Genomic DNA, 108,417 nt, shown 5'->3' with positions numbered 1-108,417 from the left:
TTACCGATGACCCCATTATTGTACTCTAATAGAATGATCACACATTGTTGGAAGCGAGGGGTAGGTACATTACCGATAACCCCACTATTCGCCTACACTTTGTCAAGAAAAGAAAAAGAAAAAAAAATAAAAAAATCGAAAAGAAGGTGAATAAGATGGACTGCATCAGCATCTTTGTTCATTGGAATTGAGATAAAAAAGATTCGGAGAAGGGAGATATAGAGTAAAAGAAACCAGAACAAGACTAACTGTTTACTCAGATACCTGTTGGGGTAAGAGTCCATGTGTCTTGTGATCGATACTCCCAAGGTAAAGCATACACATTTATTTATGTTAAGAAATGAGGTTGGTAGAGGGGAATCTCATACATGATTTGCTAAGATGTTGGCTAGGTGAATTTGGTTGCTAAGCTAGGATATTGTATAATGTGCTTATGTGATTAGGACTTCTTAGATGTGGATTGCAATATTGTAGAGGTGATGATTCTAAGTTTTAAATCAGGTGAGTCCCTGCTGTTTTCAAAACCTCTTTCAGAGAGACTGCCCGTCTGTTTTGCTTGAGGACAAACAAAAGGGTAAGTATGAGGGAGTTGATAGACCATATATTTTACCCATTTTTAATCATGGTCTATAAGTGTTTTAAAGTGTTTTAAGATAAAATTATTATGTTTTGGAGTCTATTTATAGTATTTACAGGTTCAGGAACGTTTAAGAGAAATATGGTGATTTTGGAGTCTTTTGGAGCCTTTGGAGGTGCAGAGTTGCACAGACGCATCAGATGTTTAGCTATGGATGGAGACCTTCCGACCGTACGCTTGAGCCCATATTTTGATATAAGATAGAGCTTTGAGTTAGCTTTCCAATGCCACCGGTCTCAGGTCAATCAGCGTCCTGTAGCAGAGGTTATGCCCGTTTTACTGAAGAGTGGTCAGTCTGCCTCGCGAGAGGAAGCTGCCGAGAAGAGGAAGCCGCGTCGATCGATGCAGCACTCTGCACGTTGATCGATGGAGATCCCAGATCTTGGGCCTTGTATATTTTAAGCCCGGAAGTAACTACAAATTACCAGAATGCCCTTGGACGACCAGAAATCCTATTTATGTTATTTCTAAGCCATTGTTGACGGCTACGCTTCATACGCTTTCTACACACTTTCATTTCCATTGTTTCTATGAGGAGAGAAAGGAGGAACTCCTATCAGAGTCCTCCTGGAACTCCATTGGTTTTATTGATCTGTTTCATTTCGGTTTATATCTATTCATCTATGATTTTTGTTTTCATTTCTGAGTAGATCCACCTGTTAGGTTTAGGGTTCAGATAGGTTTGTAGGATTAGCCCCGAACTATAGATCTGCCTTGTTGTGATATTCATGATAGATCTATACTTATTGCTTGTTCTAGAGTAATTAACTAGAATATTGATCATAGGATTGCATACACAAGCATCCTTGTTATCCCATCCTGACATCTATCTATCATATTAGGATTGCCAGAGAGGGCTAACCGCCAATTTAGTATCTTAATAGGGCATTTCATACTCGCGCATAGGTCTGGCTAGAACCCGTCGATCGATGTCCTCAACTGACTATCGGTCGACATAGGCAAAGGTGTATCGGTCGATGTCCCAATAGGACCATCGATCGACACTCTTTCGTGTCAACATACTAACCGTTAAGACACGAGATCTAGCTTGTTAACCAGTGAAACATGCGACAGCTGATCACTGAGTTAAGCGGGTGAGCTCTAACATATCATGCATGCAACAAATAGGTACCTATAGGAATTATAATCTCAAACACCTGAATAGAAACCTAGATCTATCAACCATCCTTCAATCAAACAACCCTTGCCAAGCTGAACAATTATCTTGTTCATCTTGTTTACTGCTTTCTAGTTTACTATATTTATTTTACTTCTTTAAAACCTATTAGCCTAGCTTAATCATATAACTATTAGATCTAATCGGTTCCCTAGCTCCTTGTGGATTCGATCCCTAAGTACTATAACTCGACCTCTTTTGATGAGAGTAACACTCTTTAGGGTAATTTGAGTGATATCAGATGTATATATGAGATTGTTGTTGTCGGCCTATATAACCAGTGGTTTTGGTTCATTATTTTCTATATAGTGTTGTTGAATTGAGCGCATAAGATGATCCTTTTTAATCCTTAGTGCTTCACTGAATTTTGTTTTTATTCCTCCTTAATATCCTAAAAGAGATGCCCAACAAACTGCATTGTATTACCATACAAAATGAAAAGTGTGAAGGTCTTTAATAGTACCAAATGGAACTTAGCAAACTCACCTGGTTCATGATTCTTTCAGAATGATTGTAGCTAAAGTTTTGCATGAAAAAATACAGCCCTCCCTCTGGTTTAGCTTCATACTAACAAACTCGAACATCTAATTGCACTAAAATGTTTTTTCGATTACGATTTTCCAGAAAGGTCTGCGTGAAAACAATACAACAGATTGAGAACAAATGCCAACAGTCAAGCCATATCATAACCCATCAGCTAAATATCCATTAACCATTTCCAAGTGGGAGCAACTTATTCAAACAATAGGCGGTTTTCATTATCGATCAACCATAACTCATGCATCCCACCACATTTGTCTCAAACCCATAATGCCGGCAACACTCATAATAAACACTTACATACACCATCCGCATCTAAAATATTGACACTTTAATTGTCAACAACCCCGCGCTTGCGGGGAGGGCTCCACCTCTAGTGATAACAATGAGGACGTACGCATCCTATGATTGAAGTTATATAAGACTTCAATAATGATACACCCCTCAATGCTCTATTTATTCGTTCCTACGACATTCAAAAGGGTCACTTTAGAATGTACAACATCGATGAATTTTTTTTTTTCAAGTTCACATTTTTCTTCAATACTTTACTAAATGAAGTCTTACAACAAAATAAAAAACAATAAATCATTCGATAAAGAAATTTTACAATAAATCATCGAACGTAAACTATTGACGTACTAAGATATGTTGTAATATTTTCAAGAAAACATTTACTTTATACTCTCGCCATGTCTTAAGCATATCATTCGTCTCTAAAAAATGTAAAGTTCTTAAAGTGTTTTTTTTTAAAAATAGCCTTCTCAAAGTGTTTATTATTTACATAATTTTCCGACCTTTGAAGAACATATTTTATGTTAAAAAAATAAAAAAATATTACATAAACAATTTTATAGCCGAGAATTTTACATGTTTATGAAAATTTATGTTTAACTTCATCCTAAACTGTTTTATTAATGTTCAAGACTATGTTTGATGGTTTAATTTATACCATACTTAATTGAATATCTCATGTTCAATCTGCATAACTGTCAATAATTGCCTTTTGAAACTCAAATCCAGATATATGGGTATATAAACATTAAAGAACCCCCAATAAAACTATTTGAATAAGAGGGTTTCCATTGATTAACTGGTTAAAAAGTGGAAAAGTACATATGAGCAATAATGGAGCTAAATAAGTGAAAATATGTTAATCCTCCTCACTGAAGAGAGAATACCTTATTCCTTAACCATCAAAGTGATTCGTATATGTGTCATCACCACATTCATTCTCAACAAGAGAAGAGGACATAGCTTTTGAAAATATGACATGACATCAATCTAATTATGATATGTACATTCTTCTTATAAAGTTTTATATTTTCTGGCAACGTTTTTTAAATGTGGTTATAACTAATAACTCTTACATTATTATTAAAATAATTTTCCTATATGAATACTTATTTTTGATTTTTTTTTAAAAATATATTAAAAACTAATAAATGATTTGTGTCTGTGTCATCAATACAGTCATTCTCAAAAAGATGACATGCCTTTTGAAAAATATAACAAGAGATCAACCTAATTATGATTGTGTGACTGTTAACCATCAAGGAACATTAGGAATGATTAGGAAAAGAATGAATATGAATAAAATTTTGGAAACGATGAGGAACAAGGGTTCCTTATCAAAATTAACAAGGAAGAAATTTGCATTATAATTCTCTACAAAAAGAGGAATGAGAAGGAATGAAGAGGAAAAAATATTCCTTACGAATGATAACATTTTTGAGGAACATTAAGGAATGCAGGGTTCCTCTTCGTTCCCTTGGTTACCATTCAAACCGATATGTGCATTTTTCTTATACAGATTTATATTTTTGCAACATTTTTTAAATATAATGACTAATAAGTTTCATATCATTATTAAAGTAAATTTTCTATATAAATACTTATTTAAAATATATATATATATATATATTAATAAATAACAATTTTCATATATCACTATTAAACTAATATATATATATATATCACATTAATAAATGATAAATTTTAATAAAATTATAGACATATATTTTTTAGATCAACTTATATATATCATATTATATATATTATCAAAATTAATTGTAAGTGTACATTAACAAATATATAAAACTAAACCAATACTAATCAAATAAATTTACTAACATATTAATTTTTACCAGTTTAACAAATTTTAACTAAAACAAATGGTCCAAACTTTATTTAATTTATATATATAAATAGAATATAATTTTAAAATAAAACAATATTATGTATAAAATTAGTTATTTCTGCGTATGACACAGGAAAATTCCTAGTTGTATTTATAATCTTATGTGTCCCTAGTTTGGAGTCCATGTATAGAAAATTAAGTGTTGAATCTATTGAGCAGATTTTGGTTAAAGTTCTCGACTGCTTGGCCAAATTTTCCTTTGGTCACATCTCTGCTCGACAAAGCTCTGGTGTGCCTCTGATCGTCTCCAATGCAGGAGCTAGAAATAACGGATACACCTTTGTTTTTCTCTAGTTCAGTGAATATCACTTTTATTTACCACATGCGGACATAAGATGTATAAAACCTGATCAATTTATTGTATGAAATATGTGCACAAGTTTGAATTTCATATTATCAACTGGTGGAAAGTAGCAAAGACTAAATGGTTTGATCCCGCTTAAAAGAGTCGCATACAGGATCCAAACCCCTCAATATCAACAATCGGGTTTATGGGGTCGGTCAATTTCGTGGTAGTATGATTGCCGGGTATACCTTGTTCTGTTTAACTTGTGCATACCACTTTTGTTTTAGTTTTGTCTATTCAAAATTGGTGGCACAAGTTCAAAACTGGTCAGTTGTGACTTGTTTTTATTAAATCTTCATTTTCATGACTATTAATTTAGCCCTTTTATCTTTATATGTATCCAGTAATAAAACTATACTGCCGGAGAAAGAGAATCAAAGATGAATCGAAGGTCATATATATATATATATATAGCCTTTTATCTTTTTTTTAATGGTCATATAGCCCTTTTATCATCATCATGTATCAAATACTATTTTTAGTCTTGAATTCAACCATTTTTATGTGAGGAATTATGCATGCAAAATGTATATAATTAACACATAATGACATTTGAGCTGTTCATAGGGCCGATATATGTCGTATAGATCGTTACAAAGGACAAAACTACCGCATCGAGCCTATTACAGGTTAGGGATCTAGTTCCAAGGGAGGGCTAGATCAAGTGCATGTAAACTATTTGTACTGTACATGTAAACTCTTTGTATAAATTAATGGAAGAAGATCTCCGTGTGTCATGTTATCAGACACGTCCAAACAAAAACGCAATTAGGAAAAAGTTACAGATCACCTTGGAATGGGGTTTGATTTGAGTCCATCAATTTCTTTTGGTTTTGTCTCTCTGTCTTTCTATTATTAATTAGTTAGATGTTGTCCCAAAATTAACTGTATTTAAATTAAAAAATCGTTAGAAGCAAAAATAAAATATAGATATTTTTTTGATTTATTTAGGGTATCCTTATGCACTAGCCTAGATATATGAAAAACCACAGACTAATTCTTATGGATAGATGCTGCCCACAGATGACTATGTGTCCGGATATTCAAATAGGTCTTAATCAATGTACCTATATCCACATAGTCGCACATAAAGCTAATAATTTAAATTAGAGGAATCAATTCCTCGCTTAGACATCGCTTAGACAACATGGAAATTCCAAAGTATAGATAATTGCTAAGATAAATGTTCTAATAAAAAATAAAGCTTATCTTACGTTTGTCAAATCAGATTAAACTTTTTACGAACCCTAGGTTGCAATCTCCCCCACAAACAAACACAAATCTTGCGTACATGCATTTGTAGGTTCATATGATGGATAAGATACGTTCATTAACCGTTAAGGCACATTATAATTTAGCTAAACTATTATTTGATTTTGGTAATTGAATTTATTCAAATAAAACTAAAGATCAAATTAAAGAACAAAAAAAACTTAGCACTTTACTATGGGACCCTGTTATAGAAAATCTTGGTGTTAAAGTTGTAAATTTTGAAAGTGTTTCAATCGACGAGAGATGAAGGATTCTAAACTATGGCCGAGATTTCAGAGTTTGACGAGAGATATTCAATGACTGTAGAACTTTGAAGCTTTGATTCAGATTCTGTAGAAGGGAAGCCAATCTAAGAGATGATCTTGTTTCACAAACAGAATTCTCATTTTTTATTTACCAGACTTGTTTAAATGTTTGTACCCCATTGTGGTTAAGACTATCGATTCAAAGGGAGAACTTATTCTTAAAATTTCAACCAAATGGTGTATGTGAGTAAAAAAACTCTGGTAGGAGTGGAGGACCGTCTGTTGTGTTGGTCACATCGAAGGTACGTGGAGCCACATGCGCAACAACATACAAACCATTCAACTAATTGTAAAATAAAGTTTAAAAACATTTTTCCTGATTGTGGAATGGGAAATTTGCCAAAATAAACTCACAATTTGATTTTAACTCCAAACTTATACCCAAACTTGAATTAAATATAAAATTAACCTAAAAACTTTGTAAAATTACAACACAGCCCTTTGTAACCAAAAAAAAAAACAAAAGTCATTTTTACGAATATAATCTCAGTAAGTCGTCTGAATCGTCTAAGATGTTGGAAATAGTCTTGACGACTTACTTTTAAGTCGTCTGGTACCAGTTTATCTTAAAAATAATCTATAAATTTTGTAAAAAATATTTTGATGAGTGAAAAATAAAAATCATGTAATTATAAAACAGTTTTAATTGATATAAATTAAGATATGATAAAATTGATTTGTTTTCAAGATAGATGAGTGGAAATAGTGAATCATGATATTTTTTTTTGTTTAGGGGTTTGGCAAACATATGTTGTAGTATTGTATGTATTCTTAGGATTAGATTTTGGAAAGCTGAAATGTTTTTTTCAAAAATTAATTTTTACCTATATGTGTTTATTTTTGTGTGTAGTAAACACTTTTCAAGTTTGATTTGATTTTATGAACTGTTTAATTAGATAAATAAGTTTAGAAGTTATGTTTAGGGTGACTTATATTTCAGTCGTCTGGTGAATAATTTTACCCAGACGACTTATATTTCAGTCGTCCAAATATTCATGCCTAAAACTTTTTAAAACATTATTTTTCCGCTTAAATACTTTAAACCAGACGACTTGTAAGTCGTTTGGGAAGTCTTCTATTTTAGTTTTTCGCTAAAAATATTTTAGTTTTCCGCTAAAAATATTAAAGTCTTCTGGATGACTTACAAGTAAGTCGTCTAGGAAGTCGTCTGAATCAAAAATATTTAATCTAATTGGATTTTTTGTCTCCCTATATAAAGAAAAAATTACACATTCTCTTTCATTCTTTAAAATGGCTGCAACAAAAATATAATGTTCATCATTCTAAAACTCTTCAACCTCTCTCTAATCTCTTTGAACTTATAAACACTAAGTTTTATATCAATTTATTGGTTTTGTCTCATGTCTTACTCACTAATTTATCTTGTTTTTGCATGTTTTTAATTAGATGGTTCTCATCTTCCACTCATTTAAAGGTAGATCTATCAATTTTAGATATGTATTTTTTTGTATTCTATAATGGTAGATTTATCTAATCTTCTACTAATTTTCTTTGTTTTAAGTCATTTGAACGTTTTTGGATATGCAGGTTTTTCAAATCTGGATTTGGATATGCAGGTTCTTCAGATCTGGAAGACGTTTGGGAAGACTTACATGTTAGTCGTCTAAAATATAATGCGCTAGACGACTTCTAGAAAGTCTTCCAGACGACTTCCAGGAGGTCGTCTGGACTTCTTGGAAGTCATCTGACGGAGTCTTCTCCTATGTCTCTCTCTTTCATAACAGATCTGAGCGTTTTGGTAAGTTTTTATGTCTGATTTTTCTTCATTTGGTAACTTTTGTTGTATAAAGTTCTTACTTTTTTTTCCAAACTAAAACTTTTCAAACCCACTCTAATCTTTTTTTTTGCAGGTTTTTAATCAGATGGCTCTCATCTTCCACTCATTTAAAAGTAGCTCTATTAATTTTAGGTATGTATTTTTGTGTGTTCTATAAAGGTAGATTTATCTAATTTTCCACTCATTTTCTCTGTTTTTAAGCCATTTGAACGTTTTTTGATATGCAGGTTTTCAGATCTAGATTTGATATGCAGGTTTTTCAGATCTGGAAGACTTCTGGGACGACTTACCTATTAGTCGTCTAAAATACAATGCGCTAGACGACTTCCAGGAAGTCTTCCAGACGACTTCTGAGAAGTCTTCCAGACGTCTGGGAAGTCTTCCAGACGACTTTCGGGAAGTCTTCCAGACGATTTCCGGGAAATCTTCCAGACGACTTCCGGGAAGTCTTCCAGACGACTTCCGGGAAGTCTTCCAGACGACTTCCGGGAAGTCTTCTTCCATATCAAGTGGAGTCCAAGCATGTCTTTATAGAGGAATGATCTATAATAGTTTTGTTTGTGGTTTGTTTTGTGATTTGCATGTCTACTCTTTTATTTGTGCATTTTTTGTAAAATCAGTAATAATGTTTTCCAAGACATAATATATGTGCTAACAATGTGTTTACACATTTACAAATCAATGAAATAATATACTTCAATAGCATTTTTCTTATCTTTGGATCTCCCATATGCAATAATAAACTCCATTGACCTTCTTCTCATCTTAATAAACAAGAATGTTGGTAGCCTCATATTGATATAACATTTTAAGAAGCATTTTAACCCTTCTTCCAACTCATAACAATAATCACCATTGGTGTCTATAACAATAATACTTAAGAGATGGAAACAAACAATAGTAACTAGTCAAAGCATATCATACTTTTTACAAGTTTGTGTTGAAAAACTTAGTCAAATTTAGCAAAACTTGGTTACCCAAAACATTTTTGTCCCATATTTCACACTTGCTCTAACCATTCTCCATACACTGCATGTAACTGACACATCATCTGAAAAAATCAAAATAAAACACATTAGCAAACATAGAACAAAGAAAACGAAAGTTTATTAAAGATCGACGCGGACGACTTCAATCTAAGTCTTCCAAACGACTAAAATATAAGTCGTCTGGTCAACGCAGAGGTTATTTTTGCAATTGACTTTGAAATTTGTTATCTGGGACGACTGAAAAATAAGTCGTCTACTTTTGTTTGGTTAAAAAAAAACTCCAAAAAAACTAGACCACTTACATTTCAGTCGTCATAGGTTAGTTTTGCATTTGACTGAATTATTTCAGAAGTATGACTTTCCTGGACGGCTTACATTTCAGTCGTCTGGTGAAAATTTGAAATATCAATATTTTGTTAAAACTCGACGACTTACAATTAAGTCGTCATAGGTTAGTTTTGCAATTGAAAATTCAATATTTAATTATATATAGACGACTTACAATTCAGTCGTCCGTCCAACGACTTACATGTAAGTCGTCCAGGATTTAAGAGGTTTGACCAGAATCTCAGAATAAAATTCTGGACGACTTACATGTAAGTCGTCGGGCGGACGACTGAATTGTAAATTGTCTCGGTATAATTAAATATTAAAATTTTTTTTTCAATGGCAAAACTAACATACGACCAGTTACATGTTAGTCGTCGGGTTTTAATAAAATGTTGATATTTCAATTTTCCACCAGACGATTGAAAAATAAATCGTCCAGAAAAGTCAAAATTCCGACAAAATCCAGTCAAATGCAAAACTAACCTATGACGACTTACATGTTTTTTGGATATTTTTTGTAACCAAACAAAAGCAGATGACTTAACTTTCAGTCGTCTCTGAAAACGGATTTCAAAGTCAATTGCAAAAATAACTTCTGCATTGACCAGACGACTTCCAGGTAAGTCGTCTACAGCAGTTAAGTCGTCTACAGCCATACGACTTACCTGAGAAGTCGTCTGGACGAACAGATCTGAAAAAAAACTTGATTTCATACCTTAAATTGGTGAGATAACTTCCTTAGAACATAAGGCTTCTCCAAGCACCCATAATCTCAAACGAAAGTGACCCACCCAGAATCGTTAGCTTCTATGACTCTATGAACCATAAAAAATGTGAATCAAAATCTTAGTTTTTTTTAGCTGAATGTGGAGAGAAAATGAGAGAGATGTTGTGTTTAGTTCATAAGAATGGAGAAAGAAGAAGGATAAATCGACTTTGTGAGCATTAAGAGTTTCAAATTGGTTGTTCATGGTGGTTTGGGTATTGATGACAATGGTAATCTTGTAATTACTTGTAGATGATGAGAGTGAGAGAGTAAAAATATCATGTTCGAAAAAAAAAAAATTTGACGGCATTTTCGTGAATTATATGAACTTGTGGGGTGAATAAGGCAAAACTAATTTCCAAAAAAAGAAGAAATTAGTTTTGTGTTTGAGTTTAAGTTCTAGGTCAATTTTACAAAAAGCCTTTGTGGAAACCTCTTTGCTCCAGTTTATTAATGATTCTACTAGGATCTTTGAGTTTTTAGTCCTAGAAAATATGAATTATGAGAATTAATGGATAATAGGATTACAAGAGATAGCATGATGCAATGTGGTACAGCCAAACATGAATCTTAGAACATGTAAATGTAACATTTCTTTTAATTTGTAATACCATGATTATCTAGTGTTAAAGAAAAACATTTCCGTGATTTATTTTTAATATTTTTTTCGATCATATTGGTTAGAGATTTTGCATCCATGTAGAACCAATTTATTGATTAATATATATATGAGTTTAAAGTTAGAGCTATTCTACTTAATATTATACTAGGTTAAAATCCCGCGTGCTTGCGCAAGATGACTACTTTGTATACAATATACTATTACTTATATTACGTTTTTACATATTATAAAATAATAAATTATATTAAATAATTAAGAAATCAGTAATTATTATGTAAATTATTCTTGTTTATTTGCAATCATCTTATGGTTAATAAATCCAAAGAATCACATTTATCTATTTTATATAGTATATAATTGGATTTAATAATATTAACATTGATATATACTATATAACTAATAAGACTATCTATTAAATAAAGCTTCATACTAATAGGATCTTATAATTATTTGCAATTTATGACCTTTAATAGTTAGTAATTTATAGTCATTTAAAAATATAATGAAAATTTTGAAATTAAAACATTAAGTTCTCAATATTTTTTCAATGCATATTTCAAAAATAAAATGTTTCTATATTTTAATATAAGACTTTAACTCATTGTTTATAAAATTTTCAGTGTGAGGTTTTTAATTGCTTTGGTAATTTATAATCATTTTTAACAATTCAAAATATAACATATACATAATTTTTCTTTTTGATCATATGATTAATGTATTTTTAATTTATTTTAATAATATAAATTAAACAAAAATGATAGAAGATTCACAAATTGTTATCAAATCTTAATTATTCAAAATCATTAATTGTCATATATATATATATATATATATTAATCATAATAGGTAATATATATATGAATCATACTAGGTAATTAAGTATCTTTAATTTTTTTAAATGAAAAATATTTTTTGTACATTAATTAATTTTATAATTATTTTAATAGAAAATATAATATATGTTTAGATGACGCAATTTATTTCTCTAAAAATTCTAAAAATCATTTTAATAATGATATATATCATAACTAAAATGTTGTAATGTTTCTAAAATAAATAGGGATTACTTTATACTCATTTATAGTGGATAAAACTTGGGCTTGTTAAATATTGGGTTTTGGTGTATACAAAAAATGTTCTTAGTTATCATTTTAGAAAACATTATGATTGTAATTTGAGGTTCTTTGTTGTTGTTGGGTTGTCTTGTTTAGAGAACTATGTAACTAAACTTTTCAAAACATGGTTATCTTAGATAAGGATTTTAAAATTCATTTTCTAAAATATTTAGACAGAAATCTTTTAACGATTTCTTTCAGTATTTGAAATATTTTTCCTTTCCGGTTATCTTAATTATAGATTTTTTTATTCATTTGGAACTATTTATATATGTGTATCTCAGTTTAGTCTTAATCATATCTCTAAGGTTCCCTTTCTCCTCAGACGCTGTCATGTCTCAAATCATCGAGCACATCGTCGTTTTCAAGGTCAAAGACAATGTCGACTCCGACAAGATTGAAGCCATGGCCAACGACCTCAAGAACCTCGGCACCATCGACCAAGCGCTTTACCTCTCCGCCGGTCCTATCCAACGTCTCATATCCCCCCTGGGCTTCACACACGTCCTTCATAGCCGAGGAAGATCTCAACGCGTACGTGGCACATCCTGTTCACCTTCGCGCTGTCGAGGAATGGATGCCTATCTGGGAAGACGTCATGGCCTTTGATTATATCGCCGATATAGTCCCCGGGAGCCTAACACCACCTCCAGGATCCGTTGGGAAGATCACGTTACTCAAGGTGAAAGAGAACCTCTCAGACGAGGCGAAGATGGAGATCATGGATGTGGTTAAGGAGAAGTCTGCAGGAGCTGATCAGATCACAGTGGGACTGGGAGAAACCTTCTCTCCGGTTAATGCAAAGGGTTTCTCGATTGCATCGGTTGCGTATCTGAAGGTTCTGGGAGAAACTGAGACTCTCCAGGACTTGGTGAAGGAAAAGGTTGGTGATTATGTCGATGGTACCATTGTTGTTGAGTTCGTTGTACCTTTGTCCTCATAAGTCTCTGTGAAAAAAAAAGAGCTCAAGTTTCAATTACTTGAAGCCTTTGTTACTGTCGAATAATAATGTTTCAGAAACTTTGGACCATGCAATGCCTTCCATTTTCTTTATTTGAGATTTAATTCAAAATATGATTATTGCAGTTTTAAGATAACTTGACCAGCCTACCGAATTAATTCTAAATCTTATTTAGAATGCTGGTTTTGTTTGTTTAAGTGTTAACAAGATGCAGGACACATAGCTTCAGACTTCAGTGATCTGATTCGGGACATATTTTGTTTAGAAATAAGATGTGGAACAATGATCAACTTGAAGCAACATGCACGACCTATAACCCACATGTTAGGATGTCAAATGGGTTGTTTTTTTTTTCTTCAAACAGCTATTCTATTACACAAGATTGAGGTTGTCAGAACAACCAATATAATACAATTCCTTATGGAAAGATCTTGCTATCTTAGCTAATAAATCACACTATACATTTTCCGAACGAGGAACAAAGACAATCAATAACTCTGTGAATCTGATTTTCAACTTCATAAACTCCTCCAACTCAGTATAAAAGTTTGGCCATGTTTCGGGGTCTTTGATCATCCTTGCAGTCGGTCCCAAAAGATTGATATGCCAATACCTGAATTGAAGCATACAATCCATTGCCCAAGATAAAGCCTCCAATTCTGAATGCAATAAGGAGATTCGTCGGTGTTGATTCCTTACTCCCAAATATCAACCAAATATAAAAATATATATTAAACTAAATATTTGAATTAAATATTAATGTAATAGATAATTTTTTTAGACGTTCAATAATAATATCTTAGTCTATTTTGGATACATATTATGAATTAACATCATGTCTCGTACAAGTTTTTTTTTTTTTGAGAATTTAAATTTTTTTGGGATCTATCGGGTATCCATTTAGTTTCAGTTCGGATAAAACTCATAACCTGAAATACAATAAAACAAAATATATTCGGTATTTATGTCTGGTTAAGATTGATTCGAATTTATTTTTATCAGATCGGGTGCGGTTCAAATTTTCGGATTCGGTTTATTTTCCCACTTCTCGTGGTAAATGTATAGCCTTTTCGTAACTTTTAACAAATAGTCATGAACTTCTTGTGGCTATTTTTTGGTTATAGTCGAAATTTGTACTAGTGTTTGTTAATATTTTATATACATTTTAAAGCATAATATATGTTGTAAGAAACCAATATCTAAAAGTACGTGTATGTACTGGAGTTTGAATGCCTTGATCTTAAAACTAATTATCCAAATTTCAATCAATCCAGCTCTAAGAACCTCAAAAGTATTTTATTTACATCAGATTGAGTGACTCGAATATTGATTTTGAATTATTTAGGTTCGTAATACATAATTTAAGAACTGACCCTACATGAAATATAATCTCGAAATGTAGCATAAGTGTATATTTAGAGCATTTCCAAAAAAAAATCCAAAAAAAATTCTGTAACTTCAAATATAGAGTTTTTTGTCCTTAAAAAAAAACTTAAAAACTTCAAATTTAGTGTTTTAAAAAGTGAAATTTCATATTTGAAGTTTCACTACCAAAACTCCAAATTTGAAGTTTTATCTTTTTATTTGTATTTTGGTCCTTATAATTAACTACACATAATATTTATGATTATTTAGCACTTTTTCTTTTATCTTTTTAATTTTTAAAATTTTGTATATCATAAATATTTCGAATTTATTTTTATAAATTCAAATTTTACACATAAAATTAATAAAATTTTAAAATAAGATTTGTAATATTTTAAAACGAGAACTAAACAACAAGAATATTACAAAAGAAACTTAATAAAAACTATTAAAACGATACATGAAGATATAATTATTGCAAAAAATTTAAATATTACAACAACACTAATAGTTTAGTAAATTTGCTTCGGAACCTCTAAAATATTGTCCAAACAAATTTTATGTAACCGAAAATGGAGCATTAGGGAAGTAATTTTATGGAATAATGTGATATTTTTATTTTACTTTAATATTTAATAATGTATTTCTATTTATAATTTTATATTTTAGTGTAAGAGTTTATTAGTTGATATTACTGTAATATTTTAATATATGTTCTAGTTATTTATAAAGTTTTTATGAATTTATATTAATTATGACAAATATAAAGACCATAATGTAAATTACAAGTAGTTTTGGAAATTAATTTGAAGTTTTTCTTTTGGAGTAGAACACTTCGAAATTTTAAATATAGAGTTTTGCAAACTATAAAATAGAGAGTCTTTTTGGAAATGCTCTTAGTGGTTATACATATGAGTGGGCATTTCGGCTTTAACTACGAGTTCGGTTTAGGTTATTTGTGTCTAAGAAAACTTTAACCAAAGTCAACCCAAATTAGTTTGTTTTGGTTTATGTTCGATTTGGTTCGGGTTTTGTTCGGTTCGGTTCGGTTTTAGTTTGCTTCGTTTGTGTCTGGTTCGGTTTAATTTTGTTTTGTTTGTATTTTTCAGTTCAATTGAGTTGATTTTTAATTTTTTTATAGTTCAATTACAAAAATATAATTTATAAAACATTAAAAATCATCATTTAACACTAAATCATTATTTTTAAATATTTAAACATAAAACAAACATCACAATAAATATGCAGAAAATCTAATCCAATAAATATTTTTATTATTATCTTCAAACGTAATATAAATATCATAAATAACTTTCCCGTTTTGATGTTAATATATGAGATTCATATTCTTTTAATTAATTTTAGTTGTGTTTATTCTATTAATCAAGAAGTAAAATGTATAAAATGTTTAGTTGTGTAGTCTAAAAGGTTAAATATATTAAATCTTAATCTTAATAATATTAGTATATGTAATTAGTATATGTAATTAATCTAATTAAAAACATCGGTTCTTTGGTTTGGTTCAGTTTAAAACTAAACCAAACCGAACCATTTGAGTTGATAAAATCTTGAACCAAATGGTTTAGACATATAATTTGGTTCGATTTGGATCGGTTTGGAATCCGTTTGTTCGGTTCCTTTTTTTTTTTGCCCACCCCTAGCTCTACATCTTTTTACTTGTGATAATAAATTATTTATAAGAAAGCATTTCACTAACCATTCAGAAAATGTAAAAATACCATCAAACACCATCACAAATTTATCAAATCGTACCTGCAAGTTGCAATAATGACTGTCAACATGACCTCATACTGATTTGTTGATGTCAGGTTGATGATTACGGACGATCTTGCTTTACAAAGCTGGTGAAAAGAAAAAACTGGCAATAACCATTTTCATAGAGATGCTAGCATAAACTTTCCTTGCGGATTTTTTTATCTTAACTGTTTGCTTTGCAGTTAAAGCTACTACTAAATTGAGCGCCAATAACATGACTGTTTTCATCAGTGAAGAGTTGAACTCGAAGGATGGGTCTGCTAAATATGAGCTGAAGTCAACTTTCAAGAAAGGTAGACATAAGAAACAGAAATATTGTCTTATTACATGCGATTGCATAAATGTAAAACAAGTCAGACAACAACATGATACATAGCAAATCATATTGCAACATAAATAACGGTGCAAGACAGGTACCAGACGACGATTCCTTCGATAGCTTCAAATGGTTGCTTATTCGGTGATGGGAACCACATGGACCCCAATCTGATTAATCAGGGCACTGGATTTTCCGTGGAATCCGACGATCTTGTAACCTTCCTTCTGGATGGCGAAGCTGGAAGCAGATTCGAGTCCGAATGGTGGAGAGGTGCGTTTGTTAGTCTTGAACCTAAGCATTGTTATAACTCCACTTTCAGCTCCAACTACGTTATCGTGACAACCTTCTATAGATGTAATGTACTCACTCGGATAATCCAGCTCAAACTGTTATAGTAAAAGAACATTGTTAGGCTATTTTAAGTTTAAAATAAAAATAATGCAAATGGATGTATGAGAGAAATTAAGTGAATCACCTCCTCGTAACCAAGCAACGTTTTCTTTCCATGTTCTTTGCCCACAATCATCTCACTAGTTTCATTCTCGTACTCAAACATGAGAGAGGCAATACCAACATCTCCTTGTCCTACGTATATCTTCTTCACATTTTTGAAAACGCCATCGTCCCAAAAATCTCCTCCATCACCACCATGTCCTTGGAGTTTCTCTGAAGGAGGAGAAGGAGGAGAGAAAGGAGAGTAATACACCCCAATACTGTCAATACAAGAACCTACTCGTCCATGGAACCCAACAATAACATTTCCTTTGCTCTCATGCACGAACTTGGTACCAGTCACCGTTCCAATGTTGGAAGAGGTTCTCCCTTTTGATGTTTTGAAAATTAACGACCTAAGGACAATACATCCATAAGGTTGAGTAACAGCGTAGCTTCCCTCCACAGATGTGATATATTCACGTGGATGATCAACCTCAAACTGCAAGTAATCATAATACAGTGAATTTTCTATAAATTAATAATATCAAAATTGCAATAATTTATTAACTATAAAGTTATTATTTTATGATTTATTAGAATAATATACTTACAAAAAAAAATTAAAATAGAAGTTACAACTTCTCTTCATGTGTGATTATTTTAAAAATGAACCTTCCCTAAAAAATCGTATTTCATTTATTTTCAATCAACATTAAGTTATCACAGCTTATATTCTTGACATATATAACAACTCCACCTATAAAATAATAAAAATCTGTTTACAAAAAATCTAAGAAACTCTTATTAAAAGTTATAAATATTTTTTTATAAAATGATGCATTAATTAATTTCTTAATTAGTAGTATAATATTATTACAACTTAATGTTAATTAATATTTTATTATAAAATAAAAAATAAAATTTGTATGCTATTTTCATAAACCCTCTAATTATGGTCTATATTATATTAAAATAAAAGTACTATATGAATTAAATATAAAAACTATATTAAATTGATAGATTAAATAATTTTATTTTTATAAATCTTTCATTTAAATATCATTTCCATTCTATTAAAATAGAAGTCACAACTTCTTTTCATGCGTGATTATTTTTAAATTGAACCTTCCTAGAAAATCATATTTCATTTATTTCTAATTAACATTTTGGCATCACATAAATATGACAAATCTTAAAAACAAATTTCAAATATCTTTTACAAAATAATGCAGTAATTTGTTTCGTAATTATTATAATATTATTACAAATTAATGTTAATTAAGATTTTATTATAAAATAAAATATATATTATAGTTTATATTACATTAAAATAGAAGTGCTATATGAATTAAATATAAAATTGATTAATTAACTTATTTTATTTAAAAAATATTTCATATAAAATATCATTCACCATTAAAACAGGTAAACATTCGTAAACTATGTATAATTTTTTTCAAAAAGTAATGTGTAAATTATTATGGCATAAAAATATATTTACTTATAAAATCCTGTTATATACTAAAATTATAGATGTTAAAGTATATTTTTTTTAAACACAACAAGGAAATATAAATAAATATATATTTTGTTATATAGAATAACTAAATAAAATTTAAAAATATTTTCTATGAAAACTTTAGAAATTAAAAATATATATTTTGAAAGAGATTATCTATTTGATTATTTCAGATTATGAATCTATTGTACAGAACTTGAAATTATATTAGTATGTAATAAAAAAAAGTAAAATGTATAAAACAATTCTGTATATATTAATAATGTCAAATACAAAACCTAAGCAATAAGATTATAGAATTACATTGATATAAACTTAAAATGTAAATATCTATGATTATATCTAAGTTATACATTTATAAAATGTATAAATTACCCGCACGGACGTACGGGTCAAGCTCTAGTTTTGTTATTACTATCATATTTTGGAATATTAAACCTAGGATCATAAAATTTTATTAGTATATATGTCGTATTTATTAATTTACTAAGTATTAATTTATAATATGTATACTGTATATTAGTAATTAACATCTTGAATTCATGAAGTGATTATTGGTTAGAAGGAATTAGGAAAACCTCATATTCGGTTCCTTCCTTAACCCCTCGCTGACGCATCTCCACTTGACCAGCTATGTCATAGTCGAACTTGATATGCCTAATTGCAGTACCATCGAATGTAACATATACTTTTCTTAAACCATCACAGTCACCGCCATCGTCATAACTTCTGCCTGTAGTTTGACCACCTTCCATTGCTGATTTGGTTGATGGAATCCTGATGAAATATGCTCCAAGAGAGTTGAGATTTTTCTCAGCAAACCCATGAAATCCAATGATTTTCTTCCCGTTGGCTGCTAGTGAAAACTTAGTACCCTCGTTAAACCCCATGAGATCAGAAGTCTTCTGGTTTGTGATGAATCTAAGCGACTGAATCACACCTGTTGATTCATCGTAATAACCCTCAACAGATCTCAAATATTCATTCTCCAAATGGATAATGTCAAACTGCATACAAAAGAAACAAAAAAAAAACGTTGATAAATAAATCGAATTGGTATATTCACATAACACGATTTTGTAATTTAAAAATACTATTTAATAGTTCATTTTAAGTTAGATGTTTTATATTTTAATTTGAAGGGTATTTGAGTTTTGAGATATTGAAATGCAAATTTTGTATTAGAACTTTTTTTTGTTGCACTATGCATATCTAGATGTTTTAAATGTTAAGGATTTTGCATGAAGCATCCAGATGCAAATTTAAAAGAATACTCTCTCCGTTAAATAAAGATAGATTTTCTAATGGTTTCACACATATTAAAAAAATATATTAAATTACTATGATAAGTGCAGTTTTCAATATATTTTAACCAATATTAATTCAATAAAATAAATTAATTTTTTTGAAGTTGACAATTTTTTCATGGAACCATAAAATATTTATTTTTTTGAAACAGATTTTTTTTTTAAAATATCTATTTTTTTTTAAACAGAGAGAGTAACATTTAAGCATCTGCATTCATATGCATCTTGGGAATACAAAAACGGCCTAATTACATACCGTTTGAGTCATCCCACGACCAGATACACCATGGACTGGTCCAACAATAGTTTGACCAGCCTTCTTATACTCAAACTTGATGAACTGAATGCCTTCAAGACCACCTCGTACATGTATCTTTGTTACACCCTCGTAATCTGATCCATCATCCCATTGAACTCCTCCTTTTCCGCCTTTAGGTTCCACCTTCAACGCTATCATTTAAAGAATTTTTTTCATTCTTTTATGGTTCATTGTTTGCAATAGGCATAATCATTTGCATTAGTAATTAGGCAGGTACCTGTTTCTTGAGAAGGGAAAACTTGAGAGTAATATGCACCAATGCTATCAACACAAGAACCCACCCGTCCATGGAATCCAACAATAGCATTACCTTTGCTCTCCAGCACGAACTTGGTACCAGTCACTGGACCAATCGTTGAAGAGGTTCTCCCTTTTGATGTTTTGAAAGTCAATGACGTAAGGACAATACAGTTGTAAGGTTGTGTAACAGCGTAGCTTCCTTCCACAGATGTGATATATTCATATGGATGATTGATCGTAAACTGCAATAATAGATAATAGATTGTTCATAGAACTAACTAAGTTTTAACTAAAGCGTCCACCTGTCAAGTTGAAACAAATGTTTAACCTCATGTTGTGTTCCGGTCGTCACCCCTCGCTCACGAATTTCCTCATTGCCAGCTTTGTCGTAGTGGAACTTGATATGCCTGATCGCAGTGCCATCCGTTGTAACAACAACTTTTTTTACACCATCGTAGTCACCACCATCGTCATAACCTACACCTGTAGTTTGACCACCTTGCATTGCTGATTTGGTTGGTGGCATCCTGATGAAATATGCTCCAAGAGAGTTGAGATTCTTCTCAGCAAATCCATGAAACCCAATGATTTTCTTTCCCCTGGCTCTTAGTGAAAACTTAGTACCCTCGTCGTACCCAATGAGATCAGAAGTCTTCATGTTAGTTTCAAACTGAAGCGATTGTATCACACCGGTAGACTCGTTGTAGTAACCCTCAACAGATACCAAATGTTCGTTCTCCATATGCTTTATCTCGAGCTATGTAAAAAATGATAAAACAGAAAAAAGATCGTTTGTGGTGCCAATGATATATAGGATTAAGTTTAATAAAACAGTAAATCGGGTATAACTGAAACGATTTTTTTAGACGGCGCGTAGATGCCTACTAGACACTAATCTTGTATAGAAAATCTAATTACGGTCTAGCAATTTTCTGAACATTTAGGACTGAAGAGATGAAGTTTCGTCTAATTAATTATTTAGAGACCTTTTTTTTGTCAAAATGTTATATTTAAGACACGTTTTCATACCGTTTGTGTCAAACCACGACGATCAGAGACACCATGGATTGGTCCAACGGTTGCTTTTCCAGCTTTGACATACTCAAACATAATGAACTGAATGCCTTCACGACCACCTCGTACATGTATCTTTGTTACACCCTCATAATCGAATCCATCATCCCATTCTTTCCCTCCATTTCCACCTTTAGCTTCCACCTTTAGGACCATAGTGTACTGCGTAGTGTCTAAAGATTTTGTTGCTTAGTCATTAATTTATTTGAATCATTACCAACTTGAGCGGAAAATGCAAATTCATTTTGTGGAAACAAAGTAGAGAAATTACTTAGAACATACCTAAAAACGTTTTTGTCATCTTAAAAATAAAAATGACCAAAATAACTTAAATGTTTTATAAAAAAAAAGTAAATATACACTTATATTTATAAGGTTAATTAATTTAGACATTAGAGTTAAGAGATGAGATTTAGGATTTAAGGTTTAGAGTTTAGCTTTTAAAGTTTAGAGTTGAAGAACAGGGTTTTAGAGATAGGATTTCAAATTTAAAAAAATAAAAAAAAATTAAAAATTTAAAATAAAAAATACTATTTTGATTATTTTAGTTTTTGAGATCCATTTTTATTATAAAAACTTAAAAAAAATCTACCCCAGAGAATTATCCAACAAAGTAAGCCGATGTTAATTTTCAAAAGAAAAACAAAGTAAGCCGATGTTTACTGGGTTGAGAGTAAACAGTTTTCACTGCTTTATATGTTACCAAGTGGAGTGAAAATATAAAATCAACTACTTTATATAAAATATGAGAGAGAGAGAGAGAGAGAGAGATTACCTCTTCTGCTGGAGTAGAGAGAGAGAGAGAGAGAGAGAGAGAGAGAGAAAGAGAGCTGATGAAGAGTTGAGTGATGATGTAAAAGCAGGCACCGAAGGTGCCCTTTTATACATGATTTTGCATTTCTTCTTTTTTTTGGTAAAAATGTTAAGAAATTTATACAGAAATGAATTTATTAATCCTAACATTAATCATAGTCCTAACTTTATCATTTTCTAACTCATCACGATGCCACCATATTCGTGAAACTTCCAATATATCCAATTTGTATTGACTGGTGACTCATGGTAACGTACAGGCGATAAACGTGCATTTTGGAATATTTTAATCATTTAATTATCTCTCTCTTGCAACGATCTTATGATCATTTGATCAATTTTTATTTGGATCCAAGCAACCTAAACACGCATTTGGAATTCTTGTGTTTTTAATAAAAAAGTGTAATATGTATATGTTCGGGTTATTTTTCTCTAGTTTAAGATTTTCTAAATTTCATAGGAAAAAATATCTTTTGGCTACTTCTTTCTTAATTATATCTAGTTGTAATTATAACTAAGTAAACGGCCGAGGTTTACAATGCCGCTAAACTTAAACTTCGAATAAATAAACATTTTTGATGAAAAAAAAGGATAAGTAAACATTTTCTTTTCTCACCGTTTAACGTGGATCCAACAAGAGGTTGAATGCTCGTGGATCTCAAAGTTTTATAGTACAGGCATACTAAATTAGCCGATATAATAGGGCATGTTGAATTTCTTTTTAGAATTTTTTCATATTTTAAATCCGGTTTGACGTTTTGAGGCATGTGCTTAAGATAAAATCAAATAGAAACTTGTACTGAATTGATCGTTCTGTATGATCTATCCTCTATATATTATTTGAGAAGCATTGCAACATTTTTTTGTAGCCACGTGTCATCACTATAATGATTCTTAGAATCATTAGAAAAATAAGTTGGTCCATTTAAATATATAATAAGTTTTTTATTAAACCACAATAAATGCATTATTAATGTGATTCATTATTTCCTTAAATAAGATTACGGAATTGCCTAGTGTGACTAAAGTATATATGACAATTAATAATTTTGAATAATAAAGATTTGATAAAAATAAGTGTGTATTATAATTATATTTATTTAATTTTAAGCTATTAAAATAAATTAAACAATCATAGTAACCATATAATAAAAATTTAAAAAATTATTTATATATTATATTTTGATTTTTTTTAAACGAGTATAAATTACTAAAACTATTAAAAGTTTCACATTCAAATTTTGTGATCTATGATTTAAAATTTTTGTTATGACATGATACCAATAATTAAAAAATAATATAAGTTGAAAGTCTCATTTAATAAGTATCAAAAATAAAAGATATATAAATATATGTATCATTTTAAATTAAACTATATGCCATATAAAAAAACATAAATATCGTAATTTTGAAATTTACTTTAAACATTGTTTTTGATAAAAAAATTAAAAAAATATTGACAACTTAATTTTTTAAAATATTATAAATGACTTAAACTATTATTGCCACAGTGAAAATTTTGTTATCACTAATTTAGACTTTTTCCTATAACAGATACAAATGATAAAAAAAATATGAGCAAAAAGCATCATCTAATAAATATTAATATTAACATATACCATATATATGTCACTATCATTTAAATTTAATTATATATCATATCAAATAGAAAAAATATTTTTTCGATTTATTAAATTTATTTATATGTTCGCACCAATTTAATTATATAAGTAGTAGATAATGACTTTTTAATTGTTCAATATATATTTATTATTTCATAATATGCTATAAACATATAATATATAAAATAATTTATATATATAATGTTCATCTCGCGCAAGGCGCGGATCTTAACCTAGTTTCTATTTAATTACCATAAGCTATTATTAAGTTAAACTCATGTATGCAGAGCCCTTTCTATCATGTTAGATGCCAATATGCCATAGACGAATTAAAAAAAACGACATATTATAGTCTCTATTGTAAATTCTTTAAAGAACAAGTAAAGAAACTATTTCAAACATTAATTACAGATCTAATATTTACAATCAATAAAAATATTTGTTAAAATTTAGTTCACATAAAGTAGACAAAATGTACTAAAGCTAAATAAATATGATTTTTTATCCAAGCACAATAAGTTTTAAAAAGTAAATAACAATATGAATAAATGTTAAATAAATAGAGAAGTAAAACAGAAAAAAAAATTATAACATGTAAAAGCTCTATGTATATATATTAATACTATTAAAACATAAATACTTTTGAACTGAGGCATATGTGTTTGAACATACAAAAGACAGCACACCATGGGTTACGAATTTACCATTAATTCTAGGGCGATAGTGTTTTACAGATGGTTCTTGATATAGCATCTTAGAAGGTTTTGATGGTTTGATGGGGGCAAGAAATGTCAGGGATACTCTTTCCCCTATTCATGCGGAGGTGAAAACGCTATTTTGGGCAATGGAGTGTATGAGGAACTTGCGTCAGTTTCAGATTACGTTTGCAACGAATTGTATTCAATTGGTGAAGATGGTTTCAAAACCAAAAAAATTTCCAGCATTTGCAAGTTATTTGGAAGATATCAAAACTTTGAAAGAAATTTTTTTTTCAGCTTAGAGATCATTCATATTCACAAACACAGAATTAAAAGACGAATATTCTAGCACGCAGTATCAGGAAACAATCATATTTCATCGTTTACATGGATACAGAATTTCCGGTTTGGTTTACAAAACCAGTATTGAGTTTATTTAAGCTGATCAAAAAAAGACATAAATACTTTTTTCATCTATTTACAAATAATCTATGGTGGACCATTAAATTTATTTAAGTTTCCAATATTTTTGACATACTCTATATTAATTATTTTTAAATATACAATCTAATCTCAATATAACCTCAGATAATGGACCCACTAACCTAACAAATCACATACAACAATCTTACGTAATCTTTTCTTTGTTTCAAATTTTGAATAACTTATATGTATATCATTTGTTTCTAATTATTAGCTATGCACTTCTTAACTTCAATTCATCGTACAAATTTTTTATATACTATTATAATATTACAAGTTTTACTAACTATTATAAGGTATGTATTGTTTATTGTTTATGTATACTGATATTATAATTTGGTGATGAAGAAAAAAAATTGATAATATAATTTGGTTATGCTTCAATTTTGTATATAGTTTACAATGATTATAATACAAATTAAATTACCATCATTATAAACATATATGATGAATATACGTCAATAGTCAAAAGTTATTATTTTATTCAATAACTACAGAGCTTTAATTGTTTTACTAGATTTTGATCCGTGCTTAAAAAGCGCGGGTTTGATTTTTTATTAATTTATTGATCAAAAACTGATTTACAAACTACCATTATTTTTGTTTCGAACTTGAGTTTTTAGGTTTTTATCATTTGTTTTTCTTTTCTTTTCAAAATATGGATTTTTTTTCGAAATATGGTAGTTGTTCTATAAAAATATTTGAGTTTTAAGATTTGTTTTCATATCCGACCTAGATTCATGGTTGAACCTAAAACCCGATACATTGTATATAATCTGGTTCATATTTAATGAAAAATTCGTTAATTAAAAATAACCCGGTAAAAACCCAAAAACTCACTATTAACCTTCAATCTGATACCATTGATCCGATAAAACATAAAATATATGATAGTATTTTTTAAAAAAAATTGATTAAATTACTCATATATTTTTTAATATTACATAAGTTAGTGATTCTTTATAATTTGATGAAATTTTATTATATTATCTATATAAAAAATAATAATAAAAAACTTATTGATATGACAATTTTAGTTTATTTTCGTTATTAATAACGTATTATAAGTTTGTGATTTTATTTTAGATTAAAAATTTTATTTTAATATAATTTTTAAAATATTCTTGAACACTCGTAATTGTCATATTAATAATATGTATAAAATGACATTATATATGAAAAAATGATATTCAAATATGTATATGATATATGGTATAGGATATATGATTTGGTTTGTATTGAAAATCTGTATAATATTCAAATGAACTATTTTGAATATTGATACATATATTTAAGAAAATCATATTTTCATGTTTGTTAATTTATTTATAGTTCATAATATATTTATACTTATATTAAATTTAAAGTTAATATATCTTTTAAATATATATAGGCTCATTATTAATAAATCTCTTTAGGTGTATTTGTATGCCCAAAAACAAAAGAGTTAAATGCCATTAATGAATTTTATTAATTCTTTGTAAAAATAAGGGTATTTTTGAGAAAATATTAATTTTCATTAAGTGAATGATCATGTTTTAATGGTATTGATCACCCAACGTTATTATTTTTATTCGATAACTATAGACACACTTATGCTCAATAATAGACCTATAATATTAAGTCATCAATATTAGCATGAATTAGCAGGTATAATACAACAGATTATATTATATCATTTGGGAGATTTACCAAATATGACTCAAAACTTGATTTTAAATACAAAACTGTATCCAAACTTGAATCAAATGCATAACTAACCTAAAAGCCTTGTGAAATTACAGTCAGCCCTTTGTGACCAAAAAAAAATATAGATACTGTAAGTCATCTAGACGACTTCCAAAGAAGTTTTCTGGTGTAGTTGATCTTAACAATAAATTTAAAAAATATTTTGATAAGTGAAAATTTAAAATCATATAATTATAAATAGTTTTAAGTAATATAAATTAAAATATAATAAAATTGAATAGTTTTCAACATAGATGAGTGAAAGTAGTTAATCATGATATTCTTTGGCTTAGGGTTTGACAACATATGTTGTAGTATTGTATCTATTCTTAGGGTTAGATTTTGGAAAGCTTAAATATTTTTTTGAAAAATTATATTTTACCTATATGTGTTTGTTTTTGTGTATAGTAAACATTTTTTAAGTTTAATTTGATTTTATGAAGTGTTTAGTTTTTTTTTTTTTTTTGTCATCAACAATACAGACTTATACTAACTCTGTAAACCAAACCGGATGATATGAATCCATGTGAACAACAAAAGACGGTTGCTTTCTAGCACTGCGCGCTAGACGATCCGCCTTTGAATTTTGCGTCCGTGGTACATAGATAATCTCTGATCGGGTGAAGCTCTCTTTCAGGGTCTTGATATCTTCCAAATAATTTGCAAAAGCTGGCCATTCTTCTGGTTCGGAAACCATCTTTACCAATTGAGAACAATCCGTTGCAAACGTAACCTGAAATTGACGTAAATTCCTCATACATTCCATTGCCCAGAGCAACGCTTCAATCTCTGCATGAAGAGGCGATAGACTAGTCCTAACATTCCTCGCCCCCAACAATCCATCAAAACCTTCCAAAGTACTAAGCCAACCTTGTCTTGAAAAACCATCCCCCTCTTTCCACGAGCCATCTGTAAAACACCATCCTCCTGGGATCGACGGCAATATCACATCTATTATTTGTGTTGTCGTCCTCTGGTCATTCACTACTTGTGCCTCAGCCCACAGTGTTGACTCAGTATCAGCCAATTTAAGCGTATCCATAGGATCCATATCCAAATTACTGAAAACTTTATTATTCCTAGCTTTCCAGATATACCATAGTATCCATGCAAACTGATGATCCTCCATCTGCGGGAGAACTCTCCAGAATAGATGATCCATATTTGTGAAGAGGGATCTAGTTGGAAAAATATCTTGATTTGATAGTATCTTCGAAAGAGCCCAGACCTGAAGAGCTGGAGGACATTCAAAAAACACATGATTTGTCGATTCTTCAGGAGCTCCACATCTGGCACAACAAATATCCCCATGGATCCCCCTCGCTTGTAAATTCTTCCGCACTGCTATACATCCTGACACCAGTTGCCATAGGAAATGTTTTAACTTTGGTGGGCACCGTATTTTCCAGCAGTAAGCCTTCAAAACATCAACTGTGGGACCAATCAGTAGCGGTGGCCTTTCTCTATCTGGATAAATCCGCTCGACCTGATATCCTGATTTGACCGTATATTTTCCATTTTTTGTAAAGTGCCATCCATCTTTATCCACCCTCTGAGTCCTGCTCAATGGTATGCTTTCTATAAGTTTCACATCCTGAGGATCCACCAATGTCCGAATTGCCTCTAAATTCCAAGTACGCGAAGTAGAGTCAATGAGGGACTCTACAGTAAGGTCCGGATATAAATTGTGTTGATTTTTATTAGCTGGTCTCGGGCGAGTGGTTGGGAGCCAAGGATCATTCCTTACAGATATAGAAGACCCTGATCCCACCCGTTTAATTAGTCCTTTGCTAACCAGAGATCTAGCAGAAACAATACTCCGCCAGCCATATGACGGAGAATATGAACGAATCGGTTCCAAGGAGGAAGCATTCCTATAATACCGACCTTTGAAAACTCGAGAAAATAAAGTGTTTGGCTTTTCTATCAGACGCCATAGCTGTTTACCCAGCATCGCCGTATTGAAATCAGTGATGTCTTTAAACCCCAAACCTCCTTCATCCTTATTTGCACATACCTTGTCCCATGATTTCCAATGCATACCCCTTGTGCTTCCCCCTGGACTCCACCAGAATTGTGATACCGCACTCGTTAGTTTCTTTACTGTTGCTTTTGGTAATCGGTAGCAGGACATCATATGATTTGGTAATGCTGTAATCACTGATTTAGTGATCACTTCCTTTCCTCCTTTTGTAAAGAACTTAAGAGTCCACCCATTGACTCGATTATTTAAACGATCTTGTACAAAACTAAACACTTGGATCTTTGAGCCCTCCATATTTTCCGGTAAACCCAGGTAGGATCCCATTCCTCCAAGATTCTGGATTCCCAAAATATCTCTTAATTCTTGCCTAACAGATTCTTCAATCTTATATCCAAATTGTATTGAAGACTTATCAAAATTTATTAATTGTCCTGAAACTGCCTCATATTCCTTTAAAATCCTGAGAATGGTTTGACACTCTTCTTTTTGAGCTTTACAAAAGAAAAGGCTATCATCCGCAAAAAGCAAATGAGAAATCGACGGGCAGGCTCTTGCTACCTTCATCCCTGTTAATTGATGCCCTCTCTCTGCCTTCTTTATATTTGCAATTAAAGCCTCAGTACACAGAATAAATAGATAAGGTGATAAAAGATCTCCTTGACGTAAGCTCCTACGGGGAATAATGCAGCCACGTGGTTGTCCATTTATGAGAACCCTATATTCCACAGATGATATACATTCCATCATTAATTTAATCCAATGAAGGTCAAATCCCAGTTTCTGTAATAAGGCCTTTATAAAGTCCCACTCCACTCTATCATACGCTTTGCTCATATCCGTTTTGATTACCATATACTTTCCTTTACATGCTTTATTAGTCCGCAGTCCATGAAACATGATCTCCTGAGCGATAAGAATATTATCAGAGATCAACCTTCCAGCCACAAAAGCCGACTGAGTTTCGGAAATGAGCCAAGGAAGATAAATTTTTAGCCGCTGGCATAAAACTTTCGAAATAATTTTGTACCCTACATTACAAAGACTAATAGGCCTCAATTCCGTCATCCTTGTGTTTAGTTAGTTAATTTAGTTTAGGGGTTATGTTTAGGGTCTTGACGACTAACATATAAGTCGTTTGGCGATTAGAAGACTTCTCTGAAACTCATCTAACTCTCGCTAAAAATATTTTAGTTTCCCGCTAAAAATATTTTACTATCCGGCTAAAAATATTGAAGTCTTTGAAAGTCTTTTGAATCGAAAATATTTAATTTTATTGGAATTTTTGTCTTCATATATAAAGAAAAATTTACACATTCTCTCGTCTCCTCTCAAATGGCTGCAACAAAAATGGTATGTTCCTCATTCTAAAATTCTCCAACCTCTCTCTAATCTCTTTAAACTTATAAACACCAAACTTTATATCAATTTATTTTTTTTGTCTCATATCTTTCTCACTAGTTTATCTTGTTTTGCAGGATTTTCATCACATGGTTTTCATCTTCTATTCATTTAAAGATAGATCTATTAATTTTAGATGTGTATTTTTGTGTGTTCTATAAAGGTAGATATATCTAATTTTTCACTCATTTTATCTGTTTTAAGCCATTTGAACGTTTTTGGATATGCAAGTTTTTAGATCTGGATTTGGATATGCAGGTTTTTCAGATATAGAAGACTTCTGGGACGACTTACCTGTTAGTCGTCTAAAACATAATACGGTAGAAGATTTCTAGAACGACTTACCTGGAAGTCTTCTGACGGAGTCTTCTGACGGAGTCTTCTCACATGTCTCCCTTTCATAACAGATCTGAGCATTTTGGAAAGTTCGTATATCTGATTTTTCTTCATTTGGTAACTTCATATTGCATAAAATTCTTACCTTTTTTCCCAAACTAAAATTCTCTAAACCCATTCTAATCTCTTTGACTTGAAAACACCAAACTTTATATGAAATTTTTATTTTTGTCTCATGTCTTTCTCACTAATCTATCTTTTTGTTGTAAGTTTTTAACAAGATGGTTCTCATCTTCTACTTGGATATGTACTTTGTGTGTTATATAAAAGTAGATCTATATAATCTTCCACTCATTTTCTCTGTTTTTAAGTCATTTGAACATTTTTTGATATATAGGTTTTTCAAATCTGGAGCAGACTTTGGAACATTTATGGAAACTCTTCTTGGAAGTCTTCTAAAATATAATGCACTAGAAGACTTACGAGAAGTCTTCTGGAAGTCTTCTAGCGCATTATATTTTAGAAGACTTCCGAGAAGACTTCCCACAAGTCTTCCAAAGTCTTCTAAAATATAAAGTGCTAGAAGTCTTCTAAAGTCTTCCATATCAAGTGGAGTCCAAGCTTGTCTTTGTATAGGAGTGATTTATAATAGTTTTGTTTCTGGTATGTTTTGTGATTTGCATGTGTACTCATTTAGTTGTGATTTTATTTTGTAAATTTGAAGAGATATTAATAAAAATTTTGGTAAATATGTTCATATTCCACACTATTATCTTGGCAAAATTACTTGACATAATTGAAGTTATTGATACAACTTCAATAGCAAAACAAAATAACAGAAAAAATTAATAAAATTTATTACAGCTAAGGAAGAAGAATTCTCAGGAAAACTTAGTCAAATTCACAAAAGATAAACCATTTCATAAGTTCAAAGATATAACACTTTCTTTAGAAGTTTTTTGGAAAGTTGTGTAGCAAAAAATATTATTTATGCATATAACAATAATGATACTTAAGTCATTGATAATTATGCATAAACATATAACAAAAATGATACTTAAGTCATTGATAACTTACGTTACTTAAGTCTTCTCGGATCAGCTAGAAACTTTAACAAACATGGATGTTAGTAACCTCATAAATATCACGAATTAAGTTATAGATTTCATTCATTAGCTAAAATATTGATTAATAGACATGAATTAACAAGAAAATGTTTAAAATTATTTATAGTTTTAGAGAAAATGAAATTTTATTAAACATTAACGCAAACGAGTTCCACGGAGGTCATCTGGCAGACTTGTAGGAAGTCGTCCATTAGGTTAGTTTTGCAATTGATTTTTAACCTAGACGACTTACATGAAAGTCGTCCATCTTTGTTTGTTAAAAAAAAAACTCGAGCCGACTTATATGTAGGCCATCTAGGGAAAACATGTTAGTTTTGCATTTGACCGGATTGTGTCATAAATTTGATTTTTCTTGGACGACTTAAACGTAAGTCGTCCAATAGAAAATTAAAAAAATCAATATTTTATTATACCTAGACGACTTTCATGTAAGTCGTCTCAGGTTAATTTTGCAATTGAAAAATAAAACAAAAAAAAATATTTTTTTAGATGACTTACACGGAAGTCGTCCGTCCGACGACTTACATGGAAGTCGTCCAAGATAAGCAAGGTTTGAACAGAATCTCGGAATAAAATCATGGATGACTTCAATGTAAGTCGTCAGACGCACGACTTCCTTGTAAGTCGTCTAGAAAAAAATTTATTTTTTTGTTTTATTTTTCAATTGCAAACCTAACCTGAGATGACTTCCATGTAAGTCGTCTAGGTATAACAAAATATTGGTTTTTTTAATTTTCCACGTAAGTCTTCCAGGAAAAGTCAAATTTCTGACACAATCCGGTCAAATGCAAAACTAACTCAATTATCCTAGATGACTTACATGGCGTCTCGAATGTTTTTTTAATAAAAAAAGATGGACGACTTCCATGTAAGCTGTCTATAAAACACATTTAAAAGTCAATTGCAAAACTAACCTCTGCATTGACCAGAAGACTTCCTTGTAAGTCGTCAACAGCTAGACGACTTACCTGTAAGTCGTCTGGACGAACATATCAGGGAAAAAAACTGATTTCATATTTTCAGTCAGTGATATAACTTGTTTAGCACACATAAATCTTCTCCAAGCACCCAAAATCTCAAACAAAAGTGACCCACTAAGAATCGTAAGCTTCAATGGCTCTATGAACCATAAACTTTTTAGAATCAAAATCTTGGGTTTTTCTTGATGAATATGGAGAGAAAGTGAAAGAGATGTTGTTTTTAGTTCATAAGAATTGAGAAAGAAAGAGTGTTAATCGATTTTTAGGTGCATTAAGACCTTCGAATTGGTAGTTCATGGTGGTTGGTGTATTGATGGCAATGACAATATTGTGAATACTTGAAGAAGATGAGGGTGATAGAGTAAAATATGCATTTTCGATAAGAAAAAAAAATGATGGCATTTTCGTGAATAATATGAACTTTGAAGTGAAAGAGGCAAGTCAAAGTTCCAAAAAAACATGAGTTAGTTTTGTGTTTGACTTCAAGTTTTGAGTCATATTTGCAAAGACCCCATATAATTTTACATTATATAGTTTCAAACATGTATAAAATCAAATTTGATAAAAACACTTTAGCAAATCATCTGTCAAAACAGAATTATATATATATTACGTTAAATTAATTTTTATAAGAATATCTATGATAAAAATTTGTTATTTAAGATAAGTTTAAATACTATTAAAAACATACAAATTTATTACTATTAAATTAGCTAAAATATGCCAAGTAAATCTTAATTTACACCAATTTCACAAATGTAACTCTTATAAAATGCACACAAAATATAATGAGAGAGATTAAATTTGGGCATTAGGGTCTTTGGACCGGATGGTCAGTTCCTTTCGGATTTGGATCCTTTGAGTCCTACATATTTTGACCCAACTAGATATCTGAATTTTTTGGTTTAGGTTCGGGTCGGCTCTTTTTGAGTTTGGATAGGTCTCTGTCCATTATTTAAATAAAATACTTATATTTTTTGGGTACATAGTGGATCTGGTTCAGTTCAAGTATTTTGAAACCGAAATACTCAAAATACCTAAAACCCCAAAATATCTGAAACCCGAAAAATATTCAAATATTGAAAAGATACAAAATGTCAAATAAACTAATGTATATTATAAAATTTCATACATAATCTCATATGAAGTAATATATATATATTATATAATTTTATACATTATCTCATATAAACTAATATATAAATTATATAATTTTAAACAACTTATCTGCTTCGATATAGTAAGACTTTGTTACACAAATGTACAAAATCGTAAAATTTTAATTTATATCGAATTTTGTTTATAATTAAAAAAAAAACAAAACCCGCGCTTTTCTTTCTTATTAAAACTAAAACATTCTGTTAGACTTAACTATTATTTTGAATTTTTTAAAATTTAATACACCTTCTAGTTTATGTTTATACCATATGAATTCATTATTTGTACTTTCTTAATTAATATTTGGAAATGGTTACAACAACATTAGTTAGGTCTGGTCCACTATTAATTTGCACTGTGATGTTCTATGCAGATTAGAATATCACCGTGCAAATTACTGCATTCAGGGAATCAAACAGTATTATGTTGATGTTGGGGAAGAAGATTGGAAGTTTGATACATTTTACGATCTTTATGGGAGGCTTGTTATCAATCAAGCTATTATCTTCTGCAACACAAGACAAAAGGTACTAGTGTTCTTAAGCTCTCTGGGTCTCCCTATATCTTATATGTCAGAGAGTGTTAAAGCTTTGGTCTGGATTGTAAAAGGTGGATTGGCTTACTGAGAAGATGAGGACTACTAACTTCATAGTGTCATCAAACGTCAAAAGGAGAGAGCGGAAATCATGAACAAGTTCCGACTTTTAAAAGCCGTGTTTTGATTGCTTCAGATGTGTGGGCAGGAGGGATCGATTGCAGGTTTCTCATGTGGTCAATTATGATATACCGAATACCTGAGCTTTACATTAATCGCATTGGACGAGCTGGTCGGTTTGGGTGGGAAGGTGTTGCGATTAGCCGATTAACTTTGTGAAAAGTTGTGACATGAAGACTCTTTGGGACATGGAGCTGTACCACGGTACTCGAATCCGCGAGATGCCTGCTGATCTTGCCTAAAGAAGCCGAGGAGGTTGAAGACTTGGTGTTGAGGCCAGTTTTGTTCTTTAACTTTAGTTTTTCTATTTCTCTGAACTATTGGTTTAGATTTAGGCATAGCCCTATGACCATGCGAGTCAATATATAGTATACCGTGATCACCGAGGGTTAACAGGGAAACTCCAAAACAAAAAAAATTAATTTCAAAGAAACTAATTAATACTACAATCTGCAGTCTTTCACATATGTTGATCTACAAGAGACTCTAAGATACATTCATCTCATAAAACGAAAGACTTTATAATGTATACGCTGTTTAGAATGATCACTGAAGGCTAGCGAGTATAACACAAAACAGAAACACTCAAAATTTAAGGAAACTACCACCACAATATGCAGGAATCTCTCACCTACTTTGATCTATAACCGACTCCAAGATACATTGTTTTCGAAAACTTAGAGACCTTACAAATCATGGAATAGAGATTACAAACACTGTAAAGACATAATGTAGTGTTCCAACGTATCAAAATAGAAAATCTGCCTGTTCATCAATGGATATATTAGCAGTCAATTTTTAGACTCTCACAGACGCTAGACCAATGAAAGAAATGTTGACAAGTCAGGTTAAAATAAAATTTCAGTTAAAAAATGGAGCTTAGATATATCACATAACTTACTTTGTAAATTTTTCATATGTACAAATACCAATTTACAAAGAAAAAGTCAAGAAAAGCATATACCTGAACAAAGCCTTGGCATCAGTGAGGTTATGAACAGCTTTTGAAGCACGAACCTAAACAATTGAAACTAGTCTTTACTTCATGTATGTGTCTCCTTCTTGTGATTTTCGTCAAATAAATTACAAACAAGTTTGAAAAAGGACATACATACCTGAGAAAATTCTGAATCTATAATAAAAAAGAAATCTGCTGCACATCAAATGAGCACCTTCTGAAGCACATGCATACCTGAGAAAATCAGAATTAATTAGTCTTTACTTCATGCAAAATGCCTCATACTTACATTGATCGTTCTTTGGTTCATACTATGTCTTAAAGACTTGGTTTAAGCCAATTTCCATCCAACAATCTAAAAGCAGACATGTAGTCTTTGTCTAAATATTTGTCAAGGCTTGTGGTGAAGTAAGGAGGCTGTTTTTGATTCATGTTATTGTCTTAAACTCTTTTAAGCCTTGTGGTTATTGTAAATATTTGGTTTTTGGTTTATAGTCTCTGCTTTAAATCTTCTTTTAAGTCGTTGATCTTGTTTACCGTACAAAAACTCAAACAAAGATAGTCTTTGTGCAGGAGTTTTCTAAGCCGCTGTTGGTTATAGACAAGTCTTGTATCGGTCTAGGTTCAATTGCTTAGCTTAGATTAGACTTGGTTTAGAATGGTTTAAGCTTGTAATTGAGAATAAACCGGATCTCTCTCTTTAGCTAGGAGATACGCGTGTGTTATGTACACGTGTTAAGGTTAACTAACTCGAGTTATAAGAGTTTGTTAGCTGTAGTTAAGAGTTAATAAGCAGAGCTGATTAGGGGTTGTTAGATCAGTTGATGCGAGATTAACAAGAGAGAGAGTCCGTGAGATTGAGCTGTAGAGACGGTGACTCGAGTGTGAGGTCATTCGTTGAAGATAGTAGATTGCTGGTTCAATCCCAGCTCCGGTGAAGTATAGCGGCCACACACCTAGTTAACGGTGGTGGTGCGGTGAACACCGGGTAAACAGATCGACTGTGTGCTCCGTAGAAGAGAAGTTCTAATCGGTTAGAGATTGACGCGAACTTCACAAATTGGTATCAGAGCTGAGGTTCTCAAGTTCAAGTAAAAGTCTACGAAGTTCAAGATCGGCGGCTCCGATTGCTCAAACCGGAAAGCAAGATCTGCTAAGCGGTGAATCTGGTGATGGCGACTCACAAGATGAAGATGCAAATACAGATTACGATGTTCGACGGCACTGGAGACTTCGAAATCTGGAAGAAGAGGATGCTGGCAAACCTGAGCGTCCAAGGATTAAAAGACGTTCTGTCTCCGACGTCACAAGCTTTAGTGACTACAAAGACGGATGATGAGGATGAAGAATCGAAGAAGAAGCATGAACTTGACGAAGTTTCAAGATTGGAAAGAGATGAGAAGGCGATGAACATAATCTTCATGAGTGTTGGAGATCATGTTCTCAGGAAGCTTGACAAGGTCAAGACTGCGTCGGAGGCGTGGGAGCTTCTCGACAAGTTGTACATGGCCAAGACGCTACCTAATCGAGTGCACGCTCAACTCAAGGTGTACTCATTTCGGATGCAAGATTCCAGAACCATTGATCAGAATGTTGATGACTTCCTCAAACTCATTGCGGACCTCAACAATCTCAACATAGAGATTCCAGAAGAAGTACAAGCCATACTTCTTCTCAATGCGTTACCAAGCAGATATGACTCCCTCAAGAAAACTTTAAAGTATAGTAGAGATGCCATAAGAGTTGATGAGGTCGCGAGTGCGGCCAAGTCTAAGGAGATGGAGTATAAGGAAACCTCTACTACGAAGCTAAATGGGGAGGGTAACTACGTAAGGGGTAGAGCTGACAGTAGAAACAGAAGCTACTCCTCAGGCAAGAGCAACGGCATATCGAGGTCTAAGAGCAAGGAAGGAAAGCGTCTGTGTTGGATCTGCGGAAAAGAGGGTCACTTCAAGAAGCAATGCTACAAATGGCTTGACAAGAACAAGGATCAAAAGTCGACTCAAGACAGGGGAGAGGCATCATTGGTTAAAGATGATGCGAAGGATCTTGTTGGCCTCCTAGTAGCAGAAGCAAACTCATTAACTGCAGACAGGGATGAGTGGGTATTGGACACAGGGTGTTCTTTCCATATGACACCAAGAAGAGATGTGTTTATTGACCTGCAGGAGTCTACATGTGGGAGAGTGCGAATGGCGAATAATACGGTAGCTGAAGTCAAAGGTATGGGATCAGTGAGGTTCAAGAACCAAGATGGCACTACTTTCCTGCTCAGTGAGGTCAGATTCATGCCTAAGATCTCAAGGAACCTGATCTCAATTGATGTGCCGCAGTCCACAGATCATTACATGGAACCAGCTCAGCATGGAGTTCAGGACGTTCTGAACATTTCAACCGAGGTTCATGTTTTTCACCGTGCCAGACTTGAGAAAGATCATGCCAGACTTGAGAAAGATTATGCCAGATTTGACTTGGATCAAGCTAGACTTAGCTTGGGTCGTGATGAACCTGAAGACAGACATGGATTCTCACCCGGCGGACCATCCGGACATTCCCGTAGGAGTCCTTATCGTTACCGCCGTGCATCTAATGGGTTCGGATGAACCTGGACATCAGCTGAAGAGTCATCTTTGACCAATCTGCATGGAAGACTGAGTCTTTGACTCATTAATTCAGATCTGGTCAAGATTATATTTTCTATGTATTGTTTTTACACAATTTCTTTAATTCTCTTTGACTACAAAACACTATAAATATGTAGTCCCTTTGATGAATAAAATCAGTTCATTTTGGTTGTTTATTTCGTTTCTTCTCTGAGTGAGAGAGAGAGTTCTTAGCTAGTTCATCGGTTTGAACCGGCTTGTTGATTTGGTGGTCAGCCAATCATCTTTGTGTGTCATTTGGTGGTTAGCCAACACACTACATTCGTTCTTAGGTGGTTAGCCTTAGATCGTGGGTATATCAAGAGCCATTCCGCATCTCTTGACGATCCTTTCAATCCATCTCAGTTTCAGAAGCGCCATTTGCTTCTCGGTTCATATCCAACACCCAGCTAAAGTGATCCTTCCTTATTTTGGTTCTATCAAGTGGTATCAGACCCACTTTGGCTGGTTTGTTTTCATTTCATCTTCTCATCTCTCCACGATTTTCTTTTCTTATTTCTTTTTGGATCCGGGCTGTTCCTTTACTCCCTTGTGATCGCCAGTTATTTAAAAAAAAAAAAAAAAAGAGAAAAAAAAAAAATCGATCAAAAAAAAAAGAGTGAAAGTTTTGGCTTGAATCACTTCTGAAGAGAAATCCAGGGGGAGTGGTGGAAGAGAAACTCTGCTGGCTGAAGAGAAACCCAGCCTTAGGACAGTTAAGGCGGATCCACACAAAAATCTCTTCATTTTTCTTTTCTTTTCTTTTTCCCTTAAAGTTAGTTTTGGGTTTTGACTGCTGATTTTTTACTGCCTATCATCCTTTGAACCAGTGAAAGAACTCTGAGTGACCATCTAAAAATCGTGAGCTAAACACTTGAGAGTGTGAGGATTTTTATTTGCTAACTTTGTTAAGTGTTTTCAGGATGTTTGGACTTCTCAAGAAATCAAAACCACAACAAGACGTCTACTTTCCTTTTAAAACTGTTTTTGAAAAGGAGCAATTGATTTTTGATAAGAAACAGTTTGCTTCTAATGGGTTTGACATTGTGCAGAAACAAAAGAAGAGACAAAACAGGTGCGATGATGAGAAGTTGGTCAGAAGTCGTGATCGTCCCTTCACCAAAGCCAAGAGAAGCAACTGTGATGTGCCTGATCAGAACAAGCTTCAGACTTATGCCAGCTTGGAAAAGATGTTGCATAAGGCGATTCATGTTGTCCGGCAACTCAAAAAGAAGGGAAACAACAACACTTCTTCTGCACCAAAACAACAAAGTAATTCTTCTTCTATTTCAAATTCTGATTTGAAAACTAATGTGTTGTCTTCTGATAAAAGCAAGGCTGTGAAAACCACAAGCAAGGCTCTTTCTACCAGGTGCTTCAAATGCCATAGGGTCGGTCATTATGCCAACAAGTGCCAAAAACAGAAACCGTTAGTGAATTTGGAGAAAGCTGAAACCGAGACAGAAAAGGAAGACCCTTTGCCAATTTTCGACGACTATGCACATGAACCGAAGGAAGGGTCAGGTGGAGAGCAAAACTGTGGTCGTAAAGAAGGATCTTCTCCCATTCACAAACCGGACCAAACTCAAGGTGAGCAACATTTTAATTATGGTTCTTTTGCTTATAACCCTTTTCCTTTTAATGTTTCAGATTTGAGGACAAATCTTTTTGAAGAGGAAGGGAATGATGTGCCGCAGTCCACAGATCATTACATGGAACCAGCTCAGCATGGAGTTCAGGACGTTCTGAACATTTCAACCGAGGTTCATGTTTTTCACCGTGCCAGACTTGAGAAAGATCATGCCAGACTTGAGAAAGATTATGCCAGATTTGACTTGGATCAAGCTAGACTTAGCTTGGGTCGTGATGAACCTGAAGACAGACATGGATTCTCACCCGGCGGACCATCCGGACATTCCCGTAGGAGTCCTTATCGTTACCGCCGTGCATCCAATGGGTTCGGATGAACCTGGACATCAGCTGAAGAGTCATCTTTGACCAATCTGCATGGAAGACTGAGTCTTTGACTCATTAATTCAGATATGGTCAAGATTATATTTTCTATGTATTGTTTTTACACAATTTCTTTAATTCTCTTTGACTACAAAACACTATAAATATGTAGTCCCTTTGATGAATAAAATCAGTTCATTTTGGTTGTTTATTTCGTTTCTTCTCTGAGTGAGAGAGAGAGTTCTTAGCTAGTTCATCGGTTTGAACCGGCTTGTTGATTTGGTGGTCAGCCAATCGTCTTTGTGTGTCATTTGGTGGTTAGCCAACACACTACATTCGTTCTTAGGTGGTTAGCCTTAGATCGTGGGTATATCAAGAGCCATTCCGCATCTCTTGACGATCCTTTCAATCCATCTCAGTTCCAGAAGCGCCATTTGCTTCTCGGTTCATATCCAACACCCAGCTAAAGTGATCCTTCCTTATTTTGGTTCTATCATCAATGGGAACACTCGAGGAGAAGGGATGTGAGTTCAAAGCGGCAAATGGTGTCCTTAAGGTCATCAAGGGATGCACAGTATTCTTGAAGGGTATTAGAAGACAGTCATTGTATATTCTTGAGGCAAAGGCCAAGTCTCTATGTTCCGTCAAAGGGGAAACAAGCTCAGTAGCGGCTACTGGTAAGGCTATGGACGAAACACGCCTATGGCACTTGGGACAAAAGGGAATGGAAGTATTAAAGAAGAACGACTATTTTGGTAAGAGCAGAGTTGAAGACCTGAAGTTTTGTGAAGCTTGTGTAATTGGAAAGACTCATAAAGTCAGTTTCAGCCAGGCTAAGCATGTCACCAAAGAAATATTGGACTACGTCCACTCGGATCTATGGGGCTCACCAAACGTGCCACCGAGCCTCAACCAAAGCCAGTACTTTATCTCATTTACAGATGATCGCACAAGAAAGGTGTGGTTATACTTCCTAAGGTTTAAAGATGAAGCCTTTCAGAGCTTCGTTAACTGGAAGAAGATGGTCGAGACACAAAGCGAAAGAAAGGTCAAGAGGTTGAGAACTGACAACGGCTTGGAGTTCTGCAACCGACAGTTCGATGGATTCTGCAAGGAAAATGGTATTGTGAGGCACAGAACGTGCACCTACACGCCACAACAAAACGGCGTGGCCGAGAGACGCAATAGGACTATCATGAATAAAGTTAGAAGCATGTTGAGTGAGAGTGGCTTAGAACTAAAATTTTGGGCTGAAGCAGCAGCAACCGCCGTGTATCTAATAAATAGGTCACCTTCATCTGCTCTGGAGTTCAAGATACCAGAAGAGATGTGGACATCATCCACCCCAGACCTCAGTAATCTTAAGAGATTTGGCTGCTTGGCGTATGTTCACTCCACAGAAGGCTATTACCAAGGGCCAAGAAAGGGGTATTTACGGGTTATCCAGATGGAGTTAAGGGATACAAGGTGTGGCTACTGGAGGAACAGAAAGTAGTGATCAGCCGGAATGTAGTGTTCAGAGAAGAACAAGTCTATAAAGATGTGAAAACAGGAAAGTTTGAAGACGAAGCTTCAAAGACTAACTCTGTACTTATTGACCTGAAGCAACTCAAAGAGGATGATTCAGAGATGACAGCTCCGGCATGAACTTCACAGTCAGAACATGAAGAAACAGAACAGAGTAGTAGCGACCTCAGTGATTATCAGCTGGCTAGAGACAGAGTCAGGAGGCAGACAAGACAACCACCAAGGCTTATGGATTATGAATGTGAAATAACAGATGGTGAAGACCAGTTTGCAGGGTTCGTTTGTCTCATGTCTGAAGATACAACAACTGAACCAAACTCGTTTCAAGAGGCTATGTCTGATCCAGACAACGACAAGTGGATAGAAGCAGCTCAAGATGAGATGACATCTTTGGAAGCAAACGATACATGGGAGCTTATAGAGAGACCAAAAGATCAGAAGGCAATAGGGTGTAGGTGGTTATTCAAAAGAAAGGCAGGGATTGCAGGAGTAGAACCACCGAGGTACAAAGCACGTTTAGTTGCGAAAGGCTATTTCCAAAAGGAAAGAATAGATTACCAAGAGATCTTTGCCCCTGTCGTAAAACACATATCAATCAGGTTTGTGCTATCCGCAGTTGCTCACTTTGACATGGAACTGCAGCAAATGGACGTCAAGACAGCGTTTCTGCATGGAAACTTGAAGGAGTTTATAGTCATGGAGCAACCTGAGGGGTTCATAGACAAGAAGTTTCCAAACAGAGTATGCAGACTCAAGAGATCTCTGTATGGGTTGAAACAAAGCCCACGACAGTGGAATAAGAGGTTCGACGACTTCGTAAGAGCAAAGGAGTATGTGAGAAGTGAGTATGATCCATGCGTCTACTTTAAGACAAACAGTCAAGGGGAATTCATCTACATGCTTCTTACGTGGACGACATTCTCATAGCGTCAGTGAACAAGACAGAAGTTCAAAAGCTGAAGAAAGTGTTGAGTGCTGAGTTCGACATGAAGGATCTGGGAGATGCCAAGAAGATTTTGGGAATGGAGATCACAAGGAACAGAGAGAAGGGAGAGTTACAAGTATCCCAAGAGGGTTACCTGTGGCAGGTCTTGGGAAAGTTCGAAATGGATCAGTGTAAAGAAGTAGCTACTCCGTTGGGTGCTCACTTTAGTCTAAAAGCAGCAACTGATAAAGAACTACAGTCTCAGGAGGAGTATATGAAGAGGATTCCGTATCAGAACGCAGTTGGCAGCATTATGTATTCCATGGTTGGGACACGTCCGGATTTGGCTCATGTAGTCGGGGTTATTAGTAGGTTTGTGACTAAGCCAATCAAGGAGCACTGGCAAGCAGTGAAGTGGGCTCTGAGATACATAAAGGGTTCTGTGGATACACAACTGAGCTTCAAGAGCAAGGGTGATTTTGTTGTGAAAGGTTATTGTGATTCTGACTACGGTGGTGACTTGGATAATGCCAAGTCAACTACAGGCATGGTGTTTACAGCCGGAGGCAATCCAGTTAGCTGGAGATCATCATTACAGAAGGTAGTAGCTCTTTCCACTACAGAAGCGGAGTACATAGCTTTATCTGAAGCTGTTAAGGAAGGAGTTTGGTTGAAACGGTTCGCTGAGGAGTTGGGTTTTCCTCAAGACTCAGTAGAGATATATTGTGACAGTCAAAGTGCTATTGCACTATCGAAGAATGCTGTATATCACGAGCGAACCAAGCACATGGCCACGAAGTATCACTTCATCAGAGACTTGATCAAAGTTGGAGAAGTCCAAGTATTGAAGATTGCTACAGCAAACAATCCTGCAGACATATTTACCAAGGTTCTACCAGTGTTCAAGATGAGGGAAGCATTGAAGATGCTTCGAGTTACTAAAGACTAGAGATACTGTCTTTGAGCTAAGTCCGGTAAAGGGCTTAGGGAGGAGCTCGGTGAAGAGCTCGAGAAGGGTCAGGTAAAGGATTCAGATAAGAAGACAGGAAGCTATATCCAAGTAAGTGATATGAAGACGAACTTGTCTAAGGAGGAGATTTTTTGGTTATAGACAACTCTTGTATCGGTCTAGGTTCAATTGCTTAGCTTAGATTAGACTTGGTTTAGAATGGTTTAAGCTTGTAATTGAGAATAAACCGGATCTCTCTCTTTAGCTAGGAGATACGCGTGTGTTATGTACACGTGTTAAGGTTAACTAACTCGAGTTATAAGAGTTTGTTAGCTGTAGTTAAGAGTTAATAAGCAGAGCTGATTAGGGGTTGTTAGATCAGTTGATGCGAGATTAACAAGAGAGAGAGTCCGTGAGATTGAGCTGTAGAGACGGTGACTCGAGTGTGAGGTCATTCGTTGAAGATAGTAGATTGCTGGTTCAATCCCAGCTCCGGTGAAGTATAGCGGCCACACACCTAGTTAACGGTGGTGGTGCGGTGAACACCGGGTAAACAGATCGACTGTGTGCTCCGTAGAAGAGAAGTTCCAATCGGTTAGAGATTGACGCGAACTTCACAGCCGCGGGTAGATTTTTCCATCGAACAAATAATAGTTTTTCCTACAATCTATTTAAACCGTTGGTCGTTTGTCACCATTAGTTGTTTTCGCATGCAATCAAGTCAACGTCTAGTTCATAGTTCTCGTCTTTATGAACTTTTATAAGCCGTGGGTTCCTTAAGACGTTTACGGAGTTGGTCGTTTTTCCATCCAACAACTCCAAAACCAATTGATAAGATTTATCTATATACTTTTTTGAAGCCGTGGGTACTGGTAAAGAAAAGAACCTCTTTTCAGTTTATAGTCTTTGCATTTAGAATTTGATGACCTTTTTTCATTACATCCAACAAGTCTAAAACCAACCCCTAGTCTTGGTCTAAAGACTTTGATAAAGCCCTGGGTAAGTAATCTAGATTCAGTCTTAGTCTTTGTCTGAAGACTCATAGCAGTGTGTTGTAGCTTTGTCCAAGTTGAGTCTGTCTAAAAACTTTTCATAAGCCGTGGGTAGATATTTTCTAAAGATTCTTCATAAGCCGTTTCCATCTGAGTTTTCTATAGACTTTTCATAAGCCGTGTGTAACAAGCAAGTCAAAGTCTATCTAAAAACGTTTACCGTCTAAAGACTCTTTCAAGTCATTGTCTTTGTGTAAAGACTTTATAAGCCGATTATAACACATAGTCTTTGTCTAAAGACTTTTCCGGTGTACCGTTGGTCATTTTATACATCCAAACATTCATAGTTTTTGCGTGTCTAAAGACCTTTTTGTAAGCCGTTGGTTGTTTGATCCACTCTACGTTTCATAGTCTTTGTCTAAAACTTTATTGCAAGAAGTGGGTACAATCACAGTCTCATGTCCAAAAAAATTCTTAAGCCGTTTGTTGTTTTTGTAAGCACTTTGTTGATAACTTGATATTGTCTAAAGACTCATCATAAGAAGTTTTCAACTCAGTCTTTGCAAATTTTCATAAGCCCTTGTGGTTCTCAATATTTTCTAAAGACTTCATATACATCATTTGAAAGTTATGGTCTTTGTTTAAAGACTTTATAAGCGGTGGGTAACTCACAGTTTTTGTCTAAAGACTTTATAACCCATGGGTAACTAACTCGGTCTTTGTCTAGAGACTGTAAGGTGTACTGTTTGTAATTTTATCCACCAATATATTCATTGTCTTTGTCTGTTTAAAGACGTTCTTGTAAGCCGTTAGTCCTTTTATCAACCAAACATTCATAGTCTTTGTCAAATCTAAAGACTTTTTCTGGTAAGCCATGGGTTGTTTGATCTATCCAAAGTTTCATAGCCTTTGTCTATAAGCAACACGTGGGTACAAAAACACAGTCTCTCTATAGACTTGTCTTCAGCCGTGGGTAACTAAATTAAGTCATACATTCTATCCCCCAAACATCCTTTGCTTAGACATGCACTACCGACTAATAGTTGTTGGGGATATGGTTTAAAGACTTTATAAGCCGTGGATAACTCAAAGACTTTATAAGCCGTGGATAACTCACAATCTTTGTTTAAAGACTTAATAAGCCGTGAGTAACTCAAAGTCTCTGTCTTCAGACTTTATAAGATGTCGGTAACCCAAAGTGTGTCTAAATACATTACAAGCCGTCGGTATTTCACATTCTTTGTCTATATACTTTATAAACCGTGGGTAACTCAGAATCTTCGTCTTATAGACTTGACTTCATAAGCCGTTGGTAACTCAAAGTCTTTGTCTAAAGACTTTATAAGCTGTGGGTAACTCACATTCTTTGTCTTAGAGATTTTGTAAGACGTGGGTAACTCAAAGTCATTGTCTAAAGACTTTACAGTGTCTGGGTGACCTTGGTCTTTTTGATCTACTTTATACAGGTCCTAAATATACGTGGACAAATAAGCGGCCTTCAGAACCAGTCGGCAAAAAACTTGATAGGTGTCTGGTGAATGGGGCATGGATTCTACAATTTCCTTCAAGTCATTGTGAATTCTCGGCACCGGAGTTTTCAGATCATTGTCCTTGCCATATTCAATTGTCTACTCCGCCTCCAATTCTTTTGGCACTCGGCCGTTCAGGTTCTACAATTTATTAACTAAGAACCCACTTCATTGAAGTTGTAACGGGAGCTTGCGCTCAGGCAGGTCCTCAGGCCTATACTTTGAGGGATTTCTGTTCCAAATTAAAAAATAAGTCTAAAGAGGCATGAAAACTTTGCACCAAGACAATTATAGTGGTATCGAGAAACGAGTGCAGATAGCAGAGGCTAATTTGGTTTCTGCTCAGCTTATTGCTCTTGATGATCCTACGCCAATCAATGTTCAGACGGAAGTTCTAGCTAAGGATCTTTGGATTTATCTGCGCCTAACTGAGGAAAGCTTCTTCAAACAGCGTTCGCGAGTAAAATGGCTGGGTGAAGGTCATCTGAATACTCCCTTCTATCATAATATGATGACAGTGCGGAATGCTCTAAATGCTGTTAAGAAACTGCTTCGTGATGATGGGTCTGTTACAAAATCGCTCCAGGAGGTGCTCTCTAGCTGTGGAGTATTTTGAAAGTATTTTATGCACTATTTGAGGTACCTTCTGGCCTGATCTTCCAGATTTTCTTGAGGCGATTATTACACAAAGATGCTCAAGTCAGGATAAAGAAGCTTGCATGCTTCTGTTTACGCCCGATATGATCTTATCTTTCCTTCAAAAATGAAGAGTAATAGAACCCAGGGCCAGATGGCTTTCCCGTTGAATTTTTTAGAGCCTCCTAGAGCGTGCTTGGTGAGGAATTCATATCTTCCACTCTTGATTTCTTCAGGACCAGATTTATGCCCACGTCTTTAAACGACAGATCCTTTGTCCTCCTTTCCAAGTGGCCTGGTGCAAACACTATCAGAGAATTCAGACCTATAGTGTGTCTTAATACACAATATAAGTTGATCTCAGAGCTCATCTCCAACCGGCTAAAGTCTATCCTTCCTTCTATCATCTTACCGAACCAGCCAGGTTTTGTCAAGGATAGGTTGATTCTTGAGAACATTTTGTTGGCATCGGAGGTTCTTAATGGCTACCACAAAGATTCAGAGGTTCCAAAAATGACTGTCAAAGTTGACTTAGCGAAAGCTTTTGATTCAGTTAGATGGGATTTCGTGCTGAGTACTCTTCACGCCTATGATCTGCCTCCTCTGTTCATTGGCTGGGTTAAGACGTGCATATGCTCTCCATCCATCTCCCTCAGTATAAACGGAGTCACATCGGGCTACTTTAAAGGGAAGACTGGTCTAAGACAGGGAGATCCGTTGTCGCCAATCTTATTTGTCATGATGATGAATATTCTATCGTTAATGCTGAACAGGGCTGCTTCGTCTGGTTTCCTTGGTTACCATCATGACAGTGCCGATCAACAATTGACTCGTTTGTGCTTCGCTGATGATTTACTGATTTTCATCGAGGGTTCTGAATTATCTTTGGAAGGAGTTTTTGCTGTGTTATCAGATTTTGAAATGATGTATGGCCTTGCAGTTAACATCAGCAAAACTACCTTGTGCGCTTCAGGGATTGGGGAGGATGAGATTCAGCGCATCTCCAATGGGTTCCGGCTTGCATGCTCCAATCTTCCGGTTCGCTATCTTGGGACTCCTCTTTGCACGAAGAAGTTATCCTTCTCAGACTGTGATCCGCTACTGCAAAAAAAAAAGAAAATGAGCTCTTGGACTACAAGAACTCTATCTATGGCGGGCAGGCTAACCATGCTTACCTTTTTCATCTCTGGTATCATTGGCTACTGGTCAAGTGCGTTTTTTCTTCCCAAGTGAGTAATGAGAGCTCTCAATTCTCTTTGTAGTTATTTCTTATGGCACGGGACTATTGGGATTTCTACAGGCGCAAAGGTTGCTTGGAAGGATCTGTGCACTCCTAAGTATGAGGGCGGGCTTGGTATCCGAAATATTGAGACATGGAGCGAAACGTGTGCCTTAAAACTAATATGGATGTTGTAATTCAGAGCTGGTTTGATCTGGGTCGCTTGGATAAGGCAGAGATATTTGAATAGAGCCCCTTTTTGGTCTCTAAAAGAGAAAAAAAAAACATTTTCCTGGATGTTCAGGAGATTACTCAAGCTGCGTCCAAAAGCTCTGAATTTTATCAGAATATTGATTGGCAGAAGAGAAGATACTTATTTCTGGTGGGATCCTTGGACCCCATTTGGCTCTCTCTCTCTCTCTCTCTCTGGTTTCCTTGGACCATATGGCCCCTCTCTCTTGGGGGTTCCTTTATTTGCACTGGTTTCAGATGTTTGGAACGGGCGCTCTTGGTCTCTCTCGGCAGCAAGGTCTAATCGCCACCTCCAACTGCTGTCCTTCTTAACTACGATTTCCTCTTATGATAGGCCAGATATTCCTAATTAGATTATCAATGGAAATATTCAGATAACCTTCATATCTCGCTTGATATGGGAGGCCATTCGGCCTCATCTGCCTCCAAAAGATTGGGCTCCTCTGCTATGGCATAAAGGCATTATCCCTCGACATGCTACGACTACTTGGTTATTCATTCTTGATAGAAACCCAACGTTGTACCGTCTCCATTCTTGGGGTCTGGATGTTGGCTCTACTTGTCTCCTCTGTCGCCAGGCTGATGAATCTAGGAATCATTTATTCTTTGAATGTCATTACTCAGCAGAAGTATGGTCCACTATCTGTGCTCGCCTCAATCAGAATGTCCCTCCAACTTCTTGGAATGCGATTCTACCTTGGTTGAGAAATGTTTCTTCAGACCGTGTAAAATTGCCATGTTTCAAGCTTGGCAGGCTTGTGTTTATTGCTTATTGCGAGAACGCAATGTCAGGTTCCACTCAGGTCTAACTATTCCTGCCTCTGTCTTGGTGCGGAACATTCAACGTATTGTCAGTGACAAATGCACGGCAATGGTCTCACTTGGTCAATCTTTAGGCCAGCCACTTTTGCGCATTTGGAAGCCGCCTTAGAGTTAACCGGTTAACTCTTCTATTTGCATTTTATGTAACATATAATCATATATTTATGTTGCTTGCTTCACTTTTAAATTAATGAAAGCCCTTTACCGAAAACAAAAAAAAAACTTTACAGTGTACTGTTTGTTACTTTATCCATCCAATATACACATTCATTGTCTTTGACTCTCTAAAGACTTTTTTGATAAGCTGTGGGTCGTTATGGTCCATCCAACGTTTCATACTCTTTCTAAAGACCTTTTTTTTGTAAGTCGTGGGTCATTCGATCCATCCAACGTTTCATAGTCTCTGTATAAAGACTTCTTTTTTGTAAGCCGTGGGTCATTTGATCTATCTAACGTTTCTAAGTCTCTGTCTAAAGAATTTTTAGTAAACCGTTGGTTGTTTTGATCCATCCAATGTTTGATAAACTTTGTCTAAAAACTTTATTGCAAGCCGTGGGTACAATCACAGTCTCTGTCTAAAGACTTATCTTAAGTCTTGTTTACGTAAGACATGGGTAAACTAACGTATGTCAATGTCATATTTTCTATCCTTTGCTTAGACATGCACTTCACCAACCAATCATTGTTAGGGCTATGGTTTAAATTTTCTCAGGGTCTAGACTTCACGCAAAGGAACAATGTCCCCAAATAAGAATCTGACAGAACACTATTAGATTAGTATCTGCTTTTGATCTTTCTGGGATTTGATAAAACCAAAGCCAAAAATAAACTTGTAAATAAATCAATAAAACAGAGAAAAAGAGCTTATTTGTTTTGCTGATTCAAACGTCTATTCATTTGTCTCAGAGATCCTATTCAGAGATGATGCACTGGTATCTGTCAATGGTGTCTTCTCCACACAAACATTCTTTATAAATAAAAAGAAACAAAAACAGAGAGACATTATTGTTTGACCCAAAACTGTGTGTTTGTTGAATTCATACATCAAAGAATTAAATTCATGGAGGTTTAGGAGAAATCATCATTGAAATCAAATGGAAAAAGAAGATCATAACTGTCTCCTTATTTATAAAAGTAAGAATATAGGATTTCCTAGTAGAATGGGTCTAACTCATTGTTCAATGGACCTAGTTGAAGGGAAAAGCTCACTCCCAACAGTAAGCCCCCAGTTCGTAAAGAGGAGAAATCGATCTCTGTGAATTTTACAAATAAGGTTTATGAGACAATAAAATAGACACATACTTATGTCACAGACGAATTATCGTGAACGGACTCTCATGGTTAGGTTGTCATAAACGAAGTGTTATGGACATACTGTCCCGGGCGAGCTGTCATTGACATACTTCTGACAACAATCAGACATCTCCGGGGATGGTTGCACAAACGATCTGTGTGGACAGCGTTCTGAACCACCTGAATGAGTCGCCATGGATGAAGCGTCAATCGACAAACTGCCAAGAACAAGTCAAGTCGCCATAGACATCGTCATGAACGTACCGCCATGGACAAACCGTCACAATCAAATCGCCATGGGTGGATATGTCCTCGCGGCATTGATGCAATCCATGTGTAGATGGAATGATCCCATGATGAAGTCTCGAGTTTTGATGAGAAGTAGACGCATAGACATCAAACGAGGTGCCGAGATTTTTTTGACAAAACGCCTTTGCCGAGGTCCAAACTTAACGAAATCAAAGCATTTTTGGCGTGAAGAAGTGTTCGAGGTCGCCGAGAGCTATACACTGCTTGCCTACTTCCACATCTTCGCCGAGAACCTTGGCTGGATGATTGTCATGAGATGATGAGATGATTAATTAATCATTACCACCCAACTTGTGCCGAGATCTGATCATGGCCGCTGGTGACAAGATGAGGTGACTGCCGAGAACAGGGTCGGTGTGAGTCTTAAGAAGTCGGCAACAAGCTTCTGTTGATGGAGCTTTTGAAGACGTCATGGTGGTGAAGCGTTAGAAGCCGGGTACCGAGATTGAATCATGACTGATGTGATCGTATGATGAACGGTCATCGCCGGGTGGTTATGATCCATGAACGGAGGTTACTGATTATCCAGTTTTCGAGATAAACTCCAATCGTTGGAAACGAGATGCCGAGATGTCACCTTGATGATCGTTGGAGAAACACTTATTAGTTGATGAGTTCGTCATCCTTGAGAGCGAGACTCTGAGAACAAATCATTTGACAACGGGATGCCGAGATCATCACGTGCTTCATGATGTAACGTGCAAAGAAAGTTTGTCTTCTTCTCCTCATATGACCATAAAAATAATATGGTCAAAACGTGGAGTGCATGTGTATCTCGTAATGTTTGATATGTATATAAAAGCTAGACAAACAACTTTCTAAGCAAGTTACAAGACATGGTGGAACTCGTAATAAGAGGATGATGGTCCAATGATGATTATTCAATGTAATAATCATAAGGTTTGAAACTTATCTTTTTTTGTCGGCAACTTTGATGAAGATGTCATGTCTGTTTGTGTTGATCTTGGTGATGTGCAGATGGGAGAACAAACATTCATCACCAAAAGAGTAAAACAAAGTAGAGGATGATGAGAAAGCTTCTTTCTTCATGATATTGTTAGCCCACCAAGTGTTTGATCAAAGTCTCATAAGGATCTTCTTTTGGTCCACCGAGAAGCTTCTCCTCATCTCATCGTCTTGATCCCAAGTTCGATATGCTTTGAAAATAGTTCTTTTTGTCCCCCTCTTAACGCCAACTGTTTGACCCAAAAACGGTGTGTTTGTTAGATTCATACATGTAAGAATCTAAGAATTAGATTCATAGAGCCTTAAGAGAAATCATCATTGAAATCAAATGGAAAAAGAAAATCAAAAAAAATTTATTGATTAAAGATTCATTAGAAAGATGATTTGAAATGTAAAGTGAACATTATAATCTATAAATCTCTATAAGAAAATGTTCTAGATCTAAGAATGGAAATAGAGGATTCTCTAATAAGAAGAAGTGTTTCCTTATTTATAAAAATAAGAATCTAGAGTTTTTTACTCCTAACTAATTGTTCAATGAGCTTAATTGACTGACAAAGCCCACCCCCAACAATTATCATTTGTATTGGTGAAAACAGCTGACAGAACAAACTTGGAACTCAAAACAAATCTCTATTTCATTATTAGTTCCCAATGTCTATTCACATCAACCTTTGAATTAAAATTAATCGTTCAATATGTAATCCTTCAAAAGTAATATATATATATATATGATCAATCAACAATAGTACTAGTAAACGCTAGCCTAGGAAATAAATCAAGTAGATTTCAAATGTATGCATATAAGTATCTACTCTATTCACTTTCTATAATCGATCTTAAGTCCTGATATTGATAATATCCATAATTATAACATCAAATACCCCAAATCTAAAACACGATCAAACTTTAAAATAGATCAAACTCTAGCATAAGACCGAGAAGTACCTCAAGGTCAACGACGGTTTCACGCGGAGTCAAGCGCTTCCATAACGACCAAAATTAAACCAAAGAACGATTAAGATACTTGAAACCCTAAGGCAAAATCACGAAGAGAAGGACGAAATCCAAACGATCACATCAATTTCAAGAAACCCCTAAATAAGATAAGACGAAAACAGAAAAAAATTCACGATCTAGAGATTAGAGAAATCGGAAAAAAAAACTTACTAATCTAAGATTCTAACGAGTTTCCGCATGCACAAACCGTCGGAACAAACGAAACTTCGTCAAGAACTATGTTACATGGAAACGGAAACGGATACGTGGAAGCGGAAGCGTAAAGAAACGCAGAAGCGAAATTTTTTAAAATGTTAGGAAGCGGATACGTGTTGGAAGCGTATATCCATATATAAATATATATATATATATATATATATATAGATATGTAAATTTTTAAAAAAAAATTAGGACTAAAAATTATATGATTTTAATTTGAAATAAAACATTTATTCATTTATAATAATTTTGAAATGATTTTATATTAAAACTGTAAAAATACACATTAATTAAGTTTACAAAAAATATTATATTAATTATTTTTAATACTTCATAAATAATTGATACAATATGTTTCAATATGTGCTATATTTTTAATAAAAAATCTCAATGCATAAAGATAATTTATAGTATTATTTTTGATATTTGTATATTTATAACTCAATATTCATTACTATTATTTTTTTTATATTTTATATAGATTTAAACTATGGTTTTATATTTTATTGATATACATTGTATTTTTTTTAAAACGGAAGCGTGATTCCAAAATGGAATCGTAAGCTTCCAACAGATTTTTAAAGAGAATATTTTAGAAACGTTTTGGAAGCGAGATTCCGCAAGCTTCCACAAGGTTCCGATTCCGATTCCGGTTCCGAAGCGGGAAGCAGACGTCCGATGAAGCTTCCATGCAAGTCAAGAATTGAGAGAGAGAGAGAGAGAGAGAGAGAGAGAGAGAGAGAGAGAGAGAGAGAGAGAGAGAGAGAGAGAGAGAGAGAGAGAGAGAGAGAGAGAGAGAGAGAGAGAGCGAGAGAGAGAGAGAGAGAGAGAGAGAGAGAGAGAGAGAGAGATTTCCTCGGCTTTTACTTACTTGTAAGTCGTCTGGAAAATCTTCTATTTTAGTTTCCCGCTAAAAATATTTTAATTTCCCGCTAAAAATATTAAACTCTTCTGGACGACTTACAAGTAAGTCGTCTAAAACAAAAATATTTAACCTAATTGGATTTTTTGTCTCCCTATATAAAGAAAAACTAGATTTTGACCCGCGCTTAGAAAGCGCGGGTTTGTTTGTTTTTCATTTATTAATCGAAAACTGATTTGCAAATTACAATTTTTTTTGTTTCGAACCATAACAATTGAGTTTTTAGGGTTTTATCATTTTTTTCTCTTCAAAATATGGTATTTTTTCGAAATATGGTAGTTGTTCTATAATAATGTTTGAGTTTTAAGATTTGTTTTCATATCTGACCTAGATTCATAGTTGGACCTATAGACCCGATACATTGTATATAATCCGGTTCGGATTTAATGAAAAATTCGTTAATTAAAAATCTGATATAACCAGGTAAAAATCCAAAAACTCACTATTAACCTGCAATCTGATACCATTGATCCGATTACAAAAAATCTAATAGTAATTTTTTAAAAAAAATTGATTAAATTACTCATGTATCTATTAATATTACATAAATTAGTGATTCCTTAGAATTTGATAAAAATTTATTATGTTATCCAAATAAAAAATGATAATACAAAAAACTTATTGATATGACAATATTAGTTTATTTTCGTCATTAATAACCTATTATAAGTTTGTGTTTTTATTTTAGATTTAAAAATTAATTTTAATATAGTTTTTAAAATTTTCTTGAACACTCGTAATTGTCATATCAATATTATGTATAAAATGACATTATAAATGGAAAAATGATATTCAAATATGGATATGATATATGGTGTAGGATATAGGATTTTGGTTTGTATTGAAAAAATGTATAATATTCAAATGATCTGTTTTGAATATTGATATGTATATTTAAGAAAATTATATTTTCATGTTTGCTAATTTATTTATAGTTCGTAATATATTTATACATATATTATATTTAAAGTTAGTATATCTTTTAAATATATATAGGCCCATTATTTATAGATCTATTTAAATGTACATGTAGGCCCAAAACCAAAAGACTTAAATGTCATTAATGAATTTTATTCATCCTTTGTAAAAATAAGGGTATTTTTGAGAAACTGTAATTTTCATTAAGTGAATGATCCTCTTTTAATGGTATTGATTTACACATTCTCTCTCATCCTCTCCAATGGCTGCAACAAAAATGTAATGTTCATCATTCTAAAACTCTTCAACCTCTCTCTAATCTTTTTGACTTGAAAACACCAAATTTTATATGAATTTTTCAGTTTTGTCTCATGTATTTTTTACTAATCTATCTCTTTTGCAGGTTTTTAATCAGATGGCACTCATCTTCCACAAATTTAAAGGTAGATCTAATAATTTTATAAATGTATTTTTGTGTGTTCTATAAAGGTAGATTTATCTAATCTTCCACTCATATTCTCAGTTTTTAAGTCATTTGAACGTTTTTGGATATGCAGGTTTTTCAGATTTGAATTTGATATGCAGGTTTTTCAGATCTGGAAGACTTCTAAGACGACTTACATGTTAGTCGTCTAAAATATAATGCACTAGACGACTTCCAGAAAGTCTTCCAGACTACTTCCATTTCAGTCGTCTGGACTTTCTGAAAGTCGTCTGGACTTCCTGGAAGTCGTCTGGACTTCCTGGAAGTCGTCTGGACTTCCTAGAAGTCATCTGGACTTCCTGGAAGTTTTCTCACAAAGTCTTCTTCAATATCAAGTGGAGTCCAAGCTTGTCTTTGTAGAGGAATGATTTATAATAATTTTGTTTGTGGTCTATTTTGTGAATTGCATGTCTACTCTTTTAGTTGTGAATTTTTTGTAAAATCAGTAATAATGTTTCCCAAGATATAATACATGTGCTAACAATGTGTTTACACATTTACAAATCAATGAAATAATAGACTTCAGTAGCGTTTTTCTTATCTTTGAATCTCTCATATGCAATAATAAACTCCAATGGCCTTTTTCTCATCTTAATAAACAAGAATGTTGGTAGCTTCATATTGATACAACATTTTAAGAAGCATTTTAACCTTTTTCCAACTCATAACAATAATCGTCATTAGTGTTTATAACAATACTACTTAAGAGATGGAAACAAACAATAGTAACTAGTCAAAGCATATCATATTTTTTATTTGAAAAACTTAGTCAAATTTAATAAAACTAAGGGAGAGAACATATTTTGTAAATATGAGTTTTACATATCTTGAAGTTACTTATCACTCTTAAAAATACAAGTTATTCAAAAACTAGGGTAGAAGACTTAAAAACTAGCGCATGGAAGTCTTCTCGGATCAGTTAAAAACTTTAATTAACGTGAATGTTGGTAACCTCATAAATATCACCAGTTAAATTATAAATTTCATTCAGTAGCCCAAATATTCATTAATAAACATGAATTAACAAGAAAATGTTAAAAAGTCTTTTAGTTTTAGAGAAAATGCAAGTTTATTAAACATTAATGCAGATGACATCCACGGAGATCATCTAGTAGACTTCCAGAGAAGTCGTCCATTTAGGTCGACGCGGACGACTTCAATCTAAGTATTCCAGACGACTGAAATATAAGTCGTCTGGTCAACGCAGAGGTTATTTTTGCAATTGACTTTGAAATCTGTTATTTGAGACGACTGAAAAATAAGTCGTCTATATTTGTTTGGTTAAAAAAAACTCCAAAAAAGCTAGATGACTTACATTTCAGTCGTCATAGGTTAGTTTTGCATTTTGACTAGATTATTTCAGAAGTTTGACTTTCCTGGACGACTTACATTTCAGTCGTCTCGTGAAAATTAAAATATCAATATTTTTTTAAAACTAGACAACTTACAATTAAATCGTCATAGGTTAGTTTTGCAATTGAAAAAAAACTTCAATATTTAATTATATATAGACGACTTACTTGTAAGTCAAGTAAGTCGTACAGGATTGACGAGGTTTGACCAGAATCTCGGAATAAAATCCTGGACGACTTACATGTAAGTCGTCGGGCGGATGACTGAATTGTAAGTCGTCTGGGTATATTTAAATATTGAATTTTTTTTTTCAATTGCAAAACTAACATATAACGACTTAATTGTAAGTCGTTTAGTGTTAATAAAATACTAATATTTCAATTTTCACCAGACGACTGAAATGTAAGTCGTCCGGGAAAGTCAAACTTCTGAAATAATCCAGTCAAATGCAAAACTAACTTATGACCACTGAAATTTAAGTCGTCTAGGTTCTTTGGAGATTTTTTGTAACCAAACAAAATCAGACGACTTAACTTTCAGTCGTCTCAGAAAACATATTTCAAAGTCAATTGCAAAAATAACCTCTGCGTTGACCAGACGACTTTCAGGTAAGTCGTCTACAGCCAGACAACTTACCTGGACGAACAAATCTGGAAAAAAACTCGATTTCATATCTTAAATTGGTGAGATAACTTCCTTAGCACACATAAGGCTTCTCCAAGAACACAGAATCTTAAACGAAAGTGACCCACCCAGAATCGTTAGCTTCTTTGACTCTATGAACCATAAAAAAAATGTAGAATCAAAATCTTGGGTTTTTTTAGCTTAATGTGGAGAGAAATTGAGAGAGATATTGTGTTTAGTTCATAAGAATGGAGAAAGAAGAAGGGTAAATCGATTTTGGGAGCATTAAGAGCTTCAAATTGGCTGTTCATGGTGGTTATGGTATTGATGACAATGTCAATCTTGTAATTACTTAAAGATGATGAGGGTGAGTGAGTAAAAATGCCATTTTCGAAAAAAAATAAATAAAAAAAAATTGATGGCATTTTCGTGAATTATATGAACTTGTGGGGTGAATAGGGCATAACTAATTTCCAAAAAAAAAAAGTTAGTTTTTGTGTTTGACTTTGAGTTGTAAGTCAATTTTGCAAAAATCCCTTAAAACTTTAGAGTGTTTTTTATTTGTCAATCAAGTACAAAGAAGTGGAATAAAACATCATTATATTATTTAATTTTCATAAATGTAAGACTACTTCTTGAACACCCAAGTTTATAAATTTGGTTATCCAAACCCAAAACATTATTTCAAAAGCAGAAGCTTTTAAACCACAGTGAGACTAAGAACTTCAAAAGAGATTTATTCATCAACTCTTTTTCCGTCAGTCCAGATGATATGCGATTTAGAAATACATAATGAGACACTAGATTTTGACCCGCGCTTTAAAAAGCGCGGAATTAATTCTCTTTTAAAATTCTACAAAATTTTTAATTATAAAATTTTATTTTAAATTATAAGATTATGTGTTTTTATATATGATAACCATATACATTTAAAATTTACTGATTGTTTATGTTATAATCATAGATATTAGATATGATATATAAAAAAATTATATTTATATTTATGAAATTATTTTTAAAGAAGTTAATTGTTTAGAAAAATATTGTATTAATTTAAATTTATTCTAAAGTATTATATTTATATACTAAAGATATTTTCTCATTACATATTTTAATATTATTTTTGCACATCTTATTTTTTATTGATAATATTTTATTTGATCATTTAGATGCATATATTTGTTCCAATTATATAAAAACACTACTATATAAGTTGAAAAAATAAATGATATTTCACATTGCATATTTTAATATTATTCTTTGCAGATTTTAACTTTTAATGATTATTTATTTATTTATTTACTTAGATGCATATATTTGTTCCACCATATAAAACTCAACTATAAAAATTGTAAAATGGAAAGTTTATGGTTTTTATTTATTTCTCATATTAGGAAAATACACTACAAAAAACACTTCAATTAATTTGTATCTAATAAATAAATTATATTAGTTTAATTTATTTATTATCCGCAAAATTAAGTATATTTCACATGATTAAAAATATCTAATTATTCAAAAAAAAAATCTAGTCGAAACAAAATTGCTATGGATATGATAAAGTTTTACCTATAGTAAATGCTAATAGTTAATTAGCATTATGGTTTTGTTTTGGTTTGTAAAGAAAATTTATTTGTTACCATAAATATGAGATATTTCTATTATTTTGTAAATATGATTAAAATTCAAGGGTAGAATCCTAAATTTTTAAAATAGGATCATGCTTTAATAGTATAGATGTTGCAACATAACAATCATGACGTTGGGTGATAAAATATTTTTAATGGTTATTTTTGTATAAAATATCATTGAATATGATCTTATTAATAAATATGTTATACTGCTATTTATGGCTTTGGGACTGAAATAGTGATATTAGAATACAATGGTTGATTAAAATATTAAAATAAATATTTTACTTTTAGTTAAACGTGAATTGCAGAAGATAATTATTTTATATGATTCGTTTTTCTTTGGCAATCGTAGAAGATTTCATTTATAAATATAGTTGTGTAAATATTTCAATTAACTGATATTTCCTAAAATGCAGGAGATTATAACTATTTCCTTATATTATTTAGGATATGCTATGTGTAGAGATTAAATAATGTGTCTAACTAAATTCTAATTAATAGGTCCAAACAACATTTATAAGTAGATTTATTAAAAATGCTTCCCTTTTAATAGAATAGATAACAAGGTAAAGTTCAAATAGTTGGGAGAATAATTTAATAGCACTTTTAATTTTCACCAAGGATAAACAAAAATAAAAGAGTGTTCTTAAGACATCAAATTGATAGAGCGACAAACAGGTTTTACTTTCAGTTCATGTAATTTGATTGTGCAACGATTCTCTCAGCGAACTCTCTAGCAACTTAGCCATGTCGTCTTCTTAACTCTGTAAACGCCAACAGCAGCAACTCCCATTATCGTCTATGATTCCAGTGAGATGATTTTGTTGCTTCGTAATGTACCCGTGTTGTTCTTGTTGTCCCAAGTCTGAGCAAAACAAAATACACAAAAAACTTAAATTTGATCATTTATCATTCGAGAGATTCAACTGAATAAAAAATCCACCTGTGGAGGCATCCCTTGGAAAAAAGCTACGAAGAAATTTGACATAACGTAAGATGGGGTATCATGGACTGGCTAGAGCATGCCCTAACTATGAAAGCAATCACCATTGCACGATTTGTGGATTCTGTATGACTGAAAAAGAGAAAAGTATAGAAATGACTCTCTATATAAACGCTTTGGAAACTATCATTTTTGAAATTGATTCCATTTTGACTAAACAAATAATGTGAAAGAGCTAGTCAATTATAAGTAAATTAATAATCGATGATGTGTCAAAACTAAAAATGACTTGTTAAATTGAAATGTTTCGATTGGCATTCCAATTTTTTTCATTAATTAACATGTTGTGGAGTTCGAAAATGCTGAGATGTCAACTCCTTGAAACACTTGTGTTATTATTGTGTTGATTATTGTGTTGATTTTCTAACGGATACACTGCATCTTTGTCAGTAATGATTATCTAACGGATACATTTTCCAAACCGAATCGATTTGAGATCCGTTGGATACTGACGGTCCTGCATTTTTCACGACTCGGGGTTTATTAAAGCCCAATATGCCATTAATTCAAATTTCATTTTCTCTTACGCTCTCCTTGGTATCTCAAAACGTTTCGAATCTTAACACTCTTTCTTCGTCAATGGCGAACAAACACATACCCAACCACACCCACTAAAAGTATACCGCAAATATATCATTGTAGTTATTTTATTTTTTGTCACAGGATATCATTGTAGTTATTTATAAATTTCAAAATTCATATAATGTATTTGACTCAAAGGGCTCGAAGAGTTTTTTTTTTTTTTTAGCATTTTAGAAACTGCGATGCTAAAGTTCATATTCATTGATTCGGTACGTAGAAAGATGTTGCAGAAATTTTGGTTAGGTCTTCAGCCGGTTCAACTAATTCTTGGTATAATGGTAACGGTAACGGTCCGTTTCAAAGAGTCACCGTAACACAGACGTTTCACGGATCGTTATTCCCACGTCGTCTAACCAAGCTTTTTTCCGCTGTCCGATTTGTTATTTTTCTGAGGAGAACGTCGAGAAGCTTAAACCTTACTAGGTTTTAAGTTTCTAACCAGTACAAATGAGCAAAATAATGATGAAGAACAAATTAGTAGGAGTGAAGAAGAATTAAACGGAGAGTGAAATGTCATAAATGTTTAGAAAACATTAATCATCGTAATAATAATTATTATTTTATATCAGATATATTAAAAGTATGTTATCACTATCAAGTTAAATCTAAAACCTGCATATGAACTATGAAGTACCAGTGAATTTAATCGTATAAATTTTAATTTAATCTAGAAACACATCTCACTACAAGAAAACGTAACATTAACGAGGAAATTTAACGAGGAAAAAGAATTCTCGTAAAAAAACGTTGATTTTGCGAGGAAAGTACGTGGAAAAAGAAAAGCATCGTTATTTCGTCGTAAGGTAACGACAAAACATATTCGTCGTAAAGACGATGTAAATTGACGTGGCTTTTACGAGGAAAAACTATTTCCTCGTAAAAGCCACGTAAATTTCGCGAGTTCTTTACGACGAAATATTTTACGTGTACTTAACGAGGAAATTTTGAATCCACCAACTTGGTAGGTGGCTCACGTTTTTTTTTTGGCCATCCAATTAATTTTCGTCGTAATTTCATAGTAAAATTACAACTACCAGATTCGAAATTTTCTATAAATATGGATGTTTGAACATCATTTTAAACACACCAACAACAAAAAACGTGAAAGAAAAAAAAATGGCTGGCTCTGGGACTATTTACGAGTTGCGGAATTGGATGTATATGCATAGAGATGCTAACGGGAGAGTGACGAAAGAATACCTTGCGGGGCTGGAGACATTTATGCACCAAGCAGATTCAACACCGCTCGCCCAAGAAAGTGGTAAGATGTTCTGTCCTTGTCGGAAATGCAACAATTCGAAATTGGCAAACCGTGAAAATGTTTGGAAGCATTTAATAAATAGAGGTTTCACGCCAAATTACTATATCTGGTTTCAACATGGGGAAGGTTATAATTATGATCAGAATGAAGCTAGTAGTAGTAATAGCAATTTTCAGGAAGAACCGGTTAATCATCATTTGCATAATGAACATAGTTACCATCAGGAGGAGATGGTAGATTATGATAGGGTTCATGATATGGTAGCTGATGCATTCGTAGCTCATGATGAAGATGAAGAACCTAATATAGATGCAAAAAAGTTTTACGGAATGTTAAACGCGGCGAATCAACCACTTTACAGTGGTTGTAGAGAAGGTCTCTCTAAATTGTCGTTGGCTGCTAGAATGATGAATATTAAAACTGATCACAATCTACCTGAAAGTTGCATGAACGAATGGGCGGACTTGTTTAAAGAGTATTTGCCGGAAGACAATGTGTCTGCTGATTCTTATTATGAGATTCAGAAATTAGTTTATAGTCTTGGGTTGCCTTCGGAGATGATAGATGTCTGCATCGACAACTGCATGATCTATTGGGGAGATGATGAGAAGCTAGAAGTATGTCGATTCTGCAAGAAGCCACGATTCAAGCCGCAAGGACGGGGACGTAATAGGGTACCGTACCAAAGGATGTGGTACCTACCAATTACAGACAGATTGAAAAGATTGTATCAATCAGAGCAGACTGCTGCAAAGATGAGATGGCATGCCGAGCATACTCAGACGGATGGTGAGATGACTCATCCATCAGATGCAAGAGCCTGGAAACATTTCAACAAAGTACATCCGGATTTTGCTAGCAATAGCCGGAATGTGTATCTCGGATTATGCACAGATGGATTTAGTCCGTTCGGAATGTCAGGGAGACAATATTCATTGTGGCCAGTCTTTCTTACGCCATACAACCTGCCACCGGAGATGTGCATGCAACGGGAGTTGCTATTCTTGACGATATTGATACCTGGTCCGAACCATCCAAAAAGGTCCCTGGATGTTTTCCTACAACCACTGATAAAAGAGTTGAAGGATTTGTGGTCAACAGGGGTGAGGACGTACGACTGTTCAACGAAGACGAATTTTACGATGCGAGCTATGCTTTTGTGGACCATAAGTGACTTTCCTGCATATGGGATGTTGTCTGGATGGACTACACATGGGAGATTAGCTTGTCCATATTGTAATGGAACGACAGATGCGTTTCAACTGAAGAATGGTAGGAAGACAAGTTGGTTTGATTGTCATCGTCGATTTCTTCCCATTGGCCATCCTTACCGAAGAAACAAGAATTTGTTTAGGCACAAAAGGGTTGTGAGAGACACTCCTCCACCATATCTAACTGGAGAACAAATTGAAGCACAAATCGACTACTACGGAGCTAACGAAACAGTTCGTTGGGGTGGTAATTGGCATGTCCCTCGTAATATGCCTGATTCTTACGGTGTTCATCACAACTGGCACAAGAAGAGTATATTTTGGGAGTTGCCATATTGGAAGGATCTTCTTCTGCGCCACAACCTCGATGTGATGCATATAGAGAAGAATTTCTTTGAGAACATCATGAATACAATATTGAATGTCCCAGGGAAGACAAAAGACAACATAAAATCGAGGTTGGACTTGCCGGATATTTGCTCAAGAAGCGAGTTACATATTAAAAGCAATGGACAAGTTCCCGTTCCGATATTCAGACTGTCTTCAGAAAAAAAGTCGGTGTTGTTCAACTGGGTGGCATCAGAAGTGAAGTTCCCCGATGGGTATGTTTCAAATCTCTCTAGATGTGTTGAAAAGGGTCAAAAGTTCTCTGGGATGAAGAGTCATGATTGTCATGTCTTTATGCAACGACTACTGCCCTTTGCATTTGCGGAGCTACTTCCAACAAACGTACATGAAGCACTTGCAGGTTCGTAGTGTTTTATATCACAATAATTTTATAACGGTCTAGTTTGCAAAATAATATACGACTAACAATGTGTTTAATTGTTTTTGGAATATAAAAGGCATTGGAGCATTTTTCAGGGATCTGAGCACACGCACTCTTAAAGAAGAAGTTGTAGAACAGCTTCAGGAGAACATTCCCATCTTATTGTGCAACTTGGAGAAGATATTTCCTCCTGGATTTTTTGACGTCATGGAGCATCTAGCTGTCCACCTCCCATATGAAGCATTGCTTCGTGGACCTGTACATTACGGATGGATGTATCAGTATGAGCGAGCCATGAAATATTTGAAGGGAAAAGCAAAGAACCTCGCCAAAGTTGAAGGTTCTATAATTGCTGGAAGTTTGACGGAAGAAGTTTCTCACTTCACATCGTACTACTTTGCGTCAAAAGTACGTACCCGTAGAAGAGCTCCAAGAAGATATGATGATGGTGGAGTTGCGCCAACATATGCAGTTGCTGGTGTTCCAGACATCTTTAGCCAGATTGGACGACTCGGTGGGAAGTCTAAAGAGGTTTGGTGGTCGAGTGAACAAGACGCTCATAGTGCACACACCTATATTCTACTCAATTGCGAGGATCCATTGATGCGTTATTTTGAAAGGTAACATATATGGACACTTCAAAACACATATAATTAATTATATAATTGCAAGAGATTCATTCCTATGAAATGTGATTAATTTTACAGCCTATTTGTTTCTCAAGTCGAAGAAACATTTCCTGGTATATCCACAAGTGACGTAGACAAAAGGAAAGATCAGCACTTCATTAAGTGGTTGCGGAATCAGGTATTATAACTCAAACTATTTTTTCATACATGATTTGTATTTTAATGTTCTCTTTATTTTTGCAGGTTGATTATGACGACGATGCAGATTATCCTAAGTGGTTACACGAAGTAATTCAATCTCCACTTGTAAAGGTCACCACATCACAGATGTATTTCACACGAGGCTACACTTTTCACACATATGAGTATGGTAGACAGCGGGCGACCAGTAACTATGGAATATGTGTGAAAGGGGAAACAGATTTCTACGGGATCTTGACGGAGATTATTGAAGTCGAATTTCCAGGGATACTGAAGCTGAAATGCGTCATCTTCAAATGTGAATGGTTCGACCCCGTCGTCAACAGAGGTGTTCGGTCTAACAAATTTGGTGTAGTTGATGTCAACGGTGGACGTCGGTACAACAAATTCGAGCCTTTCATCTTAGCTTCACAAGCAGACCAAGTTAGCTTCCTTCCATACCCTCGGATGAGAGATTCGGGTATAAATTGGTTAGCAGTGATCAAAGTTACACCTCGAGGACGAATCATCAGTGGAGAAGAACCACCATTGCAAGAAGAACAGATAAATGAAGTCGAGGAACCTGAACAAGAAATTGATGACATCCTTCTCATTGATCCGCATAATCACGAATACGAAGATCTTACCGATGATGCCACAGACGAAGCTGTAGAAGACGAGTTTAATGAAAATGATGATATTTCTAGTGATGACGAGAATGTCGATGTATCCGATTGATGTATTTGATTTTGTGTAGTTTGTTTTATGAATAAGGTAATGTGAGAGTTTGTTTTATGAATAAGGTAATGTGGGAGTTTGTTTTATGAATAAGAAATTGTGGGAGTTTGTTTTATAAATAAGTAAATGTGGGAATTGTGGTTTGGCATGGAAATAAAGATGGGGTTTGGAATATATGAAGTAGAAGATAAGGAATATGGGGTTTTGGGGTTTCGGATTTTAGGGATTTAAACGTAATACTCGTTAATTCCTCGTAAGTTGACGTCGAATGTACGACGTAATCCTCGTTTATTCCACGTAGGACAGAATCGTCGTAAAGAACTCGTTAGCTTACGTGGAAATAACGACGAAACTAAAAAAATAAAGAAAGCGAAACCCGTTAATTCCACGTAGGACGGAATCGTCGTAAAGACCTCGTAAGGTAAATAGACGTAAATACCACGTAAAGTAAATGACGAAGGAGGCACTCTTTAATTCCACGTAGGATGATTTCGTCGTAAACACCTCGTAACAAAAATCGTCGTAAAAACCTCGTAGACTAAAAACTAGAAAAAAAAAGGAAAAGAAGAGAGACACCAGATTTACATGTGGCAAGACTTCCAGCAATTATAATACTTAAGTCTCGCCCACATAAATTCTAATATCTTCTTCTCTTTCTTTTTTTCCAAATATTTCTAATTTGGTGAAAAGCGGAACTAGCTACTTCCTCATAGTATAAAAACTAGTAAAAAAGAAAAAAAGAAAGATACTGGAATTATATGTGGGGAGACTTAAGTCTCACCCACATAAATTCTAATATCTTCTTTTCTTCTTTTTTTTTCAAATATTTCTAATTTGAAAAGTATTTTGGTGAGGAGTGTGATTTGAGATAGGGTGTGTTTTGTGAGTTTGTGTGTGGTTTGAGAAGGAAAGTTGTGGGTATTTATAGAAAATATAGGCTCGCTTATTCCTCGTAACTGGTTAACTCGTTAATTCCACGTAACCCAACTCGTCGTAAAAACGTCGTTAACGAAAACGCGGGCCTTTGTATTTCGTCGCTATTTCCTCGTAAATGAAAACGCGGGCCTCTGTAATTTCTCGTAAGTTTACGAGGAAATTACGAGGACAAGTAATCTTATATATATCCCGAGCGAGCTCGCTCTGTCTTTCCTCTCCACTTCCTCTCCACTTCCTCCCTAATTCGTAGCAATGGTAAGTCTCTCTAATTCCTCTCTACTTTGATTAGTTTAGGATAGATTAGGTGGTTAGTATAGGGAATTTAGATAGGTTTACTGATCTTATGTTATTTAGTGTTGATTAGGTGGATAATGTTGGAAAGTATATTGTTCACGAAAATTTAAAAAATTAAATTTTTTTCTCAGGTTCGAAAAGGTAGACTTACTGCCCATTACAGAGAGATGTTTGGTGAGCCGGGTAGTCGTTTAGACCCGTCGTCTTCTTCAGCTCCCGGTTCTTCGGGTCAGGAGACTGTCCCCGAGACTCAGTACACTCAGAGAGTCATTGGATCTCCTTCTTCTAGTGCACCATCGGTTCCTCACGTGCCTCCCCAGATGGCTCCTCCTCCTGTGCCTTCTCCGATGCCGGCACCTCCGATGCCCGCCGAGATTCATCCCGATTTGATGGTGCCTCCGAGTGCTCCTTACTCGCAGTACACCGTAGAGGACATTCTCCGTCTGCCAGGCAGAGAAGGTTTACCAGTCATCGACCCCGACCGACCGGACGGAACTTTATGGTATGTTTCATTATTTTTTTTATTCTTTTTAAATTCTTTTATAACTTTAAAAAATAATTTATATTTTAAATTTGTATTTTTCAGGTGGGGGATTGACGGATGTCTTGCATCGGACGTAACCGACACGATAAAAGGTTACTTCTCCATGCCACATCCGAACTGGAAAACGACGCCCCACTACGTCAGAAAGACGTGGTTCAAAATTTACGCTGTAAGTTCTATTAATTAAATATATATCTTTAAATTTTTTCATTATTTATATATATATTTTTTTCTGAAAAACTAATTATAAATTATTTTTTCCAACAGCAAAAATATAATTGGGCCTTGGGGATCACTGAGAGGGTGAGGAAGAAGTTTGTCGCGAAGGCGAAAGTTCGCTTGTTGGACACGGTCTCCAACTGGAAGGGTGACTGGATCGTGAAGGGGTATGAGCGTGGCAAACCCGCTGAGCTCACCACGGATGTCTGGGATGGCCTCATCCGATATTGGCGTCTTCCTGATTCCATTAGAATCGCCCAGTCTTGCTCTAACTCCCGTAACACAGTCGATGAGCACGGGAACGGGCCGATGCTTCACACTACGGGCCAAAAACCCCACGCCGGTGTCCGTTTGGAAATGGTAATTAAAAATTTAATTATATTAAATTTTTAGTATATTTTTATATATATTCTAACAACTTTCTTAAATGTTTTTTTAGGCCAAAGAGACGGGAGAATTCCCGTCTCTTATACAACTTTACGAGAGGACCCACAAGAACAAGGCGGGCCGATTTATAGATGGCAAGTCCGAGCAAATCTTCAACGATTTGGCTGCTCGGGTTGAAGAATGCCAGACCTAGCTGACCCAACAGTCCACCGATGGATTACCCGTCACCTTATCCACACCTGAAGTGGATAAGCTTTACGAGGAGGTAAATTTTCTAAAATTTTAATTTTCTTAAATATTCATTTAATTTAATTTTAAATTTTTACTAACAAAATTTATTTTTTGTTTTTAAGGTTGTCCCTAAAAAAAAGGGACGGACGTTGGGGATTGGTTCCGTCAACGATGTTCCGAGAGCGACATCGTCTTATGTTCAGCGACGGGATGATGAAGTCTCTCATTTGCGTAGGGAGTCCGAAGAGCTGCGTAGAGAGTCTGCTGAGCTGCGTCACGAGTTGAGATCGACGCGATCTCGTATGGGTGGACTCGAGGGCTTCTTGGACGTTGTAGCGGCCACAAATCCGGAATGGGAGACTTTGTTGAGGACCATGCGACAACAAAATCCTATCCCAGGCGAGTCACCGACCGACGACTCACATGCCGAGGCGGATGTTCAGGCGAGGAGTGATGAATTCTACCAGGCGATTAACGACCACCCTTAGTTCTTTTTAATTTCGGTTCTTGTATTATGAATTCAAAACTTATTTATATATAAAATATTTTGGTTTTGATTTTTTAGAATTTTAATTTTATTAATAATTTAAATAATTTAAATTATATTTATAATTATAATTTTTTATATTTCTATAAAATAATGAAACGAAGTAAATTCGTAGCTAATTTTGCGGCTTCTTTACGTGGAAGCTTAACGTGGTTTTTACGAGGAAACTTTTACAAGGAAATAACGTGGAAATCTATCAAGGTTTTTACGTTTTCTTTACGTGGAAAGCTGTCAAGGTATTTACGTTTATTTTACGAGTTTTTATTTACGTGGGTTTTACGAGAAAAGTTTTTCGTGGTATTTACGAGGAAACTTAGCGACGTCCTTACGTGGAATCTTTACGTGGTCTTTACGACGAAATATCCTCCTTCGCTTTTACGACGAAATTATTTCCTCGCTACCTTACGACGAATTAGCGAGGATATATGCGTTACGACAAACGTATAACGACGAAACGGGTTTCCTCGCTAATTCCTCGTAACACTGCTTTTACGACGAAGTAACGAGGAAAACTGCCCTCGTAAAACTTGTGTTTTCTTGTAGTGTCTGTAAATAATTAATTATCAACATTAACTAATTACATAGATTTTGCTAATATTTATAATTATATTTGTTTTCACAATATTTTTATCTATTAGTTTAAATTAAATTTGTATAGTAAATTATTCTTTGAACTATATATAATTATTATTCAGTTATATTACAAATTGTCAAAATATATATTTTTTGAACTTTTAAATTGTCAAAATATTTATTCTTTATTTTAGATCCTTCTCTAGTGTGAGCAGAGTTAGGAGAGGAAGATGGCTGTTTCTAGCTGCTGCACTAGTGAGTCTGGCCTGGGAGTTTGTTTTGGCAATGTGGCTAAGCAACCCACAGAGGAGGGATATTGTAAACTCTCACAACCAAAGGGAGAGCAGGACCAGAAGATGGATGCCGTTTTCCTGACAGCTGATGATGCTTGAGTTTTTGTTTCTGTTTCATCTAATGGATATTGACCTTGTGTTGTTTGCAAATGTTAGTTTAAACCGTTTTAAGCACAGGTCAGAAACTATAATATACTTTGATTTATTCAGAGCAAACAAGAGGAAGGTCGCTCAGCTCATATGGCACTACGCAAGAAAGAGAAAAAAAAAAAAGATAAAGAATCTAGAAGAGTATGTTGATATACAATACCATCCATCCGGCCATTGAGAAGATGGCAAAGATGTGAACCCAGAAGAGCACAGCAGCTGACTCCCTTCCACATCCTCTAAGGTTGGCAACAGCACCTGAGAGCACAGAGGTAGGCATTGTGTGCTGTAGAAGTAACACAAACCTAAACATCTTGTCACCAGCTGGAAGGAACCCAAGTTTGTCTGCTAATGTCACTATCCCTAGCCCTGCTGGTGGCACCAACACCAACCGTCCAATTATAATCGCCGCTGTTGTCTTGAAACCAAGCTTTGAACTTCCTGGTCCTGTAAAATGTTTTATACAAGAAAGTTCCAATAAGATGGGCTCAAAACAAATGTCTATATATGGATATGAGAGAGGAGCCATCCTTACCGTTGATGAGATTCCCACCAAGTGCCAGCAAGATGCATGGTATCATGGCGTCCCTAAAGTTTTTAAAAGTTATATTAGCGTATTGATTCGCAGAAGATAAATAGAGAGTGGTACTTACCCAAGAATCATGCAGCTGTCTGTGAAGAAGAAAAGAGGTGAATTGTTTGTGAATATCAACTTCTTTGTGAAAGGTATTGCACCAAGTATCATGGCAAGAATCTGGAAGTAAACAAATAAAACTTGTCTTTTTTAGTTACATAGTAAATGTTTCATCAGATTGTCAGAATAGTACAGGCGAGAGATACTTACAGAAGCAATTATTGCAGGTTGGATGATTTGCTTTAGTTTCAACTTCTCATAGAGGTAAACAAAGATGTGTGTAATCTTTGAATCCTCTCTTTCTCTAGGTTCGGCGCTCTGTACAGGGAGGCGAGCTTGAGCGGGTGGAGTGTCCTTGGGATAGTTATGAGTAAGCAAGGGGACTTGCTCTGGAGAAGCAGCGTTTTTCAAAGGTAGATTTTCTTCTTCTCCGTCAAAACCTTCAGGGGGAGGAGTAAACATCTGGTACACATATGTGTAGAGGATGATGGCACCAACCTAAAATTAATAGTTTATTAAAGTCCCTGAATGATATATCATGGAAAGTGACATGAATGCTACATGTTGAAAAGCGTACCCATTGACCAAAAGAGATATAGGCAGTGCCATCAATGCTACATTTTTCAGAGTCACCAAAAGGGTTGGATTTGTCCCTACATAGAGCCGCTAGTAAGACAAGAGGGACATTGCCAATGTTACCTGAAAGATAAAACTGAGATTACAAGCCACAGAGGACAGAGCAGATAAGACAAGAAAAGGGTTCTAACCAACTCCGATTTGTATGATTGTGAACTTGAAATAAGGGTAAGGAGGCCGAATAATGGTAGCAACAAGGAAGCCTATTAACGACCCTGAGATTGTACCAAGAACAACGTTAACCGGAATGAACCACCTGAAACAAATCAATAAGAATTAAACAAAAAGAAAAGTCAAAAGAATAAGCCTTTAATGGATGGACCCTATAGAAAGAGACTTGAGGAAAAGAAACAAAACCACTCAAGCATCTTGTGGAGAGTGACGGCTTGTCCGAGCTGGGAAAAGATCAAGCATGGAAGAAGAAGCGTGAAGACCAACTGTAATATTACATAACATGACACACACTTGTTGAGAGACATAGAGAGAGAGAGAGAAAAGCAAACAGTGGAGAAAGAAAGAAAGAAAGAAAGAAAGAAAGAAAGAAAGGTTTACCCCGTTCAAGAGTTTTCTTCCGGAGGGAGGCAAGATGTTGACGTACTTGGAGGCCATGAGAAGACCCAAGAAGCACATGGTGAACACTTTAGCTATTGGCATCACAGCGATCTTGATTGTACCCAGTACCGATTCACCCGCAGCAACCGCCGTTGGCATATCCATGAGATCGGAGAGGATCCGCGTTATCATTCCTACAAAAACCAAAGAAAAAAGCAGCGACGAGTTGACTTGGGTCGGAATCTGAGAGAAATCTGGAGACGGAAGACAAATCAGAGAACTGATGAGTAGTTTGTTTGTAATGATGATTGTATGAGAGAGAGAGAGAGAGGGGAATCAAAAGACCTCTCTCGCGAAAGATTCTCTTTCCCTTTGCCACGTGTTCCTTTTTTAAAGTTACTCATTTCCCTTTCCTAGCCCAAAAGGTCCAATTCAATTAATTATTTATTCTGTTCCCTTTTCTAGTTACTTTACACAAAAAGCCAAGAAGTTTAAAAGTTCCCAAAAATAATGTGGGGGCATTCATGAACCTTATTTATTCTAGTGTTTTTTTTCTTTAACAACACTTATTGGTGATTTTTTTACAAAATTGGTTAAAAGCCCAAAAATTTCTTAAATATATAATATTATTATTATTTTATATACACACTGGTTTATTAAGGTTCTCTCAGTAGCTAAAACAAAAAACGAGTTCCTGATCATCTTTTCTTTTAATCGGTTTTTGTTTTATTTAATTATTTTATTTTTGAAATGCTCCATTCAAAACTTACGGTTGGATATGCCCTAATTAAACAAATTTCAAACCAAAATTTCCCAACTTTATTCTAATATTAAATTATAAAATATTTAATGCATTCTAAATTGAATTATCTAACGCATATTTAAATAAATTGAAAATTTACAAACTTAAATATTTTAAATATTTTTATATAAAATCAAAGAACCAAATTGTTTAAATAGAACAAATAATACTACATTTTAAGCAACATTTTAAAAATCAACAAGACAGAAGCTATGCAATTAAGCCTTAGAAATCAACAAGATTGACATCTCTTAGATAAGGGAGTGTAAATCTTCATAAAGATCAAATAGATATAGTATCTTTCAAGGAGAAATCTCCTTACGACAAATGTCATTTTAGCGAAAGATCAAATCTTTATCATTTTATACTCTTTGTCTTTTGAACTTGAGTATTTAGTGGTCTTTTTGCTTTTTAAACATGATTAGTCTTAATTTTTTTATGAGTTTAATGTTATCAATGAAGATTAGTGAGTAGATACATTTTGAATCTATGGTTAAGTAGTGATTAGTAAATAGTTAAAGTGTTTATTTTCAGATTTAATTGTTTCCATGCTTGATAAATGCTCTTAATGCTAGATTAGTTTTGATCACTTTCATCTAGACTCTAAGCTATTTTATGCAACGGATATGTTTGTTAAAATGATTGAATGAACTTAGTTTTCCTCTTGCATGATTAACCAAATGGATTTCAAGATGGTAAGTAGACTTATTGAAATGCATGTTTGATTGTATTAAACCAAAGTGATTTAATGTTTAATACTTCATTACATAGAAGTTTCTATCATGGAAATGAATTAATCTAAGTGTTCTAGATCTATGGAAGCTTATTGATTGTTTGCTTTACACTCTGACTTGGAATCTTATTGCTTTATATCAATTTACTTATACCCACAGGTTTATACTTGATTGAAAACTTGCTTATTCTTGAGTAGTCCGAGTTGTTTTCATTTGAATTGGATCTTGTTTGAGTTATTGATTAGTAAGTTAATCACAATGACTCTTATTTGCTTCAACTAAGTGATGGTTTTTCATTCTTAGTGATTAGAATCATCTTTGGTTGGATCGACACCTCTCTTATATTACAACAACTATTGAACTTGCAATTAGACTATAAGAAAATCTAGACTTAATCCTTATCAAGAGGCAAGGGGAAGAGAAACACGTTTAAAGATGGTGAAGAAAGAAATAAATAAACAAAAATATATAATATGTAAAAAAAATGAACATGTAAGAAAACCTCCCAAAATACAATTATAAGATAAGACTGTTACAAAGACATAAATATAAAAGGATACGTGTTCAAAAATCTTTTTCTTTTTTCCTTTATATAAAATTCTTTTTTGACCATTTTAAAGATAAGACTGTTAGAAAGACATAAATATAAAATTCTCTATATGGCCAAAATTTCTTTATCAAGCATCAATAAATATAAATAGTAAATTAGCATGTGTTAATCTATCTAAAAATTTATGGATCACATTCTAATGCACATATATTATTGACACAGAAATAAAATAAGTATAATCAGGCATGGTTCAAAGCATAACCTACTGAAACTATCACTTAATTAGGACAACTAATATGAAAATGCAACGTTTTTTAAATTTTATCTTAAACTTTTTTTAATTAATTTTTATATGCTAGACCTCCACCAAACATGGAAAAATGTTATCAAAATATTAAAAATTTGACTCATCATTTAGTCCAATATATCAAATTTCGTCATTGCTATTAAAGTATTCATTCAGATTTAAATCAATGATTATTTAAGTGTTTTATAATTTACAATTGAATGTTTTAATTGTTTTTATATGTTTATAGTAATTTTATATATAACCAAAAAAAAACAAATTATTTAAATCGAAAAGATAATGACCTATTTTTGAAGATTAAAAAACCCAAATAATTAAGACTAAACTGAATAATTAAACTCATCCCTAACCTAAAACAGTAACTTGTAAAGAGGATTTATCAGCTAATTGATCAGACTAATGCTTAAAAATTAGCAAGATTGACATATCTTTCTTAAATCCATAAATATCAAATAGATACATATAGTATATTTTAAATTCCAGTCTTTGAGTTTTTCAAAAAACATTTTAGCGGGTATCTAAAAGCATGCCCATTGCTAATATCCATAGGGTATCTCAGCAATGTTTTTCAAAAAATAAAATATGAAAAATATGACAGAAACACAGGAGAATATATCATTTCAGATACTCTGAAATACCATCTATTACACATGGCATTTTATAAATGGTTCAAAGTTTTAAACATCATTTTGATTTAAATAAATAAGTAAAATATTATCAAATAATTATTTTGTTTTGTACAGAAACTGAGTTGAGATACATGAGGGATGAGGTTGCTCTAATAAGATTTTAAGATGAATAGGTGAGCTTGTCCTTTGGACCCATCCTGTTATAAATACTCAAATCATATAATAATAATGGTAGGGGAAAATCTATTAAAATGTTGAAATAATAAATGGTAGTTGACTAGTTGATATCCAAAAGATCACGAAAGATCACCTGAGTTGTGATATGGTTAGATGCGTGAACAACAGGACCAACACAACCTACAACAAAATGCAAGTTTGTCATTTAGCCGTAAAAGTTGATTGCAGGCTAACAGGTTGTCGTGACTAAGTTGACATAGTAATATAAGGCATGATTAAGACCAGTTTCTAGCAGAACAGAGAACAGCTGTCTCGATATGTGCGATCGTTAAGCAACAAGTAGTCTATATATCATCATGAGAGCCGTCTGAAAAAAATAGAACATAATGAGAGAGTGCAACATGCATAATTAGTCTACCTAGTCGATCAAGGCACAGCTGAAAAAGCTCTACTAGCCAAAACTGATAAACAACTAGCGACAAGTCCCTGAAGTCAAGAAGAAAGTGTTGATGGAACTCATCTGAGATAAGCTAATTCTTCAGCAAGTAAAACTCATAATCTGAAAAATGATTGTTATATTGTAAGCTCAAAATGATTGCAACAGCAGAAGTACATCTGAAACACGTGAGATTTGTTGCTGCTCTTCATATTCACCAGAAAGCGTATGGTTTTTTAGCTTATTAATAAACGTACGGACGAGATTAAATCCCGTTGAAAACTCTTAACGAACTTTCCCAAAAATGGCGCGCTTAAAACCGAACAAATAAATAAAAGAGAAAAAAAATCCTCTGTTCTGTTTTGAACATTTCAAACACACAGAAAAAGAGAGATAGTTGAGAAGATCTGAAAGAAGAATGAGCAGCGAAGAAGAGAAGACGGTATGTGTGACGGGAGCTTCAGGTTACATCGCTTCGTGGATCGTTAAGCTTCTCCTTCTCCGGGGCTATACCGTTAAAGCCTCTGTCCGCGATCCAAGTCCGTCTCGTTACTCTCTATTCAATCTCATCGCGATACAAACAGATCTAGTCATGTTCATGATTGATTATTAATGAAATTTTGAAGGAATGGGAAATGATATAGAGATCTTTAGATCTAATAGTTTTCGGATGATTCAAGATTGATAGATTGGTTATGTATATATATGGTTCAATGATACAGATGATCCGAGGAAAACAGAGCATTTGCTTGCACTAGAAGGTGCAAAGGAAAGGCTTCAACTGTTCAAAGCAAACTTGTTAGAAGAAGGCTCTTTCGATTCAGCGATTGATGGTTGCCAAGGAGTTTTCCACACCGCATCACCATTCTATCACGATGTCAAAGATCCTCAGGCTGAGTTACTTGATCCAGCGGTGAAAGGAACAATCAATGTTCTAAGCACTTGCTTGAAGACTCCCTCTGTTAAGAGAGTCGTCCTAACCTCATCTATAGCATCTGTTGCTTTCAATGGTATGCCTCGAACACCCGAAACCATTGTTGATGAATCTTGGTTCGCCGATCCTGAATATTGCAGAGCTGCCAAGGTAAAAAAAAGAAATAAAAAAATAACTTCTGTTAGCGTGATCTTCAAGTTATCATTCTGTTTTTTTTTTTTCTGATTTTCTTTTTGTAAAAGCTATGGTATGTACTATCCAAGACATTAGCTGAAAACGCAGCGTGGAAATTTGCCAAAGAGAACGATTTACAGTTGGTTTCGATAAATGCAGCAATGGTGATCGGTCCTCTTTTACAGCCAACGCTCAACACTAGTGCCGCCGCAGTTCTAAGCTTGATCAAAGGTAAAGAGAAAAGATACAGCATTGGTTTGATTTAATACATGTACTTAGCCTCAACTTTGATTTGCATTTTCAGGAGCACAGACGTTTCCTAATGCGACATTCGGGTGGGTTAACGTTAAAGATGTAGCTAACGCTCACATTCAAGCGTTTGAGAATCCAACTGCTAATGGAAGATACTGTTTAGTGGAGAGAGTTGCTCATTACTCTGAAGTTGTTAACATTTTACATGATCTTTACCCTGATTTCCAACTCCCTGAGAAGTAAGTCTTTCTTTGAATGTCAGAAACAGCGCAACTCTATTTTTCTTTATAGAAATGGTTAAGATCTTTAAAAAGAATCCATCTAATATTTTTATATATTGCAGGTGTGCTGATGAAAAGATATATATTCCAACATACAAAGTGTCTAAAGAGAAAGCAGAGTCTCTTGGGGTTGAGTTTATGCCATTGGAGGTTAGCATAAAGGAGACTGTAGAGAGTTTGCAAGACAAAGGGTTCATCAGATTCTGAGTTTCATCACCAAAGAAAAAACTCAAACCAGAACCAGACTTGGATCTGTTTTTGTTTTATTTTCATTTGTTTGTGGATTTTTTTAAATTCAAATGTGGAGTGTGTTGCCTATGATATTGTGGACATTTTTTTGCATCATTTGAGTCTGATATTTGCAGGATGTTTCCTTTTTGAAGTGTTACAATATGCTATAGCAAATAATCAAATTCATTACATTTATCTTGTGCATCTAATCTTAGCACAACTTCTTAGGGTCTACATCTAATTAACACTTTGGTTTAGGTAGCAGTTGCAATTTCTTAGACTCGTACACCACTCACTAATTTATAAAATTGTTAAAGAAGTTAGAGTTGTGATATTGATAACAATTTATAGAAATTGAATTTTGATTTAGAAAAGTAAATTTAATAATGTCTTGTAGTTGGATTGATTAAAGATATGAATTTGTAAAGGGTGATAACATTTCAGTCACTTCAAAAGCCAGAAGTTAATCTGGTGTATCATTGCAATAATAAGTGATGAGTCTATGATTTGACCAAAAAAACAAGTGATGAGTCTATGCAACCATTGATACTTTAGTCAAAAAAAGAAACCATTGATGATTGATACTTGCCTCGTAATCTTTTTGGCTCTCTACGCAAACAAGAGGGTTATAAAGATTTTAATATAAATTTTAATTAATGTATAATAGTGTTAGTTTTGGGGTCAAAACTGAAATGTTATGAGGCAGACGTTATGCTTACTGATAAGTAACATTATGAAATCATAGAATTGTAAAATTTTGGAATATAGTGTACCGAACGAACCATAATACATGTTTTTATTTTATTTTATGGCAATACATAGGTGACTCCAAAACGCATAAAATGGCACTTTTGAATGCAAGTTTTATTCAACCAATAATAAGATGCTATATGGTAAAAGCCAAAAAGATAATAGCAGTTCAGATTATCCAGTTGCTATCATCTTTCACCTCTGATTCTTCCGACCATGTTTGCTGCACATTTTCCCACACAAACCCTTCATTTTCCTGCAGGTTCCAATACATTTTTCAATACTCAAGAAACTGAATCTACTCTTATAGATTTGTATACTAGTGTACAGTTGCATGCCCTCTTAATCATCTCTTACCTTTGAGGTGAATTTGACGGTTGTTGTGCAGCATTTCCTTTCATTCCCTGAGATATTTTATCCACAATACGAATTACGAATATCAACAATTAAGGAAGAGAATGGTTCATTTTCATGGGTCTTGTGTAGCGTATTAATGCTATTAATTACCAGTTTGTTCCCATTTATTAAGCTTTACAATCCAAGTCCCATGAGTAGTTTCTGTTGCCAGAACCTGATCTGTCCAAACCCGGAACTTCTTGTCTTTTTTGTCCCCATGGTACTTCCCAAGCTCGTCAATAGTGTCTCTGAGTGATTTTTCAGCACCAGATGGATGAACAATGACACCAGCAGGATCCTAAAGGATAGCATCATAATTAGCCTCTTAGATACATTAAGATTTGCAGATAAAGAGAGAAACAAGGGTTATACTCTACTCACACATGAAGCTTTAAGACTTTTTGTGTATGCTTCACAATTCTCAATTTCACCTCGTCTCCATCTCTCATAGAACAAGAAAAACTCCACAACTGCATGACCCGGGTTCACATTATCCGACTTGCACTGCAAGAAGTCAGACACATCTCTCAGAGAAAGTTTGGGGCCGAGCTTAAAATGGCCTATCGCTTCTATAATCCCACCCGCACACCTCTCACTCGCATGGATTATGTTCGAATTGTCTTTCCCGTTTTCAGCATACCACTCCAACAACTCTTCTCGTGCATTGCTTACCTGTGAAAATAAGAGGAATAATTTTATAAAGGATGAAGAAAATAATGGGAAAACAAGCGATAAACGCAAGAAAAGTAAATGAGACATAGATTTAATGTGGTTCACTAGTTCGACTATGTCCATGGGAAACTAACGCTACGAGTCATATCAGATTCAGTGCACATCAACAAATAAAAAAATAGAGAATGGAAACTGGAAAAAACAGAGGTTCAGATGGTAAAAACTAACCATGACACCATAGACATTAGGAATAGTAAATAGTTCAGTATCGTTTCCGGAGTCACCACAAACAAGAGTATTAAGAGGAAGTTTCCCTTCAGTATTGAGCTTCTTTAGAAGATAAGCAAGAGCTTGTCCTTTTCCTCCACCTTTTGGCAAAACATCTAGAGCTATTCCTCCACTGAAGATTATTTTGATCTCCAACTGATAACAATACCAAGAAAACCATAATCATGTATGATCTTATGGATGCAAAATGCAGAAAAGATATGAACAAACGAAGAGATTTAATATGATTCACCAAATTGGTTACGTCCACCATAAAGAGAGATTTTCTTACCGGAGGCTCGAGATATTTTTTAGATACATTGTTAAAGAACACAAGATATATATAAGAATATTCCGGTCCAGAAACACTAACACTAACATACTAGCGGGTCTAGGGTAAAAAAGAATGACTAAACTAAATATCGTTGACCTTATAGGAAAGATCACCAGCAAATTACTGTAAGAGAGATTCCTCCTATATTCGAAGTATAGTAGCAATATAAATAACAAATAAGTAAACAAGATTAATCAATCTTATTACCCCGCGTTTCTCCAACCGTTGATATAGCTCCTTGGTTACTTCCTTGACTTTACTTTTGTCAACGTGAAAGCTAAGCTTGTGAGGCATCTGCTCAGTTTCTGCCTGCAAGGATTTATCAGAATATTGTTATACAAAATCATTGCTAGGTAGAGACTTTTATTTGTGTGTTGAAGAAGAAAGTAAGTAACCTGAAGAGTTAACTCAGGGAACTTGCTGGTTTCTTCTTCGACAATTCCTCGGTTCCATTTATTGTTCATGATCTCAACCCAGTTCTCATCGGGAACCATTGATTTACCATATGATATCTCAGTTCCTACGGATGTAACGATAACATCAGGAGTTAACAATGGTCTCTCTTTCCTCAGTTTCTTGTACATTGTTTTTGCTCTTCCCGTTGAGAAAACAAGAAGAGAGTCATGGCGATAAGCTTCCTCCCACAATGAGTTGAACCTCAACAAAGAGTGATTATCATTATCATTGCGATGTTCAACCTGGAAACACACACACACACAAGAAGATGGAAGGAAACGTGTACACGTAAAATCAAAATCGTTGCTCTTGAAAGAAGAATCTTAGGTATAAAATACCATTGTATCATCAAGATCTGAGACTATCATGAGACGAGGAGGAGATGTCAACCGCTCCATGAGTTACAAACAAAACGTCCTGATCAAGATTGAGATTAGATTCCTAAGTGATCATCTAGCTAAATGTTCCGACAAAGATTTGAGATCAGAGACAAACCTGAGGGATGTAATAGTACGACTTTGGTTGTGAGAGAGAAGAGAGCAAGCGCAGAGCGGGGAAGAACAAGTCAACCTTTTCCTAAACTTTTATTAAAATTTTTATTTTGCTTTTCTTTCTTCCAAGAAATATTATTTTGTTTTCGCTCTTTTCCACAAAATATTATTTCGTTGAGAAATTCTTAGGTTCACCTAACCAATGATATCTTGTCACTCATGTTCAGTCTTTAGAAAATAAAAAGCCAAAAACTTAGAAAGATATTTATCTACAGAAAAAAAAAAGAAAAAGATAAACATTAAAGTTAATAAGGCCGTCGGACTCAATGCGTCTTCCTCTTCATTGGTACATAAAAGAAAAGAGTCTGTGTTTGTGACTTTCAAGTCTCAAATTCTTTGCTTTCTAATTCACCTTGGACCATCCAACAAAAACAAAAAACTTGACAGCCACAACACAATTCTCTTCCTCGGGAGAAGATGAGGACACCGCTACTTTGGTGACCATCTGAGTTTGGCAGTGAGGAAGAGCCACAAGAGGAGGCAGAGATATACGTTTGGCAGAGATATACGTCTGGCAGAGACATACGTCTGGCAGAGACATACGTCTTGGATCCACTTTATCGTCCTTCTCTTGTGCCTCACGAAATCAAGAACTGTAGGTAACTATGCTGTCTAAGAAAAATAAAGCTTAACAGTGTAAACACTTGCAACTGCTAAACTAGATTCTTACCCTTGAGAACTTATTTTTCTGTATCTAATCTGCTAACAGTGTTCCAAAAGAAGTTAAGAGATCTTCCAGGGAGCTCGGTGTCGCAGCAAGCAGTATGCCTCCTTGTCTGTGTGTAAACCTCTAATATTTGCATTATATTCATTATTTTTTTCAGGTCTTGACTTCTTTTTTGCTGGCTTCCAAAAAACTCTAGAGTTCATTGCCACCATGGTTGATACCTTATATGTCTTAATGCTGCTCCGTAGTGATTGATTATAAATCTGGAACAAAAAATGTGAGTGCAAAGGGCTCAATGTTTCTCCATCTCAGACTCAGGATTCAGTTTAGACTGTTATGTTTCTTCATCTCCAGACTCAGGATTCAGTTTAGACTGTCATGTTTCTTCATCTCAAGGTCTAAACAAATGGTTTGCCATAAACTGAAGACTAAAAATATGTTGCATTGATCACTCAAAACTCTACAAGATGAGGTACGTAGTAACCGAAGTAAATGAAATATTTGTGCTGGGTATTGGGGTAAACAATCTTTATAAAAAAAATTAAGTAGAAATACTCTAAACATGCTTGTCCAAAACATCTTTTGTGCAGTCTCTGCCGGAAAACGGGTATGAAGTGGAGAAACTCCATTCCAATACAAAGTTCATCAAAGTTCATCTTTCTTCTCATTGTTTGCTTCTAAAGCATCAGCATCTTCTGTTTTAAGTTGAACCTCTTTGGTGGCTATTTCGTATTCTTCCTCAAATTCACTTAGTGAAATGTCGTCTTCACTGACTGAAACATCGTCCTCTTCTTCGCTGGATGCCTGTTTTAGTTTTAAAAAAAAAAGAGTCAGGTTCTCAATAATAACAGATTATTCCTTTGCATGTCAATGCAGCTAAACTAAAAAACAGTTAGTATTATGTCCTCAACACCTCGTCTTGTTGAAGTCACTAGGTATATAATTATATTATAAGTGTTCATATAAACAACGTGACAAAAGAAAAAAAAATCATCATAGCAGTCACTGTCCAGTATTCTAACATCGCATGTTCACCGCATAATCTTTGCTTTGACCTAATTCATCAACATGACAAAATTAATTTGACTATATCCCATCTTGTTGAATTCACTAGAGCCTGTCTCTAAAGTAGTGGCTCTCTAGTGTAGATAACAATTTTTTCTTGAATAACACAGAAGCCAAAACAAAACAAAAACTCTTAAAATAGATGAATTTTGAGAAACACAAAACTTAGTATGAGCAACAAGGGAGGAAACAAGCCAGAACATCAAACTGAAAACTTACCTTTTCCTTGTCTTTCTTCTTCTCAAGGTTAGCCATATAGTGCTTAAGAAATCCTAAAAGCTAAAACTCAATTTTTCTTCGTATCTTTTTGATGAAGAAGAAGTCGGCGGCGTTAGGTTTATTTTTTTCCTTTTTTTCTGTAGATAAATATATTTCTAATTTTTTAACCTTTTATTTTCTAAATACTGAAGATGAGTTGGCAAGATATCATTGGTCAGATAAACCTAAGAATTTTTCTATTTTGTATCTCTTCTCTATTCCACGTTGTTACCTACTTATTTACTTGATAAAATACTAGTTAATTTAAAAAAAAATCATTTGGCTATTGTCAGAGGCGAGTCTCAGCCCATTCCAGACCCTATCCAAGAATCTGGTCTAATGTCTCTAAGGCACAAGAGAAGATATTCGGCCTACGAAGATTATCATGGCTTATACCGAGCTAGGAAGATGATCCATGCCGAGCTGTCGTATTCAGTCCTGAACATAACATAGGACAAGATATTAAAGACAATCATAAACGCACCTGATACTCGTCAGAGATCATAGTATCCTTACGATCCACCTCTGTCTATCTATAGAAGAAGAACCAAGAACAAAGAAGGGGGGGGGGGATCCGAATTCTTTGATAGCAAACATATTGTCTCAATGCTTTTGTATCTTCTCACATAATCAATAAACATACATTTTTTCATACTTAATTTCTAGTGTATATAATTTTCTCAAAATTGTTCTTACTCATAAAAATAATAATAACAAGAAACTTATTTTAATCTGGTGGTTAAAATGCTTTTAGTTGTGTTGGAATGCGCGAGTTCGAGCCCAAAAGTAATAAAATCATGGGTTAGTTTGTGTTTGACTTTGAATTTTGAGTCATTTTTTCAGTAAGCCCTAATTTTGTTTTTGCCAAGATTCTTGATATCATATTGAATGTGTTTAAACTTAGAATGAAACAAGTCTTAATTTGCTTAAAGCATCTCCAAAAAAAAACTTTATTTTAAAGTTTCCAAAACTATATATTTGAAGTTTAAAATTGTTCTTCTCCAAAAGCAAAACTTCAAACTCAACTTCAAAACTATTTGTATTTTATAATATGGTCCTTATTTTTTTTTATTTGAACACATAATATGGTCCTTATATTTGTCATAACTAATTTGAATTCATATAAATTTTATAAATAACTAGCACATATATAAAAACATTACAACAATAGTAATTAATAAATATTATATTAAAATATAAAATTTTAAATAAAATACCTTAGTTAATATTAAACTTCAAACAAAATAACATACTATTCCATAAAATGACTTTCGTAATGCATATATGATCTACTAGTCCATTTTGAAGTAAAAATAGCTCTCTTCATTTTTACTTTGTAGATTAAGAGTTAAAAAGTTATTGAAACCATGTGGTATTAATATTTGTAAATACATTAGATTAGAACAAGAATGTAAAAGAAAAACATAAATAATTGCTAAAATACTAATTTTTATCGATGATATTATTAATCGTGAATATATTTGATATGAAAAAGAGAGAATTGTACAAAACAAAACATCAAAAGCAACAACAACAATAACAACCATCTTTAGTTACAAAAGAATTGGACAATATTTGAAAATTTTGAAAGTTTCGAATCAAACTTACCTGACTATTAGTGTTATTGTAATATTTAAATTTGTGTAATAGTTATAGCTTCATGTAATTTTTAAAAGTTTTTTTGTTATGTTTCTTTTGTATATTATTGTTGTCTAAATCAAGTTTAAAATATTTTAAATCATATTTTAAAGTTTTTATTTGATTTTATGTGTAAAACTTAAATTCTTTAAACAAAATTTAAAATATTTATGAGATATAATTTTTTAAGAATTAAAACAATAAACAAGAAAATATTTATGAATGATAAATGTGATGTGTATTGTAGGGACCAAAATGCAAATAAAATATGAAACTTCAAATTTGAAGTTTTGAGTAGTGAAACTTCATATATAGAGTTTCAATCCTCAAAACTTCAAATTTGTAATTTTGAAGTTCCTTTTTGGAGATCAAAAAACTTCTTTTTTTGAAGTTATAGAGTGTCTTTTGGAGATGTCCTTAGCTAGGGAACCATATATCTGTACAGATGAGTAAATTGAAAAATAAGCTAAAAGAGAATGTGTTTCGAACGAAAACCGTTAACCAAAAATTATTATAAACCAAATTGGGCATGTTCTCATTAATTAATTAACATATATATGTTCTCATTTCAGAGTTTCAGACATGTGCAGGTATATATAGCTTCACACACGATAATTATATTAATATATAGTATATATATTATATAGATATATATATTATATATATATAATATATATATATAGATAAAAGATGACTTTCCGGGATATCACGGAATGATATATTTAAATATTATTTGTGATAAGTAAATTTGCATGTATTTAAAATTTATAAAATTCTGATAAATTGAATTGGTTAGTAACAAATCGATAGAGAACTTTTTATTGGTTAATAATGAAAGAATATAATTAAATTTTATTACATTTTATTAGTCATATTAACACATGCTTCTTATAGTTATGGAAAAATAAAAATTTAAAAGAAAAACCATATATGATTTGTGATATATATTTAGCATTTATGTCAAATTTAGAAAATAGTAAATCTGAAAAGATTTTATTATATTACTTGGATATAATATAAAATTATTTTTGGATTTTAATAAATTTCTTTTCATCAAAAAATATTAACTATTAGGTATAGTTTAGTTATCTACACAATTAATCAACAATATAAGATTAATTTTAAGATATTTTAAAATATAATATCAGAGATCCCGTAAACATTTTCAAGACATTTGACATTTGTATGTTTATTTAATTTTATATTAAATATAATATATTACTTATTAAAATTAGGATTCTAACAAAAACATATCTATAGATTCAGAATATTTGAAGAAACTTCAGGATATAGATAATTTTGTTTTTCTTATAGCTACAGATTCATATTTTGATAAAGATAAAAATCATGTAAATACAGTCAATATAATATTGTTTCATTATAAAAAACTATAAATTAGCTATTTAAAATAAAATTAACATATATTAAAACATTAAGTTGCATATTCTATAAAAAAAATATTATTTTAAAAACTGTCTCAAGCAGAATGTTTAATAGAATATAATATATAATTCTTTATGAAGATATATTCTTAGAATTATGTTCTAATCGTACCTTTACGTATTTAAATATGGAAATATGTACCAAAGATATCATACGTGTTATAATTATAATATATGAAATTAACCTAACGCGACATATAAACGAAACTTAGTAAGTTTATTGGTATTATTTGTTTCCAAGTCTGATTTTGGGAAATTCCAAGTTGTACATACCTTAGCTTTCTCGAAGATTTGGATTTGCCTCTTCTCCGTTTGGCTTACTCATTATACATTCCTCTTCTCGTGTCTGTCCACCACTTACGGATTGTAAGGATATCGATTCTTCCTGGATTTCTTTACTTTCCTGGCCGCGTTTAGGCTGAAGCCTGTGTTGCAGTTTTGGTTCAGCGATCCGTATTTTTTAGATCTGGGTATTCGTATCATTGGCTTTACGAAAAGGAATAGGCATCTTGTCGAAAGTCTTTTGGCGTTTACAGGTAGCCAAGGTGAACAGAAGATGCCAAGGGTGATTAGGAAGATTCGTTGCGCGATCAGGAAGACTCGTTGGACTTTGAATCTTTTGTGAGAGGTCACGGTCGATGAAGCAAAAGAGAGAGGACGGTGAGACCGTTTACAAAGGCTGATAGGTGTAGTTTACCTTCCAGCTCTCGCTCCATCTCTTTCCTTCTCTGAGAGTCTTTTTGAATGTTCTTGTTTGTCTTTACGAATGATGTTTCGTAAAATATTGTCAACTTTTGAATCTTACGAATTTCTGCAAAGTTTTATCGAGTTTTAACTTTACAAAAGCTATTTCGTAAAATGTTGTCGAGTTTAATTTTACGAAGGTTATTTCGTGAAATGTCGTCGAGTTTAATTTTACAAAAGCTGTTTCGTAAAATGTCGTTGAGTTTTAGTATTACGAAAGTTGTTTCGCAAAATGTTATCGAGTTAATTCAACAAAATATGTTTCGTATAATGTCGCCGAGTTTAATTTTACGAAGGCTGTTTCGTGAAATGTTGTCGAGCATAATTTTATGAAGGTTGTCGAGTTCGGCTGTACAAGAGCCTTGACGAGGTTAATTTATCGCGACCAATGTTTAATCAGAAATTTATCTCGTTTCCGTGGGATTGTTTCGTGGTAGTTCCGAGTAGATTTTTTTCAAAAGTAAGATTTAGGTGGCAAACATCAATGATTCATGGAATATGTTACTATCAAAGTGATATCACTCAAATTATCCTACATGTGATTTGTACTCTCTCAAATAAGAGGTTCAATTGTAGTATTTAGAGATAAAATTCACGGGAAGCTAAGGCACGCAATAGATCTATCTAGTTATCTAGATAAGCTAGATTGAATAGTTTTAAAGAAGTAAATAAACAGCGGTGAACAAGTAATTGTTCAATTGATTGATTAAGTTTTAAGGATTGTCTAATAGGCCGAATTTAATTATATAACCGTCAGATGAAATTAATAAATTGAATATGAATTAATGAATGAGCATTTATTAGCATATATATTCTCATTCAGACATGTGAGGGTATTTATAGTGTGTGAAGCTATATACGTATTTGACAATACATATTTAAGCAAGAGGACTATGATGCCGTAAAACTCAACATGGTTATTTGTTTATTCGTAATGAATCAACTTTCTTTGTATTAACAACTCAATCCTTGCTTAGATAACAGTATATAAAATCTGGAAATTTTGTTACGTTAATATTATGTGAATTTTACTTCAAAAAGAGACAGCAAGTCGTGAGGTGGAGAACATGGAAGATTAAAATCGTTGCAAATATTCGTACGTAACGAGTTTACTTCAGAGCCCATGCAAATTCTCATGCACGCAAATTTTTCTATATAAACCTTTCCAAGTTCACTATTTAGTCATCATCATCAAATTACCCATAAACAAAAAACAAATTAAAACAACTAAGAACTAAAGAAAGCAACCCATAACAATGCTCTCAACCATGGAAATTCCAAAAGCTCACTTCTCTTTGGCCATTCTTGTCATTCTCTTTGCGGTTTCAAGTAGCCAAAATGTTGCCACCCCGGCCTGTAAGGCTAAAGAACCCTTCAACTGCGACAATCCCATTACATTCAACCGAACTAGTTTTCCAAAGAACTTCACTTTTGGTGCGGCTACTTCCGCCTACCAGGTACATATCTCTTTGTTACTGACCATTTTAAAAGATATATATATATAGCGATCTATTAAGATTATTTTTATCTATATAAAACCCGGCCGGCATGATTTATATATATATATATATATATATTTGTACCAGATTGAAGGTGCAGCACATAGAGCACTTAACGGATGGGATTATTACACTCACAGATATCCAGGTAATAAAAATCATTCAAAAAAAATATCCCCCGTATAATTAAATAGCATGTATGGGCAATTAAGTGTACAAACAACGGATGGGACGATTTCACTCATAGATGTCCAGGTCATGCTCAAATTTCGGTTTGCTGTATATGTACAGAGAAAGTTCCAGATCACAGTTCTGGAGACCTTGCTTGTGATTCGTATGATCTTTACAAGGTGAGAAGCTATTATTGATGAATGTGTGTATACATGTAGTTTTTCCATTTCAGAAATGTAATTTAACTCTTGAACTCTCATATGATTAACAGGAGGATGTCAAATTACTGAAAAGAATGAAGGCTCAAGCCTACCGGCTCTCAATAGCATGGTCTAGGGTCTTACCAAGTAAGTGCATATGATAAGAACATAATTTTATTAATGTTAGTATTGATATTATTGCTATTATATTATTATTATATTTTTTTAACTAATGTGATGATTGTGTATATGCTTACCTTTAGAGGGAAGATTGATAGGAGGGATTGACGAAAACGGGATCAAATACTACAATAACCTCATCAATGAGTTAAAAGCAAATGGTAAAAATGTTATACAAATTTGTATTCTTCACAATACATATATGAGCAAATTCTAATTGTCTTATGAATAAATGTGTGAATTAATAAAGGCATAGAACCGTACGTAACAATCTTTCACTGGGATGTTCCCCAAACTCTAGAAGATGAGTATGGAGGTTTCTTGAGCCGGCGTATAGTGTAAGTGCATTAAATAAATTATATATTACACCTGTTTTTCTTTGAGTTAGGTTATGTTATTTACGTACATCACATCTGATCTATATTTTATCGAATATGTATGATACATGGACAGGGAGGACTACAAAAACTATGCCGAGCTTCTATTCCAGAGGTTTGGAGACAGAGTCAAATTTTGGATCACTTTAAACCAAACCTTACTCTCTTGCAAGCAAAGGTTATGGAGATGGATCGTATCCGCCTGGTCGGTGCACTGGCTGTGAATTTGGAGGAGATTCTGGAACCGAACCTTATATAGTTGGACATAACCAACTTCTAGCTCATGCAAAAGTTGTAGAATTATACAGAAAAAGATATCAGGTTCATATACTTACCAAATATGTCATAAATTTTTGCTTCCAAAATTATTTGTATGTGGTATATGTATCTTATAATCCAAAAATATCAATGCATGCAGAAATTACAAGGTGGTAAGATAGGAACGACCTTGATCGGGAGATGGTTCACCCCATTAAACGAAAATAGCATTCGCGACACGGCTGCTGCAAAGCGAGCATTTGATTTCTTCGTCGGATGGTATATTTATATATATACGTCAATTATTTGACTCTCACATCTCATGAATATACACGAGCAAACATATATATTTATATATAAAGCTTTGGTTATAAATCCTTGAAATTTGAAAAATATACTTGCAGTATTTAATTCATAATTTTTGTGCTATATATATGAAGGTTTTTGGATCCACTGGTCTATGGAAGATATCCAAAGATAATGCGACAGATGGTGGGAAATAGATTGCCCAAATTCACACCCCAAGAATCAAAATTAGTCAAAGGATCACTTGATTTTCTAGGGTTGAACTATTACGTTACTCAATATGCGACCACCGCACCTCGTTCCACACAACCTAATGTCATAACCGATGCAAGAGTTACTCTTGGATGTATGTAAAAAATATTGTGTTTCTTATATGTATATGTGTGTGTGTGGGTTTGTTAAACTCATATAATTTTCTCTACTTTCCTACAGATTATCGCAACAAAGTACCTATTGGTGTTCAGGTTATCATCGACTTTGATTTAGAATCATTATTTTTTTTAAAGATCGTAGCATTTTTTAAATTTCAATTCTTTTTTTTTGTTCCCTTCTTGTGCAGGCGCCTAGCTTCGTCTACTACCCTCCAGGGATCCGTCAGATTCTTAACTATATCAAAAACAATTACGGAAACCCACTTACCTACATCACTGAAAATGGTACTTACATATCATCATACCAATACATATACGATTAACCAATGAAAACGTTATATATATATATCTTGTTAAAATCTTGTGTTAAATTTTCAGGAGTTGCTGATCTTGATACCGGAAACTTAACGCTGCCAGATGCTCTTGCTGATAATGGACGAATTCAAAATCATTGCAGCCATCTTTCATGTCTCAAATGTTCTATCGAGTGAGTTTTAATGATTCTTACTTAATTTATTTAACATACTTTTGAGCATTATAAGTGTTAACATTATTTCAAATATATTACAGTGATGGATGCAACGTAGCAGGGTATTTTGCATGGTCTTTGATGGATAACTACGAGTTCGGAAATGGTTACACTCTCCGCTTTGGTATGAATTGGGTCAATTTCACTAATCCTGCTGATCGAAGAGAAAAAGCTTCTGGAAAATGGTTTTCTAAGTTCATTATCAAACAATAAGAAGAATCAATATATTTTAATAAATTATGTGCATCCAACCTACTGAATCTAATAATTACTCTACTCTATGTATTGTTTGTTTTATTTTTATTATAATTAATTAATAAAGCTTCGATGATGTGTATGTGTTGCTAATACGGTTGTAATAACCAGGCCTTGGTTTTCGGTCAATTCATAAATAACGTGAAATTTATACATGTGTAGGCTTTCTTCTTCTTGTTTCTATATACTCTGACCAACAATTACTTGTCAAAAGTTTACAACGTTCTCTAATATTTGATATCGTTATTAATTATTACCACGCTGGCTTGTTTGAACAACAAAAGTGGAAAACCAATGATGTATTATACTTAATGCCTAATTAATGGGCAAAGTCGAATCATTTTGCTTTGTTTGTATAGTTCTCTGCAATTCTAGATTAAAGACACCAAAATAACACAAAAAATTTGTTATGTACAAAAAGTTAGTCATGAAAATGTATGTATTGCATCCCTCCGACCAACGTTCATGGTTTCATGTTGTTAAAGTCAAGAAACTAGCAAGTGAATAGTATCCAGTAAAGCAGAAATTTACTTTTATATTTGCTTCTTTTGTACGGCTAATCGTTTTGCCTAGCCTCGAAATTCATACCTGCTTTTTAACTATTGTATCCGCAATTGTAAAAATTAAGAGAATTAAGTTTACCAGTCTCTCTTCTCCATATTCTCTCAACCATCCTCATTCTTCTTCAGTGTTTTCATCATTCTTCATTAAGTTAATCTCATATTCTAACATGGTATCAGAGCAATAATCTCCTATTCTCTTCATCTCTTCCGCGTTCAACCTATTTCATTATCTATTTTCTGGATCTAACCATAGAAAACTCAAGGCAAATGGTTGTTCCAATCACCCTTAAGGAGGTAAACTACTTTTTGTGGTCTAAGATGGCCAAGAGAGCTTTAGGTGGCCGTAGTTTGTGGAACCATATGTAAATAAAGGTGAAGCTCCAAAAAATACGGTAGATGGCAAGATTTTCCTTGTGGACGAAGACAAGTGGTTTCAAGACACCATCAAGTGTTGTCTATCATCCAAAACTCCCTAGAAACTTATATATGAAGCAAGAAGCTTTAATCAGATTTTTCTGATTATGGAAATCTGACAACTGAAATATTGATAGACGATAATGAACGAAGTCAGGTCCACTATAGCCATCTTTCATGTCTCAAATGCGCAATTGAGTGAGTTATTCGCGTGTCTATGTGTGAGATATTTTTTTGTGTGTAAAGGTTCGAGTATTAAGCTAAATACTTTAGTATACAAATGGGTGAAATGTAACATGATACCTTGCAAACTCTTTTATGGAAAATTATGAATTTGTGGAGTTATACGCTGCGGTTCGGTATGCATTTGGTTAACTTCACGAGTCCTGCTGATAGAAAAAGAAAAATTCTGGAAAGTGGTTTTCTAAGTTTATTGCTAGGGTATAAATAGATAATGTCAACTACATGTTTCCAACTCTGGAAAGCGGTACTATTTACACTGTAACCTGTAATAGATATAAGGATGCCATTAATGTTGTAATGATTAATGGGACTTAATACCCAATATAATCATCAAAAAAAATTTTTTTGGTAGGAGGCAGGAGACATGAGTCTCCTACTTTTTATTCAAAAACTAGAAACCAAATTACAAGCAAATTTGCCGAGGTCTGGACACCCCATGACAATCCTCCAACAAAACAGAAACAACATTTTCTGGAACAACCTCAAATAAATGAAAAGCAAAAGGTAAAGAAAACGCATAGTTAGCTAATTCATCTGCTAGATGATTAGCCTCTCTATATATGTGAGAAATTTTGACTGACCAGTCTCTTGATATGAAGCCATAGCACAGACGTACTAGGAATGACAGAGGATTCGAATCTTGGATCCCTGTCTTGAGAAAGCCCACAACGCTTTCAGAGTCAACCTCCACTTCCACTTTACGAAATCCACGATCCCAAGCGATACACAGTCCATAGTATACTCCCCACAATTCCGCCAAAGTAGCTGAACAAATGCCAATGTTAAGCGCAAAACCTCCCTGCCACATCCCGCTCTCATCTCTCACAACCCCACCAGCCGTAGCAAAACCAGAATGCCCTCTAGACGCTCCATCGGTATTCAGTTTAACCCAACCATTAACGGGTCTCAACCATGATATATATTTCTCCACACGTTCTCGGGCTACCACGTGCTTTCTAAGCTTCACATTAGCACTTATCACCTCCTGAGCTTTATCTTTCAGGAATTGAACTCTATCTCGACATTTTCCTTCCTCACCAAAGACGTAACCACATCTCCATTTCCAACACCACCAAACTGTTAGAGCAAAAAGCGTAGGCCATAAGTCTCTCTGTTCCGACGTCTTCCTCCCTAGATTCTCAAACATCCATTCCATAAGAGTTTGGTTAAAGAATCTTGGTTGTTTAGATGGTGGGACCGTTCGCGTCCATAACCCCGAAGCTGCAGGACAATCGCGAAGAACGTGAAGAATAGTTTCCTCGCCGCCTTTGCACAATGGACACACACTATTCTCAGTCATGTGTCTACGTTTGCGTTCCATATTTGTCATGATAGCTTGATGCGCTACCAGCCATAAGAAGACTCGGACCCGTTCTGGAGCAATAACACGCCATATCTGACTATTAAAACTCCTCCATATTCGGTCTCAGCTCAGCATCTCTAGTCAGAGAGGCATAAGCAGACGTCACCGTAAAAGATCCATCTTTGCTTCCTCCCCACGACATTCTATCTTTTGCTCCAGTGACCTCATCCACTACTACGGAGGCCAGTCGTAGACGATTTTCAATTGACATATATGGTTCAATCCTTTGAAGTGACCAACCATTACCACTCTGCCAAAGATCACGAACCCTTTATATAATCATCAAAAATAAATAAAGGTCTTTGAAGCTAGTAATATAAACAAATAAAGGTATACACATACTCCTTTATAGAATATGTAACAGTTTTGCATCAATTGGTTTTGGGTGTTAGACCAAAAAAATAAAAAATTTTGAGTGTTGCATTCCATTTCAAAAAGTACAAGTTGGAATTTTTTTTTCAGTTCAAATCATACTAAATTTCAAAGTTGGTGTTTTAACATGTACGTATAAATTAATATTTTAAATATTCATTTACATATTATAGATCAAGAATCGGTTTAGTAATATTTTTTTATTTAACTTATGTTTAAGTTATATCATCTCATCGCTATTTAAGGAATTGTAAGTCCTAAAAATTTATATAAAATAGTCAAAGTTATTTATATATCATAATTCTAGGTTCATATATGTCCTCCAAATCCTTTAAGTAGAGTTTTAGTTTCCTAATATAATATTGAATTCGTTTAAATGATACAAGTCTTAATTTGCTTGGTTGCTACTAAAACAAGTAGATTAATAATAAGCTAAAAGAGAATGTGTTTCGAAGGGAAATCCTTAAATTTACAAACTTTTAAAGTTTATAATAAACCAAATTGCCTAATATACCTAATTTAATTATATAACCGTCAGATAAAATTAATAAATTGCATATGAATTAATGAATGAGCATTTATTAGCATATATATTCTCATTCAGACATGTGAGGGTATTTATAGTGTGTGAAGTATATATGTATTTGACATTACATATTTAAGCAAGAGGAATATGATGCCGTAAAACTCAACATGGTTATTTGTTTATTCGTAATGAATCAACTTTCTTTGTATTAACAACTCAATCCTTGCTTAGATAACAGTATATAAAATCTGGAAAATTTGTTACGTTAACATTATGTGAATTTTACTTCAAAAAGAGACAGCAAGTCGTGAGGTGGAGAACATGGAGGATTAAAATCATTGCAAATATTCGTACGTAACGAGTTTACTTCAGAGCCCATGCAAATTCTCATGCACGCAAATTTTTCTATATAAACCTTTCCAAGTTCACTATTTAGTCATCATCATCAAATTACCCATAAACAAAAAACAAATTAAAACAACTAAGAACTAAAGAAAGCAACCCATAACAATGCTCTCAACCATGGAAATTCCAAAAGCTCACTTCTCTTTGGCCATTCTTGTCATTCTCTTTGCGGTTTCAAGTAGCCAAAATGTTGCCACCCCGGCCTGTAAGGCTAAAGAACCCTTCAACTGCGACAATCCCCTTACATTCAACCGAACTAGTTTTCCAAAGAACTTCACTTTTGGTGCGGCTACTTCCGCCTACCAGGTACATATCTCTTTGTTACTGACCATTTTAAAAGATATATATAGCGATCTATTAAGATTATTTTTATCTATATAAAACCCGGCCGGCATGATTTATATATATATATATATATATATTTGTACCAGATTGAAGGTGCAGCACATAGAGCACTTAACGGATGGGATTATTACACTCACAGATATCCAGGTAATAAAAATCATTCAAAAAAAAATTCCCCGTATAATTAAATAGCATGTATGGGCAATTAAGTGTACAAACAACGGATGGGACGATTTCACTCATAGATGTCCAGTTCATGCTCAAATTTCGGTTTGCTGTATATGTACAGAGAAAGTTCCAGATCACAGTTCTGGAGACCTTGCTTGTGATTCGTATGATCTTTACAAGGTGAGAAGCTATTATTGATGAATGTGTGTATACATGTAGTTTTTCCATTTCAGAAATGTAATTTAACTCTTGAACTCTCATATGATTAACAGGAGGATGTCAAATTACTGAAAAGAATGAAGGCACAAGCCTACCGGCTCTCAATAGCATGGTCTAGGGTCTTACCAAGTAAGTGCATATGATAAGAACATAATTTTATTAATGTTAGTATTGATATTATTGCTATTATATTATTATTATATTTTTTTAACTAATGTGATGATTGTGTATATGCTTACCTTTAGAGGGAAGATTGATAGGAGGGATTGACGAAAACGGGATCAAATACTACAATAACCTCATCAATGAGTTAAAAGCAAATGGTAAAAATGTTATACAAATTTGTATTCTTCACAATACATATATGAGCAAATTCTAATTGTCTTATGAATAAATGTGTGAATTAATAAAGGCATAGAACCGTACGTAACAATCTTTCACTGGGATGTTCCCCAAACTCTAGAAGATGAGTATGGAGGTTTCTTGAGCCGGCGTATAGTGTAAGTGCATTAAATAAATTATATATTACACCTGTTTTTCTTTGAGTTAGGTTATGTTATTTACGTACATCACATCTGATCTATATTTTATCGAATATGTATGATACATGGACAGGGAGGACTACAAAAACTATGCCGAGCTTCTATTCCAGAGGTTTGGAGACAGAGTCAAATTTTGGATCACTTTAAACCAACCTTACTCTCTTGCAAGCAAAGGTTATGGAGATGGATCGTATCCGCCTGGTCGGTGCACTGGCTGTGAATTTGGAGGAGATTCTGGAACCGAACCTTATATAGTTGGACATAACCAACTTCTAGCTCATGCAAAAGTTGTAGAATTATACAGAAAAAGATATCAGGTTCATATACTTACCAAATATGTCATAAATTTTTGCTTCCAAAATTATTTGTATGTGGTATATGTATCTTATAATCCAAAAATATCAATGCATGCAGAAATTACAAGGTGGTAAGATAGGAACGACCTTGATCGGGAGATGGTTCACCCCATTAAACGAAAATAGCATTCGCGACACGGCTGCTGCAAAGCGAGCATTTGATTTCTTCGTCGGATGGTATATTTATATATATACGTCAATTATTTGACTCTCACATCTCATGAATATACACGAGCAAACATATATATTTATATATAAAGCTTTGGTTATAAATCCTTGAAATTTGAAAAATATACTTGCAGTATTTAATTCATAATTTTTGTGCTATATATATGAAGGTTTTTGGATCCACTGGTCTATGGAAGATATCCAAAGATAATGCGACAGATGGTGGGAAATAGATTGCCCAAATTCACACCCCAAGAATCAAAATTAGTCAAAGGATCACTTGATTTTCTAGGGTTGAACTATTACGTTACTCAATATGCGACCACCGCACCTCGTTCCACACAACCTAATGTCATAACCGATGCAAGAGTTACTCTTGGATGTATGTAAAAAATATTGTGTTTCTTATATGTATATGTGTGTGTGTGGGTTTGTTAAACTCATATAATTTTCTCTACTTTCCTACAGATTATCGCAACAAAGTACCTATTGGTGTTCAGGTTATCATCGACTTTGATTTAGAATCATTATTTTTTTTAAAGATCGTAGCATTTTTTAAATTTCAATTCTTTTTTTTTGTTCCCTTCTTGTGCAGGCGCCTAGCTTCGTCTACTACCCTCCAGGGATCCGTCAGATTCTTAACTATATCAAAAACAATTACGGAAACCCACTTACCTACATCACTGAAAATGGTACTTACATATCATCATACCAATACATATACGATTAACCAATGAAAACGTTATATATATATATCTTGTTAAAATCTTGTGTTAAATTTTCAGGAGTTGCTGATCTTGATACCGGAAACTTAACGCTGCCAGATGCTCTTGCTGATAATGGACGAATTCAAAATCATTGCAGCCATCTTTCATGTCTCAAATGTTCTATCGAGTGAGTTTTAATGATTCTTACTTAATTTATTTAACATACTTTTGAGCATTATAAGTGTTAACATTATTTCAAATATATTACAGTGATGGATGCAACGTAGCAGGGTATTTTGCATGGTCTTTGATGGATAACTACGAGTTCGGAAATGGTTACACTCTCCGCTTTGGTATGAATTGGGTCAATTTCACTAATCCTGCTGATCGAAGAGAAAAAGCTTCTGGAAAATGGTTTTCTAAGTTCATTATCAAACAATAAGAAGAATCAATATATTTTAATAAATTATGTGCATCCAACCTACTGAATCTAATAATTACTCTACTCTATGTATTGTTTGTTTTATTTTTATTATAATTAATTAATAAAGCTTCGATGATGTGTATGTGTTGCTAATACGGTTGTAATAACCAGGCCTTGGTTTTCGGTCAATTCATAAATAACGTGAAATTTATACATGTGTAGGCTTTCTTCTTCTTGTTTCTATATACTCTGACCAACAATTACTTGTCAAAAGTTTACAACGTTCTCTAATATTTGATATCGTTATTAATTATTACCACGCTGGCTTGTTTGAACAACAAAAGTGGAAAACCAATGATGTATTATACTTAATGCCTAATTAATGGGCAAAGTCGAATCATTTTGCTTTGTTTGTATAGTTCTCTGCAATTCTAGATTAAAGACACCAAAATAACACAAAAAATTTGTTATGTACAAAAAGTTAGTCATGAAAATGTATGTATTGCATCCCTCCGACCAACGTTCATGGTTTCATGTTGTTAAAGTCAAGAAACTAGCAAGTGAATAGTATCCAGTAAAGCAGAAATTTACTTTTATATTTGCTTCTTTTGTAAGGCTAATCGTTTTGCCTAGCCTCGAAATTCATACCTGCTTTTTAACTATTGTATCCGCAATTGTAAAAATTAAGAGAATTAAGTTTACCAGTCTCTCTTCTCCATATTCTCTCAACCATCCTCATTCTTCTTCAGTGTTTTCATCATTCTTCATTAAGTTAATCTCATATTCTAACATGGTATCAGAGCAATAATCTCCTATTCTCTTCATCTCTTCCGCGTTCAACCTATTTCATTATCTATTTTCTGGATCTAACCATAGAAAACTCAAGGCAAATGGTTGTTCCAATCACCCTTAAGGAGGTAAACTACTTTTTGTGGTCTAAGATGGCCAAGAGAGCTTTAGGTGGCCGTAGTTTGTGGAACCATATGTAAATAAAGGTGAAGCTCCAAAAAATACGGTAGATGGCAAGATTTTCCTTGTGGACGAAGACAAGTGGTTTCAAGACACCATCAAGTGTTGTCTATCATCCAAAACTCCCTAGAAACTTATATATGAAGCAAGAAGCTTTAATCAGATTTTTCTGATTATGGAAATCTGACAACTGAAATATTGATAGACGATAATGAACGAAGTCAGGTCCACTATAGCCATCTTTCATGTCTCAAATGCGCAATTGAGTGAGTTATTCGCGTGTCTATGTGTGAGATATTTTTTTGTGTGTAAAGGTTCGAGTATTAAGCTAAATACTTTAGTATACAAATGGGTGAAATGTAACATGATACCTTGCAAACTCTTTTATGGAAAATTATGAATTTGTGGAGTTATACGCTGCGGTTCGGTATGCATTTGGTTAACTTCACGAGTCCTGCTGATAGAAAAAGAAAAATTCTGGAAAGTGGTTTTCTAAGTTTATTGCTAGGGTATAAATAGATAATGTCAACTACATGTTTCCAACTCTGGAAAGCGGTACTATTTACACTGTAACCTGTAATAGCTATAAGGATGCCATTAATGTTGTAATGATTAATGGGACTTAATACCCAATATAATCATCAAAAATTTTTTTTTTGGTAGGAGGCAGGAGACATGAGTCTCCTACTTTTTATTCAAAAACTAGAAACCAAATTACAAGCAAATTTGCCGAGGTCTGGACACCCCATGACAATCCTCCAACAAAACAGAAACAACATTTTCTGGAACAACCTCAAATAAATGAAAACCAAAAGGTAAAGAAAACGCATAGTTAGCTAATTCATCTGCTAGATGATTAGCCTCTCTATATATGTGAGAAATTTTGACTGACCAGTCTCTTGATATGAAGCCATAGCACAGACGTACTAGGAATGACAGAGGATTCGAATCTTGGATCCCTGTCTTGAGAAAGCCCACAACGCTTTCAGAGTCAACCTCCACTTCCACTTTACGAAATCCACGATCCCAAGCGATACACAGTCCATAGTATACTCCCCACAATTCTGCCAAAGTAGCTGAACAAATGCCAATGTTAAGCGCAAAACCTCCCTGCCACATCCCGCTCTCATCTCTCACAACCCCACCAGCCGTAGCAAAACCAGAATGCCCTCTAGACGCTCCATCGGTATTCAGTTTAACCCAACCATTAACGGGTCTCAACCATGATATATATTTCTCCACACGTTCTCGGGCTACCACGTGCTTTCTAAGCTTCACATTAGCACTTATCACCTCCTGAGCTTTATCTTTCAGGAATTGAACTCTATCTCGACATTTTCCTTCCTCACCAAAGACGTAACCACATCTCCATTTCCAACACCACCAAACTGTTAGAGCAAAAAGCGTAGGCCATAAGTCTCTCTGTTCCGACGTCTTCCTCCCTAGATTCTCAAACATCCATTCCATAAGAGTTTGGTTAAAGAATCTTGGTTGTTTAGATGGTGGGACCGTTCGCGTCCATAACCCCGAAGCTGCAGGACAATCGCGAAGAACGTGAAGAATAGTTTCCTCGCCGCCTTTGCACAATGGACACACACTATTCTCAGTCATGTGTCTACGTTTGCGTTCCATATTTGTCATGATAGCTTGATGCGCTACCAGCCATAAGAAGACTCGGACCCGTTCTGGAGCAATAACACGCCATATCTGACTATTAAACTCCTCCATATTCGGTCTCAGCTCAGCATCTCTAGTCAGAGAGGCATAAGCAGACGTCACCGTAAAAGATCCATCTTTGCTTCCTCCCCACGACATTCTATCTTTTGCTCCAGTGACCTCATCCACTACTACGGAGGCCAGTCGTAGACGATTTTCAATTGACATATATGGTTCAATCCTTTGAAGTGACCAACCATTACCACTCTGCCAAAGATCACGAACCCTTTATATAATCATCAAAAATAAATAAAGGTCTTTGAAGCTAGTAATATAAACAAATAAAGGTATACACATACTCCTTTATAGAATATGTAACAGTTTTGCATCAATTGGTTTTGGGTGTTAGACCAAAAAAATAAAAAATTTTGAGTGTTGCATTCCATTTCAAAAAGTACAAGTTGGAATTTTTTTTTCAGTTCAAATCATACTAAATTTCAAAGTTGGTGTTTTAACATGTACGTATAAATTAATATTTTAAATATTCATTTACATATTATAGATCAAGAATCGGTTTAGTAATATTTTTTTATTTAACTTATGTTTAAGTTATATCATCTCATCGCTATTTAAGGAATTGTAAGTCCTAAAAATTTATATAAAATAGTCAAAGTTATTTATATATCATAATTCTAGGTTCATATATGTCCTCCAAATCCTTTAAGTAGAGTTTTAGTTTCCTAATATAATATTGAATTCGTTTAAATGATACAAGTCTTAATTTTCTTGGTTGCTACTAAAACAAGTAGATTAATAATAAGCTAAAAGAGAATGTGTTTCGAAGGGAAATCCTTAAATTTACAAACTTTTAAAGTTTATAATAAACCAAATTGCCTAATATACCTAATTTAATTATATAACCGTCAGATAAAATTAATAAATTGCATATGAATTAATGAATGAGCATTTATTAGCATATATATTCTCATTCAGACATGTGAGGGTATTTATAGTGTGTGAAGCTATATATGTATTTGACATTACATATTTAAGCAAGAGGAATATGATGCCGTAAAACTCAACATGGTTATTTGTTTATTCGTAATGAATCAACTTTCTTTGTATTAACAACTCAATCCTTGCTTAGATAACAGTATATAAAATCTGGAAAATTTGTTACGTTAACATTATGTGAATTTTACTTCAAAAAGAGACAGCAAGTCGTGAGGTGGAGAACATGGAGGATTAAAATCATTGCAAATATTCGTACGTAACGAGTTTACTTCAGAGCCCATGCAAATTCTCATGCACGCAAATTTTTCTATATAAACCTTTCCAAGTTCACTATTTAGTCATCATCATCAAATTACCCATAAACAAAAAACAAATTAAAACAACTAAGAACTAAAGAAAGCAACCCATAACAATGCTCTCAACCATGGAAATTCCAAAAGCTCACTTCTCTTTGGCCATTCTTGTCATTCTCTTTGCGGTTTCAAGTAGCCAAAATGTTGCCACCCCGGCCTGTAAGGCTAAAGAACCCTTCAACTGCGACAATCCCCTTACATTCAACCGAACTAGTTTTCCAAAGAACTTCACTTTTGGTGCGGCTACTTCCGCCTACCAGGTACATATCTCTTTGTTACTGACCATTTTAAAAGATATATATATATATAGCGATCTATTAAGATTATTTTTATCTATATAAAACCCGGCCGGCATGATTTATATATATATATATATATATATATTTGTACCAGATTGAAGGTGCAGCACATAGAGCACTTAACGGATGGGATTATTACACTCACAGATATCCAGGTAATAAAAATCATTCAAAAAAAATATCCCCCGTATAATTAAATAGCATGTATGGGCAATTAAGTGTACAAACAACGGATGGGACGATTTCACTCATAGATGTCCAGGTCATGCTCAAATTTCGGTTTGCTGTATATGTACAGAGAAAGTTCCAGATCACAGTTCTGGAGACCTTGCTTGTGATTCGTATGATCTTTACAAGGTGAGAAGCTATTATTGATGAATGTGTGTATACATGTAGTTTTTCCATTTCAGAAATGTAATTTAACTCTTGAACTCTCATATGATTAACAGGAGGATGTCAAATTACTGAAAAGAATGAAGGCACAAGCCTACCGGCTCTCAATAGCATGGTCTAGGGTCTTACCAAGTAAGTGCATATGATAAGAACATAATTTTATTAATGTTAGTATTGATATTATTGCTATTATATTATTATTATATTTTTTTAACTAATGTGATGATTGTGTATATGCTTACCTTTAGAGGGAAGATTGATAGGAGGGATTGACGAAAACGGGATCAAATACTACAATAACCTCATCAATGAGTTAAAAGCAAATGGTAAAAATGTTATACAAATTTGTATTCTTCACAATACATATATGAGCAAATTCTAATTGTCTTATGAATAAATGTGTGAATTAATAAAGGCATAGAACCGTACGTAACAATCTTTCACTGGGATGTTCCCCAAACTCTAGAAGATGAGTATGGAGGTTTCTTGAGCCGGCGTATAGTGTAAGTGCATTAAATAAATTATATATTACACCTGTTTTTCTTTGAGTTAGGTTATGTTATTTACGTACATCACATCTGATCTATATTTTATCGAATATGTATGATACATGGACAGGGAGGACTACAAAAACTATGCCGAGCTTCTATTCCAGAGGTTTGGAGACAGAGTCAAATTTTGGATCACTTTAAACCAACCTTACTCTCTTGCAAGCAAAGGTTATGGAGATGGATCGTATCCGCCTGGTCGGTGCACTGGCTGTGAATTTGGAGGAGATTCTGGAACCGAACCTTATATAGTTGGACATAACCAACTTCTAGCTCATGCAAAAGTTGTAGAATTATACAGAAAAAGATATCAGGTTCATATACTTACCAAATATGTCATAAATTTTTGCTTCCAAAATTATTTGTATGTGGTATATGTATCTTATAATCCAAAAATATCAATGCATGCAGAAATTACAAGGTGGTAAGATAGGAACGACCTTGATCGGGAGATGGTTCACCCCATTAAACGAAAATAGCATTCGCGACACGGCTGCTGCAAAGCGAGCATTTGATTTCTTCGTCGGATGGTATATTTATATATATACGTCAATTATTTGACTCTCACATCTCATGAATATACACGAGCAAACATATATATTTATATATAAAGCTTTGGTTATAAATCCTTGAAATTAGAAAAATATACTTGCAGTATTTAATTCATAATTTTTGTGCTATATATATGAAGGTTTTTGGATCCACTGGTCTATGGAAGATATCCAAAGATAATGCGACAGATGGTGGGAAATAGATTGCCCAAATTCACACCCCAAGAATCAAAATTAGTCAAAGGATCACTTGATTTTCTAGGGTTGAACTATTACGTTACTCAATATGCGACCACCGCACCTCGTTCCACACAACCTAATGTCATAACCGATGCAAGAGTTACTCTTGGATGTATGTAAAAAATATTGTGTTTCTTATATGTATATGTGTGTGTGTGGGTTTGTTAAACTCATATAATTTTCTCTACTTTCCTACAGATTATCGCAACAAAGTACCTATTGGTGTTCAGGTTATCATCGACTTTGATTTAGAATCATTATTTTTTTTAAAGATCGTAGCATTTTTTAAATTTCAATTCTTTTTTTTTTGTTCCCTTCTTGTGCAGGCGCCTAGCTTCGTCTACTACCCTCCAGGGATCCGTCAGATTCTTAACTATATCAAAAACAATTACGGAAACCCACTTACCTACATCACTGAAAATGGTACTTACATATCATCATACCAATACATATACGATTAACCAATGAAAACGTTATATATATATCTTGTTAAAATCTTGTGTTAAATTTTCAGGAGTTGCTGATCTTGATACCGGAAACTTAACGCTGCCAGATGCTCTTGCTGATAATGGACGAATTCAAAATCATTGCAGCCATCTTTCATGTCTCAAATGTTCTATCGAGTGAGTTTTAATGATTCTTACTTAATTTATTTAACATACTTTTGAGCATTATAAGTGTTAACATTATATCAAATATATTACAGTGATGGATGCAACGTAGCAGGGTATTTTGCATGGTCTTTGATGGATAACTACGAGTTCGGAAATGGTTACACTCTCCGCTTTGGTATGAATTGGGTCAATTTCACTAATCCTGCTGATCGAAGAGAAAAAGCTTCTGGAAAATGGTTTTCTAAGTTCATTATCAAACAATAAGAAGAATCAATATATTTTAATAAATTATGTGCATCCAACCTACTGAATCTAATAATTACTCTACTCTATGTATTGTTTGTTTTATTTTTATTATAATTAATTAATAAAGCTTCGATGATGTGTATGTGTTGCTAATACAGTTGTAATGACCAGGCCTTGGTTTTCGGTCAATTCATAAATAACGTGAAAATTATACATGTGTAGGCTTTCTTCTTCTTGTTTCTATATACTCTGACCAACAATTACTTGTCAAAAGTTTACAACGTTCTCTAATATTTGATATCGTTATTAATTATTACCACGCTGGCTTGTTTGAACAACAAAAAAAAAATGGAAAACCAATGATGTATTAGGACATCTGATATCTTGCATATTTACATTGTTTTATCCATTCATTCATAAACATTTTCATCATATAGATTAGGATTTAGACATGTTTAGGTTGCATTTTGCATACATATGTCTCTATCAGGTATTTGAGTACCACATGGAGTTTCTGGAGACATTTGGAGCTCAAAAAGGAGTGTTTAGAGTGGTCATTGGGCGAGCAAGGCATGGAGCGACCAGTCCGGAGCGACACCACCAAGTCGCTCTGACTTCCCTATTGGAGCGACCTTACCAGAGCGACAGGGAGAAGTCGCTCGCGGTTTCATCACTCGGAGACGCGAGAACGAGCCCAGAGCGACCTCCCGGAGCGACACCACGAAGTCGCTCGCATCTCACACCCCTCTCGGAGCGACCTTCCAAAGCGACACCCCGAGGTCGCTCGCGTCTCTATGGCGAGACGACACGAAGCGAAGCCTGGAGCGACCTCTCAGAGCGACCTACCAAGGTCGCTCCCGATCCAGAGCGACCCGTTGGAGCGACACACCAAAGTCGCTCGCGACCTCTCGCCCGGAGACACCAAAAATCGGCCCTGGAGCGACTTCCCGGAGCGACACCTGCAAGTCGCTCCGCGTTATTTTGCTGCCGAAAATCATGATTTCTTAAGGACCTTTTTGCAATTTATTTTGGACGTTTTGCACTTGGAAAAACCTATGTTTTAAACATCTTTTGTAGCCACCAGTGGCAGATTATCTTTTATCTTTGATCTATTGAGAAAGACACAAGAACTCTCTTGAGAAGTTCATCTCTTGGGTTTTGATTTGTTATGTTCTTGTGTTCTTGTTGATTTCTTATCTATTTCTCTACATGATTAATCTGAAATCCAATATGGGTTTAAGAGGAATCATGGAGATTAGTGAGTAATCACCTTTTGAATTCATGGGTTAGGGAGATTATGGGTGATTAGGTTAGTTCTAGGATGTTTTAGAGTAGATCATTCTTGTTCCTTGCTAGTAGAGTATTCATAATGCATCTTCTGAGTTGGCCACTCAAAAGTTGATCAATAGACATTTCCCACCCAAAAGGTGTTTGATGAAATGCCTGAGACAACTCTCCTAGGCTTTTAGTATACTTTGCCAAAGACATTTGTTGTTAAAGATGCTAAGATAGCTAATAGACTTGTTAGTAATGATTGCTTTCATATTATTCAACCAAAGACATTTGATGTTTGAGATATGTTAGCAAATGAGCATTCATCTAGACATAGAGCTTGCTTAGAATTGTGTCTAGGCTTAAGGTTGATAGTTTGATTGATCATTTGCCATCCTTAGTTCGATACTTGATCACCCAAGGTCTAATCCCTATGCCCATGAGTTCTCTTTTCCCTTAGTCAAGAAAGTATCATTCTGTTATTTGCTTTTTAGTTTTAGTCATAGCTTAAAACCCATCTAAATCATTGGTTGCACTTAGATTAAGTGAGTACTTGCATTCTCAGTGCTTTGATATCCCTCAGAACTGGTTCGACAATCATTTATACTACAACATTTGTCTTAGGAGCCTTGAAAACTCCTAACATCAAATTGGCGCCGTTGCCAAATTCTGAGTAGATTTAAACATTGAGATTTAGTCAATTGCTTGAGACTAAGTCATTTTTATTTTCTTTTGTTACTGACTCTTCTTCACCTCCCTTTAATCTACAGGTGTATGAACTTGAGGAGCAGGGGTCCATCAAACCTAGTTCCAAGAGCAGCAGACATCAGGGCTTTAGAGAGAGAGTGTACTAGAAAGAGAAGAGAAGAAGAACATCAGGCTCAATTGCAGAGACTGAACACTGATATGGGAGACATACCTCAAAACCAACAGCGAGCAGCTCGACCCATTGGCACTTACGACCGCCCCAACATTCATGGTCATAGATTGGGAATCCGAGCACCCGCTGTGGCAGCCAACAACTTTGAGATCAAGTCAGGACTCCTCAACGTGATCGAGAACAACAAGTATCATGGCTTAGCTCTAGAGGATCCATTTGATCACTTGGACAGGTTCGACAGCTACTGTGGGTTGTCAAAAACCAATGGTGTGTCCGAAGATGCCTTAAAGCTCAAGCTATTCCCTTTCTCTTTGGGGGATAAGGCACGTCAGTGGGAGAAGTCTCTACCCAGTGACTCCATCACTACTTGGGATGACTGCAAGAAAGCATTCTTGGAGAAGTTCTTCTCTACTTCAAGAACTGCTAAGCTGAGAAACGAGATTTCCAGCTTTCAACAGAAGAACTTGGAAGGCTTCAGTGAAGCCTGGGAGAGATTCAAGGGCTACCAAGCTCAATGCCCACACCATGGCTTTTCTAAGGAGAGCTAGCTAAGCACATTCTACCGTGGTGCTCTTCCTAAGTACAGAGCCAGACTGGATACAGCTAGCAATGGGTTCTTCTTGGGGAGAACTGAGGAGGATGCAGAAGAACTGGTTGACAACATGGTAAAGAGTGATGCAGTCTACAGTGGAGACCACGACAGAAGCAGTAGAACTGAGGATAAGCAAACGAGGAAGGAGTTGAAAGCTCTACAGGATAAGATAGACATCCTCCTTGCTGATGAAGCTACCCAAGAGCAGCTGCACTTTGTCGGCAACCCAAGCCAAGAGACACCAGCTATTGTCCATGAAGTTGAGGGTTTGGAAGGTCAGGAAGAGCTGTGTTTCATCAACAACAATGGTAGCTGGTACAAGAAAGAACCCAACTTTCAGTACAACAACTACCAACAGAAGTCCTATTCCAACAACCAGCAGAGTGGCTATCCGCCAAGAAACAACCAGCAAGGCAGCTATCAGCCTCAGCAAAACCCCTCGTCTGGTTCCTCTGCTCCTCAAGAGAGCAGCACTGATACCTTACTGAAGCAAATCTTGGAGTCTCAGACTAGAAGTGAGAAGCAAGTTGGTTATGAGTTGAAGAACCTTCATTCCAAGATTGATGGGAGCTACAATGAGCTCAACAACAAATTCTCACACCTTGCTTCTACAGTCAGGAATTTAGAGAATCAATTTGCTTCCATGAACACTCACCAGAATCGCCAGCAAGGATCTCTACCTGGAAAGTCTGACCAAAATCCCAAGGAGGCCAAAGCTATCACCCTTAGGAGTGGTAAGCAGTTACCTCCTAGAACCCTCACCAAGGATGCTGAGAAATTAGGTGAGGGGGTTGCCATCAACATAGATGATGAAGTGGTGATTGTTGATGAGAAGATCAATGACGAGATCTTGGAGAAGATAGTGGAAGCCAAAGGTAAAGGAAAGGTTGGAGAGGAGAAGAAGACAGTAAAGGATGGTGAAGTTGTTACTCCAGCAAGTGAAAGTTCTTTTGTTCCTCCTCCCTATGAACCCAAACTTCCATTCCCTGGTAGATTCAAGAAGCAGCTGCTAGAGAAATACAAAGCTCTGTTTGAGAAGCAAATGAGTGAAGCTCAGGTTGCAATGCCCATCATCGATGCTTTCATGTTGATTCCTCAATACAACAATTTCCTGAAAGATGTTGTAGCTGCAAAGAAGAAGGAGATGGAAAGCATGATGAATCTTACCCATGAGTGCAATGCCATCATCCAGAGGCTTGATGTTCCAGAGAAATTAGAGGATCCAGGAAGCTTCACACTACCTTGTGCTCTTGGACCTATGGTATTTGAGAAAAGTCTCTGCGATTTGGGAGCTAGTGTCAGCTTGATGCCTTTGTCTGTTGCAAAGAAGCTTGGATTCACTCAGTACAAGAAGTGTAGACTCTCTCTGGTGTTAGCTGATCGTTCAGTGAAGTACCCTGTGGGCATCTTAGAGGACCTCCCTGTGAAGATTGGAAGGTATGAGATACCTACAGATTTTGTGGTGCTTGAGATGGGTGAGGAGGCTCAAGACCCATTGATTCTAGGAAGGCCATTCTTAGCTACAGCAGGAGCTATTGTTAATGTGAAGGAAGGCACGATTGATCTCCATTTGGGTAAAGAGAACATCCTCCACTTTGACATCAAGAGGAAAATGAGGAAACCAACTGTGTTCGGGCAAGCCTTCTACATTGAAGAGATGGACACCCCTGCTGATGAGCACCTTGAAGAGTTACCACCTGAGGACGACGAGGAGGGAGCATCTCCCTCTACTCATTCCCTATAGAAGGTAACCCACCACACTCCCTTGTATATACCATTTCATTTTTGCATATTAGTCTTCTTTTCGGTATCTCTCTCTACTTGACGACACAGAGACTATGTAACTCAAGTTTGGGGGAGGTACCAAGTATTTGATCATGTTTGCTTTGATGTTGTTTCATTGAGTCATGCATTGCATACCTATTTGCATAAAAAAAAAAAAACCAATCATTTAGTTTGCATCATTTGCATTTTTAGGAGAGTCTAGAGCATATAGGTTGCATTCACTTGCATTGGGAGCAATGATTTGAATGCCTTGTAAAGAACACTACGTTGCACTTGACTAGCTTTTGCACCTCTCAAAAAGACTTGTATGTTTCGAGCCTTGAAAACTCTTCCTGAAACTTGTTGATTGCTG

The 108,417-nt window shown here is 34.2% G+C and overlaps 8 protein-coding genes, 2 long non-coding RNA genes and 1 other non-coding gene across 11 annotated transcripts; 7 read left to right on the top strand and 4 right to left on the bottom strand.

Moving 5' to 3' along the window:
* The first annotated feature begins 11,907 nt into the window (after positions 1-11,907).
* LOC103868574 (stress-response A/B barrel domain-containing protein UP3) lies at positions 11,908-13,592 on the top strand. Its single transcript, XM_009146657.3, is given in 2 exon segments — positions 11,908-12,615; positions 12,617-13,592. Coding segments are annotated over 2 exon segments (609 nt in total). The 5' UTR covers positions 11,908-12,430; the 3' UTR covers positions 13,041-13,592.
* Positions 13,593-14,786: 1,194 nt separating this feature from the next.
* LOC103868572 (jacalin-related lectin 11-like) lies at positions 14,787-23,252 on the bottom strand. Its single transcript, XM_009146656.3, has 8 exons — positions 22,188-23,252; positions 21,368-21,585; positions 20,667-21,095; positions 20,316-20,580; positions 20,036-20,229; positions 19,051-19,479; positions 16,994-17,452; positions 14,787-16,904 (listed from the first exon to the last, which is right to left on the bottom strand). Exons 2-8 carry the CDS (start codon positions 21,566-21,568, stop codon positions 16,653-16,655), a joined length of 2,229 nt encoding a protein of 742 aa, XP_009144904.1. The 5' UTR covers positions 21,569-21,585; positions 22,188-23,252; the 3' UTR covers positions 14,787-16,652.
* A 7,403-nt stretch (positions 23,253-30,655) lies between these two features.
* Positions 30,656-55,881, top strand: LOC117134081. Its single transcript, XR_004458198.1, has 2 exons — positions 30,656-30,836; positions 55,008-55,881. It is a non-coding gene; the product is annotated as an uncharacterized LOC117134081 (long non-coding RNA).
* Positions 55,882-69,113: 13,232 nt separating this feature from the next.
* On the bottom strand, positions 69,114-71,388 carry LOC103868570 (protein PIN-LIKES 6-like). Its single transcript, XM_009146655.2, has 8 exons — positions 70,946-71,388; positions 70,751-70,830; positions 70,525-70,649; positions 70,335-70,456; positions 69,968-70,255; positions 69,777-69,877; positions 69,659-69,711; positions 69,114-69,570 (listed from the first exon to the last, which is right to left on the bottom strand). The coding sequence occupies exons 1-8, from the start codon at positions 71,135-71,137 to the stop codon at positions 69,260-69,262; spliced, it is 1,272 nt and encodes a 423-aa protein (XP_009144903.1). The 5' UTR covers positions 71,138-71,388; the 3' UTR covers positions 69,114-69,259.
* Positions 71,389-73,119: 1,731 nt separating this feature from the next.
* On the top strand, positions 73,120-76,647 carry LOC103868569 (cinnamoyl-CoA reductase 1-like). The gene is made up of 5 exons (XM_009146653.3): positions 73,120-75,119; positions 75,303-75,664; positions 75,757-75,919; positions 75,993-76,179; positions 76,284-76,647. Exons 1-5 carry the CDS (start codon positions 74,999-75,001, stop codon positions 76,426-76,428), a joined length of 978 nt encoding a protein of 325 aa, XP_009144901.2. The 5' UTR covers positions 73,120-74,998; the 3' UTR covers positions 76,429-76,647.
* A 528-nt stretch (positions 76,648-77,175) lies between these two features.
* LOC103868568 (probable sucrose-phosphatase 1) lies at positions 77,176-79,975 on the bottom strand. Its single transcript, XM_009146652.3, has 9 exons — positions 79,823-79,975; positions 79,666-79,744; positions 79,267-79,569; positions 79,079-79,180; positions 78,499-78,693; positions 77,980-78,270; positions 77,710-77,896; positions 77,560-77,606; positions 77,176-77,458 (listed from the first exon to the last, which is right to left on the bottom strand). The coding sequence occupies exons 2-9, from the start codon at positions 79,723-79,725 to the stop codon at positions 77,372-77,374; spliced, it is 1,272 nt and encodes a 423-aa protein (XP_009144900.1). The 5' UTR covers positions 79,726-79,744; positions 79,823-79,975; the 3' UTR covers positions 77,176-77,371.
* A 287-nt stretch (positions 79,976-80,262) lies between these two features.
* On the top strand, positions 80,263-81,541 carry LOC108871932. Its single transcript, XR_004458391.1, has 2 exons — positions 80,263-80,477; positions 80,588-81,541. It is a non-coding gene; the product is annotated as an uncharacterized LOC108871932 (long non-coding RNA).
* Positions 81,542-86,960: 5,419 nt separating this feature from the next.
* On the top strand, positions 86,961-89,914 carry LOC117134336 (myrosinase 4-like). The gene is made up of 14 exons (XM_033292610.1): positions 86,961-87,149; positions 87,279-87,339; positions 87,483-87,541; positions 87,634-87,709; positions 87,826-87,903; positions 87,993-88,080; positions 88,196-88,234; positions 88,293-88,440; positions 88,538-88,656; positions 88,818-89,029; positions 89,116-89,147; positions 89,243-89,339; positions 89,433-89,541; positions 89,625-89,914. Exons 1-14 carry the CDS (start codon positions 86,961-86,963, stop codon positions 89,794-89,796), a joined length of 1,479 nt encoding a protein of 492 aa, XP_033148501.1. The 3' UTR covers positions 89,797-89,914.
* A 3,927-nt stretch (positions 89,915-93,841) lies between these two features.
* LOC117134335 (myrosinase 4-like) lies at positions 93,842-98,085 on the top strand. The gene is made up of 13 exons (XM_033292609.1): positions 93,842-94,030; positions 94,156-94,216; positions 94,359-94,417; positions 94,510-94,585; positions 94,702-94,779; positions 94,869-94,956; positions 95,072-95,315; positions 95,413-95,531; positions 95,693-95,904; positions 95,991-96,022; positions 96,118-96,214; positions 96,308-96,416; positions 96,500-98,085. Exons 1-13 carry the CDS (start codon positions 93,842-93,844, stop codon positions 96,669-96,671), a joined length of 1,536 nt encoding a protein of 511 aa, XP_033148500.1. The 3' UTR covers positions 96,672-98,085.
* A 2,631-nt stretch (positions 98,086-100,716) lies between these two features.
* Positions 100,717-103,554, top strand: LOC117134334 (myrosinase 4-like). The gene is made up of 13 exons (XM_033292608.1): positions 100,717-100,905; positions 101,039-101,099; positions 101,243-101,301; positions 101,394-101,469; positions 101,586-101,663; positions 101,753-101,840; positions 101,956-102,199; positions 102,297-102,415; positions 102,577-102,788; positions 102,875-102,906; positions 103,003-103,099; positions 103,191-103,299; positions 103,383-103,554. The coding sequence occupies exons 1-13, from the start codon at positions 100,717-100,719 to the stop codon at positions 103,552-103,554; spliced, it is 1,536 nt and encodes a 511-aa protein (XP_033148499.1).
* A 2,559-nt stretch (positions 103,555-106,113) lies between these two features.
* On the bottom strand, positions 106,114-106,220 carry LOC117134555. Its single transcript, XR_004458739.1, has one exon. It is a non-coding gene; the product is annotated as a small nucleolar RNA R71 (small nucleolar RNA).
* Between the last annotated feature and the right edge of the window lie 2,197 nt (positions 106,221-108,417).

The sequence above is a fragment of the Brassica rapa genome, chromosome A05 (assembly GCF_000309985.2).
Source record: "Brassica rapa cultivar Chiifu-401-42 chromosome A05, CAAS_Brap_v3.01, whole genome shotgun sequence".
In the NCBI taxonomy this organism is placed as follows: domain Eukaryota; kingdom Viridiplantae; phylum Streptophyta; class Magnoliopsida; order Brassicales; family Brassicaceae; genus Brassica; species Brassica rapa.
Note: the sequence above shows the minus strand (reverse complement) of the source record. Positions and strands in the feature narration are given on the sequence as shown.

Coding starts and splice junctions, on each gene's coding strand:
- LOC117134336 (XM_033292610.1), top strand. CDS start 86,961: ATGGAAATTCCAAAAGCTCACTTCTCTTTGGCCATTCTTGTCATTCTC. Junction 87,340..87,482: donor TTACACTCACAGATATCCAG/GTAATAAAAATC, acceptor GTATATGTACAG/AGAAAGTTCCAGATCACAGT. Junction 88,441..88,537: donor TATACAGAAAAAGATATCAG/GTTCATATACTT, acceptor CAATGCATGCAG/AAATTACAAGGTGGTAAGAT.
- LOC117134335 (XM_033292609.1), top strand. CDS start 93,842: ATGGAAATTCCAAAAGCTCACTTCTCTTTGGCCATTCTTGTCATTCTC. Junction 94,586..94,701: donor ATGGTCTAGGGTCTTACCAA/GTAAGTGCATAT, acceptor GCTTACCTTTAG/AGGGAAGATTGATAGGAGGG. Junction 95,532..95,692: donor TTTGATTTCTTCGTCGGATG/GTATATTTATAT, acceptor ATATATATGAAG/GTTTTTGGATCCACTGGTCT.
- LOC103868569 (XM_009146653.3), top strand. CDS start 74,999: ATGAGCAGCGAAGAAGAGAAGACGGTATGTGTGACGGGAGCTTCAGGT. Junction 75,120..75,302: donor AGCCTCTGTCCGCGATCCAA/GTCCGTCTCGTT, acceptor TCAATGATACAG/ATGATCCGAGGAAAACAGAG. Junction 75,920..75,992: donor AGTTCTAAGCTTGATCAAAG/GTAAAGAGAAAA, acceptor TTGCATTTTCAG/GAGCACAGACGTTTCCTAAT.
- LOC117134334 (XM_033292608.1), top strand. CDS start 100,717: ATGGAAATTCCAAAAGCTCACTTCTCTTTGGCCATTCTTGTCATTCTC. Junction 101,302..101,393: donor ATTCGTATGATCTTTACAAG/GTGAGAAGCTAT, acceptor TATGATTAACAG/GAGGATGTCAAATTACTGAA. Junction 102,789..102,874: donor TGCAAGAGTTACTCTTGGAT/GTATGTAAAAAA, acceptor ACTTTCCTACAG/ATTATCGCAACAAAGTACCT.
- LOC103868570 (XM_009146655.2), bottom strand. CDS start 71,137: ATGATAACGCGGATCCTCTCCGATCTCATGGATATGCCAACGGCGGTT. Junction 70,457..70,524: donor AATCATACAAATCGGAGTTG/GTTAGAACCCTT, acceptor TTTATCTTTCAG/GTAACATTGGCAATGTCCCT. Junction 69,571..69,658: donor TGGTGGGAATCTCATCAACG/GTAAGGATGGCT, acceptor AACATTTTACAG/GACCAGGAAGTTCAAAGCTT.
- LOC103868572 (XM_009146656.3), bottom strand. CDS start 21,568: ATGGTCCTAAAGGTGGAAGCTAAAGGTGGAAATGGAGGGAAAGAATGG. Junction 19,480..20,035: donor GTCGTGGGATGACTCAAACG/GTATGTAATTAG, acceptor TTTTGTATGCAG/TTTGACATTATCCATTTGGA. Junction 17,453..19,050: donor AGGAAGGAACCGAATATGAG/GTTTTCCTAATT, acceptor GATTACTTGCAG/TTTGAGGTTGATCATCCACG.
- LOC103868568 (XM_009146652.3), bottom strand. CDS start 79,725: ATGGAGCGGTTGACATCTCCTCCTCGTCTCATGATAGTCTCAGATCTT. Junction 77,897..77,979: donor AAAGTCTTAAAGCTTCATGT/GTGAGTAGAGTA, acceptor GCTATCCTTTAG/GATCCTGCTGGTGTCATTGT. Junction 77,459..77,559: donor CCGTCAAATTCACCTCAAAG/GTAAGAGATGAT, acceptor TGGAACCTGCAG/GAAAATGAAGGGTTTGTGTG.